This window comes from Micrasema longulum, unplaced genomic scaffold (assembly GCF_059751315.1).
Source record: "Micrasema longulum isolate JH-2025_06_02 unplaced genomic scaffold, ASM5975131v1 h1tg000165l, whole genome shotgun sequence".
Taxonomy (NCBI): Eukaryota; Metazoa; Arthropoda; class Insecta; order Trichoptera; family Brachycentridae; genus Micrasema; species Micrasema longulum.
Genome location: NW_028277370.1, coordinates 16,924 through 138,819, shown reverse-complemented (window position 1 = coordinate 138,819; position 121,896 = coordinate 16,924). Strand labels below are relative to the sequence as shown.

At 31.4% G+C, this 121,896-nt stretch overlaps 2 protein-coding genes and 1 non-coding gene across 4 annotated transcripts; 1 reads left to right on the top strand and 2 right to left on the bottom strand.

Moving 5' to 3' along the window:
* Nucleotides 1-8,730: 8,730 nt before the first annotated feature.
* On the top strand, nt 8,731-16,766 carry LOC148284022 (membrane-bound acylglycerophosphatidylinositol O-acyltransferase frj-like). The gene is made up of 7 exons (XM_088242799.1): nt 8,731-8,899; nt 10,273-10,427; nt 12,338-12,549; nt 15,072-15,257; nt 15,980-16,115; nt 16,231-16,380; nt 16,629-16,766. The coding sequence occupies exons 1-7, from the start codon at nt 8,731-8,733 to the stop codon at nt 16,764-16,766; spliced, it is 1,146 nt and encodes a 381-aa protein (XP_088098925.1).
* Nucleotides 16,767-23,287: 6,521 nt separating this feature from the next.
* On the bottom strand, nt 23,288-61,099 carry LOC148284021 (uncharacterized). 2 transcript variants are annotated; one of them, XM_088242809.1, is made up of 5 exons: nt 60,878-61,099; nt 35,415-35,481; nt 32,221-32,364; nt 28,030-28,696; nt 23,288-23,656 (listed from the first exon to the last, which is right to left on the bottom strand). In XM_088242809.1, exons 2-5 carry the CDS (start codon nt 35,470-35,472, stop codon nt 23,608-23,610), a joined length of 918 nt encoding a protein of 305 aa, XP_088098935.1. In that variant the 5' UTR covers nt 35,473-35,481; nt 60,878-61,099; the 3' UTR covers nt 23,288-23,607. The 2 variants fall into 2 exon arrangements, with proteins under 2 accessions (XP_088098935.1, XP_088098934.1); XM_088242808.1 differs by having other exon boundaries at nt 60,874-61,088.
* Nucleotides 61,100-86,433: 25,334 nt separating this feature from the next.
* TRNAV-CAC (transfer RNA valine (anticodon CAC)) lies at nt 86,434-86,506 on the bottom strand. The gene has a single exon. It is a non-coding gene; the product is annotated as a tRNA-Val (tRNA).
* Between the last annotated feature and the right edge of the window lie 35,390 nt (nt 86,507-121,896).

Sequence of the window (121,896 nt, the reverse complement as noted above, 5' to 3'; positions counted from 1 at the left end):
ACCGTTCACTACGGCCGTTAAAATACGGGCACCGCTGTCCTAGGAAACCCTAGCTTAAGTGTAGTTACTTCAACCCATCATCGCCGCTACGCTTGCGCTAAACAACTAAGTGCTGTATCTTATTCACCATGGAATAAATACGGATGCAAACAGCAACCGCGTGTCTTCTGTCAATCTCTAACCGGGGTAGGGGCTCCAACACACAACAACCTAATTCCTACAAGTGTTTGATATGGAAATTTTCTATAGAGCAAAATATTTATAAAAGTAGTGACACGAAAACGAACACATGGTTATTAAGTTTGTTTATTTATAACAGGACTGCATTCAACGATCATGCATATGCTATGAAAGACTGGAGGATACTCATTTTTGGTTCATGTAAAAAAGGTTGGATTTAAACGTCAACAATAAACATTCATTTTTGGTGGATTTCAATCATATTTTTCCATAAAATTCTTCAAAATTTATTTCATTTCACTGGATTTTGGGAAATGCAAAACTAATATAAACTCACGTTTATTATATTTTAAAAATGTGTTTCTATCAGTGCACCCCTGTAACTAAGTAGAGCTTCCCAATTGCACCGCTAGGCGTACTTTTAACGTTTACAAAAAATATATTTGTATCTGAATATTGATTGCTTTAAGTTTTGTTAATCGCCCATAAACAAATATTTACCAATGAAAGGTTACACAATCCACTCTAAAATGTTTATCCCAAATATTTTTTTACATTTTCATGTCACAAGCGGGCGTTTTGGTTTCGATTCTTTAAACGTTACGCCTGGCTGGAGGTCGAAGAACGACTAAATACGAGTTGGGCATGACAGCGTTTGGGCATGAGCTAAGTGTCATAATTTTTGAAGGCTCAGGGCATGTCTACGTGTATTAATATGCCAATGGTGTAAAAGCTGTAAATATACTTTTTTATTCAATATTATATTTAGTTATTTAAACTAGTATTAATACTAGTAATAGTAGGCGTACGAAGGTAATAAATATAGGAATTATGATACCATTAATAATTATTTTTATTAAAAAATATATAAAGACTACTATGACGCTTTTTTATGAGCGCCTGACTGAAAAATATTTAAATGACAAAAAAAACTGTGTTTATTAACTTTTAATTATAGGTTGGAAAACTTTGTATCAATGTTTCGAAGAGTGATGAATTCAAATATTATGAATATTGTTAATTAAAAACGCGTATTTTTATTTTGTAATTAAATATATAGTAAATTGTAGAAAATAAACTTATAAAATAAACTAAAACTAAAAAATATAAAAAAACAATGTGTTTTTATTTTGATAATAATTAACATTCTCTAACTAGTGATCGACCAAACAAGATTTACAGACAAAACCAAAAATTATTTAAATAAGTTAAAAGTGACTTCAAAAGGTCCAAAATTAGTCGTTTTTACAGTGAAACTTTACGAGTTTATTTAAATAACTTTTAAAAAATACACAATTAAATGAAAGAGAGCGTTTGATATAGCAGCCTAGGGCCAATATCTACAAAATGTAATTTTTTTAGGAGAAGGTTTTTTTCATGTTAAAAATAAAACGATTTTTATATTGAGTTTTTCTACTGACATTTCTTGGTGGAACTGCATTTTAATTATAATAATAAAAATACTTTATGGTTTTATTCCACTTTTATTTATAATTATTTAACCAGTGACCGGGTTTCTACCAACCAGCGGCCCCTGTTATAGTTTTAATTAAATTTAAATACATGTAATTCAAATGCATTTTCATTATAAAACTTAATAAAATAATAAATGTTACACCAGTTTTAAATAAATACATTCAAACAAAACTTATATTCTTATAATTGTTATTACCTTATACTTAATTTAAATTCTTTAATTTACATAATTATATGAAATCATGATTTACAACCCCTGCTTGCACTTGTATTTAACATAGAAATTTGTTTAGTCTCCCACCAGTCTAACGATGTCAGTCGCGACGAAACCCGGTCACTGGTAAAAAAATTATAAATAAAAGTGGAATAAAACTAAAAAGTATTTTTATTATTATAATTAAAACGATTACGATTTTAAACAAATTAAAAATTACTTTTTACAGACATATGAAATCCTTACACATGTACTAAAAATGAACAATGTAGAATCAGTACGATTATTTATAAAAATGTTATAAATCCACGAATTTTCACAAAAAATAAATATCCACATATTTTTGTGATAGGAATGTATGAAAAATTGATTTATGTTGGGAATTAAATAAGTTAACTTTTGCATGAAATCATTTGAAACTGATTTTTTGTAAAATTATATGTCTACTGACATATCTAAGTACCTATGTAAATATACACATTTAAAATACATAATAGCACAAATAAAGTGATAGCAAAATATAATTTAAATAATATTGTTATTTTTTCTTGGCCGAAATCATGTTTTGTTTATGATTTTTTTTCGATTAAAAAAAATTTAACACCCCAAAAAAATATGTAGATATTTTACTTTGTGAAAACTCTATGTAGTGTAGTTATTTCGTTTTGTAAAATTCACGATATTTGAACCGCTACAACTTCGCATATATATCGTTTTATTAAAGTTGTGTTTCACCAATCGATAAAACTCACATGGAAGAACCTATTTAAATAAAAAAACGCATTGGTTTTTTTTTGTAGAAATTTCACTTTGTGAAAACGGTCCTCAATTATGAACGGCTATCTTCATTGGTATGTACTGAGACGCTATAAACTTATATGGATATTTATGTACAAAACTGAGAATATTTGTATGAAAATTCAAATTATCTTCGTCGGTAACCGGTAATTGAACATGTTTAGAAAAAAAAAATGTAAACATATTCTACTCGTATTTTTCATACAGAATACTTTATTTTACTTTGTAGATACAGTTAAAGGTACATTTTATCTTCCCATCAGAATATGTACCCGGGGGTGCTAATTTGAATCTTCTCTACTTCCTAGAAAGTGATTAATTTGGGGATTATTTGCATGCGTTTACACTTTGCTTCACATCTGGCCACATTGATGATTAATCGTCAAATATTAAAAATTAATTAAAAAAAAAAAATTGAAAGCATTACAAAAATAAAAATTCCCAAATTAACCACTTTTGAGAGGAGATTCAGAATACCACCCCTCGGAGTGTATGCAACGTTCAATGGCTGCTTTCAAAAAGATCTTAGAATGCGGCTAGCAGGCGCGGCATTCGATAGTATAAAAGTGGCCGAAAATCGGTAAGAACTAAATGTCGCCTTTAAATGTTAAGTTAAGTTTAGCCAAGCATCTATACTTCTCTACGGATGCGAATCGTGACACTTTACTAGGACCCAAAACAGTAAACAGTTTTGAGAAAAGGTTCGTCAGAAAATTCTGGCCGTGCGGTGGTTTGACTTCGTTAGAAATGTAGAAATAAGACAATGGATGCAGCAATATCCGATAACAACCGTTATCAAGCGGAGGCGTACGAGTACTTTACGAGGCATCTGGTTCTTGCGGTTCTGTACGTCCGCGGCTGACCGTTCAAGACAGACTAGATTTATAATCACTAGAAATAAACTTCTAGTAATTAAAAAAAGGCTATAATTTATTGAATCAACTAAATGGAGGTACCAAATACTTTTTACATATATTATTATGGAGAAAAAAATGGGTTCAGATATCATTTGATTAATACAAAAAATGTAGAGTTACTTTAGTTGGGACCTTTAGACAGAGAGCAATATTTTCATTTGCTCATTCGTAAAATGAAATAGTTTAAGACACATCTTACGTTTTTTGATAACTAATGTTTAAAACACAAAAATAATTCATAATTCGTAGTTAATTCTGAGTTACGTATTTTATGTAGCGCTTTGACAAAAAATAGTTTTTAATGACCGCGAATGTTTTATCTACGCTATGCAGAAGTTTTATAAATGAATTCACAGTTATTTATGGATAATTCTTATTTCTACAGAAGTATTTTCAGTGAAAATGTATTTAACTTTAATGCGCTCTCCTGACAATGTTGGTTAAATGCTATTAAAATAGTACGTTCAGTATCCAGCTTAAGAATTTTTCATTGTTTAAAAAAATCGATACATTAATAGTCAATATTTTTCTGTGTTATAAAAGTGCAAATACAAAAGGAAAAAAACGTATTTTTCAAAGGTAAGCTACATTATTGTATTTTTGTTTTTTTTATTTTTTTTTATTGATAAATTTCATAAATGGTACGTGTTTTTTTTTATTCTATACAAATCTACTTTTATACATCTAGTAAATGTTATAACTGTTACTCTCCAAAAAAGAAACTCTTGAGCTTGGAACACTATTTTAGTTATTTATTTATTAGAGTTTATAAAAAATTTAATATACAAGTACATGAGAAAAAAAAACAAAATATAGGACATATAAAGAAAAAAATAAAATAATAATACATTAATACTAATTAAACATTAATGCAGTTTTTACACTTGTTCAAAAAATTTCTTGAATATTGAATATTTTTTAAATTTTTTATTAATAAATTTCATAAAAGGTACATGTTTTTCAAAAATTTCAATACTTTTACACATTTAGTAAATGTTATCACTGTAACTCTCCAAAAAAGAGACTTACTTTTGTGCTTGGAGAGTGATTTACACTATTGTAGTCGATTATTGTTCATTACAATATAATTTTAAATTCGAGTACATGAGAAAAAAATAAAAACATAGGATATATAAAGAAAAAACATAAAACAATAATACATTCATACTAATTAAAATTGAATGTAGTTTGTACACGTGTTCGAAAAAAATCTTTAAATTTACTTTAAATTTATTTAATAGTTATTTAATTTTAATAGTTTTTAGTTCATTGGGATGATTTTTATAATTTTTTACACCTTAGAAGACAAAGCTATTTTGACCATGACTTGTGTGGAATTTAGTAGTTAGTATTTATAGTATTGTATGTTAATTTATTACTTTTGATATTAATAAAGCCTTTGTGTAACTTATTTTTTGTCTATTTATTTTCATTAATTAATGTACTATTAAAATTAATTAAGTGTTTGCAGAGAAAACATCCCTGGATTTTACAAACGTCTTTCAACTTTAGGTCTAATTATCTCAGAATTAGGATCAATGGACTTGATATTTTGACCTACTCATATTTTTATATCCCCTACATAATTTTCCGAAACCATAAATCCGTATCGAGATGAAGGAATTATTAGGAATGTGGATATCTTTTACGGGGCTTGTCGTTGGCTGAATTGAGTCATCACTTTTAATACGGTGCAAGATTCAAAATGCTGCCTAATGTTTGTGATTTCCACATCATTATAATTTCCAGATGTTATATATAATATGTTTAGTCAAAGGTGACGTCTTTTCACATTTTTTGATCTCTAATGGACTTTCGTCGAGGTGTAATGTGACGCTACGTAGAAAAATGCTTTGATTACACAACTATTACTATAAAGAACACAAAAAATACTATTTCATTAGTAAGAGCAATCTAAATAATTAAATACATAAGCTTTGTAAATGCCTAGACTGCCATATTTCCTTCTTAACCTAGCCGGACCAAAGGGGGTGATTCGAATCCCCCATAGAGCGATTTGGCCAATTTAACTTTATGTGCATAAGCATTAAGCAAACTAACAAAAATTAATAAAATACACGAATGAGTAAAATATGTGTACGCGAAAACATGACTAAATTATTGCACGGTCATAAACACTTCCAACGTTTTATTCTCCTGATGCCACATACAAGTAGGCGCTGGGGTCGTTTGGTTCCCCGTTCGGATCATGTGTGATTTTTGGATGCTTAGTGAGGAAAGGTAAAAAAAAGTTTTCCCTCTCTGTTGCAACAAATTTAGTTTTAAATAACTTCCTAGAAAGTAAATCCTGCCTGTCTTCAAACATTTTCAGGCAACACATTGTTGATTAAACTAACTGGTACAAGAACAAGTATTTTTATTATTTTTTTTTAAATGGGAGTTGCTTTATTTTTTCCCTCTCTTATAATATACTAGGTTTATATTTCAAAAAGTGGATTTTTCTGCAATTGAATATCTTAAAATTTATCTAAACTATTGGGATCAGGAGGGATATATATTAATAATGTGGGCTAATCAGGAACTTCTCAGCATTTGCTCACGTGGAAAGGAAACCATTTAAAACTCTGCAAGAGAAGCCGGCCTGTTGGCAGTAGTCAACAGGCTTTCCGTTAAGAAGAAGAATTATTAATAGTTCGAGTAAATTGTTTTTTTTACATTACATTACATTTTTTTTTGGAACCACAACAGGCCAGGAGGCGTAATTACAGTGGTGAATTACATCACAGAGCACCCGGGCTTGAGAAAAATCACATTTTAATTTTTGTGTTCTCACCGGGAATCGAACCCGGAACCTTCCGTGCGTGAGTCAAGCGTCTTGACCACTACACTACGGAGGCCGCCAAAACGTTGCCTCGTAATTTAAATGGTTCAGCCGGATGGATCTCACCCACATGATAAAGGTTTCAGCTCTTATACTTCACAAAACTCAACAAATGGAAGAGTTGAGGAAATAAAGATGTTTAAATATAGGCAGAATGATGAATATTACACAGTGTGTGCCACTCAAAGAAGCCAATGACATGTCATAAGCCCTGTAAATGCTTAGACTTCCATATTTCCTTCCCAAAAACTATTTTCCTCTCTGTTTCAACAAATTTAGACGCAAATATTTATTTCAAACATAGGAAGAAAAAAATAACTTGTTAAAAAATTTGTAGATAAATATTTTTAAATTCGATCAATTTAAAAAAAAGAAGGTATTACCCCCTTAGCCTCTATTTTAGAGGCTTATCAGCAGGCTGAAAAAAGAGATATAAAATGATGTTGCGAAAAAAAACACCCAGACCGATAAATTAAGAATAAATATATTTTTTTTTCCTTGCAAATGTCGGGAGTCGACCCCGCGGCGGCAGTTTAACTTTCATTTTATTTCTTTTGTGCTGTCCAATTGAGTGTTCATATTAATGTCATGTTTAAGAAAAAATGGGTAATAACACTAAACTTCTTCATTTACAGATGCGATCAATATCCACTAAATCCAAGTAATATATTCGTGTGTTTTTTACAAAATGGAGGATGTTGGAAATAGTCGCGCAACTTCACAAGATGTCACCTATTTAGTGGGAATATTGATGACGGCTAGATTTGGTTTTCTTTTGCGTCATATCTCCCAACCTTCCCACAGAAAATGGAGCTGTTCTGTCATCGGATTACTAATGATATATTTTTTTACACGGCAAGATGCGAAGTGTTTAATAGTATCCCAAATGGTTATCATAATAATGATTCGACTCTCCGGACCCAAGTAAGATCTACCGTTTGATAAAATTTACTAACAGTTAATATAAAGTGCAAAATCTAAAAATAAGGACGAAAGTAGGCTGAACGCTGTCAAAATAAGGCGGTTATGTAATAACACTATGTACGATAGATAGAAAAATGTCGAGATCTATGCATTATGTAAGTCTAAAACGAGCATTATTGACAAAATCAAGAAAGGTGTGCTGCGTTGGTTTGTACATGTTTGTGTCCAGAGCGAATGGACAATGAAAGAAAGGTAAAAAGAATCCGTGATGCGAATGTTGATGGATGTAAAAAACGAGAAAGACTGGCATTTCACACTCTAACAGGGAAATGGCGCGGCGTTATAATTTGTTCGTTTGTTTTTTTTAAATTCCAACATTTGACTCATAATTAAATTAATCTGAAAGTAATCGCTCTGCACACCCGAAAAACTTTTTAAAGATCGTGTGTCTTTCTATCGACTTTGCTCATACTATGAACAATTTAAATGAAATATTTTTTCTATTTTACGAACCGCATTTTCAATTGAATTAAATTTCACTACTTTTATTGTCTCCTCAATTCAATTGCCTGTGTCCGGGTGGGAACCAGAATCCTAGACGAGTGTTTTTGACTCGATAGTTGCTCTCAGTTAAAATCTTGAAAAAGGATGTTGAATGTACTTGACTAATGTAGTGCCCTATGCAACATAGATGCAGATAAAGGCTAGGTGATGATGATGGTGATAAATATTGATAATTTCGATGGCTCAGAAATAACTAGAAATTTATATTTTTAAGAAATGGCTGAACAAAATTTAGACAGATCCAGATAAATTGTTTTTTAACAAATAATAAATTATTTATATCACCTTGAGTGATGTAAATATGTATAAATTTATGTGAAATATATGCACAATGGTTACTAGTTTTAAAATTAAAGTTGTCATGCAAATTACCACAGCGTTTTAATTGTTTACGGAAATGAGATAATTTTAGTTTATTTTTTTTATTACCGTAACGAACGCTTCCCCTTGTTTCATATCGAAGTACCTACCCAAAACTTGAAGGTGGGGGGTCGGTAGTGTATCTTCGTAATCGCTCGGGAGAATTTATCTTCAACTATACAGTCATGGTGAAAGTGTGATGTCCAATTTCCCATCATAATCGAGGTCCTGAGCTACCGATTTGATTTATGTGAATTTTTATTAGGATATTTTTTTTATTTATTTAACGTTGGTAGGTAGGTACTCAAAATTAAAATAAATAAATATGTTTTAGGCATTGCAATAAGGTGGCATTTGTTGCATCATTTGGCTTCCTGACAAGTTACCGGCTGTATTACTATGCGATTGGAGTTCTTGTACCGTATGTCGTGAACTGTGTTCAGCTATTCCAAACGATGAACTTGGTGGGCATTAGTTTCGAGATAAATACAACTTACAAGAGGAGGCAAAGTGAAAACGGACGAGTCCAAGATCTGGAAAATCACAACACCGAGGACGACCTGTTAAAACTAGGATATTTGGACATATTCCATTATGTTTTTTCATACACTGCTGTTCTGACTGGTAAATAAAATAAATGAGAATAACATAATTTTAACACACACGCGTAAATCAGTATACTATATGTGAATTATCAGCCCTATGATTTTTTAAAGTTTTGTATTTCTGAAATAGCTCCGCGTGTGATGTCAGAGGTTGTTCTATGACAGTTCTTGCGATTGGTTCGTTTACGGTGACCAAACCGGATATCCTTCAAAGCTCTCATATCATTGGATGGTTCATATGAACCAGTGACGTTATTCAAAGTAGTGCGTTTTTATTAAAATATTTTTTTTTCGTACATTTTTAAGAAATTTTACAGTACAATTTAATGGTCTAATTTTTACCGCGCGCAAGAAAACATTTTTTGTATCCAATTTCCCGTAGGGCTGAAGTTTCTCATTAGTTGACACAGACATATGAGAATAATGAAATAAAGCATGTATTTGGCATATCAATATGGTAAACAGTTTACTCAAACATTCGGAAAATCGTCAAGGAGTTTCCCACTCAAACTTTTATCTTAAAGGAAATAATAATTATCCATCATTATATCTAGGGATGCTGGATTACAATATCCTAGAATCTCGTCGTCAAATTTTCCTTGGGAAATATTTTTATAAGTTGATTTCTGGAAATATGCAATAAAATCCAAAAATACTAAAATATATAAGTTTGTATGTTTCCAATTACCTCACGACAGCAAGATCTCATGCACAATTTTACACATTCAGAAGCCATAAGAATGCAAATCAGAAATCACACATCAATTCGCTTGGTGAATACGGCTTCTGCAAATAAAATGGACATATTTTTCTGTACATATCGCTTGTTTAGTGGCTATCTGCTATCTATTTGTTAACTTTTACCTTATATTTATAATATCTGCATTACGTAAAGTAATGCAGACTACAATTGTCAAATAAATAAATGTGCAAAGACAGAGTGATCTGGCGTTCTATACTATTTTCTTACCCTTATGAAGAAACGGTTTGATGGTTTGTTTTTTTTAAAGAATTTTATTTGCTTTTATATTTTCAGAATTATTTTTTAATTATTTTCAACTATTTCCTTTAAGTAAAATGTTTAGTTATTATTATTAAATCACTTTTTGTAACACATCTGTAAACAATTATAAAAAGAGATGGGTCTAGCAACATTATATTATATTATCTTGTATTTAATCTGTGTTGTTGTTTGAAAATGTAATTTAATTTATTTAAAAATCATTGAACACAAATGACATGTTATTTGTTTAAGTTTTGTTTTGCAGAGAGGTATATTTTTATTAATATAGATTATGAAAAAAAAACTTAAACTATACCAAAAACATACAGAAAAAATACATGTCAACAATAACGCAATAAACAATTATTTTAAAGTTATGTTTTTTTTAGGCCCATATGTGAGGTACCAAGTGTACAGTGACTTCATTAATTTACCATTCTCCAGGGCCATAAAGAGAGCCAAAATAACATACAGATATGCGTTTATATCAGTTCCTTGCTACTTTATTGGTTTTATGATTATGAACGATATTTGGCCACTAGAGGTAAGAACATCTTTTTACGTACACACTCGTACATTTCATAAGTAGAAAGAAAAATTTATTAAAATAATTATCAAAGGAAAACACTTAATATCTATTCTTTTTATTTTTATTCTTAATCTTATGGGTCAATGAAAACCCCATCCCTTTTCCAAAACTAATTGTGAAGACTAGTGTTTTTCTTCAGTTTCGCATATTCACTATAAAAACTTCTTTAACAAAAATTTCATATTTAAAGAAATTGAAAAAAGAATTGGTAAAGACCAAACCGCGAAAACAGCAAAACATTGAAACTTAAAATGCTTTCATTGTAGTTCTCCCCACAGTAGTGTTAATTTGTGATCAATTAAATAAACATGGTCAGTACGATCACCTTACCAGGATGACTGGACGTCGTGACCAAGATGAAATATATATTTACACAGGATGTTCATTAAACCCTGTCACATCCGAAACCACGATGATCTGTATGAGCAAGAAGACATATTGGCATATTAAAATATTTTTTTAGAACAAATAAAATTGAAAAAATAAAATATCAAAAAAAGCAAATGGTTGCTTACTTCTGCACGGGAGAAACGAGGAGGGAGAGGGGGGAGTCTGATACTGCGCCGCGCTCCCCTCACTTCTCCCCTGCAGAAGTAAGCCACCATTTGTTTTTTTAATATTTAATTTTCTTTGTTCTAAATATTTTTTTAAATATGCTAATATGTCTTCTTGTTCATACTGATCATTGTGGTTTCGGATGTGACAGTGTTAAAAAAACACCCTGTATATATATAAATATGTTTTCTTTGATGGTTTTCAAGTAATACTACACACCACACACCTATGGCCCGCATGTGTCGTCAATATAATATATACTGCTGAAATAACAAAAGTGTAATTTTTCATGATACCACCCAACTTTTTCGAATAATCTCGTAGGAATGAATCTTAGTTAATAAGCACACACGTACAATTTATTTTTCATTGTTTTGTATACTGTATAAGGATTTAAAAATATATAATTAAAATAAAACAACAAATGATATTCTATCTCTTTGTTTGATTCTATAATTAAAGATGTGAAATTGTATCGACGAATACCTTCAAATTATATGTTTTCTAGTATGTATCTTTGTTGAATTACCTTATAAAATAAAACAAATAAAAAAAACGGTATCCTACCGACAAAGTTTTGAGCAAATCGAAATATTTGCAGACTGGCTGGATTTCCTCCCTAGGGAGTTATTTAGATCTAAATTTGTTGCAACAGAGAAGGAAAACATTTTTGAGAAGGGATATGGAAGTCTAGGCATTTACTGGGCTTAAGATCTGTCGTTGGCTGGTTTAAGTGGCTACTTTACACACTGTGTAGCATTCACCATGTTACTGAATCTCACTCACATGACAAAGGTTCCTCTTTTACTTCACAAATGTCAACAGATGGAAGAGTTGAGGAAATATGGATGTTTTAACATTGTCGGAATGGTGAATGTCACACATTGTTTAAAGTGGCGCCTTAAACCAGCTAAAGACTCAAAAATGTTTTTCCTCTCTGTTGCAACAAATTTAGGTATTCAATCATATCATTAAGGCTTCAAAAATTTGTACAATACGGGCTTTGTAAGACATGTTTTTGTACAACGCGCAATGTGTAGGTAAAAGTAAAGATATGGGAACAACTTAAATATCTAAATATAAAGTGTTAATTTTATATATTTTTTATTTTAAATCATTGTTTTTGATTTTGTATAAAATCATAAGATTAAATATGTCCATGTACTTGTAATTTTCTCAAACTGAACGGTTTGGGTAGATAGGAAGAAATTGCCTTAAGGCAATATGCCCGCCCTTATATGTATATACAGTGTTAAATAAAATAAAATAATATAGTAAGGTTTAATTTTTAATGTTCAAAATTATTTCAGTACTCATTCACCGAAGAATTTTTGGAGAGAAGTATTTTTTATAAGAATCTGTATGGAATAATTCAATGGGCAAAGTATCGCCTGTTCATGTATGGAGGATTTAGTATGATTGCAACATTTGGTGTTACCGCGGGTTTAGGGGCATATCCAGTTCAGTATAAAAGTACCACTTCATACGGGCCGACTGCCAGGGATAAGAATATCAGAAACATGTAAGAAAAAAATATGCTGTCAGTAATTCTGTACCCGTAAAGCAGGCGGATGCAAATCCAAACGTCAAATGCTCAACAAAAGCATAAAGAATCTAATTTCTGTAGGTGATTTCTAATAATTTATTGAATTAATTTGTATTTTCAGTATCCTAATAAATTGGTTCTTTAATTATAAAACTAAAATTTCTTTAAAATCAATATGTGTGATCATAAACTGGATAAGAAAATCGAAATGACATTTGATCAAAATCTAGATTTGCATCCGTCTGCCTCTGAGGTACAGAACTGTTCCGTTAATTTTTAAGTTTAGTGATTTAAGTAGTAAGTTTAAGTAAGTCGGCCTCGTGCTGTGATGGTCAACGCATTTGTGTACCATGCAAGAGGTCTCGGATTCGATTCCCAACATGGTTGATGAGAAATATGATTTAAAATGGTGTTTTTACACTAGAATATTTCCTGGTGCCTGAGGCGTAGGACTGATCACCTTACCTTCATGAAACAAAAAAATATCAAGATACGCTGCGATTGGTGTACCAATGCAGTGCCCTATGCACCATCAGATGCGGAAAGGGATCGATGATAGTGATGATGATGATTTAAGTAGATACGAATTTAATCCAAATCCATATCTATCCATGCCGCAACTTGTAAAAGAACGGCACCTTTCTTCTCAGAATTTCCCCTTAGCTTTGCTAAACGCTGTATAAAACAAAATACGCAGCAGCGTTGGGAGGATCATTACCGCGCTTCTTCTGCAGGTAAAATCACTAAAATGTTTTTCCCACCGCTGGCTGATGCACCAAACTTCCGTCGTCATCACCAAAGTACTTTCGAAACGACCCAAATTTCTACCGGACACGGAGCTATGAGAAGTTATCTATATAGGTTTAAATTAAGGAATGATGACTATTGTCCATGCGATGATATTTCTTCACAGAGTATCGAACATCTGTTATTTCAGTGCCCATTTTTCAGTTTGCAACGCCATAATCTTGAAGCAGAATGCAGGAAAGATGGAATATCCTTAACAGATATCCACACTGTAGTTAAAAGTAGTTATCACGCGCCATTGTTATTGAACTTTGCAACAATGGTGATTGGACTCATAAAGGTAATAAACCAAAATCAGTGATCGAACATCCCATTTCCAAGACAAACGAAAACGATTTTTTCCGAGTATCTTAGCTTTGTACATGACACGTAAGGCTACTAAATACAGGGGTCCAAATATATATATAAAAAAAAAAAAATATCTATCCATGCATAGTAATATTATAAACGCGAAAATGTGTCGGTCTGATGGTTTGTGTTTCTTTCACGTCACAACGGAATAATCGATCGACAAGTTTTATTTGCATAGTAGTAGCCGGATATTCGGTAAGTGTCATATGCTACTTTTTATCCCGAAAAAATGCCTTGCTCTCTTGGGAAAATTCTAATTAGAAAATTCTTACTGGAAATTGGATTAATATGAAATCTAAATAACGATGTCACGTTGCAACAGACTAACGGATCGTCGTAGTTTTTGCAAAGCGATAGTTGGCCGACAATTGATACAGGATATTTTTTCCCATAAAAAGATAACATTCTACCGGGAAAAAAACACACAATTTTGGAAAAAATTGATCAAAGTTAACATGAACATGGTTAATCAGACTTCCATTAGAATGTCGGCGAGACCACAAAATTCCATTTTATATTTCAATGTATAAAATATATTTTTTTCTTTTCTCCCATTAGGGAAACTTTAATGTACTGTCATTAAAAATGTATTGAGTAGAGTAGTAGTTATATACTTATATTTTTAATCTAAATAAAATATACGAGGTGGTAAAATATATTGTGTTATGGGAATAAACCTTTGTGAAAAAAAAAACTAAATTCAATCCGAAGGTTATGAAATATCTGTTGAACAACTTACAATGGAAATATATGTATATACATTGTTATTATTAGAGCACACATAAGAAAATGTTTATGAGTGATCTATTTCAAGATTCAAAATAAAAAAGAAATAATCTTATGACTAAACGACAAAATGATCTCGTCTTTTGCTTAATGTAACACGAAGTTACACCACCGTTTGCAGAGTGATTTTTTTACAGTTATTTAACTGGGATTCTATTGAATATTATATCAATAAGTAATTCATTTATACCTTACCTTTTGGTGCAAAAGATTTTGCTGAAATATTCATCAAAACCAGATTTAAACAATTTTTTTAGCATCTGATGTTTGATTTTTAATCATTTGTGCTTTTGAGTGCAAAAAACGAAATAAGTTTATAAAAATCAAATACAAAACAGTAAACATGAAACGTAGATAAGATTTTAGCCCTATTTCTCGTTTCATGGAAAAAAATAAAATAACATTATTGTACTCGTATTAACACAACCTCAAAAAGTAACATGTTGGATTGTTATGTACATATGTCTAGTTGTCTGTCATTTTTCCTTAATAAAATAAATAATGCTTACCTAATACATAAATATTATTCAAGATAAATTATTTGTGCATTGCAGAACCTACGAGGAAGCAAAGAAATTGGATTACGATTACAAAACAATTAATATGGTAGACATATTTGAATTTGAAACGCAAACCTCGATTTTATCATCCATGCGGCATTGGAACAAAGCTAATCAGTACTGGTTGGGAGTTTATATTTACAAAAATGTTTCAAAGGAACGATTCAGCCAGGGAACTAGGTATGTTAGGTTTCAAATATTTTGTTAACATCTTTATTGGTATTTTCGTATTTAACGGAGGCTCTGCTGTACACAAAAAATGGTAACACGTTTTGAAACAGTCAATTTTTTGTATTTCCTGCTGCTAATGATTTCATTTGCATACACCGCAAGTTACTGTTCAGACATTTGACGCTAATGAAACCGAAGATAATAACGTAAAAGTTATTAAGATCTGCGATCGAGATGTCTTCACCCTTTAACTGATTAGTCATTTTATTATTTTACAGTTCTATGTTCGTCACTCTTTTGTTTTGAAGTGGCGTAATGGAATTCTATTATTTTGAATCAATGCTTTTTCTATATTACATTTCGATCGCTCTTCAACCTTACTTTTTGTGTAGTTTAATGTTTTTCTACTTTTTTGAGTATGCGACCCCGTTACGAGTAAACAAATAGATGGCGACCTTCCTCTTTACAAGACTAAGATGGGTGTTTCGGTTATCTAAAAGGAGTAGCAGTAACAGTTATCGTTTGACAAATTAAACTGTTTCGAGAATCCGTTTAATAAATAACAGTTTAGAAACAGACCCACAGGTTGAAAAACACTTAGCGATATTTGATATGCATATAATATATTATATTAATGTTTAGCATTATTTTGAATGACATGTCCTTGAATTTCGATCGCTCAACAAACAAACTTTTTGTGAATATTTGATATACCTATTTGAATATTTCAGAGTCCTTATAACATTTCTGGTAAGCGCATTATGGCACGGAATATGTCCTGCCTTATTGATGAGTGTTGCATTCAACATTTACTTGATGATAGCTGAAGGATATTACTTGAGGATACAACAATTTATACCCGACAAGGCAAGAAAAAAATAATTATTAAATATATTTTTTTAAAGTTGGTAATATATACGAGCCATATCTAGAAAGTAAGAGTACTGTTTGGTTCTCGTGCTGTGAGATTTTTTTTCCAAAGTTGGCAACACTGATTGGTAGTGGGGAGTCTCCTGAACACAACGAGCACCGGCGACCCTCGTTAGTACCAAAAACTTCCCTCGTAGTGTGCGTTTCTGTGAAAAATGGCAACAAGAAATCACGCCAAGTGCTAAATGCGCGCTGTCATAAGGTAAGGCAACTCGCGAGTTCCTTGAGCGATTTGAATAGGAAGGTGAGGATTTTCTAAGCCCCATTGTAACTGGTGATGAAACATGGGTGGCTTATTACACTCCTGAGACAAAAAGACGGTTATTAAAGTGGCGGCACACTAGTTCCACATCTGCTAAAATATTCGAAACTTTAATTTCGGCCAAAAAAATCATGGAATCCGTGTTTTCGGACCGAAAAGGGATAATTTTAATTGATTTTTTGCCCCAGGGAGAGACGATTACTGCAAAACGATACTGTAAGGTACTACAAAAGCTCAAAAGAGCAAATCAAAACAAACGGAAGGGAATGTTGACAAAGGTTTGGAGTGTGTTTGTTGCACGTCAACGCCCGCCCGCACACGGCTAACGCCACCAAGGCACGTTTGACCTCGTTTGGTTGGGACGTTTTGAACCACCCTCCATACTCCCCTGTCTTAGCGCCTTCAGATTTTCATATTTTTACCTTCCTAAAGACTAACATGGGTGGAAAAAAAATCTAACCGATAAGTAGGTGAAACAAGAGGTCTTGACGTGGACGAAGAAGATGGCGGGAGAGTTCTATAAGGAGGGCATCAAAAAGTTTGTGACACGACTTACAACCTGCATAGAACGGGAAGGCGACTACGTGGAAAAACAAGTAATATTATATTCAAACACTGTACCGTACATTTTTTTTAATACAAAAATTAAGTACTCTTACTTTCTGGATAAGCCTCGTATAATGCCTACTGATCAATGAAAAATTACTTAATCTAAATATAATTTTTGAAAGAAAAATGCCTGATCTCTATTTATGGCAATTATTGTTTAGTTTTGAATGACTAATTTTAATATTTGAATATTCAACGGTTTATGTCTAACAAAATATATGTAAAATTATAAACAAAATACAAAGCACTTCTGTAATAAAACACTTATCATAATTCTCTTTCCACATCCCAATGGTGCATAAGGCAGTGCATGGGTACACCATTTTTATTACATGAAGGTAAAATTATTGTTTTACGTATCAGGTGCCAGGTACTATGAAATATTCTAGTTTGAAAACACCTTTTTAAACAAATATTTCATGTCAATAATGTCGGGAATTGAACCCGAGACGCCTTGAACGGGAGTCAAACGCGTTGACCACTACACCTAGAGGCTGACATAAAGAAACGCGTGATGTGAGCAAAACATAAATATCTCAAAATAGTAGTTAAATAGGTAACACAAAATAAATCATAACAAAAAATCTTAGTGAATTGTACATACACATTTACTGAATTTTCATGTCTACTGTTTTCAAGACGTACCCATCTCTTCGTCAGGACACAAATTACACTAACATGCAAATCCCCAATATACACCTTCATAATGGTAGTTGCACAGAAACATACATTAACGTTTTTTTAATGTTTTTAATTTATTTAATGAAAAAACTTTTGTTTTATACATTTTATTTTTTCATGATGCTATAAAACGTTTCTACCTCTCTTATAAAGCAAGATGGTCGTGTTTAGAGAGGGAAGATGAATGCATTACAAGAGCCATGACTCAAAACGGATTTACTAGCGAGTCGGGTTAAGTTCACGAGCATGGCTCGTTCTGTGTCACTTTGATATGTGTCTTTGTGTTTAATCAATTATTTAATTTTAATATTGTGACTGATTTAAAAAAGTAATAAAACCTTTTTTTTTCAGTTTTCTTCGAAGTACAAACTTTTCTTATGGGCGATGAGAATGTACTTTTTTTCGAATGGAATGATCGGCTACATGATCCTAGATTCAAATAAGACGATACATTTTTTTTCTGCTATAAATTACAGTCCAGTAATCCTTTTGATAATATATCAAGTGCTTGGTTATGCTGTTTTAAAGTTATTAAAAAGAAAAAAATAAGATGTTCTATAAATGACAAAATGAATTGGATACAACATTTTACATTTTATTATTAGGAAAAAAACAAAAACGTATAAATAAATAACAAAACAAAATTAGTATCATTCAGTTAAAGTATTTCACATTTTAATTCAAAGTATAACAATAAGTTTTTTTTTAAGTCATAAAATTAAGTGTTAAAAATACTTAAATGGGAACAGAGTACGTTAAACTTGAACTCACTACATTTAGTAAATGAGTCTTGAACGATGTTTCCTTTTGGCATTGGATTATAAAAAAAAATCTCTTTGTTGATTGAATGGGACAATTTATTGAGATGTAAAGATTTCTAGAACAAAGTTATAACTTACTCTTTCACCAAGTTTAATTGTCAGATCATACACCATATACATAGGATTGTTCTGTATTCGAGTAACATCATGATTGTTTAATTTAAAATTGAAAATAAAACTGTAAAATGAAGATTTTATGATTATTAGATATTTTTATGCATATTTTGTTTTGATTGAAAATCAATATAAAAAATATTGTATATTTTTTACACCCCAACAGACCAAAAGGCATAATTGCAGCGGTGAATTACATTACGTCTTGAATTACGTCTTGCGGCTTCTTTTTAGATCCGAACATTGCAAAAACAACTTTTGAGCTAAAATGAATGTAATGATACTTTCAAAAGAGCATAATGTATAAAATGTGCATTAAAAAAATACTGATTTCAATGCACCTTAGTCTATAAAGTAAAATTGTCTGTCACCATAAATTAATTTCCCAATGAAAAAGTTCAATGGTTTTTATTTATTTTTATTTTTTAAAAGACTATTAAACCAAGCCTTATTTTAAATTTTTTATGTATTGTATTATCCCTCGACACTTTTAACTTTATAGGAAACTAAATCTTAAGCAACTTTAGGATTAATTATACAAGTTTTCACATCAATTAATTTTGTTGTTAATTATATGATTACTCAAAATATACTTTGCAAAATACAAATAAAAAACTTCAATAAAAACATGTTTATTATAAATAATAATTATAAAGGCCATTAAGAACAGGTTTTTCAAAATATAAACATCTATTCAAAACACGAAAGTTTATTAAGAGAAAACTAACTAATAATAAAATTTAATAACATAATAATAAAAATTACATAATATAATATAAATTATTAAAGAATTAACAGTATAATTCAAGGATACTAGTTGCTACTCATGGTAAAAACTACATATTTCACATAACCAGTAAAGTTTGTGTTTTAAAATAGATGTCGTTTAATAATAATTTCATTGCAAAAAAAAATGTATAAAAGTAGCTGAAATTGGTTTCAAAATCAAATTTAAATAAAATAAATAATTGTAAGGCTAACTGGAAATATAGTAGGTATCTATTTTTTTATCAACATGCATGGACATCTGTGGCCAAAATCTGAAGTTAATTCAATCGACAGAAAATGCTCCCTACTTTATCATCATAACCGATCGCTCAGCGAGATAAAATGTATTTACCTATATTATGATTCTTGATTATTATTGTGTCCGAGCGGATGAAAAATACAGCTCTGAGTGTAAAATAAAACCAGATCCCTGGATAATTGTTTTAGATACGATGGCTGATCTCAGGAAAAAAAATCCGATAAAGCCAATCGAGGAGGGATTGGAGATAAGTCCGCCATTTGGTGTACTGGTAACCGCGTTCACCAACTATGCTTGAGGTCCAGGTTCGATAGTGAAATAATAATTAAGAAAATTCAAGGTTTTTTAATGGTGTTTCGCATCATGGGCAAACAATTTAATTCCAGTGAGAGAATAATTCACATTAATCCTCAATCCAATAAATAACAATACCTACATATGTTTTTCTGCACAAATACTACATTAAAATATTACAGCTTATATTGTTCGGCAATGAGTAATTTTTCTCTGTAGGTATTAAGGCACCGCGCACCGCCAAGAAGTCCTCAGGAAAATAATTGACAATCACAAAGGAGCGTGTGATCTTGGGCACCCTAGAAAATCAGCTATAGCGGATCACTTTATCTTCTTTTCCCCTTTCCGAACAATTTTTTCCTTATATCATTCAAGAAATGTAAAAAAGTCCTTACAAAAAGAAGTATAGAACAGGTCAAATGCGCACAGCGATCCACGGAAAGATTCATGCTTGGTAAGCCTAAGAGACAGAATAAGAGATAAGGAAATTAGGAGTAGAGCCAAAATAGCGGTTATCAGGGATCTTGTAGCAGGACTGAAGTGGCAATTGGCGGGACATGTTGCGAGACATGACCCCACAAGACGGACCCCTAAAATTTTAGGATGGAGACCTTGGGAGAATAAGATAGGCGTCGGAAGACCTCAAAAATATGGTCCGACCACATAGCTGCTGTGGGGGGTAAAAATTGGCTGCAAGCAGCAACCGACCGAAGGAAATGGAAGGATATGGAAGAGGCCTATATCCAGCAGTGGAGGACAGAAGGCTGGAGAAGAAATATATAATTTAAAATTTCCACCGACGCCAACGGTACTATAATGGAGATGTAATTAATTGTAAGAAAGTTCGTTATTTATTTACCTTAATAAATCTGCACACCAAAAAATACAAACCTTATATTTCTAACTATGTATCCTTTATTGAGGAATATTTTAACACACCGAGAAATAATCGTTGCATATCTAACAAAAATACATTTATTTATTTATAATAAAAAGAGGTAGATAATATGAAATGTACATACACCTTAATAAATAAATAGTTTAATATTCAACGGTGGAAAGCAAACTAACAAAACACTTTTTCAAACATTTTCACAGGGTAAATACTCGTAGCATAAAATTGTTCTTGGGTATATTTTTTTGGAGTATTTAGTTCATTTGAAAGACAAATTATTTGTCCCGAAAATTTGATTGTTGAGTATGTATGTAATAATGACTTGTTACTGTTGATTTCTGGTAGCATTTTGTGAAAACCTTTTGCGAGGTCACTGTGCGAAATACTAAGGGCCTTACTCATAAACTTGGTATAAAGTTACGCCTATGCACAGTGGTAGAATACAAATGCAAATACCACCCTTATTATAATGGAAGAATAAAAATGGGAATACTATTCTTATTCCACCACTATGCCTAGGCGTAACTTTATACCTAGGAAGGTAAGGCCCTAAGGAGCAAATTGTTTGAGTCTCATTATTTAAAAACATTCAATATTTGAATTGTGTAGCTAATCAAAAAATATGTGTATTAGAAGTTGTTAAGTGATTTTCTTTATGCTTAATTTTTTAACAAAATAACAATGGACGGTTCTTAAGGTCTGTTAACATAAACAAAATGGAACTGTTATTTTAAGGCACACTTCAAGTAAGGCTTAGTTTAATTCTAACATACAAGTTGTCTTTCATTAAAAACCATCTCATAGCACCAATATCGATTAGTGAGCCAAATTTGGGCATTCATTAGTGTTCTTAATAGACGTAATCAATTCCATACTTTTATTTTGCAAGTCTAACAATACTGAATTTATCTGCAAACATAAATATCGCACCTTTAGGGCGAAAACGAGTTAACTCGAAAAATCAACTTTTTGGGAAATCGCAAAAGACATTGTGACACCTTCCTATTTTTTTGTCGAATGTTTCGTATTTTTCGAAGTAAGCACCAAATTTTGGGTTAAAAATTATACCGAAGGCTATCAGATATGAATCTGTGAAGAAAAGCGTACAAAAAGTAAAATGTTGTTAATTTAAACAAGACATTTATTTAATGAGTTATTACTAGATGAAAAAAAAAGCAAACAAAAACACTTTGATAAATAAGATAATGACACCATTTTATTAGGTCAGATCAGGTCACCGAAAACATGTTTTTATTTATTCACGATTTCGTGCATCGTGTAAAGTATATTTTACATAAACGTAAATAAGTCACCAAGACTATCGATAATTTAAATAATAAAATCACATTAACTTAAATAAGTCACTAAGATTATCGGTAAGTCGGAACAAAACAATCACAAAGCTAAATGGGTCGTTTTAATATTTTAAAAAATTAAGTCAACATTCCGTTTGTATCGGAATAAAATCGACTCAACCGGCTATCGGTCACTTTATGTTTGTCTGCGTTGCGTCTTTCACACAGCAAAGTAAACACAACACTAATTGCGTCGCTTCCGTGCTGACACGGAACCTAATTAAGAGACCGATGTAACGGTTTTGTCCTATTCCCACCCGAATGTTGCGTTTTTTTTAATGCAGAAAGATGGATAATGTTCATTGAAATCGTTTTATGATCTTAACTCATTTAAAGCTTTTTTGAGTTTAATCGTTTTCGCCCTAAGGTGCTATATGTTATCTGAGTTTATTGAGTGCATAATTTTACCCATAATTACTATTTCAAATACATTTTCTAATCAAGTTTGCGATATGTAAATAAAAATATCTTATGGTAACATCAAGTTTCAAAAAATAATTAATAAATGAGAAATCTAATTCTGCTTATGGGCTCTAGCTCGTAAAGTTATTAAATCTTCTTTAACCCTTTATAGGACACATTTTTATTTTGATTTTAGTCTTCCAACCCGAATTAAATGCGTTAATTTAAAAAATAATAAACATATTGTATCTAAAAATCTGAGTAACAGACTGATCTTCAATTGTACGTTATTATGATACTCTTCGTGATAAAAATACTTATTATTGATATAAAATTATTGAAAATATGGACCTCAATTCTGTTGGTATACGTATGTAAAATACCTCTTTGTTCTAGGTATCCTATAAAGGGTAAATGTAATTTCTTAATCAAATCACTTCATCAAAATATTTCATTATTCAATTTAAGGATTGTAATTGGGTTTTCCATTTTTCCATATAATAAAATATTCAGATATAATTTGACTGAATAATGTTTTGAGAAATGTGAATTACATAGATTTTGTAGATGACAGAGTGAATTCCAAATTGAATTAGTTAGGTGCGTGTTTTTTTTTTTTTTTAACAATTGAAATATTCATATAATTGTATTTTTCTATGGAGGTATATTGTACACTGTATATACGATGAACAAATTAGTTTTGATGCACTTGCTGATCTGCACATGCTATATCTTTTTAAAGTTGCATGTTACCTAATTATATTTGAATATCAAAAATCGCTAAAGCGTGCCGTCATATAAAATAAAAAGGAATCTTATCTATGGTATAATAAATACATATAAAATATGAAAATATTACAAACTTTATAAATATATGTTATATGACTATCAATGCGTGTAAACTGCACCTCATTTTGAAATATAATGTTTTATTTTTAAAATACAATATGACAAAGGTTTTTCATATTTTTAATATCTAACATAAAACTTTGTCATAATGAAGAGAACAGCGGCAGCACTGAAAAAGAAAATAAATAAATAATTATTCATTTATTAAGTCAATTAATTTATTAGATTTTTCCTCCACCATTTATTTATTTTAAAAATATTTGAAGATTGTACAAAAAATGTTTTACAGTTTTGAAGGGTAATTGTGAAAAGTATACCAAAAATAGTATTGTTTAATAATTAAAAATATATATATTACAAAAGTGATAAAGAACATTTTAGAGAAGGGAATATTTTATATTTTTCGGCAGTAGCATCACGCTGATCATGACAAAAGTCCGTTAGATTATGAAGGCACGGAAGGCAATAACCCACACATAAAAGGGGTTCGTACCGAAGAGCATAATCCGTGAGATGGAATATATGGGCGAAGGTGTATATTTAAAATTCTCTAATGTCCTGCCGGTAAAACAACTTTGTGACTACAAATTGATTGTAGATTACTTCATTGATTAGGAATAAACAAAAAGAGTTTCCCACACTCACAACACTATATTAAAAACTAAGGATCCCCCGATCGTTCCAATTAGTTCGCAGAACGAACATTAAATTTTTCCCGTAAACCATGATTAACAAAAAAGATCAAACAATGTTTTGAGTATGTCCAAATATTTGCAGACAGGTTGGATTTCCTCCCTAGGAAATTATAAGGTCTAAATTTGTAGCAACAAAGAGGAAAAACATATTTGAGAAAGGAATATGAAAGTTTAGCCATTTACAGGGCTTATGACCAGTCATTGGCTGGTTTAAATTGCTATTTGACACACTTCTACATTTACCATTCTGCCCATGTTTAAACATTCACATTTCTTCAATTCTTCCATCTGTTAACTTGTGTGAAGCAAAAGAGCTTAAATCTTTATCGTGTGGGTGAGATTCATCCGGCTGAACCAATTTACCAACTAGGCAACGCCTTTAAACAATTTTCCAATGTTTATACTTCTTTTTAAACCAGTTAATAAATTCAACAATGTTTTTTAGTATGTCCAAATGTTCGCCGAATGAATCTCACCCACACGATAAAGGTTTCAGCTCTTTTACTTCATAAAAGTCGGAAGATGGAAGAGTTAAGGAAATGTGAATGTTTGAACATGGGCAAAATGGTGAATTTTACAGTTGTAAAGTGGCCACTTAAATCAGCCAATGACAGGTAAGCCATGTAAATGGCAAGACTTCCAAATTCCCTTTTTAAAAATGTTTTCCCTCTCTGTTGCAACAAATTTTGAGCAATGAACAAATTCAATTAAAAAAAAAAAAACCTGCTCAATATTTTATAGTGACTGTCAAAAGGTAATATGTATATTTGTAATATAAAAGCGTGTAAAACAAACCCTTAATATACAAAAATAAAAAAAAGGTGTCATCTCAATCAAACATACATTTTGTGACGGGTCTTCCAAATTAGATTTTAAAATGAATTATTGTAAAATAATTGATATATTTTTAATTACTATTTATATCATGGTGGAGCCGGGAATACCTGTTAAGTAACATAAAAAATGCAACTTTTAATGGCGGATTTTTAACGTATTTTTTTGTTAATAACAAAAGGGAAAAACACAATATCGAATTTTTGATAGAATATTTGAGTATGTTTTTTGAAAATAAAATTGTTTAATCTTAATGAGAAATTAAAAAAAAGAAAAATCACTCAGTACATATTGCAGGCGCAACGAAGATATGTAGAATTAACAAGCGAATTTCAAAACTGTTTGGTGTAACATCTTAAAAGGATTGGGTTATGGTCCCGTGGCTAGTGTCTCGGACTCACGGCTCGAAAGTCCGTGATTCGAATCCCACTCTACCCCAACTTGATTCCCATTTCCTAATAGTGAGCTATTTAAAACTAGTTGAAAATGGCCCAAATAAGAACGTAAATTTTTATTTTTTCTAAAAAACAAAAATCTTTTAACAGAATCACGGGTTAAATAATAAATAAAAACATTGATAAAATAATTTATTTAAAAGTGCAACAGCGAAAAAATATTAGTGGTTAAAATAAAAAATATAACAAGAATGTGTAAAACAGAAAGGAATTATATTCGTAAGCGTACAATTAATTTAATGATGTATTAGAGATACAATTGACATGCAGCATGTAATTATTGCAATTATTATTATTGTATATTATGAATAAATTTAATATAAATGTGGGTTTGTTAATGATGAAGTTCAGTGGATTTCCAATTTATTTTTTTGGTAAGACTATCGAACTAAGACAATTTTTTTTTTTTTTATGTGCCCTATTATTATCGCTACAATTTTTTAGAAGGATTGCTATTTTTTAATTACTCATGACGCCACTAATTCTTTTCAGTGAGTTGTCCTGATTGGTGAATTGATTTAGAAGAACTTGTGATGTCATTTAAAGTAGTTCATTTTCATTTCGAAAAAAAATTTCGAGAAATTTTTCCGTACAATTAAATGCTCTAATTATTACCGCGAGTAAGAAAACATTTTTTATATCCGATATCTACTAGCACTGAACTTCTTCATTGCTTACAGCTAAAAATATTTATCTTCTTACCGATTATATATATTTATTTATTATGTATTTTTACAAGACTATGTTAAATATAACATAAAAAAAAGTTTTGAAATTTAGTGAATAAATTAATATTCCAAATATAATAATATAACAATTTTATTACATCCCACTTTCGATATTCACTGAATTTAATGTAACTTAGTTTAATTATTTTTTTTTGTAATTAATCTATAATTTCATATTTATTTGTTAAAATAAATCCGCAAGTCAGGTGAGTTTCAGAATCACATATCATCAAAAAATGTTATTGTAAAGTGCTATTGATGTTTAAAGTTTAAAACGCTTCATAATCTAAGGTCAGTGCGTTTACCTACAGTGCGTAAGGTCTCGGGTTCGATTCTCGACAAAATTAACATAAAATGTTTAATTAAAAACGTGTTTTTACACTGCAATATTTCATAGTCCAATGGCTGGAATCTGAAGCGTAAGACTTATCATCTTACTTTTATGTAATACAAACAATGTTCAAGGCTCTGCCATTAATACCTTTACAAATACAGTGCCCTATGCACAAATCGGTACGGAAAAGGGGAAAGATAATGATGATATCTCAAAAGCTGGCAGATTTCTGACTTGGGCGTTGGCCTGACGATAATTTGTAATTAAAAACTAAAATATTTGGTATAAACTTCTTTATATTAAAAAAAATCTTAGTGCTATAAAATATATCGTCGGCGGAATATTTAAAATGCTGTAAAAAACTTGAGTGTCAATTGCTTTTCTTCACATTTCTTCACAATTTTGCCTGAACACATTAATTTTTTATCCCGGGCAGAATGAAAAATACAACAGGGAAATATCACGATTTTAAATTAATCCATGAAATATTGACCAGTAAAAAAAATAAATTGTAACTGTTAGTAGCTAAAAAAATATTTTTTAATTTATAATTTTGATTTCCCACGAAAACGGTCCATTGCATTGGCCACGTCTTTAATACGTCACGAATCGGATAAACTTTGAACTTTGTTTGTGACCGTTTAAAATTAAATAGAACATCGTCCCGAATCTTGACGTCACAAATGTCAAGGCCAAATACGTCGTGTTTTTGTGGACACATATTTTTTAACAATTTAATTTTAAAAGTTACCCATGAAAACCTTTCTCAACAACATCCATATTGATTTAAAAAATACTATTGTTGTTTTCTATGTCCTTTCACATATTTTTATTAGTATTCGTAGTATGTGACATTACCCTTTTCTAGGTGTGAATTAGAATCGGAATCTTGGATAAATGTTTTTGACTAAATGACTAAATTCAGGTGAAAACATTGAATAAGTAAATAGAGCGGAAATTAGTATATCTCTTATTTGACTACAGGTTAAGCCTACAATGACTGAGGTCACGTGTTCGATTCCCCAAAGGGTATACACCAGTTACGTATTTAAAAGAGAAAGTTTTACTGCAATATTTCATAGTCCCTGGACTGGTTCTGAAGCGTAAGACTGAACATCTTACCTGAACGTATCAAATGATCATCATACATTGCAAGTGAACCAATGCAGAGCCCTATGCATAAGGAAATTGTGATATTAAATTTTTAGTAGAAAATATTTTTTGTTTTAGCCTATGAAGAACAAAATCACGAAACGCGATTTATTTTCTGCTTTTTTTCACTTTGTACTTTACAGCTTCTAAAATTCCCGACGATGAAATATTTAGGAAAAATATAGGAACAAAACTACAGGGTAGTATTATAATAAAAATTAACATCATGCAGTTTAATATACGAAAATACAAGCCAAATCACAAAAGCGGTGTATTAAAAGTAAAAATTAACTGAAAACTTCATTTCAAGTGCGCCAACACCTCAAATATAATGCAGAAATTACCCAAAATGCCATCCGAACAGCGATGGGCTTCTTGTGGTGGCAACATTTTTCCCAGCGTGGCTCTGCCCGTAGTTCTTGGCGTAGTATCCGTTCTGCTGGGTCGGCTGACCGGCTTGGGAGTTAGAGGGCTGGTGGTACGAAGGGTAGTATTGTCCCTGGCCTGCTTGTCCATTGTTAGGGTAGGACGGATAGGGGTTGGATGGATTGCCGTAAGGGTTTGAAGGGTTTCCGTAGGGATTGGACGGGTTAGAATTCCTGTTGTTTTCAATCAGACCTGGCCTCGTGAACGACGGGTTGAAGGAAGGAATTCCTTTGGTGAAGTTGCTGAGGAAGTTCGACAGGATGGAAGTGAGTGGGTTCCCACCGTTGCTTCCGCTTCCACCGGTATTGCTTCCAAATCCGAAAGCTGAGAATGGGTTGGGGAAGCTACCGCTGCTAGAACCTCCGTTGTTGGGGTAGTTGCTTCCTCCGTTGCTGGGGTAGTTGCTTCCTCCGTTGCTGGGGTAGCTGCCTCCGCCGTGGGTGTTGCCGTAGGAAGAGCCCCTGGGCGGCGCGGGCGGGGGGTAGTTGGGGGCGGAGTCGTCGTACCTCGGCGGTTGCGGTTGGGGCTTGAGTTCCGCGATCGGTTTCGGCGTTGTCGGTTTGGCAGCCGGTTCGTTGTGAGTTTCTAAAAAAAACGCAATTAGGAAAAGTTTAACATTTATTAACACTTGTGTGGCATCGATGTAACAAGGTCTATTTAAAAAAAAAAGATTTTTTACCACTGAACTAAAACAAATGAACAATGGTGAATATTTCGCAGTGAGTAAAGTGATCACTTGAACATAGATATAAACGTAAATAAATTTCATGATTTGTCTACAAACATAAGGAGAAACTCGAAATCAATGGCGCAGGAACTAGAATTAAATAATGTTAACCAACATGTTTTTAGTTCATGATTGGAATCCACACTCTAGGGAGATATCAAGATCAACATTTTATATTACGGCAGAGACGGAGAATATTTTTGAGAAGAAAAGTGGGAGTCTAGACATTTACCCGGCTTGTGATTTGTTATTGTAATTTAACACATAAATACACTTGTATATTAAAAATAAACAATATTCGCATTGATAAACATTTGTATGTTGGACAAACTTTTTAATGAATTTTTTTTTGTGGTACATTATTGGCTTATATCTTTGGCTTAAGTTCTAAAAATATTTTCTAGGAAATTTCATATAAAATATATTTAGACAGAAGTCTGTTTGCACTAAGAACCATATTCCTGGGCGATTTAATGATACGAAATTTGACGTTTGAGTTTAAAAAAGATTTCTTAATTTATTGGCAATATCTCAAGTCTGAGAACTTACACATTTGCGGTTTTAAGATGAGTTTCAAAAGAAATGTTCTTCCTAACGTTAACCGTAATTTGAATGTCGAAGTCCAAATCAATAGAAATATCATTTCATCATCATCATTCCCTTTCCGCACCTAATGGTGCATAGGGCACTGCATTGGTACACCAATCGCAGCGTATCTTGACCATATTTTTGTTACATGAAGGTGAGATGATCAGTCTTACGCTTCAGGTACCAGTCCAGGGACCATTTTTGTAACATTTTTTTTGCACCACAACAGGCCGGAGGCCCAATTACAGTGGTGAATTAAAACACAGTTTGGCTTAAGAAAAATCCAACTTTATTTATGTGTTCTCATCGGGAATCGAACACGGAACCTTTCGTTCTTAAGTCAAGTGTCTTAACCATTACACTGCGGAGGCCGCCAAAAAAGATAAATAATTTTGGTAAAAATATTTCAAGAGTGGCATCTGCATATTACTATAATATACTCGTATGTACTAGTATTTTTTTTGTTACAAGAGCAGTGATTTTTTACACAAGTATTTACCATTAGCGTGTCTCTGTTTCTTAATATTTTTTTTATTTACGTAAATATTTTTTTCGCAATTTAGTTTTTTTTTTTTAGATTAATTTTACAGTAGCTAAAATCCCACCACGCCACTTTCTGTGACTTGTTGGTGGAGATTTTTATTAATACTAACTTATATAATATCACCTAAATTTATAAAATAATTAATTTTCAGATATAATCAGCAGCCGGAAAGATCAGTTGTATAGATACAAATAAATTGTTTTTTTTCAAACCCGAGAAAGAAAATATGTAAAACATTAAAAATAAAAATACAAATTTGTACGCATAAGGTAGTGTAATAACTACTCATTTATAAACTTTTGATCGAGTAGCCACTCCCTTATTTTGCTCTTGTTAGCTTGCGTGTTAAATTTAAGTTCTTTTGGCAATAAATTGAAAATGCTAGTTAGTTGCTGATTACATATTTTTGGAACTACTTAACTATCATTATACGTAAAGCGTGTATTATGGTTATGTTTGAGAGGAATTTTGAAATTATTATTTTTAAATTGTTCTAAAATGATGCAAAGTCACAGTAATCCCCAAACTGGCAGAGTCTTAAGTGTTTTGTACATGAGAACTCTAGCATTTCTTTGTCTGTAAATCTCTGCTGGTACAATCCTCTTAACTATAGAGTACTGTAGACCCTGGATTATTTAAATAGGTTGAGTTGAATGTATCCACGACTTTACGCCATATCCTATAATTGATTCTACTACTTTTTAAAAATGAAAATCGTGATTTTCTTTGAAAAACGTAACGAAATTTTTGAGACAAATCTAAATAAATACACATCCGCATTGCTTTAAAAAATAAAAAGAAAAAAAAGAATACAGAAACAATTGTTTGAGACACCACGTTATTTTATTTTTTAGGCAATCTTAGAAATTCTGTTTTTTTGAGTTACGACTCCATTTTATAGGATGTGCAATGTGTTACCATGGATGTGCGCACAACACTGCCACCAACAGTGTGATTTTGATTTCGATTTCAAACGTAGATTACGTGCTTGCAACGCTATCTCTACCCCCTAAAGAGCATTCAGAATCGCAATGCAGGTGACAAAAATGTTCATTTGAGTGATGGATTTATATGAAGATGTCCAATTATTAGAGGAGATGTACCGAATGTTGGCATACGTCCCCAATATGAGACGACGGAGTTTCTCAAAAACTAAGAGAGACCGCTCACTATAACCCAGCGTACCGGCTTCCCCAACGACCGAGAAAACACATCTAAGAACAGCCCGGATGCCAGATGCATTACAAGCTTCAGAGATAGTGATTAGGCTTTTGTGCATTTCTGTTTTGATATTGACGTAAATTTTATTATTTTTCGATTGATTTTCTCCACCAAATTATATTTTTTTTACTGATCGACAATATTACAGTCTAAGGTTTTATGTTTTCATTATGTTTTAAAACAAAATTAAGGTAGATTTATTTTTGTGAATATATTTGTTTGTACTGATTTTGTTTTAAAATCAATCATTTCCTAATATAGAATATTTGGGGGACCCTAATATGAAGTGTTGTCTGAAATTAGGAACATTGTTTCTAGTAAAATAAACTTTTTTTTAATTTCCCAGGTTGTATCCAGGTTCTAGAATCTCAACAAACAGAACTGGAAGGCTTTCAAAAGAAAAAAATAATTTTGAGAAAAGGCATGAAATCAAAGGTAATAAGTGAATCCAGTGCAAAGCCTGTCGTCATAGGTACCATATTGAGTGTTTGGGGGCCGATTATATCGATTTCAAATGTCATGCATGAAAAACTAAAATTCTAAGTATCCCCACATTGGGAGCCCTTTTTAAAAATTCGTTTATTGTAATATTTTGATGATATTATGTTACAAAACAACACACATTCCCAATAAAAAACAATATTTTTAATAAATAATTTAATTAAAGTAATTTTTTTTTTTTCCCCGAAGTTTTTCCATATTTGGTTTATCTCCTTTATATGTATGGATAAAGATAATATTTAAATAAATAAATTATAATTATAATATTTAGATGTCTATTCGTGTAAGAATATATAAATGTATGTCTGTTTGTATTTACGTGCATGTATATGTATGTTTATGAATGCATTATATGTATCCCGATTCAGCACGGATTTTCTAACGATTCGGAGCAAGTTCATCGTGCATTTGTCATTTCTGATTGTGTCACTATAAGCTGTGTCTCTGTACCTATAAATGAATGTATTATGTTGTGATTAAATAAAAATAAAATAGAGTAAAACAAAATGATAAATAAAGTTTTCTTACCCCCTCCACCATCCGCAGCTGTCTTCCTCTTACATGTAGGATACATCCCACAGTCCGAGGTCCTTCCGTAACTACAGGGATCCTCTACCAACACACACACTTCACTGTTGAGGCAGCCGATGTCCTTACAGGATCTGCCATATTCTGTAATTAAGAAATTTATTATTAAAAATAAAGGAAGTATTAATAGAATCCCGAAACAATAACAAAAATAGAAATCCAAAATAAATAAAGTAAAAGAAGAGACAGTAAATTAAATGTAATATTTTTTAAAATTAAGGTCTGCACCCATAAAAGTAATAAAAAAAAAAAAACATGAAGATATAACGTGTGCCAAAATGACGGCTTCTATGGTGTAATGGATTGAACTGAATTCTGTAATTAAATTTACATTCTAACTAAGCTAAAACTACATAATATTAAACTGTCTGATTTAAAAATTTAGAGTAATATAAGAAGGCATTAGAAGAAGTAAGGTTTCAGTTAAGATCACGGCTGCGATTACAAACGCTATCTTCATCTGTACATATCGAGTCGATATAAAGTAAAATCTATATTTATGTATGAAAATGTGTATATTTGTATAAAACCAGTACCTTCTATTGCCGATCTGAAAGTAGATTTTCTTTGAAAATTTCTAGAAACTTGTAATTAATATAATAACAAAAAAAACATGCATTTAAAGTGTGAGTAGATCCCCTAGTGGTCACAATAGCGGAATCTAAGAAGCAGTTTGTTATAATATATGCATTAATATGTAAATATGTGTATATTTGCTCAGGAGTGTATCGTAATAACCACTGTAGTGTGATTATTAACTCATAAGTTTATGAACTTCTACGCGGAAATAAATAATAACTCTTGCATAACTGGATGCACAGTAATAATTATTCCAACAATGCAGTGTAAAACACACCTTTCATAAAATCAAATTGTGATGGTCATGATTACTGGAGCACTATCGTAACTTTGAATTCACTAATCAATTATTCATATTCATATATAATATTGATTCCAGTATGGGATGCTGTCCTAAGCCAATCATATTATTTTAATTACATTAAAAAACATGCTACCAAAAAGTTAAACAAAAGATGTCAAAATTTTACGACGAATACTGATTTTAATTGAAAAACATCAATAGAAAAGAGAAAGGTGTAAAATAATAGACTCAGTTATTTCAAATATTGATGTAAACAATATTGTTTAATACAAATTATAATTGAAATTGTAATGATTTATTTAAAAGGTTTTCCTGTATTATATTATTTGATACCCAAAACACGTATGACAAGAGAAATTTTTCTCTTTTTAAATTGAAAATAAGTATTTGCGTTTTTACGATTTATCAACATATTTCGATTTTGGAGTCATTTTCAACGAGTTGTTAATAACTCACTATTAGAAAAAGTCCAAATGAAGTGGTCCAAAAATAAATAAAATGGTTGCTTTGCCATTTAAAAAAATTTGATTTATTGTGAGCAATCACCCAATACGTTGGTAGTTAAAAATGATAATTATTTAAACTTTATTGATTTTTGGTTTTTGTGTTTGTATTTGTTTTACTAGGGGCAGAAGTTTTTGCAGTTCTATGGATTTGTGGAAACTTAAATATCTCAAGCCGTATTTGTTATATCAACATGATGCTAGAAATAAAACAAAATAAAGCTTTGAGATTGTAAAGAAGCTTTTTCACCTAAATGTAATTCTAAAGAGTGAAATTTTAGCTAAAATTCTTAGCTATCGTTTAAAAAGCAGGAAGGGAACGAGTTAATAGCTTTAAACAAAAAAGTTTAGAGCTATTTGTGTTCACAGACAAAATGTTAAGTCTGTCCACCTTTAAAACAAAAAATCGCAAAATTCGCAATTTTCCGGACTAAATATATCTGGTGGGGGACCAGATGAAATTCTGGATGAAAGATTTGCCTGTTAGTGTTTCATCCACACCGCAACGGAGCGACCAACCGATGTAATTTTTTGCATAAAGATAGCCGGAGAGTTAAAAAGTGTCATAAGCTGCTTTTCATTCTGAAAAAATATCACTCCCTCTGGAAAATTTTTAGTGGCAAAATAAATTATATTAAAACAGAATAACGACGCTACGTCGCCATAGACTAACGAATGTTAAATTTTTTGCGTAGCGATGTCTGGCAAGACCGGCAATCGATACAGGCTACTTTTCATTTCGTTAAAATATGTGTAATCGGGAAAATGGTAAGTGTTAAACAACAAAACTAATTAATTAACTATTTTTATCCTAAATCCACGCGAGTGAAGCCGTGGGTAAGCTAGTTGTTATTTAAAAACTACTAAAATAAGAAATATTGTTTATTTTAAAATTTCTCTCCCTCTCAAACAATTCGCACTATGAATATCCCTTTGTTTAAAAAAAATACAAAAATACCCTATTATAAGAATTATTGTGAAGTCTGGTTATAATAGTTATTTATAATTATTTATGTGTAGAAATACATAACTAATTACCTACAGTAATTATAACAGAATTACACAGTGATGTGATGAGATTACACAAAGGTGGAGCTAGCTTTGAAATATTTATGTGCGAAAAGGTGTGGTACTTTATGCAGATAAAACAGTTGAGTGATATAGTGGTAATTTATATCAAAGTAATGAAAAAAGTAGAAAGTCGTGTCTGTTAGGTCGACAATGACTCTTAAAAAGCAAAATAGTTAACAAAATATAAATGATTTGTAGAATTGGATTATAAAAATATGAAGAAATCGTATCAATTTGATTTTATTCTCATCTCTATATGCCGGATATTGAGATACTATCCGACATCCGGCCGGATAGTAAATTAGGTCGTATAGGTCAGATACTGGATAATTACCGGATACCCATTTCATCTCTAATATGCATACATATTCTTCTTTCACCTTCATTCCCTTTCCACACCTAATGATGCATAGGGCACTGCATTGGTACACTAATCGCAGCATATCTTGATCACTTTTGTTACATGTAGGTAAGATGATCAGTCTTACGCTTCAGGTGCTAGTCCAGGGACTATTTTTTTGTGATTATTATTATAATACATTTCAGCAATAGTTGAATATTTTTCAGCAAATTTAGTGATTATATAAAATGATACAGGTTTATATAAAATGAGTACAGGTAGCATGATGTACCTATGAACATAGAAAGCAATATAATATACAAATCGCATAGCTTACTTGAAAATGCATTTGTTGATATGACCATAAAAAAACACACGAACACAAGAGACCGCATACTGCTGATCTGGAACAAAAATAAAACATGATTATTTTTTAAAACAATGATTATTTATATTACAAATTAGTATTTATCGACAAAGATTTGGATATACTGAAAATAATGTTGATGTGACTAACTGATACAAGAATATAAGTTTTTGAGGCTTTTCCCAGTGAAATAATTTGCTTTAGTTTCACCAACATCATGAGAAGGTTCAGTGGTTTTTTTAAATATTATTTTATTTTACTTATTTTTTAAAAATTATTTATACGCCCTTCAGGCTTTGACATTTATTGGTAATACATTAAAGTACACTAAAGTAACATAAAATACATACATTAGAAATAAATTAAGAATAACATAAGAAAAACTAAAAGATACAATAATAAGTAAAAAATAAGGAAATATACCCACATAGGTATGGGAATATACAGAAAGATATTTAATATATTTACATACATAAATACACACACATACATACACATACATACATACATGTGTACACACATTTATATACTATACAGGTTGTTCTTTAAACCCTGTCACATCCAAAACCACGATGATCAGTACGGGCAAGAAGACATATTAGCATATTTTTAAAAATATTAAGAACAAAAAAAAAATTAAAAGTAAAACATTAAAAAAAAAAAATGGTTGCTTACTTCTGCAGGGGAGAAATGAGGGGAGCGCGGCGCAGTGTCACACTCCCCCCTTCCCCCTCCTCTTTTCACACCTGCAAAAGTAAGCAACCATTTGCTTTTTTTGATATTTTATTTTTTAAATTTTATTCGTTCTAAAAAAGTATTTTAATGTGCCAATATGTGTTCTTGCTCATACTGATCATTGTGGTTTCAGATGTGACAGGGTTTAAAGAACACCATGTATATACATACACATACAAATAAATATATGTATTGTTATAGAGATACATAAAAAAGATAAATAAGCATTTTGTAAAATTGAGTAAATAAAGAACAGCATTAAGATATGTTACTTAGATTGATTCATAGCCTTTCGAATACTTAACCTATAATTACGTGTATATAAAGACAGACGAAATATATCAACTTCACTAAACTCGTTACCTACCCGGTGTAGTCTAGGTATTGGTGAATTTATTTATTTATTTTATTTAAGTTTATTGATGTGCATACAGTGCTTTATTTGTGTAAGAACATTGATATTATTACAACGACAAAAAATAAACCTAACACAGTACCAATTTCGTACAAAATACAATATATTTTAATTATTTATATCAATGATATAAGTTCAAAACTATTTTTTTTTGCTATACGCTGATGACTTAGATAGAATCTGTTGCTATTGCAAGGACAATCAGATATAAATATCTTGTCTTGTCATTTACCCGAAAGAAAAAAGTATAGTATTTGAACAAAAACTATCTGGGAAAATTGTTAATCGTTCAATAAAAGCGAGAGATTTGGGTGTACTGATGGATGATAAGCTTTTATTTAGAGATCACATAAATACAAAAGTAGATAAGGCGTATAGACTTCTAGGGTTTATCTTACGAATCTCCAAGCCATTCTCATCACCAGATACACTCAATTTTTTTTACTATACTTATGTGCGTAGTCAAGTTTAATTCGCTTCATTAGAATGGTCCCCTCAGTATAATGTATATATTAATCAAATCGAGTACATTCAAAAGAAATTTATAAGGAGCCTAGAATATCGTTTCGGTAACTTTGAAAATGATTACGGCGCATCTTTGATAAATTTTAATATGGAATCACTCCAAAAATGGCGTCTTACATGTGATTTAATTTTTCTCTTCAAAATTCTTAATAATATGGTTGATTCGCCGTACCCTTTAAAAAATATTGGTTTCCGTTGTCCTCTTCGCTATACCAGATAAAATTCCCTTTTTTATATACCAACCTGTAAAAACAATTATACCACGAATTTATTCATTTGACATACCTGTAGAAATCATAATGGACTCAGTATTTAATTTAAAAAAAATAAATTATTTGTTTATTTTTCCATACATATATTATTTACATAGAAATATAATAACAAAAATACACTTAAATTAAGCTATAACATGAATTGGAAAAAATGCCCACAAAGCTACAACGTCTAAGCGTGGGCCATTTTTGATTTTTTTATTTTAATAAATAGTTTATAGCACATATATATGGTATGACATGACCATGAAAAGAAATTGTAGACATTTTTAACTGCACGTTGCATTTGTACAGAAAATTTCTTCCTGGAGTTGATTATTTGGGATAGTTGCTGTATGTACATCTTGAGTGGTTTGTGCTATTTACATATATGTGCCGCATGTAGTGTATAATGTTTGTGTATGTTTTATATGTGCTTTTATGTGTGTGTGCGTGGATGACTCGGGGTGTGCATTCGGTATTTTTATTTATTACCAATGATAACCTCCTTGGAAAACGCAAATGTTAACAATTATTCTTTCCTCACTTGAGTTTATTATTTACTTATTTTTTATCATATTTGGTGTTTAAATCTTTTGCATAATTTATGAAAACTAGTTTGGTTTTTTTATGTTAGAAAATCGTTGTTTTTAATACTCTTTATGTATGACTATGTTTTCTGAATATAATATATATATATATATATATATATATATGATACAATTTCTGAACAGGACTACAAAATGTGACGAGAATATGTTTAACACATGACTCCATTTGTGGTATCTTCATAGTTTTTAATAAGGAGTGTGGTTTATGAAATGATTTGTGTGAAATGTGGTGTTTGTTTTATATCCACTTTATTTTTAAAGAAAAGCTTAAAATTATTATTATTATTAATAGAGGCTAAATATAATTATTGTAAATGAGACTTAGCTTCCGTTCGTAGCGGAGAGCTGAGTCGTTGTTTGTTAATATACTATCGAAATACCTCCTCTGGCGTGGTAGACAAACGCATACATACATTTGCTACTCAACAAAAGTTAATTATTTCTGTCAAATTTTAAAAAATAAACGTGATTTTTCTTAAGCTTGGGAACTTAAGACAGTGTTCGACACTGTTATTGGACATTAAGACATGTTGTAGTTTAACAAAAAAACAATAGACGAATTCTACCAACACTCGTGAGTTTATTATGGATGCTAAATAATCTATAATACCCATGCAATTCGACAGTGTAACTAAAAGATCCGGTTCAACAACATTATGTAACAACTCGGTAGGTAAATATATTTTTTACATCTTCTGTGTACCTGGCTATTAAATTGGCAAGGTCAAAAATTACTTTAAAATACATACACACCATTTATTTGTCTAGACTGGTAACTGAATGAATTATTTTTTTGATATGGTATTGTATAATGTCGGCCTCGTGGTGTAGTGGTCAGCACGTTCGCCCACTATGCAAGAGGTCTCGAATTCGATTCCCGACATGGTTGATATGAAATATTTATTTAAAAGGGTATTTCACACGAGAATATTTCATAGTCCCTGGACATGTACCTGAAGCTTAAGACCTTATCTTCATAAAACAAAATTGATCGAGATATGCTGCGATTGGTGTATCAATCCAGTGCCCTATGCACCATTAGGTGCGGAAATGTGATGATGATAATTATGGAAAAAACGAATTTATATAAAAATATTAATACCTACTATTCTTACGACAAAAATATACAGTTTTTACGTCAAAAATAGACAGTTTTTAGGTGGAGCAAAAAATATTATTTAAACGTTAAAAAAAGACTGCATAAATACATGTGTTTTTACGAAAAAAAAGTTATGTTTTTATAGCAAAAAAGGACGTTTTTTATGTAAAAAAAAAGACTTTGTAAATATATAGAATATGTTTTTACAACAAAAAAAAAACTATTTTTACTAATAAAAAATAACTGTTTGCATAATATATTTACAAATTCAACGTGAATTCGGTGAATACAAACTAGAGACGAATACCATTTTAAAAATATAAATAACACGAAAATTAGGTTCGATTATCGAAAATATGAGCGGGTCGTGGTCCCGTGGTAGTATCAAGGACTTATAAATTGAAGGTCGAAGATTCGAACCCCACTCTATCCCAAATAGATTTTTCTATTTTTTTTATGGAGAAGTAGGTTATTTACAACTCGTCGATAATGACATCAAGAATTAAAATATTTTTGTAAATAAGATGTAAGTACCATCATCAAAACTTTCATCCACCCACACACGGTGATGCGTAGGCCACCGCAAAGTTGAATAACATGATGCGTATCTCGTTCATCTGTTTCATGACGGCGGGGTGATCAGACGATTCGGGTGCTTATCCAGCGACAGTGAAATATCGCAGTGAGTAAAACAACCCTATAAAAAATGTTTCTTCTTAACCCTTCCAGGAATCCCCCCCTTCCCTCAAACATGGTCAGCAAATGCGTTGACCACTGCGATACGGGGCGGACTTTTCATCTTTCAATTTATTTTTCAGGAGTTTCACGTGAAAGCAGCCATCGAGTCGAAACCACTCCTCCGGGATTCTGATTATATTTCACACAGAGATCACGGGTAAAAAGTACATTATTTTTAAATATTTATTTTTAATAAAAAGGTAACAATATATACCCACGTTTTTATATGAACAGTTAAAGTGCAATATTTCATAGTCTCCGGGGATTTATCTCTATTCGATTTCAGTTTTCAGGATTTTTCAGGAGTTCTGAGACGGGAACACTTGTCCGGGATTCTGGCTCTATGTATTTTACAGACAGAACTGTATATTTCATTCACATAGACATCAAAAACAAAATGTAGCTATGGGAACAGTCGTGCACGCTGCATAACTGCATGACGTATTTGTTATTACCGCACAATAATACTAGAAGTTTGTTTACAGAAACTAGCTAATTTAAGAAGCTTATGAAACATTTTGGTTAAAAACAAGTTTCGCACTCGGTGCAAAATCCAATTTCTATTCAACCCACGTTAATATCTTTTTAGTTCATACCGAATTTCATTTTCACTATCTCATTATTAAGTATTAAGTTAAACGAAATAAATTTGAAATTTAAATAAGATAAGTTATTTTTTGTTTTGTACACTATTTTACGAAAAAGACTAAAATTATTTTGTTTTGGTATTTGTTACAATCAATATAGTGTAAAGTTTCCGCAAACCAAGTTTTGTAAAATTCCCATTGAAAACAAACGTAAAAATAACATTTCTCAATTAAAAATTATAAAAGCGCCATCTATGAATAATTAATTTCATATTTTCGTTTAGAATCACCTTAAAGACAATTAAAAATGTGACTAGGCAATGCAGGCACATTTGTAACATGTGGTGTACACACTTATTTGCTACAAAAATTTTGCGCATGTGTCAGGACGTAAGAACGTGTGTAGGAAGCTAAATGTACTATATGAGATGAAAAAACGATTGCGATGACCTTACAAGTATATTCGAGTATTGGGCACAGAACAATTCTTACATCAAGTCATTGTTGCCTTATGGGAACGTTCGAGGTTAAATGTTGTTCAAATTACACAAACGATATCGCAAAATTTAAGTTAGGTAAAACTTTAATCTTATAAAAAGAAAAATCTCATTCATGCAACATTGTTTCATCCGTAATATTGAAAAAGATATTCGGTGTTTTAAATCAAATGCAGGAGACAATTTTAACATAAATGAGAGGCACTGTATGGTGAACACAGCATTTCACATTTCATAAAAATAAGATTACAATGGTTGGGACATGTCCACAAAATGAAAGATAATCGAACCCCTAATAAAATTCTTTATACCACCCTAGAAAGAAGACAAAGCAGTGGCAAACCTAGATGACTAGATGATGTAAAAATCATATGAAGTTAGGTTTAAATTAAGGAATGATGACTATTGTCCATGCAATGATATTTCTTCACAGAGTATCGAACATCTGTTATTTCAGAGCCCATTTTTTAGTTTACACCGCCATAATCTTGAAGCAGAATGCAGAAAAGATGGAATATCCTTAACAGATATCCACACTGTAGTTAAAAGTAGTTATCACGAGCCATTGTTCTTGAACTTTGGCAACAATGGTGATTGGACGCATTAAGGTAATAAACCAAAATCAGTGATTGAACATCCCATTCCGAAAACAAACAAAAACATTTTTTTCGAGTACCTTAGTCTTGAACATGACAAGTAAGGCTACTAAATACAGGGGTCCAAATATATATATATATATATAAAAAAAATAAAACAAAGTGATATGAGAGCAACGAGAGAGTTCAGCCATAAGGAAATTGGATACGAAAATTCATTTTTACGCGCGGTTAAAATTGGAGCATTAAATTATGTGGCGAAGTTTCTTAAAAACGGATGAAAAAAATAATAAAAACGAACTACTTTTGATGACGTCATTAGTTTTTCTGAATTAACCAATGATAAGAGAGTTGCGATATATTTCCAGATTACGTTAAGTAAACTGACTAATCGGCAGAACTCATTGAGAAGAAGGGGAAGAGAATTTTAGACGTCAAACACGAAGTAATTTCAAAAATACAAAAATTTAATAAAAATCACACCGCTGATAATACGATGCATAAAAACAGTTTTTTTTTGCTTAGTTTAATAGTGAATAGGGAAATATCACATGCTACGAATACCGATGTAAATATAAGACATGGAACTTGATTAATTGTATTTTCAAAGTCAATACGGATATAGTGGAGAAATGTTTTTATAATATATACTCAAATAACTTGAAAAAAGAAATTCCAAAAAAATATGTCTATAGAAAAACGCGACATGTTTGGATTGATAGTTGTGACGTCAAGATTCGTGACGATGTTCTAAAATAATTTGCACGGTCAGGAACAATGTTGAAAATAAACATAAATCGTGACGTATTATGGGCGTGGCCAATGCAATGACCGTTTTGGCGGGAATTCAAAATTACTTATAAAAATATTTTTTATGTTACCAAGTAGATTTTTTCAAGCTGAACCCGGCAATGCTTTGCTATTGCAAGATTTGAGTACTTGTTAAATAGATTAAATGAACACAATAAAAAGTTTGATATCAATAACTGTATTTAGTCCAAATTAGATATGTATGTATGTACATGTACATGTACACATTATTAATTTTGTGTTTCGGTTTAGATAAATTATTGTGAGGACATAGAATTTTGATAAATAGGTGTTCGAACATTGTTTTCCTGTCACTGTCTTGCAGATGCCTCCCAGATACTGTGCGAAAAAGACAACTGCATGTCCGACCTTTTGTTAAAATATACAAAATTGAAGTTTCGCTCTACCGTTTTCCGCACCTCAAAACTGAACTGATTTTGTTATTTTTTTTAAACAGAGAATCAGAATATTTTTTTTTGTGTCGATACGTTTTGTGTTTTTCAAAAATAGTTATATTTGTATACCGTGCGCTGTGCGCCCGAAGTCTGCGATTAAAACTGTGCTTTTTTACGGGTTCGAATGGTTCTGGTTTCCATAATAAACCATTTTTAAAATTTTAAATTTAAATTTTAAACTGAAATTTACAGAAAGGTTATTCATGGTTACATAACAAAAAAAAATATAAGAAAAGTTAATATTTGTAGTCACAGGAATTGGAAGATCATCACAGGGTGGCAGTTTTTCCGAATTATTTTTCGATACTTAAAATTTAAAAAGTATTTTACCAATTTAAAAAAAATATTTTTCTGATAACTGTCGTTGATTTCTGGGACACTGTATATGGATATTGAAGAGAGCAGAAACACAGAATAAAAAAAATATTTAAAAAACAGTAAACAATTCACATATGTACTGATTAAAAATATTATAAATACGCAAGTTGCACGGCAAAGTTTTTACCTAATTGTTACGCGTTTTAAAGTTTTTATAGCAAAAATTGAACCTAAAAGATCTTGAATTCCCGACTGCTATATTTTGCACGCGGATTGAAAGGTCAACAGATTTGGCCTCCATAATAATATTGAGAGTCGTATTAATTCATTTACGAGCGTTGAGCTTAAACTAACTTTCCATTTTTTCATTGAGTGAATAAAAAATATCGATATGTACGTGTGCATTATATCAAGATTCAAAATAAAAAAAACAAAAAGTATTAGAAATATTTATGAACAAGGTACTTTCTGATAAAGGATTTTTCTTTAAAAAAATTAAAAACAAAAAAAAAAAACATGTAATCTCATTTAAAAAACAAATTATTAAGTATATTTTTCAAACACAATTGAGTTATCTTAATGAGAAATTATTTTTTATATTTTTATTATCAAAAAATCAAAATACACGAAGTAGATATTATGCTCTCAGGATATATAAAAAAACTCTTTGGGACCATACGTAAAAAGAAACCATTTTTGTGACAATGCATAAAAACAGTTGATACAATCCAAAATAGTAAAAAAAAACATCATTTAAGAAACATGAAATACAGTATTATGTATTATTTATTTATTTTACAGAAAAAAACAGTCGACAATGATATAATATTTATTATTTTAGGGTATTTTCGGAAAACCAGGCCCAGGTAATCGGGGCCCAGGGCTTGTATGAAGTTAACAGAGCTATCTTCAATTACCTCTAAAGTAAAATCGAATTTTCCTTATGAAAAGTTTATCGATGATTTTAATAAATTTATTTTCAAAACATAGTTAATTACAGGTTACTAACGAAGATAATTTAGAATTTGCATAAAAATATACACATTGTCATACAGGAAATTCGAAATTTTACTGTATAGACAATTGAAGATAACTTTCCCAACTTATCATTGTATTCGCGACCGTGGACCTTTGTGGGTAACCATAAAGATATAATATTATGTTACATGCAATATTTTGAACGTTTTGGCTAAATGCCAGTTGTACGTAAAAGAAAAATGTGTCTACGAATGAACCTATCCTGAATAACAACAGACAAATTAAGCGAAAATACATAAACAAACAAAAAACATAAAAAATACGTTGCGAACGGCATTTGGCAGAGAACACTACTCTAGCATTACGTACTTTACGTCTAGAAAATGAACTGTTTGAGATGGTGGACCAATTTAAATACCTGGGCAATATTATTACAAAGTCTGGAGACCCAGATGTGGAGGTGAAATGCAGGATCGAAATGGCCCGTAGCACATTCCGCAATGATAAATTGTATTCAAAACATAGGCAGAGAATAGTGAAATGTTATGTTTTGGTCTGTTCTGTAATATGGTTCAGAAACCTGGAATTTGAAAGCACACACTATGAACCGATTGGAGGCATTCGAGATGTAACTTTACAGAATAATGCTTTGTATACCGTGGACAGATTTGGCCAGCAATGTAGAGGTCCCGAGAAGAGCTAATTATAACAGACAATTGTCTGGGACACACCCTGCATGGGGAGAAATATAAAACCCTCCAACTTATACTAATGGACAAGATTGAGACATAGCGTGGACCTGGCAGAAGGCAAACGTCTTGGCTGCGCAACATAAGAGACTGGACTGTAATGAGATGCGTTGAAGAGTTGTTTCGGGCAGCGCAAGACAGAGAGGCCTTTTTAGAAGTTATTGCCAACGCCGGTGACACTTGATGTGGTGAGAAGATGACCCCAACAATCAATAACTTGGGATATTTTTATTCAAATCCCCATAAACAGTTAATACAAAAGTAAATAAAAAAAACAACTTTACTCGACCTTGATCTTTAAAAAAAATCTAACTTCATAGATTAGGTACAATGTACGACATGCTTTGTATTTAGCAACACGTTTGCCATATAATTATTTATTATGTAGGTATATTCATATAAAAATACAAGTACATAGCCAGTTAAACCAGAATTTATGGGTAAGATCGGATTCTACCTTGTTATTACTAGCCATATACGTACATAAACATAGTTGAGAATCCAGATTAAAAATCATTGTGTTGGAATTTGCGAACCATTTCCTGGTCATTTGTAATCAATGTTACAACCACAAATTTAATCGAACGCTATGATTGATAAGGAAAATAGGTAAAAATCATTAAAAAAATTTTTTTTTGCGGAAACCAGGAAACACTTCGTACAAAAACAATTATTATTAGTTATGAATTCAATTCATTCGGTTACAACTTAGAACCCTCGTCATTAATAAAGTCATTTAGTAAAATTTGACCACAAAGCGAAATGATTAATGAATATCGAAATACTTAAACGTTAATAAAAACAAAACAATTTTAGTTAAGCTGATGATGAATGGTTTTCAAATGTTTTAGAACGGGGTTAAACTTATAAAGGCAGTCAATATATTAAAATATACGTTTAATTTTACTTTATTTTATTAAGATAGTTTTTAAGATATATTCTATTTAAATTAGGTCTACCTGTATCAGAAATAAATTACAAATCCCTAATAACTGCTTTAAATTTACCATTACTGTCAAGCAGGAGGACAATAAATGATCTTCTTTTTTATTTATGAATTATTAAATAATAAAATAGATTGCCCCGAACTGTTAACTTTAATAAACTTTCGTATTCTACATAGACCAACAAGACTTAATATTTTGTTTTACAGTCATCATCATGGTACTAATTATTCATTTAATTCACCGATTATTCGCATGCAGCGACTTGCAAATCAATACAGTGATGATTTAGATTTATTTTATACCACGCCGCTGATGATTAAGAGCTGTGTTTTGTAAAAAAAAATAAAAAAATAAAATTCAAATAATGATTCGTTCTTCACTTTTGCGTTAACTCTTTACTCTTGTGTGCATAATTATTTTAAAAACGAATTATTGTTTAATATTAATATTTTTATAAACCATGAAGTAAACTTTTTAACTTTCCTTTTAAAGCACGTTTTTTTTTTCTTCTTCTCTTCCTCTTTTTTATAAAATTCTATTTTTTTTATTTACCTTTCTTTAAAAAAGGTTAATATTTATATTTGTTACAGATGTAATTTTTCTTTTTTATATATAAATACTGTTTACCACTGTATACTTTTCCCGATGTTTTGTTCTTTTTTAATATTATGTTACTTTTTGTTGTATTTTTTTTCACTGGTTTTATTGTAATTATGTAAAAGGTTCTTGGAACCGTAAATAAATAAAAATCTGGGATTAACACAGTCTAATACTATATTTACATCTATACTTATTCAATCATTATTTTTTATTTTATTTTTTATTTTATTTTATTTTATTCAGGAAACATACAGTACAGTTACAAAGTTTAATATTTTACACAATTGGACTTAATTCTAATGGACCAGTGAAGTTTCCATATTAAAAAGCAATTACATCTAATGTTAATTATGAAAGTATAAAAAAGAGAAGGAAAAAGAAAACATGAATGAAAGTTGTTTAAAAATTTAAATTTAAGTGAAAAAAATATATTTTAAGGTTTGTAGTTCGTAGTGAGTATTTACAAATGGAAATAATATTAAAAATGAAGAAAATTTGTAAGAGTAATTAAGAATTAAGAATGGAAATAAAGAATGAAAAACATGCTCAGATGTAAAAATAAAATAAAATAGTAATAACATTTTTTTTTCAACACATATTTATTTTAAGGGATTCAAAGAAACGATAAGAAGAATCTTTAAGTGAAATATAAGACGGTAAATTTAAATTTAGGTCAATTTAAAAAACATCTTCAAAATTAATGACACATTATAGTAAGAGCAGCAATTATTTATCACTGTTGTACACTTACGTATATTCGCTACTTATAATATTTCTAACGTAGCATTTTTTACATATATAAGGGTTTTCGAAGCAAACTAAGAGATCTCCATTGAAAGAGTTACCTAGATATTTGCGAAAAACGTCGAAAAAAGAATTGTGAGATTTTTAATAGGGCTTCACCAACTCAGAGAATGCTTAGTTTGCGGCGTCAAGTAGTATAATTGAAATCTGTTTTTGCAAGATTTAGGACGGTTTTTATTAACGCTATTATTTAGGTAAGTAGATTTTTACGTAAAGTTTATTTTGGCATCAATAACTAATTTTCCGTTTTTGGTGGAGATTTCTAAGTTTTCATATATACTTTCAATATTTAATATTTTTGCGCTTTTCTTATTTTTCATGTATGCTGGCATTTCTTCAAACAACTTTATTCCTTTATTTATAAGGCGTTTCTGGTACGTTGTTTTGGTTTATTGTCTAGTCTAATAATTTTAATCTTTAGGACATTTAGATACAAGGCTAAAACCATGTCTATTTATAGACAGATTTACACCCTTACTTTTGACGATTATGTTCAAAAGCAGAATCAAAATTATGTTTCACAACTTGATAGAAAAAACAATTAAAATTTTAATTTATAAATTCAACGCTAAAAAAGTATAAACATGTGTTGCAAGTACCAAACATCGTTAACTTCACAGGTCCTTTAATATAATCCTGTTAAATTTGCTTTATAAAGTAGCTATTGATCGAGTTTTTGAGTTTGATTTTTAAAAAAAATATTTTTTTATTGAATTTTTTCTTACATAAGCATTTTTCTAAACAATTTTTTTAATTCCCGCTAAACTGAAAAAGCAGTTTTTTGCAGGGGTTTCTCTCTTTAAACATTTTTGTAACACAATATAATGATGTTTACATAAAAATATAAAAAATCTTTAATATATCAATAAAATAAAAGTTTTAAAAAATTAAACACAAGTAAATGAAGTCTTTTTTGATACCGAAATATATAAAAAAGAATAAGCAAACACTTTTTTGACACTGTTTTAAATTGTTTGGTTTCCCCCTTTTTTTTACACACTAAACTTAGAATTTAAGAAAAAGATTTTTAAAACCAATTTTACTTTGTTTTTATTCATATCACTATTCTTTATTTCGTCCGGGAGTCTATTTACTATGCGAGGGAGAATATGCGTTCTGGTCCTCTCTCCATACGCATTTAGAGCTTTTCTTTCTATGAAATTTCCTTTCACTTTTTGGCGCATTTCATGCTTATGCGATATTGGCGTTTTGTGGAAATCCATGAAGTCCTCTGTTACCAGGCGATAGTATATCATATTCTGTACCGTCAAAACTTAAAGAATGTTCAATAAATAAAATTATGTAAGAAGTAAAATATGTTAAAAAGAGTAAAACAATTCATTAGTATTTACAACCTGTAAAATTATTGAACTTTCTTGAAAACTATATAAATCCGTAGATTTCACGAGACAGATAATTCGTCTACCAAACAATAGTATTGAGTATTTTACTAAAAACATTATAAGGTATGTGCCTATACAAACGACCAACGACGAAACACTGCATTTATTATCGATTTAGTTAACAAGATTATTGTAAACTAAATGTTAGTAATAGGTAATTGAGTAATAACTGCGCGTCTATAAATTAGTAAATAATAATCTAAAAAGATAAAAGTTAGTTTTGATACATTAAAGGTTCAGAGGTTATTTGATAAGATACGATTTGCTTTAACTATTTGTCGGTAAACATTGACATAATATTGATCATAAATTCTTACAAAGTTTATAGTGTGAAGAATGGATGAAACTGTAAATTATCAAGGGCCGATAACACAAAAAAAAGTAAACGTATAAAGCTTAACAATTATTGCGATTTTGTTAAGTAACGTTAATTAACAACACATAAAAGTTTATGTTTGATTAGTTAAAAAACAACATTTTCGAATTCCCGTAAATAACCGTAGAGAACGGGAATTGAACGGGGTTCGAACCCGGGAGTTCGTCGAAACTACAACGGGAACGCAACCCGGATTGGTTTACATGCATAAATATCGGTAACCAAAAGCAACAGCAAGAAATACCTGAAGAACATATTCTGAGATAGTCCCCTATGTAATAGTATGGTCCCCTCAATATAATGTGTATATTAAACAAATTGAAAACATTCAAAAGAAATTTATAAGGTGCCTGGAATATCGTTTTGGTAACATTGAAAATGATTACGGCACATCTTTGATCAATTTTAATATAGAATCACTACAAAAAAGGCGCCTTAGATATGATTTAATTTTTCTTTTCAAAATTCTCAATAACATAGTTGATTCGCCGTATCTTTTACAAAATATTGGTTTCCGTTGTCCTCTTCGCTATACTAGATTAAATTCCCTTTTTTATGTACCAACTTGTAAAAACAATTATACCTCGAATTCATTCATTAGACGTACCTGTAGAAATTATAACGGACTCAGTATTGATGTAGACATTTTTAACTGCACGTTGCATTTGTACAGAAAATTTCTTCATGGGGTCGATTATTTGGGATAGTTGCTGAATGTACATCTTGAGTGGTTTATGCTATGTACATGTGCCACATGTAATGTATATGTTTGTGTATGTTTTATATGTGCGTTCATGTGTGTGCGTGGATGGCTCGGAGTGTACATTCGGTATTTTTATTTATTTTAATTTATTACCTCCATGGAAAACGCAAATGTCAACAATTATCCTTTTCTCACTTAAAATTCTTATTTATTTTTTATTTTTTGTCACATTTAATGTTTATATCTTTTTAATTTATGAAAACTTAATTGGTCTTTTTAGGTTAAAAAATTGTTGTTCTTAGTACTTATTTTGTATGACTGTATGTTTTCTAAATAAAATAAATAAAAAATAAAATAAATAAAAAATAAAAAATAGTCGTTCTTTGAGGTGTGCAAAGGGTGTGACTGAATTCAATCATTCAAAGTAAATTATTCATACCATATGTTCACATAGGTTAACAACTATCTAACTTAAATATTTTATTATTTGAAAACATTAATTTATATGCATGTATTTTTTTTTAAATTGGAAATTTCGGAATTACTTTACGGTTGCTTTGGGCTAGCGACATCATAAAACATAAAATTATGAAAAAAAAAAAACATTCAAAAGGCGCACGCATATAATACCTACAGATTAACATTCCAGTTATGTGAGTTGATTATTTCAATTGAAATGCAATGAGTAAGTCGAAGGGAAACACAGTCATGTCTATTTTTATTTCTATAGTAAATGACCTGTTTGAAAAAATCAAAACCTATCTTGGTGAGTAATAAAATTGAAAGAATTAATCATAGAATAATTGAGTAGTGGTTCATTAGCACAATGATAGCTTATTTATCGGGAGATATAAAAAATGAAAATAATATTAGCAGTCAATCAAATAATACGAATTTAATTACTACATTGTTTTCTTGAATAAGTGAATCCGAATAATTTTAGATAACTTGCAAAATTTGCACGAGCGTGCGTGGAAAAATGGGATGCTTTTTGACGAATCAAAGAGCGCATGGTTTTTGTTGCATCGTGTCTTTAGCCTTTCGGCGGAGACAGGATCTTTATCGGATAGTGACGGCATGCAAAACCTTATTTAAGTCATGTATTTTACATTTCCGTAAAAGAGGAGAGGGGTCAGATACTAATACAAAAACGAGTAGTGCTGGGAGGTGTCTATCAGCCGGGGATCGGGCTGAGTTGCTTCTTCACGGACGCGGTGTGTTGTTAAGGACGTTGTTCTCGTATGTGAGATTGGGTTTTCATATTTTCTGTTTAAAAGGTTAATTGATCGGTCTTGACTAGGATGATCCCAGGTTTTGAATGGTAGTTTCTTGTCTTCAATAGGGTGAATCGAGGAATATAAGGATTTATGAATTGTGTGATTTTCTTTTGGGGCCCAAGTAAAAGGTTTTAATTTTTGATCGATGTTTGAATTAGGATGCCTTTGAAACAGGCAAAATAAAGTGAAAAGGTTGCTCTGTATGAACTGTTACGAAAGGGCCAGGCCGAGTGAGGGGTGGCGACGGCTCTGGTTTGCCCAATCGGACTTATTTCTCCCGGTTTATTAACGAGCCAATGAAGTAATATATTTTTATTAAGGTGCAATGATGGTGGTAAGGGGCAGTAAATGTAAATTCTTAATAACGCGAATCTTTAATTAACATGATTTTTAAAAAGTAATTAATCGTTAATTACTTTTAAAATAAAATAAAACTTTTAAAATTTGTTTTCGCAATATGCGGATTTGAAAAGAGGTCAAAAGACCTTTGAAACGGATCCGTGTTACTTGGTGGGGGCTTTCAATGTAATCCGTGTCTGGACGGAAGAAGAGTTTTATTTATTTGACACTTTATATACATTTACAATATATATATATGCATATAAGGGCGGGCATATTGCCTTACGGCAATTTCTTCCTACCTACCCTAACTGTTCAGTTTAAGAAAATTATAAATACATGGACATATTGAATCTTACAGTTTTATACAAAATTTAAAAACAAAGATTAACAAAACAAAAATATACATTAAAAAAATTAATTAACACTATACTATGAAGAGAGGAGAGGGAAAGGAAAGAAGAAGAATAAATGAACAATTTCAATATTTAGATAGTGACAGTGATGAAGAGTTCTGTGTGTGAAAAAGAATCAGAATCCTAAAATACTGTTTTTGACTCGATGGATACTCTTAGATAAAAATCCTGAGAAAGGTAATCGAGTGGAGATTAGTCCGCCTCGTATAACACTGATCTCCTATGCATTATTGTCATTTTTCGTGAGAAAAAATCCAAAGTTATTGCTTAAAAGTGTATTTTTTTACGATCTCATCTCCCATTCAGAAACTACATGAAAGTAATCCCCAACTATCTGAACGTACTTTTTCGCCTTCAATAAGAGGTAACGCCGGCTCTATGCGGGCCTTTCTACGCTTTAAACATAAAAATACGATCAACCAAGTAATTTTAAGAGGATATGCGGTGCTAGACAATTTTGATAAATACTTGACCATTGTTTTTCGGACACCCTCTCAAATGCCTCGCCGACACTGCGAGAAAAAGATAACTGCATGTCTGACTGGTTATGTCGTTTTCAGCACCTCAAAACTGATCCAATTTTTTTGTTATTTTTCAGAAAGAATATCATAATGAAATTTTCTGTGCCGGTACTTTTTCCGTTTTTACCATATTTGTAAACCGTAAGACCGAAGACGGCAGATGAAACTGGACGCTTTTTTGGGTTTTTAGATGGTCCTAGTACTCGTAGTACCCATAATAAACAACAATAAATAAAAAAATAAAACAATAGACATGCCAATGATAAATAATATCTATAATGTGTAAAAAAAATCCTAGCTCTAGTGGCATATTCCAGAGAAAAACGTTTGTATGAACGAAAGCGAGACCGCTAACCTTCTTAATATTATTTTTAAAAACACTTTCAAAAATACATTATTTCAATGTAACGTTATTGTTGTTTGGAGATTTTATTTTTGGGATGATATTTATGTTCTTATTTCAGGTAAATAATCAACGTTTTTAAAAAGATTCGTCTGTTTTTCATATTTATGATTGCAGTTCAATAAATTAAATTTAAAAATACGGTAATACTCGGAAGAGAAATATTTTAAAGCAGAAAATTTATCAAGCCTAGAAAAATACAACAAATACACTTCTTTTGCGTGTCAAATGACAACTGACAAAGCCAAATACGCGATTTTAACAATAAAAAAATACTAGAACGCTCACAAAACGTGGATAAAAACAGTATTCCGGTATTGTAAAGTCGGAGATCGATTCCATAAATTAATAGTGTTATTTCCCAAAAAGTTGGCACCGAATGATTTAAAGGCAAAAAACATTAAAAAAAAGTATCATCATCGAAATAAGGTCACAAATGTATGCATTTTTTAAAATTAGGTTTTACGGACATTTTTTTGCTGGAATTGCATTTACATGAATTATTTATTTAATTACGGTATTTGTGCTATTGACATTACATGTTTTATTTTATTTTGTTTATTTTAGGAAAATGACTACAAATTTTACACGAAATGCATACAGAATTATAAAATAATTGTGAAATAAATTTGTTGTATAAAACGTTTATATAGGTACACTTTTCACAGTGAATGATTTAATTATTGTGAATTACAATATACCTACGCAGTACTCAGCAATAAAATATTATATAATATATTTATAAAATATTATTATATTAACAACGATGAACTTTGCAGAATGTCATAAAAAAATAAAAAAATAAGTGTGTTGTATCCAAACGCAATCAATAATAATAAACACAATCATAAGTAGTACAATTAAATAAACACTGTTTATTCAAAACATTGTTGATTAAACTAACTAGTAGAAGAAAAGGAATAACAATTGGAAAATGTTTTTTAATTTGTTCATTTTATCAAACTAAGAAAAAAAAATATTTTCATGTATCGTACGAGTATTATCATCGCTGCGACTTATTAGAGTTTTTTTAATTACTCCACACGTGACGTCACTAGTTCTCTTCGGTGAGTTGTCCTGATTAGAAGGTTGGCTTTCCAAAAACCGGAAATTTATCACGGCACTATCATTGACTGATTAAGAAAAACTTGAGACGTCATTTAAAGTAGTAGTTAAATATTTAATTTAAATATGAACAACTCCCTAGGGAGGAAATCCAGCCAATCTGCAAGCATTTGGACATACTCAAACATTGTTGTATTAACTACGTGGTAAAAAAAGAAGTATAAAAATCGGAAAAGTGTTTTCAGGCGTTGCTTAGTAGGTGAATTGGTTCAGTCGGATGAACCTCACCTACATGATAAAGGTTACAGCTCTTTTACTTCACAGAAGTTGACAGAAGGAAGAGTTGAGGAAATGTGGATGTTTAAACATAGGCAGAATGGTGAATGTTACACAGTGTGTAAAATGGCCACTTAATCCAGCCAATCACAAAATCATGAACCCTGTAAATGCCTAGACTTTCATATTCATTTAAAAAATGTTATCCCTCTCAGTTGCAACAAATTTAAACATTAATAATTTTAAAATAAAATAAAGAGAGAAAATAATATGATAATTAAATAATAATAAATAAATAAAGAAAAAAAGGACCAATAATATGTATTCATAAAATATAGAAAGAAAAAATAATAAAAGAGTACTTTAATTTTTTTTTAAAACTCAAATCGAATAAACGTGTTATAGAAGAAGGTTGGTAAATCAATATTTAAGGTACACGCATACGTTTTTGTAAGATAAAAACTAATTCATTGAAGTCTAGGAATTTACAATGCTTATGATCTGTCATCGGCTGGATTAAATGATTTCCATATTCACGAACGGCATTTTTTGATTATCTATATATACGCAATGTTTGAATATTATATTCCCATGCGTGCTGGTTTACTATGGACACTGAAAGTATGAAAAGTAAGTTTTTTACGTTTATGATTCAAATCCTAAATAATAAATAGATTTAGAATATTGTACAAATAATATCAAATACCTTCGATTGAAGTATTTCGACCTCGATCATTCGACTGAGTTTCATTGAAACCGACATCGTCAGACTGGTGAAAAGTTTAATATATTTTCATCATCATCATTCCCTATTTGCACCTAAAGGTGCATAGGGCACTGCATTGGTACCAATTGCAGCGTACCTAGATTTTTTTTTTACACGAAGGTTAGATTATTATCAGTCTTACTTTTGAGGTACCAGTCCAGAGACTATGAAATATTCGGCGTAAGTATAGCCTGTGAGCTCGCCAATACATGACAGATGACATTAACATAACCATAGAAAAACATAGCAGTTGAGCTCTCAGAAGTAAAGCAACGTGAATGCAGCAATGCTTGAACTACATGTCAATAATATTCAAATAATAAATAATATTATTTGGCCATACGGAACTTTAAAGCACACCTTGGTTTAATTACTAATAGTATTTTATCGGTTAGGTAGGTGTATTTAAAAAAAAATTTGCGTACCTGAAAAAAGCACAAATAATTATGTTTTTGTAAATGATGTCAGTAGCGACACTCAGAGAGTGGCTTTGTGACGTTTTGACATTTTTTATAAGAAATTCATGGCGTAGCCGAAATACTGTTATAAAAACGAGGATGTTTTTGTTGATTGACGTTAGCAGGCGCTACCCAGGGGCGACTTTGTGACGTGAGAAATTATTTAAAAAAAGAGATTCATGGCGTAGCCGAAATATTGTAATTAAAACGAGGATGTTTTTGTTGATTGACGTTAGCAGGCGCTACCCAGGGGCGACTTTGTGACGTGAGAAATTATTTAAAAAAAGAGATTTAAGGTAAACGGCTATAATACTGACCCATTTCGTGTCTTAATCTGACAGACATTTTTATTCATTTTTTGTTTTTAAATACCTGGTAATTGAAACTATATAATTTTGTCTATTTCTAAAATTGATGAATTTACTTCAATACGTTAAAAAAATAAAAGTAAAAAATCAAGCAATTTAAATAAATAAAAAATATTAAACATATCCAGATTTTGTATTCATTACTGACATACTGAAAATGGATTTCACTCTAATACTGACCTATGGTGATCCTATTACTGACCGGGAGTGAAATAAAAGATTTTGATTTATTTATTCAATATATTTGATAATAAATCTAACAACACATAAGAAAAATATCAATTAATAATCATAGAGGTAACTAAAAAAAAATAGTAAAATAATTTTTACTAAAAGAAATACCTAAAATATTGATTTACTTATCAGATGAACAGCGTAATATTGTTATATCAGGGATGGAGTAAATTCCCCTCGCATTCAGCAATTCCGGTTCTGGAATTGTTTTTATAATTTCTTCAGAAGAATACCATATAGTATCCTCTTTTTCTGGCCACCTCCAATTCTGGCCACTCATAACCATTACTCTGACTAAGGCGGAACCATTATCTTTGCTCTTCACCACAATCCCTGGAAAATATTCTTCTTCAAACTTTACAATTACATACTCATTCAATTTATAACCGCCAAAGTCATTTAAACAACTCCGTTGCACTTCTGTTTTTTTTATCTTTCCTTGTTTCTTCTCAAGCACCACATTTTTTTTCTCCTCTTTTAATCTTTTCCTTTCCAATTTTTCTTCATCTTTTTTCATTTTGTCATCTTTGACCTTTTGCTGGTAGTTAATATAATCGTTTGATGAAACAATGACAGTTGGAATTCTTTTTGTAATTTTCTTTTTCTCTACCACTTTATCTTCTGGCCAAAACAGACACTGCTTAAAGGGCGTAAGAGCATTAATAATTGTTTTAGAATTAGGAGTTTTACAAGGCGTCGCTTCATTGAGATTAGTATCGCTTGTGCCCGCTTGTTCTAGGAGTTCTCGATCTAAATTTGCGGTAAGAGAAACGGACATTGGTTCACTGTTTTTCTCGGGAATTAGTTCACTATCTTTTACCACCATTGTCATAATTTCAGATTCATCACCTGTTGTTGACCAAAAACTATCGTCAAACGCTATGAGAGACTCATTCAACGTATCGTTGTTAACGAAAGTTTCATACCCTAAATGACATTCGTCATTATTCCCTGTGACCAATCCGATATTTTCATTGACTAAATTCTTCGTAATTTTCCAAATGTAGAACAAATTTTCGTCTTCCTTTGGACCATTCCATGTATCATTTGTTTGATCATTAAATGCATCAATTTGGTTGTTTGTCAGTAAATTTTCAAATAAACGTAGAAATACGGCGTTGTATTTGTTGTTAGGAATTTTCAACAGATTTTGAGAAGTAACGACGTGCTTAGGACAAGACGATGATGGTGTTGACGTGCAAGGACGCGCTTTTTTAAAATCAAGTTTTCTATAGTTGACTCCTTCTGGGGAAAATGGATACAACCCACAAGTCCTAAATCCATTTTGAAGAGTATTCATATTACCAGCTGTTTCTAATACAGTTTTTAATAAAGGGGCAAAATCTTCTCTCATAAGCTTTTTACCCTCATTATCAATTTTCCATTGGTGAACTCTCTTTTTCCATTCTAATTTGACTGGACGGAATAGGGCTACATCGAGGGGCTGCAATATATGAGTTGCGTTTGGGTACAAAGCAATCAATATAATTTTATTATCCTTACAAAACTCACTGAGCGCCAAAGTCATGTGCGACGAATGCCCGTCAACATATAAAATTATAGGAAATACTATCTGGTTCTTTTTGAGCCATGGAAAAAAAACGTTTCCTATATATTCATAAAACACTTCTCCAGTCATCCACCCGGAATCAGATCTGCCCATTCCCCAACCATGTGGCATTTTTCTGGCTAGCGAAAGTGGTATTCTTTTATATTTATAAATTATCATTGGGGGGGGGAGGTCTCCTGCTGCATTAGCCATCACAAGTGTAGTAAGACATTCTTTTTCATCGTTGTGTATAAAATTATAAACAGATTTCGAACCTTTTTTCACTATGACAGACGACTCCTTCGGACTTAAAAAAAAAGCAGTTTCGTCACAATTATAAATGCGTTTTGGGTCATTCAAAACATCTGTGTAATCATTTTCATCGATATAGTTCTTAACAGTAGAAAACCATTGCCTTAAATTTTTTTCGCTTACGTTCGCCCTTGCTCTAATTAAATTTTGTGACACTCTTTGCGAAATGCCAGGGTGTCTTTTTAAAAATCCTTCGTACCAACGCCTGCCAGGTTTTCCGTCTTTGAAGGGATTTTCGCGTTTTAATTTCAATAATAGTAATTGAACACTGTCAAGTAACTGGTCTTTGGTCGCCGGAAATCCCCTTTCTCCAATAAATATTATCCAATCGACTATCTGACGTTCTTCGTGATTAGTTAGAATTGTAGGATGTCCAACTATTCTTTCTACAGGATACTTGCCCTTTTTCTTGTATAACAATGTTGTTTTTGGGATTTTATACAAATTGCTGGCCTTGTATATTGTCATTCCTTTTTCCACAGCTAACAACGCATCTTTCACTGACTGTTCACTATACTGCATTCTTTTAGGCGCCATCATATCTAAAACAAAAGGTTTATGAAATTTATATTTTCAAAAATTCCATCTAAAGTAGCTTAAAACGTATGTTTTGAAATCCAGTTTTACTTAATTTTATCTTGTGTTATTTATACATCGTATACAATAGTGTTTGGTAGTCAGATATTGGATCAATTTACAAGTAAAATTTAAGTTTTATGTTCCGTTATTTAAAAAATGCGTATTTAAATATTACATTGGAAATAACTTTGTTAATTTTATTTTAAATCAAAATAAATATGTAAAAATATGTCTCGGCACAGAACTTATTTACTGACATAATATGTAATACTGACATCAGATTATAAAATGTAATACTGACCGAAATTTGTTTCTATTACTGACCACTAACTTTACTCATTTATAAGATTAAAATAAAGCAAAAATATATAAGTCAGAACTACATTTCCTAATTCAAAATTCTTTGTGCTCTACAAATCACACAAAAAATGTGTTTTTAATTTTGTTTCAATCAAACTAATTTAAATTTTTGAAATATTCTCACTGAACCTCTTACTGACCCATAGGTCAGTAAAGAAAACGACTAAAATATCAGCCGGATGCAATACTGACTGCTTAGGTCAGTAAAAGAAACAGTCAAAAAAATGGTTGGATGTAATACTGACCACTTTTATTTTTAAAATTTATGATACAAATAGTAAAAATATCTTACAAATACTTTGTTTTATGAAATATCAAGAGTCAAATCCTACTGACTGAATAGAAATATAACTGAATAACAATTGAATACAGAAAATATATGGTTTAAAGTAAACTTTGAAAATTAGGCTTACCTCGTAAGGATTTCCTGTGTACTGCTGTTAGTCACCGGGTGTCCAAACTCTAACTGATTTTTTAAACAGAAAAATTCGAATGTCAACCATAGAACAAGTGTGAACAATTAACAGATGCTGTGTTCTAGTGTTGCCAATATTCATAAATGTGTTTTTTTTTTGCTTTTTCCTATTATCTTTGTTTTTGTTGAAATAGATCAGTAATACGGGCACGGTCAGTATTACAGGCGTTTACCTTATGGCGTAGCCGAAATATTGTAATTAAAACGAGGATGTTTTTGTTGATTGACGTTAGCAGGCGCTACCCAGGGGCGAAAAAATGATGTGATGAAATTATTAATTTAAATATTTTTTTTCATTTTACATAGCGTAGCCGAGATAAGAAATTGCGTGGTGTTTCGAAATTTAACCGTGTAGGTAGCCACCTAGTTACAATATTATTTTTGTATTTGTATAACTCCTGTTTTATAATGTTTATGTATTTATCGCTATAAGAATTAAACTAAAGATAGTTTTTACTTTTAATCGCTATCCGTTTTTTAAATTATGTTTGTAACACTCAGTAATATTTATTTTTCAAGTATTCAATGTTATTTTTGCATTTTAATTAATATTGTTAATATAAAGCGTATTTTTATTTTTTCGAATTTACTAGACTGTTTTTATTACAAAAAATAAAAATGCATATTTCTCTATGTATTTTTCTGTTATAAACAATCTATTAAAATAATACACATCAAATTTCCATTGTCTGTTGATTTTATTTGCAATCTTCTTTTTTTTCGATGGTTAAAACTCTAGGAAATTCAAAGACAATAAAATTTTTACTGTCATATATTGGCGAGCTCACACGCTATACATAGCCCAAATATTCTAGTGTAAGAACACCCTTTTAAATAAATATCTCATATCAACCTTGTCGGAAATCTCACCCGGAACTTCTTGCATGGTTTTGTCGGCCTCGTGGTGTAATATTCAGCGCGTTTTTCTACAATACAAGAATATTTTTTTACATTTATACTAATTGAGGCAGCGGCTGACAACCATGATGTCGACTGCCCCAATTATTTCCATATGATATAAAAAAATATTTCTCCTCTCACCAGTCTGATAAAGTCATGAAGAAACCTGGTCGCTGATCAATCATCATCGTCCATAAAACCTTCATCCGCACCCGGTGGTGCATAGGGTACTGCATTGTTAAATAAATTGCATCAATTTGAAAACAAATATTTCATAACCTTTCTAGGAAGCCCGGGACGCGAACGCGCCAACCACTTTACTACGAATCAATTGATTTATTACACGTTTTATTTATTTAGAAGACGGGTTGTTATCCATTGGGTTCTGTCGTGAACTCACGAGAACTCTGCTCTACTACATTTTGTTTCACATTTTTAACTCAGTTATTTATGACTAAAATAAAAATATATTACTGACAAAAAAAAATATTTTCCCCAAAAATATTTTTTAAATAATCTATTTATTTCCTAAATCAGATTGCAGATAATCAATAAAATTGTACAAATATCAACAAATTAGGTGGGTACTTAATTATTAAAATGTATATTTTATACAAAATAATATTGTAGGTATTGGTGAATTAAAAAAAAAGTTCCTACGCAGACAGGTGTAAAACAATAATTAAAACAACTGGTCGTAGATATTCTACTTATTCATTTGAACATTTTTATTGACTTTGCAAGTTGAATAATATCACAACGAATAAAAAAGTAAAGCGGCTCTTTTGTGTAGAGAAAAATACGAAAACAACATCGATCGCTTCCATGTGAACTGGTTTGAAGGTGAAATAATTATATATCAAAAGAAGAATCTATCAACCATGATTTCTTAGCGAGCGCGCTGACTATAAATAAACATAATAATATTACTTACTTACGGTCAGGTTAATCCAAAAATTCCACACAGCGACTTGTCGCGAAACTTTCACACAGCACCGATAACTCACTCAATAGTAAAATTAAAAACTAAACAAGGTCCGTTTCGATTATGTCAAAATACAATCACAATGCGAGAAAATACGTCGCCATTTTGGACGTCGCAATAGAAACAACTGAACGGCGACTGAATGCGCGGCAAATCTGACATGTAAAAACAGAAGAAGGCGGCGTGGTAGGGAGACTGGCGGTCGTGACAGACCGCTGAATCTCGAACTGTATTAAACTTGGGAAAATGTTATTCACAATCTAGGTCATGTAGGCAAAATAATCGATACTTAGCGGGCGATTACACTAAGAAGGTAAGAAATTTACCGACGATTGTCGGTTTAATTTTTTTTATTTTTATCTGACGTACCTATAAAAAACATATACATTAATTCCATTGTCCCCAACAATTTGATGAAACTATATAGCAAATCACTACACACATCTAAACTTGAGCGTGAGGAAGAAATATACAAATGTGCTTAGTTCATATTTTTGGGTACCTAACTCGCTATATAGCTATGACACTAGTTATCAGTGTTATTATTTATGTAATTAAACACTGTGAAAAAATGACTTAAAATAAAACTTATAATTAAGTTTTTAAATATACAAGATTGCATTTACGAATGATAAGATTTGTATGTGCAGTTTGTATTTAGAAAATATTGCATTTAAAAATCATTAAATACACCTCTATTCGTTTGCGAGTGATGTTGAATGTTGAAAATTTTAAGTAGAATTTATGTTGGCTTTACCGACAAACATCATCTGTAATATTTCTATCTCCCAATTGTGATTGAAAGCTAGGTTAGATTTATACGTATGTATTTACCCAAGAACAAATAAAAAGATACGTAATTTAACTATCTAAAAATAAATGGTTAGAACATGCCTACCTATGTTTTTCCAATCAATCTTAGATAATTGCCATTTCTTAACTCTATGATAACTGCGTTAGAAAATAAGAATCAAGTGGTAGTAAAATTTTAGTCCCGAAGCTCAAAACATACTTTTAAAAAGTGCCATTATTGCTTTTGTGTGCCTTATGGTATTGGTTGGATTCAAGATGGTTTGTTCAATTTGGTTCGCACCATTATTCATATTCGTAATAGATCACACATCAAAAAAAGTTTAAATAAAAAGAAAAGAACTGAAGAATAACTTCGTAAACAAGTTTCAAATGGGGTAATCATCGTTGAACAAAGAACATTTCTTTATGTGGTATTTACGAAAGTAAACGCATTAGAAGGCACAAAAGCGATCTCGCTATTCATAAAATGCAACATCATCACACATACTCAACAGGATAGGTTAGCATGAAAAAATACCCACATTCTGTTTTCATTCTTTTTTTAAAAACTTACTTAATAATTAATTCGATGAAACCCAAGAAAAGTACCTACTGTACATAACATTTGGTTATTTTTAGTTATATGATTTTCTACGACTTTTGATTATTTAAGGTGACTCCACATGCTTGCCTAGAATCGACAAGCACAAGCGTGTGGATCAGGAGTTTGGCTTTCCTTCAGACGTTGGCGAGCGCTTGATACGATTTGGGATGGTGGGGTGTCGGTATTTTGTATTAAAAGAAGCCATATATTAAATATACACACTGTAGGTTCGGAACAAATGGAAGCTCAGTATTAAATTCCACATTCGCAAGCATGTGGATGCTATCGTTCGGCTAGCGTACGCTTGCCAAGCATTTCGCCAAGTGGCTTGTGGCAATCGGTGTAAGCACTCTCCCCACAAAATTGAAAACCATTTTAAAGACCGTAGGTCTTCCTACCGGTTTCACTCATACAAAAAAGCAATTACTGTTTGGTCAATAAACGACTTACTCCTTTAAAAAATTCAATTTCATAAACCGCAATTTAAATTTAAATCAACTCTACTGATTTAATTTTCACAGTGAGTTTGTCCAATTATTTTTATTTATTTTATTTCATTAATTAAACAGAAGACTTATGTCGAATTTTGTCATTCTTCCTCAGCAGACATGAATGGTAGCAAAAACTTTGTGGAAAGCGTGTGGAAGTTGCATTAAAACCAAAGCATAAAATACTACATTCTTTATTTTCAAATTTTGCGAGTCGCTAAGTGTTAAAAAATTAATAGCAGAAAATAACAAATTTACACTTTTCATGGGAAATTTAATTGGTTTCTGTGTTTAATTGTAAATGTCGTATACATATTCAAAATTATTATTATTATATTAATATCTAATGAATACCGAATACCGCATCCATTCAGTAAGAATGAAAACAGTTTGAGAACCATTAATTTTATAAGAGAGGTTGGCCGATTTATACGTCATAGCCAATAGGTACATATCTACTAAATACCTACCTACGCGATCATACAAAGTTAAAATCGTTAAAGCAATAGTGTCGTCACTTGTCTCACAAACAGTCAGGAGGTTTATTCTGCCACAATTTCGTTTCGTAAGTTCGTTCGTTCGTCATACATCCATCTCACTCTATCGTAATCAAAGTCGTATTTCGGTCTCGTTCCCTCTTATACAATACGAATGAATTCACGAAAATAATTAGTTACGGAATAATATTTTTACTGGAAAAGTGGTTTTAAAAAAGACTTGAGAAAGGTACCAAAAATTTAAATTATCACCTGCATAATATTACAGGAATCCATAATAAAGTATTAGGTCGCTACAGATTGGTTACATTCAAAACGATTTAATTAAATAAAAAATAGTTTATAATAACACGCATTCTTTTTATTATGACAGCTGTTTGTAGTTTAAAATATCGCATTATAAATGAGTGGCTTGTAAATTACCTTTGTTTTAATTTGCTCTAATGGAACTAGTTAGGTTAGGTTCATAATATAATTACTTTGAATAGTGCCCTTGAGGTATTATATTACAAAAATGGCGCTCTATAAAATAGCCGTAATAATAATAATGTGATACCTATTTACTATCAAGTATTTATTTTTAGTAGCCCCTGGGTCAATAAATCTTCTCCGGGGGCAAAGAGTGGAAAATTTGTGGATTTTAGTTTTTTGCATTTGGCTACACTTTGCTACATATATGGCCACACTGATGATTTAACTTCAAATGATGTAGAATAAACAGTTTTATAATTGACATTTCATCGTTCGAGATTATAAAACTGTTAAAATTTTATGTGTCTTAAGGTCGCAATAATGTTCTAAATGAAAATCATCATTTTTGGTTCCATGTATTTGTATTTATTTGACGATTAATCATCGGTGTGGCCATATCGACGTGCATTACGCAAAGTGCTATTTCTGCAAATCTTTTACATACTTTGCAGGAGAGAGCTTAAAAGGTTTTTTTTATATTTTTATTTATTCATATATAGATACATATTACAAAAAAATAATAACGTATCCCCAACTTTATGAGGCCAAGAGCCCCATGTTGAGTTGGGATACAACTTAATGGAAAGTGGAATCATGCATATTATTGAAGAATGCTACAAATAAAAACTATTACATATAAAATTTTAATAAACATCTGGTTAGCACGCTTAACAGTTCAACATATATATTTATAAATCTATGCTATGTCTCGCAGCAGTCTCCTGCAATGGTATGTTCATTACACATATATATTTTTACTAACTAACTTTGGTATCTAAATTGTATATGGCCGTCATAAGCAAAATGGCAGTTTTCAAATCTATGCAATGTCTTGCAGCAGTCTCCTGCAATGGTATGTTCATTATACATATAGATATATTTTTATTAATAAACTTTGGTATCTGAATTGTATATGGCCGTCCACAAAGGTCCGGATCATGATTCTAGGTTGTCAATAATATTTACTTCGAACTATTTTCATATTTATCTGTTCTTAAGAATGATAAAAGTTATTTTTATAATAAATAACCAATAGCATTAAAAATATACCTAGCAAAAAAAATGTTTGAGGAATGAAAGCATTTTAACAGGGTAAACTGTGATTAAGGAGAGATTAAAAAAACACATCGTAGGAAAATATTAAAAATAAATTTATTATGCATTAAAACAATTAAGTTTAACACGTTATACGAATTCGCTTTGTTTCTATTCATATAATTACCCACTGCAGAATCGAATCATTATCAAAATAGTTACAGTCCGCAGAAATCTCTAGATATTGAAAGAATCGCCTTGCGGTGTTTCCGTCATTTGTTGTCCCACTGCCAGGTTTTATAATAATCCCATTTTGGTACGAAATTTCATAGTTTCAGTCATAAGCAAAATCACAAAATGAGTTTAACATGAAGAAAGGTTCTACAAGAAAGTTCGAACCATTTGATATATGTATAGCAAAGAACAGTAAAATAAATATTTCATTACGAAAAATGATATAATGTTTTAAAAGTTTTTTAAACCATATTTAAATTTGTTGCAACAGAGAGGGAAAACATTTTTGAGAAGGGAATATGGGAGTCTAGGCATTTGCAAGGGTTATGGTTAAACATAGGCAGAATGGTGAATGTTACACAGTGTGTAAAGTGGCCACTTTTAACAGCTAATTACAGATCATAAGCCTTGTAAATGCCTAGACTCCCATATTCCCTTCTCAAAAATGGTTTCCCTCTCTGTTGCAACAAATTTAAGATATGAGATACTCAGGTTTAATCCTTTAGTAAACCATTGACATACTGTGTTTTTGCTTGTGATTATTAACAGTTTTGTTAAATTTCCATAAAGTTAATAAATACTAAAAAGTGTCACTTCTCAAAATATTACTATTGCAAATAACTGCCTTTTAGCTTATGACGCAGTATACGTCTTTAAATTATGTGTCATTTTATATATTCTGATTTTATGTTTAGTAAAAAGATGAAAATTATACAAAAACATAAAAACTAAAAATCTCAGATCGTCAACAATGCAGTGAGAGTTTTTTATGTAAGCACGTCCATATATGAAGCAAAGTGAATCCGCATGCATAACATACAAATCTCAACTTTTCTCTCATTTCCACTCCCGCGACGAGGTTCAGAATAGTACCTCTGTTTCTCTCGATTTCTCTTGATTTTTTACATTTGAATATAAATATTGATATCTACATTGCCAACAGCACGTTTTGGTAATCGAAAAATACAGTATGTGACGCGCCGAAATGAACTAAAAATATTTATATAAATAAGTAGGGTAACAAAAAACTTTAGAAATCTACCCCTGTAATGTTTCTTTATTAATTATGTTTTCACGAGCAAATTAGTCACTTTCCCACGTCCAGCGGAATGTTAATAATTAGAAACAGGACTCTGCTCTACCTACTATTAAGTGAATTTTTTGAAAAATGTAATATATTTGTAGTTTAAATTAGGGTAAAGTATACAGATACCGGCACAAGATGATATATATTGTTTCTTCTTCAGCCTTTTTCTCTCTACTGCTGGATAAAGCCCTTTTCTAAACGTCTCCATTCCTTTCTATCACTTGCTCTCAATATCCACGTTTTACCAGCATTCGAGACAATGTCATTGAAACATCTTTTCTGTGGCTACCCAGCACTTCTTTTGTTCACCCATGGTCTCCATTTTATTATTCTGGGTGTCCACCTGCCATCATTTTGCCTCGCCAAGTGTTCTGCCCACTGCCATTTTTAATTTTGCTGCACGATCCATGTTATATGCGACTCCGGTTCGTCGGCTAATTTCTTAATTATTTATTATGTCTCTTAGACATACACCGAGCATCTGTCTTTCCGTGGATAGTTGCGTGCATTTTTGTTTCTGGCTACTTTTCTGTGTTACAGACATGGTTTCTAGTCCGTATGTCGTCACCGGCAATATACACGATTCATAGACTTGTCTTTTTAATCATACAGGGACTTATTTATTGTGTATGCAGACAATTGGTAGAATTCCATATTTAATTTGGTAATGTATCCAAAATAAACAAGTTTATTGGATTGTAATTCTACTTTATTTTTTATAAAATATACAAAGGGTATATTGTGACGCGTTTCGTCTTGTTAGGACATTTTCAAACAAACTAACTTAAATATTTACAAAGTTTCCTTATATACTAAAAATAATTGCTTTTTTATGTTTGTGGATTTCTACACAAGCCAAAATAAATAGAGTAATTAAAATTCAATTAGGGTATACTGAGTATATTAGAGGAATATTTTGGTTATATTGGGGATATGTTATATTGGGGACCCTTTGTATATTTTATAAAAAATAAAGTAGAATTACAATACAATAAACTTGTTTTATTTTGGATACATTACCAAATTATACAGGGACTTGTTTATTTTCAAAAATATATTTCAGCTTGACGAAAGCAGCCCAACTTAGCCCTATTTTTCTTGGCAACTCCGCTGTCTGGTTATCTTTCCCAAGTTTGGCTTTGTGTTGAAGATATATGTATTCATCAACCACTTCGATTTTATTATTGTTAATGAAAATATCTCTCTTTGTTGGATTCATAATATTTGTTAAATTATTGTTTAGGTAAGTACTAAATAAGATGCGTTTATTATATTTGAATAAAAATAACCTTTATATATATATAAAAAATAGTTCAAACAACTTGCAATTAATAATTTATGTTTAATGGTAAGATAATAATTTCTAAAGAAAATTAGAAATAAAATATCAAAACCAAATGCCAATAAACTAACTTGGTGCATTAGTTTGTTTACAGATTTTTGGCACCATGCCAAATGATAAACATACGTGGTTAAATAATTTAACTTTCAACAAGTAACATCAAACATTTATTGAAATAATTACTAAGAAGAAGTTTTTAAATTCTGATTTAGAAGATCACGACAGAAAACTTTGTCTCGTTCCTTACGAAAAACACAAGGAACACCATCGGATTCTAAATTTGCACTATAGCAGTAGACAATAAAACTCTCCGTAGTACGATTATCCTGCACTCAAGCTGTAGTCTACATGCATTCTATTTGTGACAAATAGTTTATCTATGACTTAAATAACTCCGCAAAACTATTAGATGTCAAACAATCTTATTTTTTGCATTTAAGTCAGAGTGTCAAAAAACTAGACAGTGCTGGTAAATCATATACTTACAAAAATATGAAATTTGCCTATTATACTTTTTAACATTGTAAATCGAAAGAGTTTGGAAAAATATATCAGAGAAAATTCACATATCGCCCACAACAATAAATGAGTGCGCACTATCAAAGAGTATGCATCGCCGTTTATTTGAAACACGTTTTCAAAGTAAACAATGGAATTTTAATCGGTTATCTATAGCCTAAACCATCAATCGCCGCATGACGTTTACATCGCGTATTGGATTGCATTTCTCAAAAAAGAAATGGATATTTTTTGGTGGTTTTGATATAAAAATCAATAAAAACAAATAATATGTTATAAGACTAGGACCACTATTATACAAGTGTGAGTATCATTTTATTTTGTTCAATGATCATACATTTTTGTTTTTAGGTGAATTTGTTTTTGTCACTGGATGTCAATTTATAGATAATGTTGGTTATGTCGACAAATGGTAGCCAAAGCTATGGATACGCACCCGAAGATTACGCATACGTTCTCAATACAATATATTAAAATATACAAAAAAGGATGAACGGAAGAATAAAAAGGAAAGGGCAGTAAATTTAAAGAAAGCAGGAAGAGACCAAAAAACCGATGGGGAGATGATCAAACGAGCCAACAAGTCCTCTGTCGCACTCTTCACAAAGAGGTATACGTTAAGCCACTGGAAGTGGATTGGATCCATTTTAAGGTGTGAAGAATGGTGACTCGATGAGTGCACTGACTACATTGGTTTTGCAGCAATGAATAGTGATTTCTGTACAAAATATTAACATAGTATAATATGTTTACTGTAACCTTGTACAAAGAAATGGTTGTGCGTACTCTTACCTAGTAGAGCTGAAAAAAGAACGCAAAAATGATATTAACAATAAATGATATTGTTTCCGAAAATGATATATTTTCATACGATAATTTTATTTTTAAAGTTTGATTTTATTAATTTAGAAAGGCCCAAGCGAGCTTTTACGTTATGACGTAGTAGGTTTAAACATAAAACTGCATAGTGATAATCAGTATAAATGAAATAAACACAAAAATTGAAATATAATGAAATAAATAAATGCACAAAGATAATAATGGAACTCAAACACAAAATGGCTAAATAACCTTATAAATTATTCAACCATACCTAAAAGTAACAATATTTTGAGTTTGTCCAAATTTTTGTAGATAAGGACTGGATTCAACTCCCTGGGGAGCCGTTTATATTAACATATTACAACAGAGATGAAGAACATTTAAGAGAAGGTAATATAATAGCCACTTAAACCAGCCATTGACAGGTCATAAGCCCTGTAGATGCCTGGACTTCTATATTACCTTCTCTTAAATGTTCTTCATCTCTGTTGTAATATGTTAATAGCTAAAAGTGTTTGTTTAAATTAAGATGTGGAACAGAAAAATATATATAATAGCAATAGAGCTAAATGCATTTCCAAGTTTATGTAGTATCTGAATAGGCGAATTAATATAAATTAGTATCAGATTTGTTCACATAAAATGGTCCTGCCTGTATTTGTCGCGTACGGGACATTAAATTTTATGACGTTTGTTTAGTAAAGGATGTTCAACTAGTCATTTCAAACTTTATACAGAATTATCGAACCACTAATTGAACGTAGATATGCATTTGATCAGTTTTAATCATTTTGAAAGTCTGGCTGATCTCAAACTAAGGTGTGGATTCTGCTGAAAAATAGTCCTAGAAAAACTCTGATGTACCTTGTCTCATTATGTATTGAACGTATTTTTTAATAATTATATTAGGGTAGACTTAATTAATTTGTTATAAAAACTTTGATAAAATTATAATTTTGCGTTAAAAGAACACAACCTAAAATACGCATTTTGCAGAAAACAGCCAGATCTAGATCCCGTGGCTAGTGTCTCGGACTCACGGCTCAAAGGTTCGTGGTTAAAATCCCACTCTACCCCAACTCGATTCCCATTTTTTAATAGTGAGTTCCTTACAACTTGTTGAGAATAGCTCTAAAAATGAAATATTTGGGTAAATCATTAATACGCAATTTATTATTTTTAATAAAAAAAATACAGGTATTTAAAAAAAAAAAAACCTATTTATTAATCCGCTTTCATTTATTTAAGAGAACTTGATTTCCTGAGGCACTAATCTTTCTTTCGCATCAGCATATATACCTCAAGATTTTTCTCGTGCTCTGGGTGTTTTCTGCAAATTGAAAAATGCCGTTTTTGTGATCACCACTATTTTAAAAAGGTGACTATTATATTTTTTGTATGAAAGAGGCCTGGCTGTTTTTAGCAGAGCATATAATGAGGAAGTTCAGTGGTTATAAAAAAAATATTTGTTGATAGACTATTAAACTAGGCCAAAAAATTTTTTTCATTTTTTACAAATCGTATTATCAGCGTAACAGCTTTTTAAAGTTTTTTAATTCTGAAATAACTCCGCGTTTTACGTCAGAGTTTTTTTCCGGTTATTCTCGATCAGTTCCTCCCATTGGTCCATCAATGGCAAGAGACCGGAAGTCTTCCATAACTCTCATATCATAGGTTCATTCATATGAACCAGTGGCGTCATTCAAAGTAGTTTCTTTTTTATTAAAATGTTTTTATTTATTTTTCTCGTATATTCTCAGGAAACTTTGCAGTACAATTGAATGCTCCAATTTTTACAGCGCAAGACAACATTTATTGTATTCATTTTCCCGTAAGGCATATAAGTTCATCATTGAACTTAGTGCGCCCGATAACACGAATATCTCATTTTTTCAAAATTATTCGTCTATAATTAAAGGTAGGTACTTTTCACAAAAAAAATTTTTTAAATAAAAAGACCAATTGACCACTTTAAGATTATAGAGGAAATTACTACCTACCTGTTTTAACCGTGGATTTCCTTTATCCGATAAGGTTAATTAAATTAATAGGTAATCAAACGGAAACAGTAGTACTTTTTTTTGTTATTTTTTTTGTTAGGAGTATTGACCGCAGAACTTAATTGCAAATACATAAACGCAATAATGTATGTGTACGCTATATGAAACTGCTATAAAATATTATTTATGTTCAAAGTATTAACTTTGTGGTCAAACATTTCAATTAATGTAAGTAAATGTTTGTATTTAACCAACGCAAAGGTATTTCACATTTAAAAATAATATTTTCCTAAAAAAATATCAAATATTTATTCAATATAGCCCACTTTTAGATTAAAAAAAAAAACCAAGCGTGTAACGTTCCACCCCTTAGCTACGTGCCTCCCTAACCCCCCCTCTGCAAACATATCGCTGAACATTATCAACATAATTTTAGTGCATGTTCGGACATGGTGGTGTTTGCATCCCCTTTGACTCAACATATTTTTTACGTATTTTTTCGATTTTATTTCTATTGCACACACAGAACTGTATTATTCATCTGCCTGGGCACAAACTAAATAATAAGACTGCAAAAGTTTATTTACAAAAATGTTTTTTGAAAAACAAGTGAGCATGAACTTATGTTTCACAATATTAAATAATTAATTGAACATAAATAATATATTTTTTTTATTTTAAGAAGGCAGCAATGCGTTAAATGCATCTGACGAGACAGTAGCTGCTTAGATTAAGTGCTTAAATAGTAATTATCATTGAGCCAGATTTCGCAACGGTGACAAGGACTGATTATACACGGCATTAAAACCCAGAAAAGATCAGTTGACAGACATAAAGACAATAACCGTAAAATTCAGACGCATTCTAAATTAGCTAATGCATTTGTTTAACTTGTTTTAATTCGGTATTATAAAATTTAGGATACAAGTATTTAAAACACTGTTTGATTAAGTAATTTAAGAAGTTTTAAAACGAGTTTTATTGCCAAATTACTATAATACGTATGCATATTATTAATTCATTAAAAATAAAAATAAAATTATATCATAGATTTAAAGTACAACATTTAAAATTACCCTGAAAACAAAGCTTGCGTAACTAAAATAATAAATAAAAATAACTGGTTAAAAACAAAGTTGTTTTGTTTTTATTTTATTAAAATATATGTTTGTTAATACACTATCAAACAAAGAACTAAGCCAAAATGTATTGTGTATCATATTATCATCGCTATGATAAAAAAATATAGTTTTTAAATTACTCCACCCGTGACGTCACGAATTGTCGTCAGTGAGTTGAGCTGACATTTAATAATCGAACACCGTTGCTGTCAAAATACTTTAAGCATTGTAAAAATGGCTACCCAGAAACCGAAAATCTATCACAATACATAACAACGCTAAAATTGATTGGTTATTAATCACGAAAACCTGTGACGTTTTAAAGCGGCTCATTTTTATTAAAACTATTTTTATTCTTTTTTTCGTACATTTTCGAGAAACTTCGCACTAAAATTAAATGCTCTTATTTTTAATGCGGGTAAGAAAATATTTTTTGTATCTAATTTCGCTAGGAAATTGATAATTTTATTAGAGTGTAGGACTATTGTATACAGCAGTAAAAATCGTCTCGCAAATTAGTATCAATATGATAGAGGAAAATCATTTATCTGAGACTTAGATACTTAGATTCTAAGTGATGTATTTATCACTTGTTCGCAGGAAGTACGTTGATTGTAAGAACGATTCTATTCAATATTCAAATTAGATGCAATCTTCGTAACGGCCTTAAATAGCCTTGCCAGTGCAAACATTTTATTAATAAATATTTTAATATGAGAACTACAATGTATTTTTGTTACACTTTTGTGAGACTTATTGATATTACTTTTTAATTTAAATTTGGTGTTACTCATCTATTTAATTATCACTTTATTTTCTGCTTCATCTTCTTCTTTTTTTTGGCCTTATTCTCTCCACTGCTGGATAAAAGGCTCTTCCAAACGTATCCGTTCATTACAATTTTACCCGCTATCATCATCCGTGTTTTACCGATAATAGAGGCGATGTAGTTGACCCATCTTTTCTGTGAACTTGCAACACTTTTTTGTTTGTCCATGGTCTCCAATTTATTATTCTGGGTGTCCACCTCCCATCATTTTGCCTCGTCATCTGTCCTGCCCACTGCCATTTATACTTAGCTGCACGATCCATGATATCCACGACTCCGGTTCGGCGCCTAATTTCTTCATTTCTTACTCTGTCTCTTAAACACACACCGAGCATCTGTCTTTCCATGGATCGTTGCGAGCATCTTAATTTCTGGCTACTTTTTTGTGTTTCTGCTTCATAATTATATTTATTTGTTTAACAAACAATAGAAAATAATAATATTTTTTTAACATAAAAAAGACAATCGGGCACATTTCATCAATTAAATGCAAACGCTAATAAAATACTATAATAATCGTCGATCTCGTGGAGGAGTGGTCAGCGAGTTTGCCTACCATGCAAGAGGTCTTGGCTTCCATTCTCGACATGGTTGGCATGAACTATTTTTTTGAAAAAAGTGTTTTTAAACTAGAATATTTCAAATTTCCTGGACTGACACCTGAAGCCAAAGACTCAGCATCCTACTTTCATGTAACAGCAATAATCAAAATAAGCTGCGGTTGGTGTAACTTATCTAGTGCCCTATGCACCATTAGGTGCAGAAAGGAAATAGTGATGATGATGATAAATAAAAAACGTATTTTCGAAAATATGTTCTATTAATGAAAAAAATATATTTCAGGTGTTAAAATGAACAAATTAATGATATAAGCGATTCAAATAAAATATTTTACCCAGAATGAAAACGCATTTTATTTACATTTCTTTATTTAAAAAACATACATTTTTAGAGTGCGAAATTATTGGTTGAATATTTGTTAAAACATAAATATGTCTAAATTATAACGAGTTATTAAAAAAATAATATATTTAAATTAACCTTGTATTTATTAACGCCATCTATCTAAAAATGCGTCAACCAATGTAAAGTTAAAGCCTGAATTATAAATATTGTGTAAATCTTTCTAAAAAGCTTCGGGGAAACTCCGCTAGAGCTCCCAATTGATGACTTCATTTTATATGAGATTTTAAATAATTTCAGCAAAATTGGATTATTTACTTCAATACATTTATCGTAGCCAGGTATAGTAAAAAATATTTATGAAGGAAAAAATAATTTTTTTCTCTCGTCTATTCCTCGTAAATAATAATATACAAAACAGCGCGTAGTAAAAATAAGACTCGACTTTACATGATATTTTCTTCATATTCTAAAAAAGATACTCGTATGTTTATTTTGTCACCGTATTTAAAACACTTTCTACGAAAACCGTAATTCGGGATTGATCCAAAATTTAGACATATATAAATAATTAGGTTCCTATTATTTATATGCAATCATGCGTGTGCAGCTTGTCCACCACATACCGCACACCGCATCTGAGGACCTAAGTCGACTTGGCGGTGCCCGCATACACGGAAATATTGCTCGTTACTGAACGAGAAAAGCTGCCCAAAAGAGCTTTCTGTAATCTGGTAGCCTTAGCATTTTTGTGTTGAAAGAAGTAAATCCAGAAGTACATAATACGCATTTCATTGGATTGAGGAAAGAGGGAAGTGAATTCTTCGCTGACTCGGATGGGATTGATTGGACATTGTCGATTTGCCGAAATGATTACAAACTTTTTAAAAGCCTTGAAAATCTTTTTAGAAGCTACCAGATCTGTATATCTGACAGGATCTATAACAGGGCAACGGATAGTAGCGAGAAGCTCCATTTGGTAATCATAGAGAGGAAGAAAGGACATTGATTCGTAAGTATATCCGCAGCGGCGCGAAGGGGAATCAACAATATTTAAAAAAAAAATAATTTTACATATAATTTACTAGACCTGAAGACTGCGTAGTCCGGTAATTGGGAATAACCCGGATAACCCCAGAAGGTTTTAAGCCCTTACAGATCGAAGGAAAAAAAGGGTAACCCTCTCTAAAGGGGACGACTCCCATCGCGATTGCCAAGCATCAAGAAGAGCATTTAAATACATTTATTTTATTTCCGATTGAGACATTTATTCAGTTGGGAGTAGACAGACGCCACCGATAACAGAGGAAGTGGAAATTAGCAGATCGTTTTTGGACCTCCAGATCCAAAGGGGACAAGCTCGTCAGAACCTGGAGTGCATCCGTCTAGCATGTCCATATGCTCTAGCAAGAGCCAGGAGAAGTTGCCTTTGTCCGCTTAAAATAATTCGGCTAACGATGCCTCAGAAAATGGATTTTAATAGACCGCTGAAGCTTCAAAAAACAACCCCAGCTGGCTTTGTGGAAAGTCATCTTTCCTAAATTCACAGCGCTTTCGTAGCATGGGAAATACAAGACAAATTTCTTTCAAGAATTACTCCAAGGTTTGATACCGAATCTGAACCTCGAATAGACGCGGAAAGGAATTTGATAGAAAGAGAACTCACAAGATTGATAGTGAAAGTTGGGTTTTTTGAGGAGCAGAACTTCATTTATTTCGAATACCTCGGTCGGCTATTTTACTTAATGCATTAGCTGCATCATCCTCCAGGGATCTAGCTTTTTATTGAATTAAGAGAAGCAAAATAGGAATTCGCTTCTCGCGGGCATCTGTATCCTTCATAAATATTAGTGAACACTGACCGAAGTGTCGGTTTCGGCCAAAGATTGACTGAAACTTCGGCTCAGCTGAAACCTGTGATTCGGCTGTACTCGGGTACATCTTGGCTCGTGATTCGGCTGCGTTATCTTTTATATTGATATTTCTGTAATCCCTTTATAGTTAATAATACATGTGTGTATATATGTGTATGTCTGTATGTATATGAATCAAAATGTGTATCCGAATAAGTTTATATTTTGTTTGTCTATGCTCTATATTAATTTGTTAAGTATTATAATATATTAAAATGTAATTGCCTAGCTTGGAACGGGGTATGTACCCTTGTTAGCTGGGCAAAGTGAATATGGAATTATATTTTGATAAAGAGTGTGAATAAATAAATAAAATAAAATAAATAAATAAATCAAGTATCGCACGCAACTACACTGGCTCAGTATCAGGCATAGAAGACACATTAACATTCTATCACTTCTTCACAATATTTTAAATAATTCCACTTGGCCTGTTTATCTGAGAGAGCTCATCCAACCTCTTTCACAACACGAACTATCTCTTAGTTCTAGTAACGAGAGAACCCTTTTAATACCCTGTCATCGCTCTAATTTTCTTACCTCCTCTTTCACAGTAGTAGCCGCTCGATTGTGGAATAATCTACCCACTAATGTTAGAGATTTACATTTAAGTCAAGATTGAAGTGTCACTATCTAAATATTTAAATTGTTCCTTTATCCTTCTTTTTTCCTTCCCATCCCCTCTCCTTTCTTCATAGTATAGTGTTATTTTTTTTTGTTAATCTTTGTTTTTAATTTTTGTATAAAATTGTAAGATTCAATATGTCCACGTATTTATAATTTTCTCAAACTGAACGGTTTGGGTAGGTAGGAAGAAATTGCCTTAAGGCAATATGCCCGCCCTTATTTGTATGTATATTGTATATGTACATAAAGTGTCAAATAAATAAATAAATAAAACTCTTCTTCACATACGAGAACAACATCCTTAACAACACACCGCATCCGCGAAGAAGCAACTCAGCCCGACCCCCGACTGATATGTATATTTATTGTAAATGTATATTAAGTGTCAAATAAATAAAATAATAAAAATAAGTTTAAGTTCCTATAGCGTATATTGAAGACCTTTTACATAATATGTGTATATGCTCTGCCTGATTCCATTTTTTTTAAAGTGAGTTATTTACAACTCGTTGAAAATGGCCACCAAAATTGAATTATTTTGATAAATCGTAAGAACCCAAATGTTTTTTTTTAAATGCTTTTCTTTTGGAATATTTTCTAAAATGTACATAAGAAATGTCTCAATTTTTTGAAAAAAATCTATTAAACTTTTTGGGAGCTTCATTGAAACTGAACATAACCGCGCATAATGGAAAAATTCGATAAAATAATACGAAAAGTCGTACTTTCTTCACTAAAAGCTTTTGCAGATAATCTCATAGTCCAGTAAGTAAGGACAAGTAAAGGACAGAGTTGGGAATTAAGTTTCAGAAAGTAAAGGAGAGACAATCGCATTAGATCTACTTCGGACTCTCGATAAATTTAGTGTAGATTCATATTATCGTGGAGTACACCTTAAAAGATTTATTTGATTTTGAAAACCGCTAAAAGATAAACCTTTCTTGGCGTTAACGCCAGTATTGTAAGCTTTATGAAGAACAAAAGAATGTATTTAAATTTATTTATCAATTCAATTGTAATCGACGGTTCTAGCAATTATGTTATTTATTTGACAATAGGCAAATATCCTCAGATTAATAATGCGTAACCTATAGAAAAGCCTTATCACTATGTTTCATAGAAAGCAAGCGATGTTGGTTTGTTGGTTAGCAACCAATTGGAGGCCATTTTGTTTTAATTGACAACATAAACATAATGGTTCGATCGGATGCTTTTGTTGCTGTGTTTGGCTTTGTTTGTAAATGACTTGGATATTTACGTTTTAATAAATAAAAATCGACCATGGTGAATTTCAGTATGTTTGGTTGCAGCAGCAGGAGCATCAAAGGTGTTAAAAGAGTCAGTTTTCACAGGTAATTGATTTCAAATATTTTCCCATGATTTACATTGATCTTTGGCATTCATTGTCCCGACACGTGTATTATGTTGCTTAAAAACTTTCCTTATATCACATATTTACTTCTTATACATTTTTTTCTCAATTAAGGGGATACATTAAATGTATCTTGTAAATGAAAGAATGCTTACTGTTGATAATGACAGTTGATTACGGGCAATATTTTGGGGCCGCACTAGGCATCCATATAAAGTTTTAGTCTTTATCAAGTAAAGGTCGATTAAAATTTTACTCGAAAATAGCAACGTTAACCTTAAAATCGCATCTAAAATGACATGTCCAAATTTCAGGCCTCTACGACTCGCCGCTTCGGAGATGTGATGGACAAACAATCAAACTCAACACAGGACTTTGGTTCCATGGAGTTGGGATTTATGTCTCAATAAATGTAACATAAGTACATTTTGAATTAAATGAATAAATAAATTTAAAAATAAACACACATGTATTTTTAACTTTGTAAAATAAATATAGGCGAATTATAGAAAAATAAATAGGATTAACCTGCAATAATTAATTCACTGGTACATATTGAAAAGTATTTTTAATGCAATTAATATTTATTTGGCGATTCTCGAGCTGACTACGGCTCATTGTTTTGCTGCGAACTGTAACTAACTTAATACCCAATAGTCATAGAATGGTTTTCCTACGTTTAGGCTCCTCTATAGCTTGGCGCATTAATACTCTGAGCAAATATCACATACTACGAATACCGATAAAAATATATGAAACGGATTTAAGATAATTAATTTTATTTTCAAAATCAATATGGATATTGCGAAGAAATGTTTTCGTATACAAATTTAAATAAGACATTTAAAATAAAATACGTCATTAGAAAAACGTGATATGTTTGGTCTTGATAGTTGTGACGTCAAGATTTGCGACAATGTTCTAAACAAATTTGAATTGTCAGTAACAAATAAACATAATTGTGACGTATTAGGGGCGTGGCCAATGGAATGACCGTTTTTGCGGGAATTCAAAATCACTAATTTTAAATTATGTTTTATGCTGCTAGTAACGAAAATTATTTTTTTTACTGGACAGTATTTCATATAACTTAATTACTTTAAAAATGTAAAAAAAAGTGATATTTTCCTATTGTGGTCTGCATTACTTTAAGGGTTGTTTAACCCATTACGTAATGATGACTGTAAATATAAGGTAGAAGTTAACGAACTGAAAGCAGATAGCTGCTGAATTACCGACATGTACAGAAAAATAAGTCCATATTGTTGGCCTCGCGGTATAATTGTCAGCGTATTTGCCTACCATGCAAGAGGTATCTTTTACAGTAGCAACCGCTCGATTGTGGAATAATCTTCCCACTAATGCTAGAGACGCCCCTTCTTTATTTACATTTAAGTCAAAATTGAAATGTTACTATCTTAATATTTAAATTGTTCCTTTATCCTTCACCTTTTCTTTCCATCCCCTCTCTTCTCTTCATAGTATAGTGTTGATTTTTTATATGTTTTTTTATTTTGTTAATATTTGTTTTTAATTTTTGTTTTAAATTGTAAGATTCAATATGTCCATGTATTTATAATTTTCTCAAACTGAACGGTTTGGGTAGGTAGGAAGAAATTGCCTTAAGGCAATATGCCCGCCCTTATACGTATAAATATTGTATATGTATATTAAGTGTCATATAAATAAATAAATAAGAGGTCTCGGGTTCGATTCCCAACAAGGTTGATATAAAATATATTATTTAAAAGGGTATTTTTATACAAGATTATTTCATAGTCCCTAGACTTGTATCTATAGCGTTATCTGATTAGACTGATCACCTTACCTTCGTGTAACAAAAATGATCAAGATACGCAGCGATTGGTGTACAAATGCAGTGCCCTATGCACCATTAGGTGCGGAAAGGGAATGATGATGATGTTCTGTTGTAATGAAGAAGTTCAGGATGCTTGGATGTAAAAAAATGTATTCTTAATTTTCTTATGCGATAAATTCTGAGATGTTCTGAATAAAAATGAGTAGATATTCTGATTCTTAGTGGTGGGAGTCAGTGCTATGCAAGCTCCTGACGTCACTGTGACCTGGGAAGATCTATTGTGACGGGTCTCGCCCTCCGAGCCCAGATCTATAAAGAGCCTGGCTACTGCGCGGAAGGCGAGAGTTTACATTTCGCTAAATCTCCCTCTACAAGCCAAGTAGCGCAATCACAAATAGCTATCGACGTACTAATAAGCGACGTGATAACAATTTCTCACAGGGTTATTTATCGTACTCGCGATCACAATGCAACATCCGTGAACACCTAATATTAAATGTCAAAATATTTACTTTTCGTGACGTATAATCCTGCTGCGCAATCACATATTTCAATTTCATCGGTGTAAATATGGAAAATACTCCAGAACTGCTATTTTTATTTTTTTATTTATTTATTATTAATCATGCTATCTATTGCATTTAGCCGGCGGTTGACAAGCCAAGTGTCAAGAAAAGCAGTCGCCATAGTAACTTTTTTGTATTAGATTCTTCTTATTATTTTGCAAATGCAACATATTGTATTATTTTTTTATAGTAGACGCTGGTTTTTCGCCAATCAAATGTATTTATTTACGAGGAAAAAAAACAAACCAACACGAGCGTTGACTTATGACTGCGATAACTTAAGCATGTTCATTATTGTTCATTGTGATCGCTCAAATGCTTAGCATGTTTTTAAGCACGTCGATAGTTATTTGTGATTGAGCTACAGATCCGTAAAGTATCGGGTTGTTAGGTATACTCAGGTTGAACCAGTGGTCCCCCGAGGATGAGGCTCCTTTTATGTAAAGCATCACATTCACATAGAATGTGTATATCATTATCTGCACTGCAGAACCTACATCTAGATGTTTCGGAAAGGTTCATTCTAACTAAGTACTTACTTATTAACTTTCAAGTAGAGAAATAAGTTAATATTGCCAGTGTATAAAAACTACAATTCCAAAGGTTAATAAATATTAAAGTAGATAAATGAAATAAATTTACAATGTCAATGTCTAAAATCTACAAAAGTTCTTCAAAATAACGTAATTTAAAAATACTGAAAAGGTCAAGCTACATGTTTGTGCTTGTACTAAATTTTCGCAGTAAATATTAAAACCTGTATATTTTAGGAATATTAATATTATGAAAAAACTTTTAAGCAGATACATCTTGAGAAGTCTGAAAACATCCCATTCCACTCCCCATACAAAACAACTAGCTTTGCAAAAAGCGTGTAAACTTTCAAAACGCCCAAAACGTGACATATAGTCATCATCATCATCAATTCCTTATCCGCGTTCTTAGGTGCATAGGGCGCCAGTGGCGAGCGATGATTTAAAAAAAAAAGTAAACTCATTGACATATTAATACACAGTAAAATACTTTTTTAAGTAATCACACAAAAACGTACCCATAGTAACTGAGTTTGTTTATTTATACCACGGTTTCATTCTTTATCTTATACAAATAAAAAATAGAGAATACTCATTTTTGGTGTATATCTCGTAGTGTAATGGTCCGCGCATTTGCCTACCAAGCAAGAGGTCTCGGGTTCGTTTCCCGACATGATTTATATGAAATATTTATTCAAAAGGGTGTTTCACACCAGAATATTTCATGGTACCCGTACTGGTACCTGAAGCATTCGACTGATAACCTTATCTTCATGTAACAATAAGTAAAACATCGTATGTTAAAAATGCTTTTATTCGTAGGACTTTTTCAATGTACAATACAAAATTTAAAAATATAGATTACACAAACATCACTCTGTCAGATTTTAAATTTACACTAAAAATGTCTTATGTAACTTAGTAGACATTATAATATTAAATATGTACATCTCCCCTCCCCTCTTTATCCTCTCTTCAAGCATTTTTGTCCTTATCCCGCCCAATTTACAGTAACTTAATGTTCTTAAAATAAATATTTAAAAAATCTTAGATTTTTGAGTACATGAAAATAATATTTTTATATGTATAAATTGTATGTATTTATTTGATATGTAATATATTTTCTTTACTTACTTTGTATACTATGTGGAAATCTGTTATGAATTCCGAGTTGATACACTATATCTGTTTGTTTACTAAAAATATGTATGTAGAACTGTTGATTTCCCAAATAAAATAAAGTAACAAAAAATGATCAAGATACGCTGCGATTGGTGTACTAATGCAGTGCCCTATGTACCATTAGGTGAGGAACGGGAATGAAGATGATAAGGTTATTATAATAACAAATGTATTTTGACGTTAACAGTCAACATTTTGTTTTCGGGGGATCCCAATTAGATTCACTCCTTAATTTTTTTAAAAAATCGACCCGTTTATTTCTTTTCATTGGATATTGCGGATTGTAAAATAATATTGGCACTAAAAACGTTTACCTTTCGGTGCAGCCCGGTAAGTAAGAAGAGTTCCGGAATTGCACCGCTAGGCGTAGTAGGACGTTAACAAAAAAATAAAATAATAATAATAACCGGATATTCCTCTAACACGAGTTACTACGTACCAAAAAGTGAAACAACTGTAGGTGCCTAGACTTCTATATTACCTTCTCTTAAATATTTTTCATCTCTGTTGTAAAATGTTAATATAAACAGCTCCCCAGGGAGTTGAATCCAGTCCTTGTCTACAAAAATTTGGACAAACTCAAAATATTGTTGATAAATTACCTGGTCCATTAAGAAGTATAGAAATTGAAAAAAAAATATTTTCAGGCGTTGCCTAGTATGTAGGTGAAATAATTCAATTAGATGAATCTCACCCGTATAAATAAAGGTTTCAGCTCTTTTTCTTCACAAACATCAACAGATGAAAGAATTGAAGGAATACAGATGTTCAAATATAGGCAGAATGGTGAATGATACACAGTGTGTAATGTGGCCACTTAAACCAGCCATTGACAGGTCATAAGCCCTGTAGATGCCTAGACTTCCATATTACCTTCTCTTAAATATTCTTCATCTCTGTTGTAAAATGTTAATAAAACAACTTTGAGTTCGTCCAAGAATTTTTAATATACTGGATCAGGTGACAAAAGAGTTTGCGTGGTTTTACAAACTTAAATCTGGTTTGAGTTATTGGTTTGCTCCAACTGGAATGGATCTCTGCGATAGAATGTGGAATAACTGGTGAACGACCAACATGTATTTATAAATGTAAAATGTTAAAGATAATATAATATGCAACGTATTGATGATGTGTTGTATAAAATGTTTAAACATAATATTTATTTATTTATTCATACAAATACATATATAAAAAAAAAATATATATTAACGTATCTCTAACTCTATGAGGCCAAGAGCCCTGTGTTGAGTAGGGATACAAAATAATAGAAAGTGGAAGCATGTACATTATTAAATAATAGCAAAAATAAAATTAAAAAATGATTATATGAACATATATTTCAATAAAAATCTGGACAACACGCCTAATAGTATATAAATCAATACAATATCTCGCAGCAGTCTCCTGCAACGGTCTTTTCCCTTAGACAATATCTAAACGTTTTGGATAACTTAATATGATCATCCAGGACGTTGAACATTTGCGTGTATAAAATATGATATGAATATTTTAATGTGACTAAATGTGTGTATGCATAATTATGAATGCATTTTAAGTGCCCCAATTCAACACGGATTTTCTAGCGAGTTGGGGCAAGTTCACAGGCGTGGGTCGTTTCTGATTGTGTCGCTTCAAACTGTGACTCTGTCCCTTATAAATGTATATACAATATTATTAATAAATAAAAGTAAAAAAAACAAATTTGAATATTAATTGTTTTAAGTCTTGTTAATCAGCCATAAACAAATATTTTTATTTGAAAAGTTACACAATCCAATTTAATATCCGAAAGAGCATTTTGGTTTCGATTCTCGTCAAGTCACTTGCTGGCGGTCGAAGAACGACTAAATACGCGTTGGGCATGAGTTAAGTGTCATCATTTTTGAGGGCTCAGGGCATGTCTCTGTATTGATATGTCAATAAGTAAACTACAAAAAATGATCATAAATTTAAATATACATAAACAAGTAATATCCATGGTTTTTCAGGGCCAGACCACGAAACTTCAGAGGAACGTTCCTCATAGTTAGCTTAAAAAAAATCCTCATAAAATTTTCTCAAAAAGCCATTCAAAAAATAATTATATACTATCTCAAAATGGAGTAAATCTTTAATTTCTCGGACAAGCATATTTTTGCGAAGCCCTATCCCTCCCTAAATTTTTTTTCGATAAAAACGTATTTTATCAATGAAGTGATACGCACCAGACGCAAACAAAGGAAGCGGCTGGGTAGGAGAAGGGTAGGGATTTGTGGAGGGACTGCTTGTCTGAGAAATTAAGGATTTACTACATTTTGAGAATACATTTTTTTTATTAAATGACTTTTTGGAAAAATTGATAACAATCAATATGGATATTAAAAAGAAATGTTTTTATATAAATCTTAAAAATAGAAAATATAAAAAAAATATGTCACTAGAAAAACGCGACATATTTGGAATTGATAGTTGTGACGTCAAGACTCGTGACGGTGTCCTAAAAAAACTTTAATGATTTGGAACAAGTTGATAATGAACATGAATCGTGACGTATTACGGGCGTAACCAATGCAATGACCAATTTTATGGGAGATTCAAAATTACAAATAAAAAAATATGTTTATGCAACTAATCAGTGGTAAACATTTTTATTTACTGGACAGTATTTTATAGATCCTTATTACTTTAAAAATGTGATATTTCCCTATTGCTTATAATGACGATTCTAATACCTACAAAACCACAATCGGTATTTACAAGAAAATCAGATAAAGGTAGGTATAAACACAATACAAAATAAAAAAATAAAACTGAAAAGAAGAAATAGATCAACGCCCTCTCTGTTTTATAAACTTATTCCATAGTTTTAAAAAATCCTCAGTATATTTATAAGAATTACTACAGGCTGGCAAACCGCGTGCGGTAGTGGGTTTAAGCTTGGTCGAGCGTTTTCTAAGGAACCCATCATGGCATAGAAATATAAATTAAAGTTAGTACGCTTTTGCATAACTACATTAAGGTAAAGTTCCATTTTCTTAGGGAAAGTTAATTGGGCGAAAGAGGGGTGGGTTAGTGGTTGGAGGAGCGGACGGGAGAGGGTGTAATAAACCAGATCTAACTCTCACCTCTCACCCCCTGACCTCTACACGCCTTAGTTTGAAGGATGTCCTTTGTGTGTGTCCAGGACTCAACACAAAACACGCCTTTTGTCAGTTTAAAGTTTAGGACACCCGACCTTTTGTCAGTGAAATCGGTGTGATCTATATTTGTCGTTCATCAAAACACAAATAGTGAATTAAAATTCTAGTGTCCGAGTGGAATAAAAACTTCAGTTATGCCACTGACGTATAATTAAATAGAGATGATGCTTCATAGAACAATAGTTTGAAATTATGTTTTGAATAATGAACGTTGTCGCGTCAGCATTGCCGTGCAAAACGCGTAGTAGAGTAAAAAAGACTAACTGTCTTTGCCAGTTTACTGTGAATTCAAATCTGTATATTGCGCCTTTTAACGCTGCTTCATCTTTACTGACAACAAGTTAAGTTCTCGAACTGAAGTTTAATGAAACACAAGGAAGACTTAGTGCTGAATCTAGTGTATACATATGAGTAAATTATGTAGGATTTAGCTTGAAGACAGTTGCGGAGCTCCTACCCCAGTTGGTGATGGACAGAAAAGAAAAGGTTGGAGTATGATACGTATATTTATTACTGAAGAATAAATAATGAATTGAATTATGGCACGCGAGTTTTACAGCGATGAGGTTTGAACTGGTTGCGCTTGGACTGCATGCGGGAACTAATTTGCTACACGACTGGGTTAACTTGCTTGGGCTGACTGGGCGTTACCACGCCCTGTGGTCTCTTTGTAGGCCACGTTCTTTTGTTCTTCATGTTTTCATGACGTGAATGAACTGCAGGACGTTGATCTCACGTAGACGGACGCTTTATGTACAATAATGTAAGTCTTGCAGAATATGTTGTATGGCATTCAATATAAAATGATGACTTGCTTCTTCAGCCATCGATCCATATTTTAGGTGAAATCATTGCGCGTGTGTGTGTATCGATCAATGGACTATGAACCTCACATACATATTAATAAGTTCTGCGTATTTAATTATAATTTATTAAGTTATTTATTAAGAATACAGTTTGTGTATGGCATAAAATCAGTGCCCAGGACGAGTGTTATCGATTCGATGGCTGTTCTCAGGTAATAATGAAGTTCGCCTCGTGCTCACCTTGTGCGGTCCTGGGTTCGATTCCTCGCTGGGGTCGTTCAAACTAAAGGTCGTTCAAACTGCAATATTTTATTGTTCCTGGACTGACACTTGAAGCGTAAAACTTACCTTAATGAATCAGGTGATACAAATAAGCTTTATTTGGTTTACCAATGAAGTGTCCTATACACCACTGAATGCGAAAAGAAGAATGATGATGATGGAGTTAGTTTATAACATCTTAATAACTTAAATAAACCTAATATGAATCAGGTTTTATCGTTGACATCAAAAACCCTCACATACGTCGATTACAAATTCATTATGCTCATTCTTTAAAAATACTTAATTTATTCTGCAGCAAAATTTGGCTTCTGGCGAAATGGCGTATCAGTAATTCAGCCTTTATACTTAAATTATCAATAGTTGTTATTAAAACGTATAAAATAAATTATAATTGTACGTAAGCATATCATTATTAATACATTTTTAAATACCTGTTATGTGTACAAAAAAATACAACAAAACTAATTTAAAAAAAAAACAAAATGTTTCCGCCCGGGATCGAACCGGGGACCTTGTGCGTGTGAAGCACACGTGATAACCGCTACACTACGGAAACCAACGACAAGGTGGAGAAATTAATTGATCAGTAAGTAATCAAAATATATAAATGCACTGAAAAATACTTTCAGGGTCCGTATTAGGTACAATCGGAAGTTATCAGTTATCTTTAATTTTATCTGCCAAGTAAAATTAAGTTTTCTGTATGAAAAATAAAATATCCTTTTTTTTTTACCTTAACATGTTTAATTACAGGTTACCAAAGAAGATTAAAAAAAATCGTAATAATAAATACAATTTTGTACATGAATTTCTATTTTACTTTATAGGCAGTCGAAGATCACTCTGTTTTCTTTCCTTTGTAATCGGGGCCCAGGTCAGAAACAAGCTTTGATAAAAAGTGGTCTAACTTTACTCACAAAGACATTTATGCAGAAAACAACGCGTACATGGGTGTTCAATTCCATTTGCGTTTTTAAAAAATGACTATTTTTTTAATAATCAACTTTACCAACAACTTTTTAGAAACAAATTTATAAATTATTTTATATTATTTGTACGTTAAAATGAGGAATGCGAACAAAAAATAAAAGTTGTACATTTTAACTATACGTTTAATAATTTAAGTTCTTGTTGATATATGCTACAGTTATACATATGGGTTCTAATATTGATATAACAGCTGTGTCCGGACGGATAAAGAATACAGTAATGTATTCTTCCTCTTCGTTCTAATTCTCAAAGAAATCTCTTAATACCCATCCACAATTCCTCTTTCTTCTCTAACTCATATAGTGTCCATGCGGCTCGACTGTGGAATCATCTCCCATCCACCATTAAAGATGTTACTACAGTATCTCTGTTTGAATCACGTCTGAAGAAAAATCTCCTTTCTTTTCCTAAATCTCTCCTCCATTCCCGTTTTCTATTTTTTTCCTTTTCCCATTGAGTAATGGTATTGATTAAAAATAATTTATACACAAAAACATATATTTCTATTTTTATATATCTTTGGCTTTTATATTTTTATTTTCTATTGAATATGTTTTGTAACTTGAATTATAAAAATAAAACTTTCATTTAATTGGTTGGTTGGAAGAAATTGCCAGTTGGCAATAAGCCCGCCAATGTACAACGTATAAAAAGTTAAAAATATAAATACTGTAAGACGTAGTGACGAGGGAAACGTGAAGAGTGAAGAGGTAGTGCCCCTTTATGTACTCAAAAAATGTTTTTTTTCTTTACGTTATAGGAAACGTTAAGATAAATATGTTAATTAAATCCATAAAAAAAATATATTGTACATCGCTGTAACATTATTTATATTTTATTCTGAACAAGTAAACTAAAAAAATAATTTTAAAAAACATCAAAAATGTGTCTTAACCAGCATCCTGGACAATGCCTCGGATGCCTTAGTCCTGAAGGATTATAATTCTAAAAAAAGAAATCAAGTGATGGTAAATTCGCCTCATAGTGGCAAAGTAAACGCGTTTGTCTATTACACTCAAATTCCCAGGTTTGATTTCTGGCAGGGTCGACATGAAAGAATTGTTTGGAAGATAATTTAAAATTGCAGTATTTTGCCACTGTATGAAATTAAAATCATTCGAATGCTAACATTTACTCATCCACGCAGCAAAACGGATCCAGATACGATGCAATAGAAATGTCAGAACACTATATGCACCATTGAAAGTAGATAAAGAAACAATATTAATAACTAGCTAAACATAATATATAACAACTCTGAGCATGTTTTTACATTTTTAAAATATTTATAATAACTTTTAGAATTGCTTTTAAAAATAATATATTGCTTTTTTTACCGTAATATCTTATTATTTTTGTTAGTTGTTTTAAGGTTAAATCGGGTTTTGGTCCTGTGGCTAGTGTTTCGGACTCACGGACCAATGGTCCGTGGTTCGAATTCCACTCTACTCCAACTTTATTTCCATTTTCTAATAGTGAGTTATTTACAACTCGTTGAAAATGGCCCTAAAAATAAAATATTTGGGTAAATCATAAAAACGCAAATATTTATTTTTATCTAAAAAAATAAAATAAAAAAAGGTTTACTTAAATTTATTTTAATTATGGTATAACTCATATTTACGTATAAAGTACTAATTAAAAATACTTGGTACACTTTCACTTATTTGTTCGACCAGTTAGCGCTTTGACCCTCTAATGAGCATCTTCAGACTGGGGATCAGTCGGACTGGAAATCAGCCTGAAGATGCCCATTAGAGGGTGAAAGCACTTATTGGTCGAACAAATAAGTGGAAGTGTACCAAGTATTTTAATTAGTAAATTATATGTAAGCAATATATAAGTTATAATATCGTTACAATGAAATACCATTAAGGATTGTCAAAAAATAATTTAAATCAAATTATTTTTTTGTCTATATTTGAAGCACTAACTTTGTGGTTATTCGTTATAGTTAAATAAATAAAACAACTTTGTTTTCAACCACTAACATTTTATTATTATTTTTTATTTTTTCCACCGACCGGTTTCAAAGCAAACAAGCTTCTTCGTCAAGGTTTACGTAAAAAGTTGTTTTATTTATTTTATAATTTATTGTCGTTTATTGATTTTATTGTTGCTTCTCATTTGTTCTTTTTTAAAATCCTAAAAACGTGTGTCCAGAATTTTCCTTTTTGAAAGTGTTTCTTATTTATTTGAATTCCAACTGTTTAATTGCTTTTAGTAAGTTTTTAAAATTTTTAATATTATTTCTGCTTATGTAAATACTAACGAGATACATGTTTTTAATTTTCATTCATTATTTCCGTTCCACACTTGATGGTGCATAGGGCGCTGCATTGGTACACCAATCGCAGCGTATTTTGATCATTTTTGTTACATGAGATGATAAGTTTTACGCTTCAGGTGCCAGTCCAGGTACTATGAAATAGTCTTGTGTAAAAACACATTTATGAATAAATATTGCACGTCAACCATGCCGGGAATCGAACCCGAGACCTCTTGCATGATAGGCAAACGCGCTGACCACTGTACCACGAGACCGACAAGATACATTTAACATAACTTTTTTACTTTGATTTTGATTTTAATTTAATTTTAAACTACTTTCAGTAATGTTTTTTATTTTTATTTTTATTATCTCGAAAAAATAATGAGTTAATATTGACAACCTTAGGATGTAATATAATATAGACATTTTACTGGTTTATTAGAGTTAAGTCTTATTTTGTATACCATAAAACAATGTAATTGTTCTGTTTGTTTCCTGTATAAAACAAAATAAATATAAAAGTCGTACTTTTGAAATATAGCTGGTTCTTAATAGTCGCCACAATTATACATGGCTTTACAAGGCCATCCCGTGAAAATTCAGAGGAATTTTTTTGTGATAATAAAATATCCAAACTAATCTTCTGGTATACTGTATTTTTAAATTATTATTAATCTTTTTTCAAATTGAAATTAAAAACGAATTTGACTAACGAAGCGATATGCACCGGATGCGGATTAAGGAAGGGACTAGGTCGGGGAGGGGTAGGGGTTTGTGAAAGGGATGCTAGACCGCGACATTAAGGATTTTCAAATTATAATAATATTTTTTTAAAATAAAAAATGGGGTTTTAAAAAAAAACCAGTGATTATTTATAGTTAACCATGAGGAACGTTCCTCCGAAGTTTTGTGGTCTAGCCCTGAAACACCGTGTATATAATATACTCGTACATACTTATGTATGACGTATTATCTATATATTGAGTACGAATTAGTTCGGTCTGTTTTTTTGTGGTCAAAAATGCATTAATTTCAGAACAAAATGAATGAACCGATTAATATTAGTATTGCCCGTCGCTGGCTACTTCTTTTTTCCACTTCTCAGGTAATAGGAGAATATAAGATTTAAAAAAAATATTTTAAAAGTAATAAAGGTCAACAATATTTTGAGTTTGTCCAAATTTTTGTAGACAGTCTGCCTAGACTTCTATATTACCTTTTCTTAAATATTCTTTATCTCTGTTGTAATATGTTAATATAAACAGCTCCCCAAGGAGTTGAATCCAGCCCTTGTCTACAAAAAATTGGACAAACTCAAAATATTGTTGATAAATTACCTGGTCCATGAAGAAGTATAGAAATTGAAAAAATAACATTTTCATGCGTTGCCTAGTATGCAGGTGAAATAATTCAATTAGATGAATCTCAGCTGCATAAATAAAGGTTTCAGCTCTTTAACTTCACAAACATCAACAGATGAAAGAATTGAAGGAATATAGATGTTCAAATATAGGCAGAATGGTGAATGTTACACAGTGTGTAAAGTGGCCACTTAAACCAGCCATTGACAGGTCATAAGTCCTGTAGATGCCTAGACTTCTATATTACATTTTCTTAAATGTTCTTCATCTCTGTTGTAATATGTTAGTAATAAAGGTCTTTAAAAAAAATTTGCTAATTATCAGTAAATTAATTAATGATTAATGATGATGAATTAATTATATGATTTTAATTTACTGTTTTGAATTCCAGCAGAAACGGTTATTCCATTGGCCTCACCCCTAATACGTCACGATTCATGTTTATTTGGCCCCGGCCATTGAAATTTGTTTAGAACATTATCACAAATCTTGACGTCACAACGGCCAAGGCCAAACGCGTCGCATTTATCATGCAACGTATTTTTATTGAATGTCTTTTTTACATTTATGTATGAAAAAATTTCTCCACAATATCCATATTGATTTTGAGAGTACAATTAATTATTCTAAATCCATTTCATATATTTTTATTGGTGTTTGTACTCGTAGTTTGTGATATTTCCCTATTCCCGAATTCCGTCTAAAAAAAGGCTCGTCTTTTGAGACGATCTTAATTAGGAGCCAATTTTGGATTTCTGCGAAAGAAGTAAACTGGTGACCTGCCAAATCGTGCTGCATCCGTCGGAATAACTAGTAATCGGAAGAGGTAATGTGCGGCAAATACAGTGTAGTGAAATATTCCACTTGAGCGTTTTCAAATACTTTTGTACGATTTTTCCGACATGAGGTCAATAGTCATCGTGCAAAAGAATAACTTTTTAATGTTTTTGCTTTCTCGTAATGCGCAGCTCAAACAAATCTATTGTAGCCTATACTGATCGCCCGTGATGTAATCGTCATGTTGTAGCAGCTCGCAGCATGACCTTCGAATCATGAATATTCGGCCTTTGTGTTGAAGTCGAGGTTAATAGCAACGATTGACTGGGCATGGTGAAGTTTCTTTTTCTTCTTGGGGTTGTCGTAGAATATTCATGTCTCATCCTCAGTCACAATCCGAGAAAAAATCCTTCTTTGTAGCCTTTGAATCAACTGCTTGCAAGTAAAATATTGCATTTCATTGTTCCTCGGTTTCAGTTCATAAAGCACGTAATTACCTTGCTTGTGAATCACCCTCATGGAGTTTGATCGTACAGAAACTGCGTGTCGTGTAATTTCCAATGATTCTGTATGATCTTTTTGCGTTTGATTCAGATCTTCATCAAGTTTATGCCTCCAATTCTTTGTCTTCGAATTTTCTTGGCTGTACGGAGCGAAGCTTGTCTTCAACGCTGAAATCACCATTCCTTGAAACGTCGAAACCATTCCCTATATGATTTATCAGTTGGAGCATTGTCACCATAATCTTCTAGAAGCATTCGGTGCGCTTCAGCTGCACTTTTTTCCCAATTAAAGCAGAATACTAAAACCTTTCGCAAATGCAGCTTCGTCAACATAAAAATTTGATATATTCAACACAGTAAAAACCAAGTTTTTCGTTAGAAACTCAATGCGATATAATTTGAATGTTATTGACAGATAAACCTCTCTGAAACTATCAAAATCAGGTATCGCTATGAAACATCCATAACATCCAGAGCCATTTTTTGATAACGGACCAAACTAATTTGTGCACCTCTACATAAGAAATATCGAGCCATAATCGGCAAAACAATATAAGCGAAATTTTTGGCGAACTGCGTTTTTTCAAGGAAAAGTGTTTTTTATTGTCCCCTGCACAAGTGTTTAAAAGATCATAGCTCTAAAAAATTCATCTGCCACATTTAAGGATATTTATTTTATTCATTTAAGGAAAACAACAGTCATTAAAACAAAAAAAAAATATTTACAAATAAACCAAAATTATAGGCCAATTATAGTTTTCTATGTATTATTCCGCATCATTTCACTCTTACAAAAAAAATTGTTACCAACGACAATGAAGGCGGTTACGCTAGCTCGCACCACTGTCAGAGTTATAGGCAAAACAGCGTTACCGCCACTATCTTAAAAACAAAAGGTATTTAAACAATTTGGCTATCATTTAAGAATTGGCAGTGACCAACCATTATAAATCCTATTTACTGAATTCACAATTCACTATTTGTCGCTTACAATGTTCTACCAATTATGGCTCGATATATATACAATACTTAACGATTGGGTCCATTTTCAACAAGTCGTAAATACTTAAATGTGCTTGAAAATGAGAATTAAGTGAAGGTAGCGCAGGTCCCGAACTTCAGATCTATGATCTGTAAGTTTGGGGCTGTAAAAACGACATTTTCCTATAATCTTAGCTATTACAACCCGGTTCAAATTAACCGCACTGTAAATATTATTTTCAGTAAGTCTATATCATTGTTATTAAGCACTAAAATGATACTTTCGATAGATAAAGATACATAAATCATTCGGAATAATATCACACATATAAATAAAATATGCAGGGCTATTCATTTACAAAAATTAACACTTGAAATACACAATGTAAAAAAACCATTCCATTCCAAACAAAAAGTATAACTCGGCTGCAACAATTGTTTCATGTTGATATTTCAAGCACAAATAATAATAAGAATGCATCTTTTCCCAGAATTCTAAATAATTATAACACGTTTTTTTACTGAAATAAATATATATATCCTCACTTTAAACAAATTTAAAGAAAATGCTAAAACCCTAATTGAAAATAAGAATTATAATTTAATCTAACTGTACCTACCTAATATTTTATTTTGTTATTTTAGTATTGTAATTAATTAATTTGTTTGAAAGAAGAAAGGAGGGAAGGCTGATCTGGGGTTACTCCGTATGGATCCGCCGGCGAAAGGATTTTTAAGTCCGAGTAAACAAAAAACTTTTTAAAATTATTTCATTATCAGTGAAATATTTTATTTATTTTTTACGTGTGGAATGATGCGGAGTGACTTTTTAAAGGTACCCTTTTTTTCTTCTTTTTTTTGACACTGTATTCAGTAATGTAAAGATAACTATAATTGGCCTATAATATTAGTTTAATTGTAAATATTTTTTTTGTTATAATGGCGGTTGTTTTCTTTTAACAAATAAAATAAAATAAAAAATAAAACATCGGCAATATTTTGAAAACGTCCGAATTCTTGTTGACATGGCTGAATTTTCAGAGAGATATTAATATTTAAATCTTTTGCAACAGAAAGGGAATATATTTATGATGGGAATATTTATTATTATAGTCTAATCATTTACAAGCTTATGATCTTTGTTTGGCTGGTTTAAATGGCAAATTCTGTCCGTTTATGTTTATGTTTAAGTATTGACATTTTCTCAATTAATCCTTCGTCAATAAAAGTTTCAGCTCTTTTAGTTCACAACAATCAACAAATAGAATAGATTTCAATGCATATTAATGTTTAAAATGAATGATGTTTTTCTGAAAAAGTTAAACAAAAAAGTAGTTTCACTGGCTTCTAGGTTTTATTTATTTATTATTTAAATGAAAGAATGTAATGGTCCTTACCCGCCGAAACAGAGCCACTTCCGTAATGTCCGTAAACACGTTGTGTTCATTTCCGGCGGAAGTGTCTTCTGTGGATTACGGAGGCTTTATTTCAACAAATTACTACTCCAAATTAGAAAAGAAAGAATTGCAGGAGATCTCGAAGAATTGCTTTGATTGAAAAGTTCTCGAATGTTTTCACATACCTTTCAATAAATATTTATTTTCTGTAATTTGTTGATATTACATTAGTTTATTAACTGATATTTACACTTTTTAAAAACATAAATTTTGAAAAATATTTAAATATTTTATTTGACTTTTTATATTTTCAGGCATCTCATTATACAATTTAACCTTAAGTTTTTGTGTGGTCTTGTTTTTTCTTAAGTGGTAGTTTTATTTTAAAAAACTAGACTACTATCTCAACAGAGACGAGGACATAAAAAAACAGATCGTTAATTTTTTTTACTTTCACATTATGCTGAAATGTCGATCAGCCTCGATAAAATCCCACAAGATTTAAATTAAGTGAACAATGTTTGAGTATATCCAAATGCTTGCAGACTGACTGGATTACCACCCTAGAGAGTTATTCATATTTAAATTTATTTAAACAAGTAAAGGTTTCAGCTCTTTTAATTCACAAAAGTCAACAGATGGAAGAGTTGAGGAAATGTGGATGTTCAAACATGGGCAGAATGGTGAATGTTACACAGTGGGTAAAGTGGCCACTTAAACCATCCAATGACAGGTCATAAGCCCCGTGAATGCCTAGAAATCCATATTCCCTTCTGAAGAATGGTTTCCCTCCCTGTTGAAATAAGTTTAAATTAAGTATTTCTCTTTTTTTTTTTTTTAACTTGGTTTTGTTGACTCTAATACAATATTCCATGTCCACCATGCCAATATTTGAACCCAGAAAGTTCATGATATGCAAACGCGCCAACCATCACACTACTAGGCGGACTTAGCGTTTTTATTCTGAGAGTAGCCATCGAGTCAAAAACATTCGTGGAGGTTTTTGGTTCTGTTTCACACACCGAACAACATTCTTAATTCACCAGGCACAAAAAATAATAAAAATATACCTAATGTAACAAAGTTTGTTTGTACTATTTTAATTCCACTGAATGCATGGTCACCTGAATTTATTGCCTAATCGTTCTTATTTCAAAAAGGTTGTATTATTTCTATTGTGGTAACCACAATTTGCATTGTGTTTTAATTTGTTTGTGGATTTAGGATTCAGAAAATAAATTTCGCCCGCGGAACTTTACTCCATTATTATTTCTTTACAAATTTCCCATTACCGCTGTAGGAAGGGCGGCTATGTTGTGCATTATAACTTACATTAGCCGATTGTTTACTTTTGCGCTTTTTTCAGCTAATTTTTCATGTTTTGTCCGGTTAATGTTCCAACATAAAACGCCATTTTTCATTGTCATATTACAAAATGCAACAGATTTGCCGAGTTATATTTTAACCTCTCCGAACTCTAAAGAACAAAAAATAGGTAGTCTTCATAAATTTTTGTTTTGTAGGCAGAGCAAAGACTTGTCGGCCTCGTGGTGAAGTGGTCAGCGAATTTGTCTGCCATGAAAGAGTTCTCGGGTTCGACTCCCGACATATTTGATGTGAAGTTTTAATTAAAAACGGTTTTTTACCATTAACAAATTACAACAGGGATGGAGAATACCTTAAATAAGGGAATATGGAAGTCTAGGCATTTACAGGGCTGATGACCTGTCATTGGCTGGTTTAAGTGGCCACTTTACGCACTGTGTAACATTCACCATTTTGCCTTTCTTTGAAAATTCATATTTATTCAATTCTTCCATTTGTTGATTTTAGTGAAGTTTAAGTGCTGAAACCTTTATTGTTGTGAAGAGATTCATCTGACTGAATTATTTCACATACTAGGCAACGCCTGAAAACAATTTTTAAATTTTTAAACCCCTTTCTGGACCAGTTGGTTTTATTACAATATTTGAGTTGGTCCAAATGTTCGAAGACAAAAGACTGGATTTCACCCCCTCGGGAGTCATTGGGATTAACAAATAACAGCAGGGATGGAGAATACCTTATATAAGGGAATATGGAAGTCAATTTTTTAATTCATTTTAAGTCATTTACCACTATGCCTAGGCGTAATTTAATACCATTAAAAGTAAGACCCTTAATGTTCAGATCTTTGACTTAATTTATGAAAACGTAATTGGTATTTTAATGTTAAAAAATATTTGTTTTTAATACTGCTTAAGTATGACTGTATGTTTTCTGAATAAAATAACAAAAAAACTGAATAATATGTTTTTTTTAAACACGCATTTTAAAATTTTCGTTTTCTCCGTCTAATATCTTTAAAGCCCTTTTAAGCAGTTTTAAGAAAAAGGTTTTTAAATTTTTGCATATTGCCTTCACGTTTATTTTTAAAATTATTTATGAATCTACTTCTATAAAAAAATATTGTTTACGTTTCTGTGTTTCTTTTTACTTTTTCATTATTCTTTTAACTCGCATGCCGAGCATTATTTTGTACAAGTCTATAAAAGTTTTACTGGCAATCGTTATTGTTGATAAACAAAAAAATAGGAAAAAAAAAACTGCGTTTGTTATTCTTGTGCAAAATCCCTGCATTATTTCAGGTGTGAATATGAAATGCGGAAAAAGCGCAAATTTGTAAATTAATTGAACAAATTTATTTAAGTAGTTCGAATTTATTTCTTCAAGTCTGTTGATCATATGAAATTTCCCCAGAAAATGTAAATTCCCCACATAAATCAAGGAATCCCTTCGAATAGGGAAAATAAAAATTCAAGACACTTAATAGACGCATTTTTCTTTCATAATATAAAAATTTACATACTTCATGGGAGAACCCTGGGAGGAGTTTATCCGAACATATAAATATTGGGTTGGTAGATATTACAATAACTTAAATATTTTATGGACTAAGGTACTTTAGAATATTCAAACAATTTATATACCGATCGTATTTCAAGGCGAGACCAGGAAAATTTAGTAAATAGTTTTACATAACGATAAGAAAACACAAATTTTTTGAACTGTTAATGACCTTTTTATCAGAAAAAAAAAATTGTAAACACTAACCTTGTGATTTTCTATATTAAATGATTTACAAACTACGTACGAATTTATTTATAATTTTTTTGATTTTACAAAAAATAAAATATGAATTGAAATTTGCCAAAGTTCATTTCTTATCCCTTCATAGACCATAAATCTAAGGGCCTTACTTATAAACATGGTATCAAGTTACGCCTAGGTATAGTAATAGAATAAGCATGGAAATGCCATACTTATTCTACCACTATGCCCAGACGTCTGTTCATACCAGGTTAATAATCAAGGTCGTAAAAATATAAATGTTGCAATCGATCACTTTTGCCGATATTTATTTTATTTTTATATTATTTATTTTATTCGAATAAAAGCCCGGAGCGCTTTTACAAGTATGGTACATAGATTAAATATACAAAGTAAGAAAGAAAATATAGCATTTGACGTATAATATTTGTTATTGTTTCGACATTTACTTTGTGGAAGAATATTCTTAAAATATAATAAATGTTTTTATTTTTGTTTTTTCCCATGTAAATATTTACTGGGCATAACTTATGCCGAGTAATTCATTTACATTATTTTGTTTCTAGTTACAAAAGTTGGCATTTATAATGACAAAATTAGGCAAAATATACACAAATAGTAATAAAAATTAAATAATATAAGCATGAAAAAATAAGTACTGTGCAGTTGTTGAGCCGAGAAATAAGCCACTGTCGTGTTCTCGTTGTTTTGTTTTTTTGATAAATTGTTTATTATGAAAACTAGGACCATCTAAAAATGCTCAAAAGCGCCCAGTTTTATCTGCCGTCTTCGGACGTAAGGTATACACGTATCATAAGTATTTTTTTTTCGAAAAAAGCAAAAATCATTGACACAGAATATTTTGTTTTGATACACTTTCTTTTAAAAAAACCAACCAAATCGGTTCAGTTTTTGGGTGCGGAAAACGAGACAGTAAAACTTCGACTTTGTCGATTTTAGTTTGACATAATCAGTCCAACGTGCAGTTGTCTTTTTTACTCAGTACGAGGGAAGCATTTGTGAGAGCGTGACAGAAAAACAATGTTTAAATACCTGCTCATCAAAAATATCAGGGACCGTATATCCTTTTTAAATAACTTCCATTTATGTTTTTTTTTCCTTCTCTTTTTTGTACTTTAATTAATAACTTTACATATAATTACTTTATAATATGGAAACTTCACTGGTCCATTAGAGTTAAGTTTAACTGTGTAAAATATAAAACTATGTAACTGTACTGTATGTTTCCTAAATAAAAGAAATAAAAATCCTCTTAACTCTTTTCGTCACAATGATATAAAATACGTATCACATATTCTGTGAAGTTTTTTGGTTTTCAAACCGTGGTAAATATTAATTACAACATTTTTTTAAAACTATCAAGTAATATAGTTACATAAAATGATAGAAGTTTTATTTTCAATCTACTTTTTATATTTAGTTAATTTTATAACTGTAGCTTTCCAAAAAAGAGATTTATTCTTGTGCTTGGAGAGTGACTTACACTTTCAAAGTTATTAAGTCATTTGAAAACACATATTAAGAAAATGAAAAAAATAAATAAAATAAAAACAAAAATAGTAACCAAAAATACAGTACTATTAATTGAAATAAAATGCCGTTTTTAGTGGGGATTGAAAAATTTATTTCAATTTATGTAGTGATATAATGGTTTTAAGAATTTTTAGTTCATAGGGATATTATTTAAATTTTTTTCATTCCTTGGAAAGTTATTTTTACCATAATTTGTGTGGAATTAAGGAATTTTTAAATTAATTTGGTATCTAAGTGATTAATCTCAAATTCGTTTTTTTTCTTCTTTGTAAATTTGTACAGTAGAATTTATTTTGTAAATATTGACTACTCTTTGAACTTTTAATAATATTCATAGATTTTCCTATTGAATATTGAAGGTTTCTTTAAAACTACTTAAGACTTATAATTAATCATGATAATATCATAATAATTGACCACATTGATAATACATTTTCGCTAACATAAGTCGTAGTTTTTGACTGATTTAAAGAGTTTTTAATTGTTAATTGGCATGGTAATAGTTTAATTTATACCACCCAGAAAAGCGTTTAAATATATTTATTTATGATGTTCTTTATTTAAATTCAATATTCAAAGAAATAAAAGTCATTTGTTATTTTTAATCAAAATAAAAAGATGGTCTCAAAGAGTAGCGCCGCTGTCTTTTTAGTGCGTCTCTGAATTCGCATATCACATTCTTGTTACAAAAACCATTATTATTTTTTTCATAAAACTGGATTGTTACGTTTTTTTACATTTAAATAATGCATAATAATAAATAACTTTGGAAATAAAATTTGGAAATAAAAAAGGTCAAATTCAAATAATGTCAAAATGTCATTTATTTTAATGAACATCCACTCAGAAATTCCACATAATTGAATGTTTTATATTTACACTAGCGGACCCGAGAGATGTTGTCCTGCTCAAACGTTAACTTGCCTGCTATTACTTTGGAAAAGTACTTTTCATTGATAAGTAGGTACCTAGGTACTTGTTTGTGATTAAATTCTAAAACCAAATATTGTTTATATTTAAATATTGAATTAAGGTAGGTACTTAGGTACTTGTTTATGGTGGAATTCCAAAACATAAAATAAATATCTTTCCAAATACGGCATTCTTTTTGCAAACGTCAAACTCCGATCTTCTCACCAACTGAGGGGTGTACTTATGTAGAAATACGATTTTTTTAATGTATTTAATTTAATATTATTTGAGTATTACCGAAAATCCAGTAAAAAGAAATAAATGGGTAGAATCTGATTGAGATCCACAAAAAACAAATGCTTTTTGTAAACATTCAAATATATTACATTCAAATATATCCGATAGATCAATAAAATAAAGGTTATGCTCCTTACTTTTTTTTACATGTTAGATTGAAAATTTGAATATCTACGAACACGCACAGCGCAAAACCTATATTTCGCTGAAAACCGCACGTAAATCGGTTAAGCCGTTAAATAGGAGTTCAGTGACATAACAAAGATATGTTTCTTTTATAAAAAAAAATTATATCAGTGCTGTAAATTTAAAAAAATAAAATATCCGCGTTGAAATGTTTTTAAAGCGTTTTTTTTACTATAGCGTGGAACGCTAGGCGCAGAATTAATTAAACGAATTTTTGATCAAAATCAAAAGATAGTCCTTCGCATTCTGTTAGGAAATTTGAAATTGGAATAATTAATTGTGACTGTATCGTTATCGTGTTTCATCTAACGCGCCATTTGAATTTATACATCCCCGTAGATAAAATTTAATGTTTAATTAAAGTCCTTAAATATCACCTTTCTCGAGAGATATTTACAGGCTATATTTTGCTTTCATAATATTCAATAAAGGGTCCTTACTCCTTGTAACTCGGGAAAGTTATACACTGCAGTAATTTCGATATTAAAATGAACTTTCTCAAACGAAATTTTCTCCAAAACTTTGAAGACTAATACTCTCTTTTAGCCGGCTTAGTGGAAGTCTAGGCATTAACGGGACTTATGACCTGCCACTTTACACACTGTGGTATCAGGGGTTAGCTTAAGTTACCTCTGTTTTTCCAAATGAAGAAAAGAGGACCTTAAATAAAATACTACTGAGTAGTCAATGATGTATTCCCATTCTAATTTTACAATCAATTTTCATTTTATTAATTTATTTTTTTTATCAATAAATTTCATAAAAGGTACATGTTAAAAAAAATTAGATAGAACTACTTTATACATCTAGTAAATGTTGTCGCTGTAACTCTCCAAAAAAGAGACTAACTCTTGTGCTTGGAGAGTGACTTACACTGTTGTAGTTGTTTATTTATAAGAGTTTATATTATTTTAAACATACGAATACATGAGAAACAAAATCAAAACAAAACATAAATCGAAAATGAATTCTCATTATTTGATGTATTCTTTATTCCCCGATTGAAAGCAAACAAAAGGAGGTTTCGAGGAAGTGCTCGAAAATCGAAGGAATATAGATGTTCAGATATAGACAGAATTGTAAATGTTACACAGTGTGTAAAGTGGCCACTTAAACCAGCCAATGACATGTCAAGTCCTGTAAAGGCCTAAACTTCTATATTCCCTTCTCTAAAATGTTCTCCACCTCAGTTGTAATATGGTAATATTAAAAAAATAAAAACTTTGAGTGCTCATTTTTAAATTTGGACTGAAAACAGACTCAACTTATGTTATACCTAACACATAGGCAAAATATTTTTTTTGGGTTATTATGGCTTTCGTCGTTTGTACTATTTATTGATGTTTCCGATCGTATTACGGCGTTCATCGCCAGGGTTGAGGTGAGAAAACGGCCGCGAAAATCTAACAACATAACTTTGATGTATGAAAAAACACCAAAGCGGTGTTTACCAATAAAACCATTGGCAAAAATAAGTAACTAATAAAATTGGGTTTTAAACTGAGGATGCCGACAATGATAATAATCATACACGTGCGTTTTGGTAAATTTTGAAAGCTTAAGCAAATTCCTTGCAACTCGCCACGGTTAAATAATTGGGTTTTTGCACATATAACGGAGGTCATAATAAAACACGACTCCGTACAATGAAGTAAACCCCAAAATTCTTCCAACGGACCGGACTTAATCCTACCCCATCATAAAATGTAAAACTTCCCATCTCCGAAATGTGAGAAACTTTACCCGGATTATCTGTATACCGAAAGATGCATAGGGCACTAACGCGGTCGACACATATTCCCTTCACTCATATGTATGGAGGCAAGATGGTCAGTTTTACGCTTCAGGTTCCAATCAAGGAACTATAAAAACATTGCAGCGTAGAATTAAATTTAAAAATCAATATTTCACATCTTCCTTGCCGGGAATCGAACCCGACGTTTTATTCGACATGTATATCTTAATTCATCCTCATTTCTCAATCCACACTTGGTGGTGCATATAGCACCGAATCAGTTCGTTAAGTGATTCCCATTTACATAGAAGGTAAGGCGATTAGCTTTACGCTTTAGGTTCCGGTCCAGGAACCTCTATTAACCATCAACTACGAGGCAAAATTATAAATAAATTATATCTTAATCTCCATGTTTGTATTTAAGTTGATTTAATTAAGTTAGTGTAAGTTAATTATAATTATAATTATTATTAAAGTTTTGTTATATCTAAGTTTAGATGTAAGATTTGTGTAGTAATAAGGGTAGAAAAAGGACAACATTCTAATTGTGCTATATGTGTGAGGGGGAAAGGAGACAGACACGATCGGGTGGTTCTATAAAAAGGGCCACAGCCTTTACGTTTTTTTAGTTGAGGGAAGTTTTTAGTTGAGTATCAGTCGGTGATCAGTCGGGTGTCAGCACACAGAGAAGAAAGTCGCGAAACTCGTCACGGGACAAGTACTCGGACTTGTCCCAGCCCTTCGTTTGATCTCCGAACTCCAGAACTCCGAAGTTCCCTGGCATAGTCTGCTAGCTTTCACCACGTGGCTGTCTGCAGCCATGTCAAAGTCATCCGCCTTCCGCCAGCGTAGGAACCATCTCCGCACCCCTTGCCGCCCCTCAAGAACGCCGCTTCATCAGCGCACATCGTGATGATGCACCCCACGCGTCGTCTCCAGACGTCCGCCTACGTCGTGTCTACGAACACGACATAGCCCACGCGTTAACTGCGACGTTTACTGTGCCCTCGCCTCAGCTGGATGCTGCGCCCAAAACAACAACTCCGCCTGCAACACGCAGCCTCACGCGTCGTCGACAAGACGTCCGCCTACTCGCTCACCGTGCGTCCTCGCCGCACCTGGATGCTGCCGCCCAAAACTAACTCCGCCTGCAACACGCAGCTCCACGCGTCGTCCACAGACACGACGCCGCATACGCTTTAACCGCGCACCCTCGCCGTAGCTAGATGCTGCCGCCATAGCTACCCACGCTACACCTTGGAGCTGGAAGGAAGAAGAACTTGGACAAAAAGCAGTACACGAGATATAGGCGCATCGGCAAAGACTGCCCGCCAATGATGAATAATAATAATATATTTTTGAAAATGATTTTATGTTATAGAAAATTAAAGATCATTCTTTTTAAATTTTTTTTGTAATATGATTCCTGGGTCGAAAAAAAAGACTTATCGTATTATTAGCGCAAATAAATTTTAAAGTTTTTAAATTTTAATTGATTTTTATTTATTTTTTCAAACATTTTTGAGAAAGATCGCATAACTATTAAATGCTCTAATTTTTATCGCGCATATTTTTTTTTTATGGCCAATTTTCCATAACGCTGAACTTCCTTCTAGCAATGGGAAGTAAATAAAATTATCTTCAATTGTCTATACCATGGGTGCTCAAACGACAGTCGATTGACAAGTCGATCGCGGGTGCTTTTTGAGTCGATCTAGAGAAAAAATATCCGTGAAAAATCGTTTTTTTTTTTTTTAAATATTGTATGTTTGTATTAAAATTTTAAGTACCTTCGTCGACAATTTGTATTTCAGTATATTTACAAAAATATTTTGTATGAAGCTTTAATTTTTCAAACGGATAATTATGCTTTGTTTTATAGACAGTTGAAGATAACTCTGTTAACCTACAATTGTCATGCGGGCATTGGACCCCAATAAAAATCGATCATTCTGTACAAAAAAAGTGTATAAATCGGACCAGTTTGACATGAAATACATGAAGAAAATTGAGACGATAAAAATTAAACACAAAATATCCTGACAAAAATTGATGACTAACTTTAACCAAAAATGCTGACATCCACAAATATAATACCAAGCAACAACACTACCACATTTAAAATAAAAAAACAAACTAAGGACCATGTATGATTACTACATCTCGTGTGAGTTCTTTATAATTCGTGAACATTTTTTTTTATTTTTTTTTTTATATAGGAGTTGCTTTATTATTTACCTTGCTTATAATATACAAGGTTTATATTTCAAAAGTGGATTTTTCTGCAATAAAATTTCTTTAAATTGATCTAAACTGTTGGGATCAGGAGGGATATACTAATGTGGGCCAATCAGGAACTTCTCAGCATTTAATTTGTGAACATTGACTAACTAGAAAAAAATCTGTCAAGTAAGTATTAAAAAGTATATATTTTTGGATGGACTTTTTATATTATGTAATGTAAGGTGAAATAAAATACGTAAAAATTTTACAGAATTAAGAAATGAAGAAAATACACAAAACAAATACACGAATATGTTAAAAAATCTAGAAAAATGGTTAAAGAAATTGGCTTTCTCACAGCTTGCCCACCACATACTGCACACCGCATCTGAGGTCTCCTTGGCGGTGCCCACATACATGTAAAAATTTCTCCTTGCCTGAAAAATTAAATTAAAGAAATGTGGATGTTCAAACATAGGCAAAATAGTTAATGTTACACAGTGTGTAAAGTGGCCACTCAAACCAGCCAATGACAGGTCATCTGCCCTGTAAATGCCTAGACTTCCATATTCCCTTATTTAAGGTATTCTCCATCCCTGTTGTAATTTGTTTATATGAATATGTATTTTTTCTTAGAGAAAACTCACTTTTATTTTATACATAATTTGAGATGACGCTGTTGACTTTCCACTGTAATGGGGGCCCAGGTATATTTCTTCAGTGCGTTTTGCTACAACTTTTTCTTATGATTTTAATACAGACTATTTCTCACTTCTCCTTTCGCCTAAAATATCCAAAATGCTTAAACTTCCCATTGTTAATCGTATTTATTATTTTTCCTGACACTTATAAATCACTCAAACTCTAAATAGTACCGTAATAAAAATGCACCGTAACGCGTTATCTGTACCTCCACATTATAATAATGATGACGACAAATAATAAAAATGTTTGGCGGTATTCATTAGCGGATGCTTGAAAATATACCCCGGCGGGCTTTCAGAATAATTCCATCCTTACGTCTCTTTCTCGCTCGCCGTGATTAGATATCTGGATCCCCCTCTCGCCGACCTTTTTACGCTGTGACCCAGAAATGATGGATTGCCGAGTAAATAATATTGTCAAATTTTTCGCTACCGAGGACAACAAAATAGTACCGAGTGGCAAAACAGGTGTTTTCAATGTGACCAGACCAAAAAAGACAGGGCGCTGAATTGGTATACCAAATAAAGAGTATCTTAATATGTTTGGTTTTATAAACAATAAGGTGTAATCAGGTTGCCATAAGGTGCAAAAGAAACCTTGAAATGGTAGATAAATATATATATCTTGGACATAAGATAAAAGTGGGTAAAGAAAATAAAACGGCTGAACAGCCAAGACGAATAGGAATGAGTTGGGCAGCTTTTGGAAAACTTAGGCACATACTTAAAAATAAAAAGATTCCGATTGGTCTGAACTGGAAAACGTACGAACCGTGTATACTGCCAATGACTACATATGCATTAGAGACGATGGCTTGCATACAAAAAAATGTAGACAGGCTCAAATGCACACAGCAAACCATGGAAAGATCCATACTTGGTGTAAGCCTAAGAGACCAAATATGATAAGCGAGGAGTCGGAAGACCTACAAAAATATGGTCCGTAAGAAGGTGTAATTCAAGTATGTGAGTGAAAATTCGTTGTGGAATTTCATGGTAATTCCTTACAGAAATGTAAGGATTTGCTGGTTGAAGGTTGGAACTTCTACCCCAGGTGGAGATTGACGTTTCAAACAGTATTTATTTCATGGTTGTTTGTTGTGAAGCACGAGAGTAACGGCAATGATGAGTTGAGCGGACCGCACTTACACTATACGTTGAATCTAAATGACTGCATTGAGCTGACTTGGTTGGGCTGACTTTGTGAGCTGACAGACGTTACCATGCATTGTGGTCTCTCGATAGGTCACGTTACTTTGTTCTTCATGTTTCCATATTAGGAACGAAGTCAATGTACTGCAGGACGTTGCTCTAATGTGGATGGATGTCCAATGTGCAAAATATAAAATATCGTTTTCAACATTTTTAATTTGATATGTTTTATAAAGGCAATAGAATACAACACAACAAATATATCAAAACAACAGTTAAAGATAATATTTCTTAGGTATAAAATGTCATGTAAGTTGTATTCCAATTAGAGCCTAAATTTATGACAAGGTATGTCAAAACCGTCAAATCCGTCAAAACAGGATGTGATTGTGTGAGAGAGAGAGGGTGGGTTCCCACCCTTCCGGGTGTATACGTGTGCAAAAAAAAATTAAGTGGGGATGATTGCAGCTTAAAATTTCTTCAGAATATTATTTTTAAAAGATGTTGCAGAGTCTAGTAAGATGGCCATGTCGAAAGTATTTATTTGATTTTACAACATCAGGGCACGATTAATGAATGAATTTGTTTCTGCAATTGAATTGTATTTCCTCATTTTTCCCTATCCGCACCTAAAGGTGCATAGGGCGCTGCATTGGTACACCCATCGCAGCGTATCTTGATCATTTTTTTGTTACGTGAAGGTAAGATAATCAGTCTTACGCTTCAGGTACCAGTCCAGGGACTATGAAATATTTTAGTGTAAAAAAACACTATTAAATAAATATTTCATATTAACCCTGTCGGGAATCGAACCCGAGACCTCTTGCGTGGTAGGCAAATGCGCTGACCATTACACCGCGAGGCCGACTACGACACGTATAGTATTTGGGTATGTCAAAATGTTAAGTGTGTCTGGTCCGCTTAGGTAGGATATTTAAATGAATCGAGGAAAGTAGGTCTGGACAATCGATTTGGTCTATATTTTTAATATTTTGGATTATATTTACAATATTTATATATTTGGATAATTAACATAGCGCCGTTTTTCTGAAAAACCACCTCAAGGGCGCTGTACAATAAATAAATATCCCACCACGTCTTGCAGCTACAGAGCGCATGGACGGTTGGGATTCTTGTTACTCGTCTCCAGTTATGATATACAGGAGCTAGATTACCGCACGTCTTGCAGCTACAGAGCGCATAGACAATAAGAAATCTAGCCTCTATCAACATTTTTTATTTTTTATTTGACAATAAAGTTTAGGGATTTAGTGATATTTAAAAAAATTAAATAAAAACAAATTTATAAAAATAGAAGTTAGATAACAACAAGTCTTGCAGCGACTGAGCGCATGGACAGTTGGAATTCTAGACCTCATTTACTAAATTAGGATATTTGATAGTTGATAACATTTACCTATTAAAGCTAGATTACTAATCGTCTTGCAGCTACAAAGACGAGTGAAATTCTATCAACCAAAAATAATTAATAAATTTACAAAAACAAACATTGAGCATAGTGGTAAATTTGTAAAGTGTTCGTGCTAAAAAGCAAACAATAAAAAAACTAAACAGATAAAGCACTTCAACACTATGGATAACATAACAGATAAAAATAGTAGTTTCCCTGTTCAATATTTAATTATGACTTGCTTCATCGTTCGTTGCTCTACATTTCAGGTGAAATAATTGCACGTGTGTGTGTCATCGATCAATGGACCCCCACAGAAGTAAAACACGATAATATTAGCTAATCAATTTATAATTCTTTACTTGCCATACGTCATAATCGACAGTCATTTGGTTCACCGGGGTAGGATAATCAAAAACTTGAGAAAAAATGATCCACAATAATATTATGAATTTAAACTTTTTTTTAAATTTATATGAATGTAAATACGAATTCTTAAATAACATAATAAAATAAGTGTAGTTCCCCTGTATCCAGCCTTAAGGGGGTCGTCAGGGGGTAACAATAGCCGAAGAGGGAGGGTTCTTATAAACATAAGAATTATCAGCGTGATCCCCCGTAAACAAAACAGAGCGCCAGAATTTACAAGTGAAATTTAAAATGATGTTCCGATGTTAATTAATTTATTTTATTTCATTTATGTAAACGGCGCGCCTTCTTTTTACCTTACCACAGAACCAACAATTTATAATTAATACACGGCGGCCTCCGTGGTGTAGTGGTCAAGACGCTTGACTCACGCACGGAAGATTCCGGGTTCGATTCCCGGTGAGCACACAAAAATTAAAAATGTGATTTTTCTCAAGCCTGGGTGTTCTGTGATGTAATTCACCACTGTAATTAGGCCTCCTGGCCTGTTGTGGTGCAAAAAGAAAAAAAAATAAAAAAAATAAAAAAATAATACATAAATATTTTATCAACAGGATACCGGAGAGGAAAAAATGTTAATGTGAGTCTTAAACAATACTACTTGAGGTATGTGGAAGATGATATACTATTTTCAGTGTTTGTTTTGTCTCTATGTTATATTTACGTATAACATAATGTCGAAATTTATGTTTGCTATATATAATCAATGAGCTGAACCCGAATGAAGATGGCTCCTGCAATGGTAGCCGAAACGTCGGAAAAAATCCAACACACACGGTATCACCCAAAAAAGAAACATATTGATAACAGTGACCGCGAAAACCTTCGCACTATTTAAAGCGAATGATTTTTGTAAACATTCAAAAACAAACTTTTTTGTACACAAAAAAACAACATTCTTCTATTTTTAATATGCATTCTTATCGAATGCCCTGGTGAACAATGAATAAAACATTTACGCTCCTAACTTTTTTCCACTAAACAGATTAGAGATTTTAAAAGCTATAAATATGTTTATGGCAAAGCTCATCATTTTCCTGAAAACCTCACGTAAATCAATTCGGTAATTATTTAGTATATCGAGGACACACATACCAGCATTGCCTTTTATATATAAGTGTATGGATGTACTGTAATAATTAATTTGTTATATAAATAAGAGAGAATTCAAAGAAAGTATTTGAGATTTGTGAATTTCACATGAAATATTCTCTTAGAAAATATTGATTGCACGTTTCTATTAGTATCGGCATCGCGATGTAATGATCAGCGCGTCTGCCTACCACGCAAGAGGTTTCGGGTTCGATTCCCGACATGGTTGATTTGAAATATTTATTTAAAGGAAGTGTTTTCACACAAGAATATTTCAAAGTACCTGTACTGGTGCCCGAAGAGTAAAACTGATCATATAACTTTCATGTAACAAAAAAAGATACGCTGCAATTGGTGTACCGATGCAGTGCCCTATGCAACACGTATGAGGATGATGATTTATGTTACTTTTATATATTTTTTTCTCTATTTTACTACGCTTTGTTTCACTTTTGGTTTCATATTTTTATTTCATATATTATTTTTAAAACTTTAAATATGTTCAGACTAACCAGCATTTTCTGAATGCCCCTTGGACGTATTGTAAAATAAAATAAATAATATATTAATCTATGAGGGTGTTAAAAGCAAACTTAGGAATCTCCACCGAAAACGGAAAATTCGTTATTGATGCCAAATAAACTATACATTAAAACCTACCTGCCTAAATAATAGCGTAATTCAAAACCGTCTCTAAATCTTGAAAAACAGATTTCAATTGTACTATTTGAAACCACAAACTAAGCAATATAAATTGAGTTAGTTAGTGTAACTCCAGGAAGTACATTTTTTTGTATGATTAATAAGTAAAAAAGATAATAACATAAAAAGAGAACATTTATGAGACGGCAGTATGGAAGTCTAGGCATTTACAGGGCCTATGATTAATCATTGGCTGGTTTAAGAAGAAACTTTAGACATCATGTAACATTCACTTTTCCGCTGATGTTTAAACATCTTTATTTTTTAAATTCCTTCATCTATTGATTTTTGAGAAATTAATGAACTGAAACCTTTATTGATGCGGGTGAGGTTTATCTGACTGAATTATTTTACTACAAAAAATAAGAAAATAATACACTTGACGCTCCGAAACACCTATGGGGCTAGTGGAATGGCCACTGGCCATATTCACAAATGTCTGAATTATGAACACATAAAATTAGTATTTTTATATTGTTGGATTATTGAATTAATTAATGAATAAACCCATCAGCTGTAATTAACCTTTCAGACTACATGTGAAGAGTTTATGAAGCGGTATAGTCAGTGTCAGTAATATCTATTATCTAATTATTATATCTAATTATTTGTTTTATTTGTATTTTATTTACGACTTAAAGAAAGAGTTTAGAAGATTGCAAGCTTCGCAGAACAATATGTCTGTAACAAAGTATTTTGAAAAATTACTTCCACAAACTTGATGATCAAGAAACGATCGTCTCATTTCCTTCTTTATTTTTCTCCTGTACAAACCAAAGTTGGTATTAATATCACCCTTGGGTGGAATTTTCCGGGTAGGCACTTCACACTTTAAATTTAACAGCCTTCTTGAGAGAAAATTCTCGAACAGAATTCAGATTTCAGATGACGCGGATAAAATTATATTCAAGGTTCGCGGTATTAACGTTTTTGTAAGGCAAGGGAGTTCATTCCAATAGCGAATTGTGAAATAAAAGTTTTTACTGTCAAATAAAATAGGGTTATTTTTACATGACAAAGGTGAATTCTCTTACTTCTTTGAAAAACTCAGGTGAATTCTTTTTGTTCCCATATTTTGATAACAAGGATACGCTTTTGTATCTTCATAAAAACAGGTTCTTGTAATGTTTAATTTTAAATTTCTCATTTTGAAATAAAATAAAAATATACATCAATAACATTTTAAGTGTGTTGAATAAACCAACTGATCTTATAAGAAGTATAAACATCGAAAAACATTTTTCGATATTATCATCTCATTTCACTATACCTCCATTGCAGATCTGAAAACACCAGTGAAGTAATAGAATCCAAGTCTTAAGGGTTTTTTACATGTGGACAATACAATAGATATGACAGTATTGTCATGTCCAGCTCCGTGAACAGCCTCGACCGCGCAGGATAGAACCCTGGGACAATACGAAAATTCGACCGCAGTTTACACGTGAGCGCTGCAAAAAAATGGCGTTTATTACAAGTGACTTCACGAAAAATAGTATTGATTTTATACCAAGATGTAATAAAAGTTGTTAAAAGACGAACTACATAGTAAAAATGATTGTTTTCTGCCGCTATTTTCGGCAGAATTTTTTTTGGGAGCGACGCGTTGGCCAAGCGCGATGGTTGTTCCGCGGAAATAATCTGCCCGTCTATCTCGGTGGCGATATCACAGGGCAATATTGTGTCTTAAAGTTGCTTTTTACACGTGGACAATGGTTGAGTCCTAGAACAAAAAAATATAGTCTTGTCCACGTGTAAACGGCCTTTTAAACACAAAAAAACGTGTCAATTTGGACAATAGAGTATGGTTTACCATACGACTCGGTGAAATCATCCACCATCTTTTATTAAACATGTTAATACAGTATTACTATTAAATTAATGTTTGAAGCATTAACTTTAAATTTATTCTCTATCATAAAATAAATACAAAACGACTTTGTTTTTGGCCAATTATTTATTATTTATTCTCCGAACCGATTTCAAAGCTACACAAGCTTCTTTATTAATATATAATTTACTATCCTAACTTATCCTATTTTATTTTAACAGTGATGACTTAATATTATATCGAAACATATGGAGCTAATAAGTCAAGTCTTTTTGTCATGCTGTTCTCAAAAAGACGGAAAGTGTGAAGTGACATGGATACGATCCGTAAACTAGACAAGAGTGGACTTAAGAAAATATTGTTTATTTGGTTATTTATATTTCTTCCCTTATCGCTTTTTTAATTTTTAATTTTTAAGATTCCCAAATTGTCTTATCTTATTATTTTATTTTTAAAACGAAGAAGCTTAAATCCAGGATCTTAATTAAAATGATAATTATTTTCTATGGGATGGTTTGCAAATTCAGAAAGAATATTATTATTTTTGCACCTTAAGTGTTCTTTTACTCTAATTTTGAAGTTTCTTTATGTTTTTTAAATGTAGATTAAATCGCAACAATTAGAATTTAATTGGTATATGCCATATTTATTATATTTAGGGAATTTATCTTTCCGATTTTCTCCCAATGTTCCAATATTATTAGTTGTGTAGAATCTAGGTTTAATGTTTGAGTGTAGGGAATTAGATAATTGTTTGAAAAAAATTGGCATTTATTAAAAGAATCCGCCTCCATTGTTTAGGTGGGTGAGCTTTATTTTATGTAGGAGATTTTTTTTTTAATAAAGGAGTCGCATATTTTTTGCCTTGCTTATTATGTTCAAGGCTAATATTAACTGCTAAAGGTATGTTCCTTCTAATTTTTTGACTATAGTGTGAGGATCTGATGGTGGAAACTCATACAGGAGAAGCCGGACTATTGACAGGCATCAGCAGATCTACCGTTCCACTTTGAAAGCGTTCGGCATTTTGTGTCCTTTTTAGATTTATTTCAACAATCACCTTTATTATTTTTACCATGTATGATCTTACGTCATGCATTAAGTCTTTATGACTTATTACTGTTACGATATCTTTAGGTTCTCATCCAGACTTCTGCATCGCGCCTCCAGCTGCATTCGCTCCAAGCTGAAAATGGGACAATGCATCAACAAATGAGGGATATCTTGGGGTGCCTCATCATCACATGAGCAGATTTGATTTCTGAGAGCTTAAAACGGTAGAGATAGCTCATAAAACATCCGTGGCCTGTAAGGATTTGAGTCAGTTCGTAGCCAACTTGCTGCGTTTCCTTGAAATCAAAAGCATGAAAGATTGTTGAAAAAATATTTTAGTTACCTGTCCAGTAGTTTTACTTAAATACTGGTCGTTTCAGAGCTTAAGAGTTCTGCTTCTTATTTTCTTTTTGGCAAAACTAAAAAGAAATCTGTCAAAATCAGGAGCTGTTTTCTTGAGACTAGCTTCTCGAGCCGAATAATTAATAATTGTGGGAGTAGAATATAAATATTTATTTTACTAAAATAAATAAAACAACTTCGTTTTTAACCACTAATTTTTATTTTTCACCGACCGGTTTTAAAGCAAACAAGCTTCTTTGTCAAGGTGTACGTAACTAATGAATTGGAGGCGGATTCTTTTTATAAATGACATTTTTTCAAAAAATTATCGAATTCCCTACCATCAAACATTAAACCAGCTTTCTACACAACTAATAATATTGGAACATTGTTAAAAAATCACAAAGATAAAGTCTATAAATATAATAAATCTGGAATATACCAATTAAATTGTAATGATTGCGATTCAATCTACATTGGAAAAACTAAAAGGAACTTTAATATTAGAGTATAAGAACACTTAAGATGCTTAAATAATAATAATTTTTCTGAATTCGCAAATTATCTGATAGAAAATAATCATAACTTCAATAAAGACACTGGATGAAAAGTACTTAATGTTGAAAATAAAACATTAAAATTAGACAACTTAGAAATCTTAGAAATTAAAAAAGCGATTCATAATAAGAAAACAATAATTAATAACCAAATAAACAATATTTCTTTTAGTCCTCTCCTGGCTTACTTCGAAAATAAGGATATCAAATTACCACCCGTGTAAGAAAAAAAACACTTGATTTATTGGGTCCACGTGAAGTATTTAGTGAACATGATAGAAATAAAATAAAAAGGAATCAATTCATTGGTTACGTAAACTTTGACAAAGAAGCTTGTTTGCTTTAAAACCGGTCGGTGAAAAATAAAAATTGGTGGTTAAAAACAAAGTGTTTTATTTATTTTATTATAATGAATAACCACAAAGTTAGTGCTTCAAATATAAACTTTATATTTATTTATACGCTGGCGTTTTTGTTTATGATTGAATATGTAATGAATTAATTTCTCGTATATCCATTGGATAAAAGGAATACGAGTTTATGAGATTTATTTATAATTAAAAAAATATATCTTTAATTGGCTCTTCCCTAAAGCAGCTACATGTCGCTTAGGAACTTTTGACTTTCTACCGTCGAATTATAATATCGATAATTATTGAGATTCTCAAACCCTTTGCAAAATCCAAACGTATGTATACTTAGACGCCTACAGGGACTGTCAAATTTTAAAGTCATTATAAATTGATGGCGAAAGAAATTAAATGAACCCTGTCGAATGATTTTAACTTATAAAAAGGAATGGGGCAAAATTAGTCGTTAACCTTTCTCCATTGCAGTAAAATGTAATTTCCCTAAATACGTCATTAACCAATGATGAAGCAATTTCCATTCGGCATTTGAATTCAAATTATAACATTATTCTGTTCCTTTTCGATAGCGGTATTTGAATAAACGAATTTATTTTTGGAAACAGCAACGGATATTAATTTGTAAGATGGCGACATAAATACAGAGACATAATTCAATGATTTAATAAGAATGCCTTATTATTTTTAAAAATTCCGTTTAAAAATATTCTAAAAAAAAAAGCATTAATCATCATTATCATCATCCCCTTTTCCATACCCCGTGGTGCATAGGGTACTGAATTGGTAAACTAAATGCAGCATAGTTTAATTATCTGTTACACGAAGGTAAGGTGATCAGTCTTACGTTTACGGTGCCAGTCCAGGATATACTCCCTCGCATAGTCAAGAGACTCCCGGACAAAATAAAGAATAGTGATAAAAATAAAAGCAAAGTAAAATTAGTTTTAAAAATCTTTTTCTAAAATTCTAAGTTCAGTGTGTAAAAAGAAAATGGGGAAACCAAACAAAGACTTGATTTACTTGTATTTAATTTTTTAAAACTTTTATTTTATTCATATATTTAAGATTTTTTTATATTTTTCTGTAAACAGTATTATATTGTGTTACCAAAATGTTTAAAGAGAGAGATCCTTGCAAAAAAACTGCTTACGCAGTTTGGCGGGAATTAAAAAAATTGTTTAGAAGAATGCTTATGTGAAAAAAAAAAATTAAATAAAAAAAAAAAAAACAATGGAATATTGCAATTCAAAAAACCTTTAAAATCAATATTTTACGTCCACTTTGCTTGAAATCGAACATAGACTACTTATTCCAGATGTATATAGATTGAAATAATATCATAATAAAAAATCTGTTGAAACACAAAAAAATGTTGTAGTTTAAGTAATAGTTAGACGTTATGAGTCGTTTCTTTACTCTCCAACTTCTAGAGTTCCGCAAGGGTTTGATCTTGGGCCTTTATTATTTCTAATTTTAATTAACTACCTGCCAAATAAATTAAAATGATAATCTTCCTTGTATACTATATAAATATTTATTGATAATATTTTAACATGCTAGAATTCCACTCGTCCATGCGCTTTCTAGCTGCACGACGATTGGTCATCTAGCTTCCATATGTAAATGTTATCAGCTATAAAATACCTAAATTTTGTAAACGGGGTCCAGAACGCCAACCGTCCATGGGCTTAGTAGCTACAAGACGCGTTATAATATTACTTCCTTTTATTATATTTTTTTTTATATTTCATTTATACACAAAATTACTTAGTTTATTTATTTATTTTTTATTTTTATTAAAAAAAGTAAAAACATGTACAGAAAAATATAAAAGGAAAAATAATGAAACCCACTAAACCGCGAAACCGGCTTGTCAGCAGGTTTCTTATTTTTCCTTTACAAAGAGAAACGTTGGAGAAATTATATAAATTTATAAAATAATATAAACATTATTAAGAACTAAAATCATACCTAATTTTCGCACAAAATTAATGTATAAAAATTAAAATAGATGACATCAAATGATAATCAATATAATGCTCTGTTACACATTAACCATTTAATTATTTTTTTCTTAAAATCTTTGTCAACATTTTCTTTTAAAATTATCTTAGGAATCTTATAAAAAATTTAAGTAATTATAATTTTAAAAATGCGTAAATAGGGGCTAGATTTCTTACCGTCCATGCGCTGTGTAACTACAAGACGAGTTGGGGTATTAATTTATTGTACGGCGCCCTTGAGGTAATTTTTACATAAAATGACGCCGTATAAATTTTCCAACAATATGTACATATATATATATGTATATATATATATGTGTGTCTTTGTTGAATTACTATCTATATATATATAAACGGCTTAACCGATTTACGTGCGGTTTTCATAGAAATATAGATCTTTGCGCTGTGCGAGTGCAATATTAAAATCTTTAATCAGATATGTAAAAAATAAGTTGGGAGCATAAACGTTTTATTCATCGATCAACCAGGGTTGCATTCGAGGAGAATGCATTTGCAAAAAAAATTTTAAGATGTTGTTTTTTTGTGTATTAAAAAAGTTCGTTATTAAATGTTTACAAACATCATTTGTATTTTGTGGATCTCACTCAGATTCTTTCCTTTAATTCCTTAACATTTCTACCAATTTATTTATTCTTATTGAATTTTTGGTATTTTCACTCAAATAATACTGATTTCAATACATTTTTAAAAATCGTATTCCTACTTAAGTAAACCCCTTTGTTGGTGAGACGACCGGAGTTTGACGTTTGCAAAAATAATGATATATGTATTAAAAAAATATTTATTTTATGTTTTGGAATTCAACCGTAAAGAAATACCTACATAAATTTAATATTTGAATATGAACTATTTTTAGTTTTGAAGTTTAATCACAAGCAAGTACCTAGGTACCTACTTATCAAAAAAAAGTATTTTCAAGGCAAGCCAACGTTCGGGCAGGACAACGTCTGTCGGGTCAGTTAGTCGGCGGCCTCCGTGGTGTAGTGGTCAAGACGCTTGACTCGCGCACGGAAGGTTCCGGGTTCGATTCCCGGTGAGAACACAAAAAAAAAAAAATTAATGTGATTTTTCTCAAGCCTGGTTGTTCTGTAATGTAATTCACCACTGTAATTGGGCCTCCTGGCCTGTTGTGGTGCAAAAAAAATGAAATTAAATGAAATTAAAAAAAAAAATTAAAAGTATAAAATAAAATAAAAATTAATCAAATAAACCTATTGGAGTAAATGATTGACAAATTTATTATGAGAATGTTAATTTTAATTTGATACAAAGTGTAAATTTGTTTAGGCGGGAGATTTCAAAGAGAGAGCATTTCTCTTGTGTATATATATTCTATTTTTATTACTCATAAAATTTTAAACTAAGACAAACAGCTAAACTCCGAAGATATAATTTTCACGTTAACAATGGAATAAGTTTATTTCAACATGGTTTAATTTGTTTTTTTGGTTTATTTCTGTTTTTGCATAATCGCCTTTTTTTAACTCCCGTCATTTTTCATGGTCGCTGCGGATAGTGACCGCAGGTCGTAAATTCTCAGGGGGGCCTCGAGGGTCGCTAGTTGTTACTTCCCCTTCCCAGGGTAGATGTCACTACCGCTACCGTGTCGTGGTGCGAGGGGTGTTAACCTGGCAATGGTCTAGCGGGGTAGAAAAGTCCACTGAAAAATAGTGATAGTGAACGTTGTGTAGTGAAACTGTTTTCGGGTAAAGAATGATCAAATGGAATTTCTGCTTATATAAAAGTTTTGTTGCATGGAAATGAGAGGGCATAAGAAAAATATTCTCTCACATATTTGTGTCGAGTTTATTATAAACACAATTGACTATAACTAAGGAAACATTCAATAAAATGGATTTTGACAATACTAGCTGAAGCTAACTGAGAGATTTAACTTAATTTACGTTGAATATTGAAAGTCGTTAACACTTTATATCCTGGAGCCGTGTAAACACGTGATTATATAACCACGCATTGTGTCCCGGTCCCGTGTTAACGTGCATAACGCTATTTAATTGTTAAACTTCTATATCCACACTTAATGGTGCATAGGGCACAGCATAAGTATTTCAATCGCAGCGTATATTGACAATTTGTTTTTATTTTTTATTTTTTATTATTTTTATTTTATTGAAATAAACGGCACTTAGTGCCTTTTACATATTAGTTACAAATACAATTAAATATACATACATGTAAGCTTAATTTAAGTAATACAGAGCATTTAAAACAATATTATTAATTTAGAAAGTCTAAGAAATATAAACTATATAAAAGAATAAAATATTACCAGTTGTAGAATTATCGATAAAAAAAGATAATTTGGTATTAGAAATACTTTGAACCAGTTAAAAAAATAACAAAGAAGACAATTTTGAATAAAATAAAAAATATATATATAAATGTATTATTATTGAAAACTAATATTTAGGTAAATAGTATATGTTTATGTAGAAAAATATACAATGATGTAAAAAAAAATATAAAGAGAAATATTTTTTACTTATAAATTAATTAAGAAAGAAAAGAAACGAAAAAAGAAAAAAAAACACTAATAAAGAAGTTTAAAACAAATTTTTAACAAAAGTAACAAATAGTTACTTAGAACTATTACCAATAAAATAAAGAAGAAGAGCCGTTCTATATGTAATAAATTTCATGTGAAATGAGTCACCAATGTCCTGGTACTTATTGCCTAGAGAGTGAAGTCTATTGATGACTGCATTTTTACCATATGATGTCGAAGTATTGTTGCCACAGTATTGGTAGGTTTGCCGAGTTGTCCTTTTTGGTACATTAAAACTAATTAGTGATAAAAGTGCAGGGGTGTCAAACATGGAATGGATTATTTTATATAAATTTAATAAATCAGTTATAACTCTCCTGTCACTTAGTCTTAAGTTTTGAACATTTAGACGTTTTAAATAAATACTTGTTTTTGGTTTGCGCTACTGGAACTCTAAAACTAATGGGTTATCAAATACAATTTAATATTTTACAAAGGAAATAACGTTAGCCGTAAACTTGCGAGTTTGAAGTGAAGGTAAGAACATCAGTCAAACGCTTCAGGTGTCAGTCAGCACTCAGAAGTTCAGTGTTTTGATAAGGTGACCGAACCCTAATAGGTGTTCTGGCATTATACAAAAGTCGTATAGTTGGCGTTTTGTTCGTTAAATTACTGCAGGTATTAAAATGGCCAGTGGTTTTGAAAATGAGACGTGTTTCATTCGTTAAAATGAATAAAACGGTCACTTAAAGGTTAAATTAAACTCAGAGCTCCGAAACTGTGAAACATATTCCTAGAAATCTAAGAAAATTATTTTCATGACTTGGATGCATTCCATCTTTTTTACAGAGATGCCGAAATGGTCTGAGTTTACTGGAAATCAGACACAAAAAATAAATAAATGCACATTTTCGTCATTGTTGATTACAAAATAATCACCACAAAAAAATGAGGAGACCTGGCAAATTACTTAAAATATTTTTCATTAGGTACCCCATAAAAAGTCATCTTTTTGAAAATTGCATATTACACCCAAATGACTACAATCGAAAGAATCATAATAATTTCCCTATCTGCACCCTATGGTGCATAGGACACTGCATTAGTACTAAAAATTCTGCGTACCATTTTTCTTATTCAAATTAATATATTTAGTTTTTTATTTATTATTTGTAAAATCCCGTTAATGTTATACAGGATATATTATATTGTATAGTCATGTTATGTCTCGTCTGGTTAGTGTAGTCATCATGTAGTTTTTTAGGTTAATTTCAAATTTGTATTCAGTGTAATTTTTCAAGTGGTAAGGTAAGCAAGTCATTGTAATGTTAAAGTGAATTGTTTAGTATTTTTGACTGTCCTACGTTTGTCTTAACCTTTTTAATGTGGTGTTGTTTTTGTCTGCTATTTTTTTTCTCTACGTCAGCATTTTTGATAAATTTTATGTCATCGTCTTGAATATTTACTAGTGCAATTATCTGTAAAATTTTTATCGTTTTTTAATTTAAGTAACTATTTAAAAAAAAGAAGAATTTCATTACTGTTCTTATAATTAACCTAAATATTTTAATTTTAGTGGCCATTTTCAACGGGTTGTAAATAACTCACTATTAGAAAAAGGAAATCAAGTTGAGGTAGAGTGGAGTTTGAACTTCGGGCCTCTGGCTCGTGAGTCCACAACACTAGCCACGGGACTACAACCCGATTTTTGTTGTTTGATTTGTTTTTTTTTTTGTGTTATGTATACCTTGAAATCAATGTTTTGTAATGTTTTGGAACATCAACTGCAAGGTACTTTTATTATGTATTACATGAAGGTTAGGTGATTTGTCTTACTTTTAAGGTAACAGTCCAGGAACAATGATATGCTGCAGTGTAAAACCACATTTTCAAAATCAATATGTCATGTCAACCTTCTCAGGAATCTATCCCCGGACCTCAAACATCGTAAACGAATAAGCCAACTACACAACAAGGTGGACTTATATGATATTTACTCAATTTTCTTTTCCAGGATATTTACTGGAGAGTAGCCATGGAGTTAAAACGCTCGTCCTGGATTCTGGTTTTATTTCATAAAAAATAAATTTATTCATCTTTCGTCCGGAAACGCAGACAGATTATTCTGGTTCAAAGGAAACCGAGAAATAATCAAAATAATAATAATAATAATATTTGTCTGATTTATATAGCCCCATTTTTGACAAAAATCACCCCAAGGGCACTTTACAATTGAATACTTAAACTTACATTCTAACTAAGCGAAAGTGGCATATTATATTTTCTGATTTAAAATTGAGGGTATGATTAATCCAAAGAAGTGAGATTTTAGTTGGGATCTGAACTGACTAGAATTGTTAATGATTTGCAAAGTTTGAAAGCAATTGGTTCCAGGCAGAGGGTCCGGCAACGGCAAAAGCACGATCTTCAAATCTAGTGTTTGTGGAGCGCCGAATTTTGACAAGTTTTCCTCTGTCTGAATCAAATGCTGATCTAAGAGTAGATTTTCTTCGACATGTATTTTCCCTAATACAAAGGTCCGATGAGTATCTTGGAGCCATTTCATGAAGAGATTTGAATACTGTCCAGCAAAGCTTGTATTTTATTCTCTTTGGGCTTCTTAACCAGTGCAAATCTCGAAGATGTTGTGAGACGTGAGAATATTTTTTCACTCCCGTAAAAAGCCTTTATGCTGAAAGCAGTCAGCCATAAAAAATAGCACCTTTGTGAAAATAGTGAATAATCAAATCTACACAACAGTTGGAATGTTTCTTACTTTGATAAGTGATGAAGAATGAATACATTAGTTTTTTTTTATGTTGCAAACTAGAATTTAATTTTGCGTTTGATAAGTTTGAAAGATTTTTAAAGTACCATAATTTTTTTCTAGAGCTGTTGGTGTTTTCTGCAAATTGAGAAATGCTGTTTTTGGTATCGAAACTATTTTCAGTAGGTGATTATGACCTATGAAAGCGATCTGGCTGTTTTGAGCAAAACATAGAATTGACCTTACTGCACCCGATAACACCATTATAGAATTTTTTCAAAATTATGGACTGAATGCTTTCTGCATAACTACGTTCAAATATAGAAACTACGAATATTTTATACGAAACTATCACATTCTGTCAAATGACTAAATTATCTGGAATTGAAGAAATATGTTGTGAATGAAAGAAATTGTGGATGTTACATCAGTGTATAAAGTGGCCACTTTAACGCGCCAATGAAGGGTTATAAGCCCTATAAGTTACTATGCTTCCCTGTTTCCTTGGATAAAATATTTTCCATCCCTGTTGTAATTTTTTATCTTAATAACTCCCTAGGGGGTGAAATCCAGTCTTCTGTCTAAAAAATATTAGGACATTGGAAATATTTGAATTTATTTATTTCAATACAAAATAATATATTTTCATATTGAGTGCATTTGATAAAAACCGATGTTAAGTGAAAATGTTTCTAAAACATTTATGTTTGATAGTAAAAATGCTTGATGG

Excerpts from the sequence above, each read along its gene's own strand:
- LOC148284022 (XM_088242799.1), top strand. The coding sequence starts at position 8,731 with ATGAACTTGGTGGGCATTAGTTTCGAGATAAATACAACTTACAAGAGG. Across the intron at positions 8,900-10,272 it reads ATACACTGCTGTTCTGACTG|GCCCATATGTGAGGTACCAA; the intron begins GTAAATAAAATA and ends TGTTTTTTTTAG. Across the intron at positions 15,258-15,979 it reads CGATTCAGCCAGGGAACTAG|AGTCCTTATAACATTTCTGG; the intron begins GTATGTTAGGTT and ends TGAATATTTCAG.
- LOC148284021 (XM_088242809.1), bottom strand. The coding sequence starts at position 35,472 with ATGCGGTCTCTTGTGTTCGTGTGTTTTTTTATGGTCATATCAACAAAT. Across the intron at positions 32,365-35,414 it reads ATCAACAAATGCATTTTCAA|AATATGGCAGATCCTGTAAG; the intron begins GTAAGCTATGCG and ends TCTTAATTACAG. Across the intron at positions 28,697-32,220 it reads AGCTGCGGATGGTGGAGGGG|AAACTCACAACGAACCGGCT; the intron begins GTAAGAAAACTT and ends CGTTTTTTTTAG.